This window comes from Helianthus annuus, chromosome 10 (assembly GCF_002127325.2).
Source record: "Helianthus annuus cultivar XRQ/B chromosome 10, HanXRQr2.0-SUNRISE, whole genome shotgun sequence".
In the NCBI taxonomy this organism is placed as follows: domain Eukaryota; kingdom Viridiplantae; phylum Streptophyta; class Magnoliopsida; order Asterales; family Asteraceae; genus Helianthus; species Helianthus annuus.
Window position 1 is genome coordinate 180,843,571 of NC_035442.2, and position 126,535 is coordinate 180,970,105.

General features: G+C 39.2%; 6 protein-coding genes, 2 long non-coding RNA genes and 1 other non-coding gene across 10 annotated transcripts; 4 read left to right on the top strand and 5 right to left on the bottom strand.

Annotated features, from left to right (window-relative positions):
* The first annotated feature begins 43,697 nt into the window (after nucleotides 1–43,697).
* On the top strand, nucleotides 43,698–46,875 carry LOC110886996 (artemisinic aldehyde Delta(11(13)) reductase). The gene is made up of 5 exons (XM_022134890.2): nucleotides 43,698–43,907; nucleotides 43,980–44,120; nucleotides 45,188–45,318; nucleotides 45,421–45,603; nucleotides 46,102–46,875. The coding sequence occupies exons 1-5, from the start codon at nucleotides 43,843–43,845 to the stop codon at nucleotides 46,734–46,736; spliced, it is 1,155 nt and encodes a 384-aa protein (XP_021990582.1). The 5' UTR covers nucleotides 43,698–43,842; the 3' UTR covers nucleotides 46,737–46,875.
* Nucleotides 46,876–48,912: 2,037 nt separating this feature from the next.
* Nucleotides 48,913–49,757, top strand: LOC110886999 (auxin-binding protein ABP19a). Its single transcript, XM_022134895.2, has one exon. It carries the CDS (start codon nucleotides 48,939–48,941, stop codon nucleotides 49,572–49,574), a length of 636 nt encoding a protein of 211 aa, XP_021990587.1. The 5' UTR covers nucleotides 48,913–48,938; the 3' UTR covers nucleotides 49,575–49,757.
* Nucleotides 49,758–56,056: 6,299 nt separating this feature from the next.
* Nucleotides 56,057–58,631, bottom strand: LOC110886998 (thiol protease aleurain). The gene is made up of 8 exons (XM_022134894.2): nucleotides 58,289–58,631; nucleotides 58,081–58,202; nucleotides 57,732–57,847; nucleotides 57,581–57,654; nucleotides 57,241–57,505; nucleotides 56,675–56,806; nucleotides 56,455–56,590; nucleotides 56,057–56,363 (listed from the first exon to the last, which is right to left on the bottom strand). Exons 1-8 carry the CDS (start codon nucleotides 58,489–58,491, stop codon nucleotides 56,326–56,328), a joined length of 1,086 nt encoding a protein of 361 aa, XP_021990586.1. The 5' UTR covers nucleotides 58,492–58,631; the 3' UTR covers nucleotides 56,057–56,325.
* Nucleotides 58,632–63,073: 4,442 nt separating this feature from the next.
* Nucleotides 63,074–82,799, bottom strand: LOC110883621 (ATP-binding protein Uup; the record flags this gene model as incomplete). Its single annotated transcript, XM_035978446.1, is given in 8 exon segments — nucleotides 63,074–63,500; nucleotides 63,566–64,429; nucleotides 80,911–81,092; nucleotides 81,184–81,234; nucleotides 81,236–81,457; nucleotides 81,955–82,143; nucleotides 82,247–82,439; nucleotides 82,606–82,799. Coding segments are annotated over 8 exon segments (2,322 nt in total), but the record flags the coding sequence as incomplete, so codon positions are not given.
* Nucleotides 75,243–75,349, bottom strand: LOC118483469. Its single transcript, XR_004870758.1, has one exon. It is a non-coding gene; the product is annotated as a small nucleolar RNA R71 (small nucleolar RNA).
* A 9,524-nt stretch (nucleotides 82,800–92,323) lies between the features above and the next one.
* On the top strand, nucleotides 92,324–96,873 carry LOC110887000. The gene is made up of 2 exons (XR_002563100.2): nucleotides 92,324–92,445; nucleotides 96,466–96,873. It is a non-coding gene; the product is annotated as an uncharacterized LOC110887000 (long non-coding RNA).
* LOC110887001 lies at nucleotides 94,633–95,496 on the bottom strand. Its single transcript, XR_004870114.1, has 2 exons — nucleotides 94,963–95,496; nucleotides 94,633–94,852 (listed from the first exon to the last, which is right to left on the bottom strand). It is a non-coding gene; the product is annotated as an uncharacterized LOC110887001 (long non-coding RNA).
* A 4,045-nt stretch (nucleotides 96,874–100,918) lies between the features above and the next one.
* LOC110887002 (subtilisin-like protease SBT1.8) lies at nucleotides 100,919–103,719 on the top strand. The gene is made up of 2 exons (XM_022134897.2): nucleotides 100,919–102,681; nucleotides 102,884–103,719. Exons 1-2 carry the CDS (start codon nucleotides 101,085–101,087, stop codon nucleotides 103,552–103,554), a joined length of 2,268 nt encoding a protein of 755 aa, XP_021990589.1. The 5' UTR covers nucleotides 100,919–101,084; the 3' UTR covers nucleotides 103,555–103,719.
* Nucleotides 103,690–105,782, bottom strand: LOC110887003 (guanine nucleotide-binding protein subunit gamma 3). 2 transcript variants are annotated; one of them, XM_022134898.2, is made up of 5 exons: nucleotides 105,532–105,782; nucleotides 104,521–104,573; nucleotides 104,404–104,448; nucleotides 104,283–104,333; nucleotides 103,690–104,200 (listed from the first exon to the last, which is right to left on the bottom strand). In XM_022134898.2, exons 1-5 carry the CDS (start codon nucleotides 105,631–105,633, stop codon nucleotides 103,750–103,752), a joined length of 702 nt encoding a protein of 233 aa, XP_021990590.1. In that variant the 5' UTR covers nucleotides 105,634–105,782; the 3' UTR covers nucleotides 103,690–103,749. The 2 variants fall into 2 exon arrangements, with proteins under 2 accessions (XP_021990590.1, XP_021990591.1); XM_022134899.2 differs by having other exon boundaries at nucleotides 104,283–104,327; nucleotides 105,532–105,778.
* Nucleotides 105,783–126,535: the final 20,753 nt, after the last annotated feature.

The window sequence follows — 126,535 nt, forward strand, 5'->3', positions numbered from 1 at the left end:
GATATTTTTGAAGAGATGTTTTGGTAACGATCACCTAGGTAAGGGAATCACCCCTAACTCGTTGGTGAGGTCGTTTTAAGGGAAGAGGGGTGGAGTCAATCGTCAAGGTAAGGAAGTCACTCCAATCTCGATGATACCTCTCCACTAGTTGTTACAAGGAATATGAATTTAAATTATATGAAAATCATGCATATATAAATGTATCGAAAAGGTTCGATATGTTGTGCGTGTGAAAAGAGAAATCAAAGGTAAACTCGAGGTTGAAAGATTGCATCGTATAAAATGAACAATAGAAACACATGTTTGACCAAAGTTTGGAGTGTTCCAAATGGAACTTTGACTAACCAAAGTGGTCGAAAAGTCTTTTGAATTTGAGAAGCATGCTTTGGCCTAATAGGTAAAATACTCTCGCCGACAAGTCGGTTAACGGTATTTACCCTTCCGGTTACTACATGTCCCAAATCAATCGAAGTTTCGAGACTTGGCGGGATTTATAAAAAAAAAATACCAAGGAGTGGAACTAGTCGACAAGGTGCGGGTTTCACCCCTAACTTGACGATTTCGTATCCTAAGTGTGGTTGGTACTCGTCGGGTCAAAATTTAATTTCGACATGTTGACGAGGGTCCACTAGAATTTGAAATTTGAGTTTTACCATTAAGATGTGGATTTCACTCCTAGCTTAATGGCGATATCTCGTGTAAAAAAAGAATATGTAGATTGAGAGTCGTTCACCAAATTGTGGGTTTCACGCCTATTTTGGTGAATTCGTCTCGAGTGTTTACGGATTTAGAATAGTCGAGTAAAATGCATGAGGGAAAGAGTATGTTAAAGGAATAAACAACAAATATAAACTCACAATGAAGCATATTAAGAATAGCACATAATGAGTGGGACAATAAAACATGTATTAGCACATAATAAAGCAAGTATAGCATGTCAAGTGTTAACACATAAGCGACATATATGCTTAAAAGATCAAAAGAGAATAAATAAGAGCAAATAAGGTAGCATGCAAGTAGTTTCAAGTAAAACATAAGAATAAGGCTCTAAAACTATAGACTAGGCTAAAGCATTCCTACTTTTCCTAATTCCCTATAGTTATGGCTCTGATACCAATCTGTCACACCCCAACCAATGGCGGAAACATCGGGATGAGACGAAGTGTGAAGATTGCTCGAGACATCATAACGCTATTTGTGACAATAATTTAATAATCCAAATTTCATTTCCAAAATAAATTGTCAAAACATTACAAGAAAAGCAAATAACAACATTGTTCAACATAACATAAACAAAATTGATACAACACTTTAAACCTAAACGTCTAAGTGAGTATCTAGGCATCTTTGCTATCCGTTTTCATTTCATCATCATCAACCTGTAACATGTTTAAAAATACAATTCAATGCAAAAGCAAAGGCGAGTATACAAGTTTGGTACGTACATAGCATAAGATAAAAAGTGTGAACAATTCCTCATGGCAAGCATATGATTCAAGATAACATTAAATATGGCATGTGTCTAACATATCAAACCAAGAAAACGCAATATGCTCAAGACATAACCTCAAGTTTACGGGCGGGTCGTTAATCCTATAGCGCTACATATGTCAAGGTTTGGCTCGTACGAAGTTAATGATAAGTTCAACACATAAGAATAACCCAAGTTTAAAGTATCAAGCCATCACGTATACAAGCATGTTATAGGAACGTTCATGTGTTTAACAAAGTGTTCATGTGTAAGTTTTCAATAGGTAAACATGTTACACCCCAAAAGTGGTAAAAGTAAAAAGGGGAAATACGAGTATACTCACAAAGTTTGCATACGTTTTCCGATTATCCAATTGTTGACGAGTAGAGATTTAGAGTCCGAATGTATAAGGGTTAAAGTTCAAGTATGTTTAGAGTCGAGATTCGGTGTTTAAAACAACATAAAAATAAGATATGAGAATAACATGGAAAATAATCATTTAGTACATATGATGCTTGTTCTTGACACTAGGAAACTCGAAGGAGTTTAGATGTTTTCATGGAACAAGGTTCCATTAGAATCGTGACAAGTTATCATAGTCTAGGATGATGTAATCTAGTACCCCGACATATGAACACTAGTTCATCATCAAAGATTCGATTATTCGAATAATATATTTAGGTTATATAATATATGTCCAATAGTTCAAGCATGAGGTAGAAGATTAAAATCTTCATTTTGGTACCTCTAAATGTCATAGAAGTCATGTAGGAGGTAGGAAGATCAAGTCTTCCATTTAGGCACCTCTATGTGTTCACCACTACACTTGATGTAAAAAAAAACAACCAAGGAGGGTCATGAACATACAATAAAGAATAAGAAATATACACACTAACTAAGAGAAATCATCAAATCATGTGAGGATTGTATGTTTGGACAACCCAAGTTGTTCCATAATCACTCATGTATCAAAGACAAAGTTTGACATGACTTGTGGGTTAAAAACCCTAAACAAAACACCAAGTTTATGAGGTTTAATCCTCTGATTTTAAATGTCTCAACCTTGTTTTTAAGCTTAACCAACCATGGGATAAGTTGTAAGCATTAGGACATAGGTATGAGATGTGTTGGACACAAGTTGCATAGGTTTAAACAAGTTTTTGATGAACATAAAAACAAACAGAAAGTTTATGGACTATTTCGGGGCATTTCCAGGTCTGATTTCTCCAAGGAGAAGTCTAGGAATCGAACCCCATGATTATACAAGCAAGTAGGAAAAAGAATCGAGTGAATCGGATAAGAATTGAGTGAGTTATGCTCATTTTCGTGAAGGGGTGTCAATCTACTCGAACCCTTGCTTTCAGCTACGGTTTGGTGGATGTTTTGTGAGTTTTTAGGGTTGCAAAAGTGGTAGGGAGGCTGGTTATAAGTGGTATTTATAGGGGGAAGGATTAGGGTTTCAATGGGTTGGGCTTTAGAAGTGTTTAGAAGGGGTTACACCTTGAAACTAGCCCACAAAACCCAACTATATGGGCTGAATTTTGCTGAATTGGGGCTGCCATATTTCTTTATTTTTTTATTTTTTTTAAAACATTATAATGAGTAATTTTGTTAGTTAAGTTGTGTAATAATGTGCAACAATGTTTCCCCTAACTTGTAACAAGGTGAAATATGAAATAAAACATGATTTAACTAGGTAAAAAGTGTAATGTACAAGTTTTATTTACGAAGCAAGTTCCGTATTTTACAACGATTACAATGAAAGAATGGTTATAAGAACACAAGATTTCCAAATTTAGAATTTCACGTAAGGTTTCTAAATGTAGGAAGTTTGAAAACGCAGGGCGTTACATTGCGATTCAGATTTTTCTGGGTTCGATTTTCCAGCCGCCGCAAACCCATCTCTCTCAGTCTCCAGTGTTCGTTTTCCGGTGCAGTTGCAGGTGGAGTCGTATTCGTTCAGATCATATACCCAAATTGGAGGCGGTTATGCGGTGGTGGGATTTGAAGGTGGTGGTCGGTCGGTTGTGCAGCTGTGTGGTTTGAATAGGGTTGTGGTGCGGTGGTGGTTTGAAGACGGTGGCGGGGGTGATGTTTGATTGAAGAAGATGGTGGTGGTGGTTTAGTTTAGGTGGAAGCGGTGGTAAAATTTCTAAAATACCCCTCAGTTACATAGGCAAAAGTCAAAAGTGCCCCTCAGTAATCCTTGTTTTATAGTAAGGGTATTTTTGTCATTTCACACCCTCTTAACTGAGAAAACTAACTGATGTTAGGCACATGGACCATCTGGGAACGAAAATTGAAAAATTGGGAACTATAGCTGTAATTTTAGAAATTAGGGACTAAAGGTGAAAAAAGGACAAACCACAAAGACTATCCAAGCATTTAACTATTGCTTATATATAAATTATGACCATTTAAATCAGAAAGCATAAAGATCAATAAAGATTATGAATAAAAGAAAAAGAAATTCACCAAGTGATTATCCATTGGCAATTTGGCATGTCGTTAGATTCTTTATTATTATTCTCTTGCTTACAAGCCTCACTTTTCTTAACGGGGCCAAAAGGTCCATTGCCTTTTCTTGTACCTTTTGTAATTGTTAAGGTCAAAGGTTAAATGTTACTCCCCCTTGTATACAATAAAATCTCAATAAATTTTTAAATAATGTTTGATTTAAAATTATAGATGCCAATTAACGTACAATACGGCTTAACGTACATCACGTACGACAGATAATTACGCACGTTTATTTGAAAATCACGCACGTTATAAACTAAAAAACCCAAATTATGCATGTTGGAAAATATTAATCACGCATGATGAAAACATTAATCACTCACGTTATACACATAATCACGCACGTTGTCGTACGTGATGTACGTTAAACCGTATTGCATTTTACACTTTTCCTAAAATTATAATTGTATTTGATTGATAACAGAGAGAAAGCATGTGTGCAGAAAAACTATTTACCCGGGACGAGAAGTTGAGTATTTTTCAGATGTTGTTGGACGTGAAATAGTAATTGTATTAGTACTCTGAAAATAATTATTAAAACCAAGAACATTTTTATTTAGCTTTTTTTAAATATAAAGGAAACTAGGTTAAACCCCGCGTGTACACGCGGTTTAACCAATGAAAATACTTTAAAGGTTTAATTGTCTAAAATGAAACCAAACTTTAAAACATGCAATCTAAAGTTTTATGTGAAGTTTACTGTTAAGAGTATCAGTACAGTAATAATATTCATTATTTGCCTAAAATCAATCATCCTTCCAAGTTCCAAATAATACTGTAAATAAACTGAAATAATACAATAAAACATAAATCCATTCAATTTAAGTGCTGATAAACACCACAAAACTATAAACCTATAATAAATATAGCATCTGCAAGAAAAAAGATATCAAAGTGAGGATTACATAAGTATATGCCCAGAAAAGTTACAATCAAGAAATGAAATTCGAAATTAGGTTTAGAAAAAGTAATTTCTACCAAGCATTTCTTTTCCTCTGTCTCTTGCTTCTGCTATGCTTTTCCTCATATATGATCCAAATTCAGTTGTTTCCACCCTTCAAACCCCATAACATTTTCCCTTAACACTTGAGCCCGCCCTTGTATATATAAGGTTCATGATTAGATGCATGGCAATGGTGGATACACAACATTAAAAGAATGAAACATCGTCATATTTGCTATTTATAAAAATATATAGAAGCATAAGAGAAACTGTTTTGACTTTCGATGATTGTTGTTATATATACTCTCTTAGTTGCCACTGTCTCGCAAATGCGATGGCAGGGGCAACAAACAATAGAGCAGCCCCATCCGACATCCCTCCAGCCAAGGCTCTAGTTGCGCTAGTTTCCACCAGTAAATATGATGTGTTTGATAAAGCCTGACTTAAAAAATTATTTTAATGTGCTTGTAATATTATACAGCTAAGCAATGAGTAAAGTGGCAGTCTAGACCCAATCACTTTAGTTGATTGGGTTGATTCGAGTGAATTTACCTCCAACGCTTGTACATGGGACGTTTTAAAAAACAAAATAGGTCAAATAGATCAAAAGCCGGCCAAAGTATGTTTTAATGCACAAACCGTTCTATAACATTCTAATTTAAAAAAATGGATAAATCGCTAAAATAGTAAATATCATCATATTTGACACACTAATTAATTATTTGTAACAACAGATCCAACGATTATGTTTTAGATGGGAAAATAGAATTCTAGATAGTAATTTATCATCATATTTGACCACTTATCATAAGCGAAAAAATACCGGACAGAAAAAAAATGATGAACTTCATGAGATAGTAATTTATTTTAATTAGTTTAGGTCATATATGTGGCAATTAATTTTTATCAGTATGCTCTAGTTTCTTTAATTTACTTGGTAGATGTAGGTAATTTTTTGAGTAAATTGTCATTTTAGTCACCGAGGTTTGTCCAAATTTGACATTTTACACCAAATAGTTTTTTTTCCTCTCTTGGTCCCTGACTTTTCTCTTTTGTTGTCATTTTGATTATGTGGCCTAACTCCATCCAGAAACCCCATTTTAAAAGAATGGATCAAACCTGTAAGTAAAAACATTTTTAAAATTAATCCCCAAAACACCCCTGGTTAAAAGTGGGTTTTTTGGATGGAGTTAGACAAAATGATCAAAATGGCAATAAAAGAGAAAAGTCGGAGACCCAGAGGGGAAAACACAATTTGGACTAAAATGGTAAATTTGAACAAACCTCAGAGACTAAAATGACAATTTACTTTAATTTTTTCAAAAGAAAAAAAAACGGAAGCGAACTTCAATTCTATTTCTTTTCATCAAAAGAAGTTTAAAATTTATCGTTAGATATTTTAATAAAAAATATGTTTAGTTAATAAACTAATTATGAATTTTGAGCCAACTTCAGTTCTAATTCTTTTCATCAAAGGAAGTTAAAATTTATCGATAGATATTTTAATAAAGAATGTGTTTGGTTAATAAACTAATTATGATTTTTTTTTTCTAAAAGTGATTAAATTAAAATTAAACTAAATAATAATTATCATTAACATATTAAATTAAATAATATTTAATAGGATGGTTATTATTCCATATATAAATAAGCAAACTTTTTGTGCATAACAACTTGTAAGATGTGCTTTGTGAGTTTTTCAAAAAAAAAAAACTTTCTTTTTAAATTTTAATCCAAAGGTTTTTAACTTTTACAATTTTAACCCTACATAATTTGTTTTTTTAACTTTAACCCAAACTTTTCATTATTTTTAACCTAAAAGTTTGTACCTTTTGCAATTTTAACCCTACATAATTTTTTTTAACTTTAACCCAAAACTTTTCATTATTTGCAATTTAACTTCACAACATTTGTCACTTATACTTTTCTTCTTTGGCAAATTTTCGTTTTACGTATAGTTCTTAATTTTTCGAGTTAATACGACGCAACGTACAAGTGTGGTTCAACTTTTTTATGTTTTGTTTCAAATTTTGCAAGTTAATACGACGCAACGTACATGTGTGGTTCAACGTTTTTACCTCTATTTTTCCATGTTTGACAGGTTCGTCGCAACACGCAAACCCTAGGTCGAGTCAGTGTTGGTGGTCGATAACGGTTGTGTGACATTAGTACTATTTGACACCGTTTTACGCCCCGTCGCAACGCGGCGTGTGCTTTGGGGGTTTTCTAAAGAAAAAATCGTTATGCATCTGGTTGTCGTAACCTTGGCTTTGGGGGTTTCCAAAAAAAAATTGATTTTTTTACTTTTCACCCAAAAGTATTTCATAAATTACTTTTAACCTGAAACTATTTGTTTTTTTACTTTTAACCCAAAACCTTTTATCTTTTGCAATCTATCCTCACAAATTTTTTTACTTTCAACTTTGGTCCTTTACAGTTTTCATTTTCCACAAATTTTTCGCTTTATGCTTGGTTCTAAATTTTGTGCCTTAACACATCGCAACATGCGTCTTTTGTTTAACTTTTTTACGTTTCGTTCTAAATTTTACGAGTTAACATGACGCAACATGCGTGTGTGGGTGAATGTTTTTACATCGTCTATTTTTACCGTTTGACAGGTTTAACATAACGTGCGAGACCTAGATCTACTTAGTCATAACTAAAGAATCCCCGCCGCATTGCGGCGGGTCTCAATTCTAGTCTATATTTAATTAGAAGAGATTAAACTAAATAATAATTATCTATAAGATACATTGCCTAATATGATGACAAGTGTCCCAAAATTAGTTTCTTTTATTATATAGTATAGATAGATGAATAAAATAATTATATTTAGGAATTTTTAAATTTCTTAAATCTTTTGAAGAGATCCAAATCCTATATACGGTGATTTATATTAAAGTAATTATTGAATTATGTCAGCTCAAATCTAATATTTATCACATCATATTAGTAATAAGGTGTAAGTTCATCCAGAAATCATTAAAAATAGAAAATCTAAAAACCACTAATTTACATGTAAAAAATCATTTTTACATATAAAAAATGTATTTTTTATATAATTTTATTGAAGCCTTTTCATATAAACACACGTAGAAGTTGTTCAATAAAAAAATATTTTTTTAAATAAAATATTTTTTCTTTACTTTTTTGAATTGTTTTTTTATACTTTTTTTTTTCAATTTTTTTATTAAAACGCGTCTACACGTGTTTATATGCAAAAACTACGAAAAAGATTTGGTAAAAAGTAAACTTTTACATGTAAAATTGATTTTTTATATGGTTTCTCAGTTCTCCACTTTTTTACGGTTCTACACTGCACCTCACATTAAGACCACCTGTAGTGTAAAAGGGATTGGGTGTGGATTTGCAAAATAAAGCCTCATTCACAAGCAAACACCGCCCCCATGGCACTTTGGGTTGGGGCGTTTTCACAAAAACTTCTGATCAAAAGTGGATGACCAATGAAATGTTTTTTATAGTTTTTATTTTTTATTTAATTCGATTACAATATCTAATCCTTGCAAGAGGGGGCTTGAAGTTCAAGCCCCACTACACGTGGTCTAAGTAATAAAAAAGATATGGAAGTGTGAAATTATGGCAAATGAGCTTTAGCTTAACCATTGAATGAGAAGTGAAAATTTAAGCAGAAGACCACATGTCTCAAGTTTGAATCCGATTCCAATTGAGTTTTACTATAGTAGGCTTTTAAGTGATGGGTTTTCTCCGGAATTAGAGATAGTATGCTTGAACTACCAAACGTTATCTGTAATCGCGAGCTATAGAGTCGTGTTTTACTATTGGATTACCTCAATTAGTTAGACTTTTATTCCTGTTAAAAGAAATTATGGTTGGAAGTACATCCTTACACGTGAGTCATGACGGCCGAAGGGGGAAATGTTTTTGTCAAAGAATTGAAGTTTGATTACCCCTTTTCATGGTCAAACTTCTGGAATTTGTATGGATCTTCATCTCGACGGCATCTATACTTTTCATATTTTCATTTTCATTTTCATTTTCAATACATACAATTTGAAGATGATGACGTCATCGGGTAATAGGTCCGCCACCCAATTGGGTGAAATGGGCGGCAGGCTCAACAGTGCCAGGCATCTGCCTGACACTCTCTTATTGGCCAAGCAAATTTACGATTTTGTCCCGTCTTAAAATTACGACTTTACCATCATTATAAAATTATGTTTTTGCCCCCACTAAAAAATGACAAATTGGAAAATAATAATCCCACCATTGTGAAATTGACCAATAATAATCTCAAGTCAGGAATTAGCCAATAATAATCTCACCTCGTCCATTTTTGGAAAATAATAATCCAAATGCTGACGTGGCACTTTAGTTTTTTGTTAAAAGTTACGTTAAAAATAATAATATCACCTCGTCCATTACGTTAAAAATTACGTTAAAAACTAAAACGATGGGAATTATTCAGTTAAAAATTACGTTTTTCCCATCGTTTTAGTTTTAATTGTTTTTTACCAAAACTATGATAGTACTCTTTTTTTAATTGGTTGAGAATTATTCGGTCCTCGCCCCACAACGCGGGCGAGGCATCTACTAGTTGGTTAAACAAATATTTGGTTTTGTAACAATAAATATATGATCCAGATAAACTAATATATTAACTATCATTGTTTTTAACTATAGATAGAATAATATATCTATAGTGGAAGGTTCAAATGAGAAGAAATTTTTTGTAAGAAGAAAAAAGAATAAGTTTCAACCAATAAGAATGTTTCATTTTACTTCATTTAATATTTGCATTTAATTTTAATGTAAGGGTATATTTGTAAACTTACATAGATCATTAATATCTAGTTTTCCTTTTTAATAGCTAAACATTAAATTTGTAACTTATTTTCAAAATATATATATTTTTTCAAAAATTAAAAAAAAATATTTTATAGTGTAGGACAAATTATTAGGTGTGTAGGATAAATTACGAGTTGTGTAGGATAAATTTAAGTATGTGTAGGATAATTTTCGAAACATGTAGGATAACTTTTTAGGTGTGTAAGCAATGAAAATTAGTGTAGAGAATAATAGTCTTTATGAGTAATTAATTAGTTAAAGTTTGTAATAAATGAGTTGAAAAAATAACTACTTAATATTTTACAATTGTACCCTTTGTTCTTTTTCTTCTCAATTAAATTTTCTTCTCAAATGAACCTCCCCCTATATCTATAAATGGAGTTAAAAACAAGCGCCTGTTTGGTACGGGGTAATGGAATGAACAAGGAAATGGAATGGACAAGGGAATGCAATGTATCATTACCATTCCATGTCTTGTTTGGTTAACATGTGAAAATGGAATGAATTATTATTGTATATTGTTTGGTAGGCAAGAAAAACGAAGGAATAAAATCAGCGGTGAGTGGTGGTGGTCGATGGTAGTGATTGTGGTGGCGGCGAGTGGCGGTGGAGGCGGTGATGTGGCGGTGGAGGCGGCAATGGCGGGTGGTGGTGACCGGGGGGGTGCGTGGAGGCAGAGGTAGCGGTGGTTGGCGACGGCGACGGTGGTTGGTTGTGGCGGTGGTGGTGGTGGTGTCTACGGTGGTGGTGGGTGGCGACGGCGACTAGCGTTGGCGGCGATGGTGGTTGGTGGCGGCGGTGGGTGGAAACGGTGGCGGGTGGGTGGCGGCGGCGGTGGTGGCTGTCGGGGTGGCGGTGGAGGCGTTGAGGGGTTGCGGGTGGAGGCAACGATGGCGTCGGTGGTGGTGGTGGGTGGTGGCGAAGGTGGTGTTGGTGATGAATGGTGCTTGATGGGATGAAATGAAAAAAACATGAGGAGTGGATGAAATAATTTTGAGGGAATGGAATGCTTTATGGAATTGGTGATTCTATTCCATTGACCAATAAAACAATCCTTTCTTCATTTCCTCGTAATGATCTATTTCATTTTTCCACTTCTAATATATCAAACACTAGCTAAGGATGGAAAGATATTTATTTGGAGAAATGAATGTAGCAAAACAAGTTAAGGTGGAAGTATTTTATTAATATTTACGGAACGAAATTATATTTTAGGGAGAATAATAGACTTGTAACTTGGGATATGCTTAACTCCTTGAGTGGTCCATAAATATAGTTGCAGTAGGTCAACATTTTCCAGCTATAACGGTTGGTTTCCTACTCGATCGTATTTTTTTTTTTTTTTGGAAGCCTAATAATTGAGTAAAAAATTATTACAGTAACATCATATTGTTTGTAATTTACAAGACATGTCATCATTATCAGCTCAATGAAATAAACGATCAACGTTTTTCATTCCATATGCCCATTTATCCTTCTGGTTAGGTAGATCAATCTTCTTTCCTTTGGTTTAGGACGAAAAAAAAATCATACTTATTTTTCAGTTACTAAAAAACCTTTATTTTCTTTTAAAGTTATTATTATTATTATCATTTTGATACAGATAAAACAGAATGAAGTAACAACAAAATAGAGAAAAGTAGAAGCTATTATTATGTGGGCCCGTGGGGAGCAACAGCCAAACGATCTCCAGATTGATCTGTGATTATTTATCCAAGAGAAAAGTTGGAATCTAAGGCTAGAGGGTATGATGATGGTCCTCTAAGGGATGATGATCCGCCACGTAGGTGGCACGTCATAGTCCTCCCAAGATGGTCCATCCCACAAAACTAGAGGGTATGGGAGGATGGTCCTAGATGATCCTACCCCACAAAACTATATACAAGTATTAATGCCTAATGTACAAATCCCATTCACAAACAAACAAACAAAGCTGGGCCCACCATTTGGATCGTCCTGGACTTCCATATCTTGACGTTGAAGACCCGGGGGGGGGGGATGGGTCGACGCCGGCGCCGGACCGAGACGGAGGTGGGGGACGCTTCCATACCGTACAGCCTAATGTCTTCGATTATCTTTGACGGGGACAAAACAAACGTAAGGTCAACGCGTTGCGCCCTTTCCACACAAACCAAAAAAGAGTGTATATGATAGAAGTTGTTCACCTTTGTGAATGGGCTGACTAATAATATCTCAAATCATTGTTAAGTGAGTGTACAGATGTCTCCACGAACTCACTGTATATTTTCTTGGCCACGAAACATGCAAGGAACAAGTGATCTTCATTCTTCAACATTGGAACAGTAACAACACGTATTTCTTTAGTCAGATTAGCCCAACCCACCTCCAATTGTCATCAAAATCCATATGTTTATTCCACTTCCAAAGGAAAGTGATGCTATCACCATTTACTATTTTATATGTTGTCAAAGTTGATTTTGTGAATTTTGTCAGGTTGATAATAAACGCCCCAATTAATAAAACGCACCGATTTATGATGAGGTGAGGTGAGGTGTTATATTAGGGGCGGTGTTTGAAAACGGCTGGTCTATTTCTTAATTACTTTAGGTTTTAAGCTAAGGCTAAAGGGTGTGGGGGTCATGGTTGAGACATGATTCGTCACGTAGGAACATGAATGGAAGGCTATACCACCCCATTCCCTATTCCATCATGGTTTGCATGGATTAAACCATGGCAACCATAACCTTCCTTTCCATTTTTCAAGTAATCATTTCCTTTTTCTTTAGACAAAGATAAATTGAAATAAATAAGGGGACAGTGGTTTGGGTCATGACCACACCCTTATGGTAGTGGTTTTGGATTGTGGATTAGAGGTGGATGACATCTCACTAATGTGGAGGGTCACGGTGATCATGTACGGATTAATCCAGTTATAGATAAATCAGTGGCTACCTTATTTTATGTGCAGACTTAAGGCTTAGAACCACAACCACAAATTAGTATCGATAACTCCACAAGTATTCTTGATGCAAACCAACGCTTGGTTCAAGAAAGACTTGAGCATAATATAATAATTTAAATATGGTCTTTATACAATACTTGGAAAGAAAAAAAAACCTTCAATTGAAAAGTTGAATAACTCTATAAAATCTATCATAATTGTGTTATATAGAGTCAGCTGGATGCAAGCTAAAACTAAAAGATTTCAATATACATATAGTTGGAAACCTAAACAATATTTGGCAAACTCTTACTAGACTGCTACATGTATAAAAATTATATGTAAATTTATGCTTGCTAAATTTAACTCGATCGATTAAACTTAAAAAGCTCTTATAACATGACGTTCTTTATCCAATAACTTGGCAACATGGGCTGATTTGTGAAGCTGTAACACTTCTTCTGTTAACATAGAGGTGCACAAAACTTGGTTTTGACCTGAACCAAATCCGTTTGAAAACCAGTTCAAAGAGTCAAGAGTACTAATTACACGTTAGAGGGGAAAACCCAAATTGGTACAAACTGGATAGGATCAGTTTGGGATCTAATTCAAAATATGCGACATCTTCAACGTTGTTTTGTAGTTTTTTGTAAGTTTCAATGTAAGTGGAATTGACAACCCTATTGATGAAACAATGGTTAACCGGACAGGGTTAACTCACTGATCTCGTCAAGAAGGGTTAATCCCTTCCTCCCGAGGATCGTTGACTGGATCACCGGTGGGTTGATCTCCTGCACAAGGAAACAAACCGTGACTCGTAACAAGGAGGATGGGGTGGGGGGTGCTCCTTGTTACCACTCTCCGGCGTAAGAATCAGTAATCTGCTTGGGAAGCAAAGTATGATAGTAGTAGTAGTGAGAGAGTTGTGAAGAGATACCTCAAACCTGGTTTGGGGTTGGTATTTATAGCCGAGGAGTGAAGGAGGAGGATGATGGACACACTGACGACGTGCTGCACCTTTGCAGGTGTGTCAGGCTTGTCGGGTGTGGAGGTTACGCCACGTCAGTCTGTTATTTACGTAGCCCTGACAGTTGACTGTCATTGGCGCTACTTGCACTGGTGTGTCAGTCCCACTTGTTGGGCGTATAGGATGCGGTGCGAGCCGCATCGCTGCCTGCGGTAACATCTGATGTTACCGCGTCCCTTGCTTGTGATCAAGAAATACGCGAGATGCGGTGCTAGCCGCATCGTCGCCTGTGGTGACTGTTGCTGTTGTCCAGCTTCCTTGTATTGATAGAAGTGTTCACTGGACGCGGTGCGAGGCCGCATCGCTGTGAATACTTCCGTTTTCATACACCAGATGTGATGCTATGCCACATCACTCTACCGTTCTAATATTCCGGGTAAGTTTTCCTCCACCACCGGACAGATTGGATTCAACCAATGTGTCGATGCGTTCCCGCATGGACAGAAGTAGGTTGTTAGCTAATGGGGGTTTTGATAAGGGTAATGGTCACTCACGGTCGATGCTGACGCGAGATCTGGGACCATACCCCTTCAAGTCTCCCCAGTCTAGTGTTGCTGCCATATGCAAGTTGCATGTGAGAGGAGTACTGGACTATGGTTTTTAGTAGGTAGTCTGGAGTCTGGAGAAGATCCTAGACCATGTGGATGGTCTTTGGTTTTTGTAAATCAAGCTGGAGGTCTGGAAGGGTCATTTGACGCCTCTTCCGTACCGGTGAGAATGTTTCGTCTGATGCGAAATTCTCAGCCTCGGGTTGGGTGCCACCTGTTGGTGTGTCGAACCAACCTTGAGACCTTGCTGGCGCATGCACAAACTTCGAACTAATCTCTGAGATGGTGGTTGAAGGTGTGCACAAACTTCGAACCAACCTTTGAGGTGGTGAACGAAGAAGAGAGTTTTCTGATGTCATGATTGGACATCAAATGATGATCCCTTTTGTGGGGTGTTCATGTTCTTCCAATTAGCTCTCTAGTAACCGCACGTCCTTTGCGGTTACCTCGTTGCTTGACATTGTTGGCCACGGTTGTGGGAACAACGTTGAGTACTTGCGTCATTGTTGGCCATGTTTGGTCGAACAATGTGATTCTGGATAATGGTCAAATAAACATGGTCATAGGCATGGTAATGCCCACCATTGTTTATTCTATCCATGTTACAAGTAGGGTAACAAAGTCATAAGCAGACTTGTTACCGCTTGTTCGATCGCTTGTTGTTCGACAAGGGCTCGTATGATCATTGGGGATCTCGTCCGCATCTCTTCCTTAGGCACCTTCCTTCACGCTCCAATACCGAGGAGTTTTCCTTGAAGTAGTTTCGTTCCTCGATGTGAAGTTAGTTGTGGCTCTTCCGTAGCAACCGTTTGCGGAAGCTATGGTTGTGTCCGCAGTGACTTATGAGTGTCTGCGGTTTTGTCACCCCATATTCGCTTGAAACGGGTGTGTTGCTCGGACGTGGCTCTTGAAGGATCAGGAGTCAGGGTTGCTGATGTGCGTACGCGTACATTCCCTTCCTTCTTCTCGTTAAAGAAGTTGTTTATGCACCCTCTGTGGTTGTGAACCGGACAGGAGGGATTTGAAGCTTGAAGAGAATGAAGGCAATGCGGTTTACCTGTTTCTGAGATGCGGTTCAGTCCAAAGAACAACGCTGGTTCTGAGTATCTGACACACCTGAACGGGCTCGTGTGTGTCATTTCCGCATATTCCACGTGTGCTCGTGGGTAGTGCGGATAGGTATTATACCCCCTTATAGTGTGGAGATATATATTTTTGCCTATTTTTAGGGGTATGTAAAAAAACGACATGCGGTATGGGTTATGGTGCGCTATACCAGAGAAACCGCATGCCGCTTATAATTGGATAATGTAGTCGCTTTTTGTTGCATACGTGGCTGATCTCACGTGTGAGTTGGTGGAAGTTGGTGAGATCATTCTGGCATGTGCTGAAATGAAAGGACATTTGCACTGCCCGAGGCATTAAATGCACTGTAGCAAGGAGTGTAAAGGTCTCTCTTGTCAGGCGCGTGAGCGGCCACGCGCGCGTGGTAACTGTCAGCGGAAACGGCGCTTGACACGTGGTGTCGCGTAATTCGCTCTTTTTGAACGTGATGCTTCGTTTTCTCCCTCCGCATTAATTGCGATGGGTATATAAGGGGAAACCGTTCGTGGTTTCCCCTCACTTGGTGAAAATTTCAAAAATTTCCCGGTGAGAGAAAGAAAATTACTTTGTCTTCTCCGATCAATTGTTTGAAGTTTCCGGTGAGGTTTTTTGAGTTCGTAGTGTTCATCTTCTATATTCCTGATGGCTGAACCATCGAATCCCCACAATGTGGAGGGTGAGAACTCTGAACAGCCGGTAGTGGCGGCTGATGAAGACGAAGATGATGACGTTGATGCTTCCGGTGGTGGGTTACCGGTGTTGAAGTGGTCAAAGGGTGGTTTTAAAAACCTGATGACCACCATTCATATGGCCGACGACTGGAAAGCTACTTACCCACAAGAGGGGGACACCGGTGCCGATGCTCCGGCCGGTTATATTACTATGTGGGCAGATTTTTTCACCGAAGGCACATTCGGTTGCCGGTGACGGTGTTTGTTGCGGAGGTGTTGGAGTACTATCATCTCCATATCTCCCAACTTAACCCATTTGGGATGTTTCGAATCAGGAACTTTGAGTATACCTTTCGTACTCATGGGTTGCCCATTACTGTTGAGAATTTCCGACGGTTTTACCAGTTGACGGTAAACACCGGTTTTTTTTCTTTTACTCAACGTCATGGGAGTTTGAAGTTGATGACCCCTCCGAAGGGTGTGACCCATTGGAAGATGAAGTTCTTCTATGTTAAAGCGTGTGCGGTATATGCCAATACGACTTTCCGGGATGTCAATATTGGTGTTACTGATGAAGATATTCCTGTTGCCACTGCGAAGACTGTGGACTGGTTCTCTAGGCTGCGGCCTATTGAACTCAAGAAGTTAGACAACAACCAGCTGTGGGTGTTGCGGATGATGCTTACTAGGCCGGACAGGAAGGCAAGACCCGTTCTGCGGGAAAAGAGTGGTGGTAAGCCTGTTACTCTTTATTGTTTTTCTTGCTTCATTATCCTTGTAGTAATATGCATGCATGTGTTGTATCAGCGGATGCGGTTGGCTTGTGGAGGATGTTTGAGCCCGATTTCGAGGGCCAAGTTGATCTGATTCCGGTTGAGTTACGGGAAGGTTTTAATCTAGAAATTGTTGGCAACTTCCGTGTACCCAAACGTGATGTGTTGAGGGCACCCGTGCCAGAAGGCGAAAAAGGTATTTTCCAAGTTGTACTTGTTTTCCAAGTTTACCCTCGTAATTTGTTTGCTTGATTTCTCCCATGCAGCTATCCTTGCGGACTTGGGGAAGTTTGAAAAGCGCATCCCCAAGAAGCATGTGGAGAAGAATCAGGTGAAGAAAACCACGCGGGGTCGTGGTAAGGAGAAAGCTGAGGGCTCAGTTGCCCCTCTTCCGGTGTCTCGGGCCGCAGGTACCTATCGATCTTGTTATCCCAGATATACCGATTACGTGGTAGTATCTGATACCCTTGAGGGTTTGGGTGTTCTAGGTAGTGGTGCGGCTGCGGATGGAACCGCTGCGGGTCCCCCCGTTGTTGGTAAGAAGAGAGAACCAGAGCAAAAGGTGGCTGGTGGTGGTGAACCGAAGCATCGGAAGCTGCAGTCTAAAAGGGCTGCTCCGGTGCAAAAGAAACCTGCGGTTGCTGCTGGTGAGTATAACTTTTTGCATTGTTTTGCATACACATCGTGTTGGATTAATAGTTATTGCTCTTTGTATTTGCAGAACCACAAGATGCAGGTTTTTCGTTCTTCGATTTTCCTTTGTCTCCTTCGCATACCGCTGCTGTGGATGCGGGGGTGCCAAAGGAGCCTGAGTTACCAAAGGAGCCTGCGGCACCTTTTGGGGTGACCCCTGATCCCACCGTGCAGGTGGAGAAGACGGTGGAGAAGACTGTTTCCCAGATTTTTGATACTGTGGATTCCTCCAACAATCTAATCTCTCCCAATGAGGGTGATGGATTGGACTTGAGGTTTTCAGATACTGGGAAACAGAAGTCGGATGCTGAGCCGCGGCAGACTGATGCTGAGCCGTAGAAATCTTCTGCTGGTGAGAAGGTTACCGGTTCTTCTTCCGTTGGTGCGGGTTATGATGGGCCTCCTATTCAGCCTGGGGAGTCTGAATTGGAGTACTATTACCGCACCTACACACAGGATCGAAGTACAGCTTATCATCGACCCCCTGGACTGTTATGCAGGGGGATGATATTTCGAACGATCCTTCCGCGTGCAGGGAGATTCTGGGTGGTCTGGGCACCCCATTTGAAACTGAACGTGCCCGTGCCGCACCCCGTGAGCTGCGCATCAACCAACTTTCTACGATGCTAGTAGGAAGTTCCATTGTGGCGAATGCCATTTTGGAAGATTGCAAGGTGCTAGGCCGCAGGGAAGAAAAAGCTGCTCGTTTGCGGGCCGAAGCAGAAGAGTTGGTAAAGGCTGCTCATGCGGGTGCGGAGCAGCTTGAAAGAGATAGAGCTGCTTTTGATAAGCAGAAACAGACTGCAGCGTGGGCTGCAACTGCTGAGCTGAAATAGGTTCGTACTCTTGCCAAGTTACTTTCTGATGAACGCAAGAGTTGGAACGAAAAGTTTTCCAATGAGCGCAAGAAGTGGAATGAATCTTGGGCTAAGCAGAATGACAATCTGTTTCGTGCTCGTCAGGAGTTGACGAATGCCAAGGCAGCGAACGCTACTTTGGGCAAAGAGAAGGCTGCAGCTGAGGCGGTTGCGGTTAAAGCGCAGCAGGCGGAGGCCCGGGCTGTAAAGGCGCTTGAAGAGGCCAAGGAAGCGGGGGCTCGTGTTGCAAAGGCCCTTGAGGAGGCCAAAGAGAGTGAGAGTCGCTCTTCTAAGGCTCTTGAGGTGGCGAATGCTGAGCGCACCCGTTTGGATCAAGTTGTTGCCAGCCTTCAGGTATGATTCGTTATTTCTGTTTGTATTTTTCTTTCCGCCTTTTGAGAATGTTTACTGATTTTGAGTAAACTGTTTTTTGCTCTTTGAAAGGCTGAAGTTCAGACCCGGGAGGTCGCGGTTACAGACCTCACAGCCCGCGTGACTGTTGCGGAAAAGCGGGCTGATGCTGTTGTTGAAGCCAGAGATGCGCTGACTTCTTCGCTCCAACAACTGGAGGCTGATCGTGAGTGGATGCGGAGTCATGGCATTGGACATGTAAGTATTTTGTGACTTTTGTATCAAAGGTTGACCGTATAATGACCTTGTTATCCTTTTGTTGCAGATTGTTCAGGCCATCATGGATGCTCCTCAAACCGCAACTGGTTTGGACTTGGTCAAGGAACGTGCCCGCGACGCCGGTTTTAAAGCTGGTTACAGCCGCTGTATCGGTCACATAAACGTCATGTCTAAAGGCGGTTATACTGAAGAGCGGTCCGGGTTTCGTGATGTGGACACCGAAGCTGTGACACCTCGTATTTTCAATCTTTCCATTTTTTGCAAGTCTACTTGTACTTTCTATTTTTGTAAGTTGTACCTTTGAGGTATTTGGTTCTATTCCCAAATTGTACTCGAGATTTGAAATCATAATGAAAGTGCATTATTTTATTCATATTTGTGTTTGAATGCTATGTATTGTCAAAACAATTGATAACATGTTAAACTATGTTAAACACGTAAAAACAGTGAAATTACATCCTAATCTCAGCTCTCAAATTCATCATTGCCAAGAGATTACCCTAAACCGTACAAAAATCGGGAATTTATACGTTAATTCGGTAAAAATATCAAAATTTGGGTTAAAATAATTTTTATATTATTTTATTAATATTTTAAATAAGTAAACTAATAATTAAAATTTAATAAATAAATATTTAAAACTGATTTTTTTATGATTTTGATTATTTTGGTTAGTTAAACTAACCTGGTTAGCTAAATCCTGGTTAAATCAACTAACCAGGTTAAGTTTATCAAAGGGCAGCACTAACTGAGTTAGAAAACTCAGTTAGTGACTAACCCAGTTAGTCAAGACTAACTGTTATTAAAAAAAAGGGGGTTGAACCGCGTGGGACAAGAATCGAACTCGAGACGCTTCGGATAACAAACAACCACTCAACCACTCGGCCGGGCATGCCACATCCGGCATATCTTGAACCCAAATTACATTTAACATCTAAATAAATGCGCCAAATTAAAAAAAAAAAAGAAACCGCCCAGAACTGTTCATCTTCTTCTTCGACTTTAGAGTTGTTTACCGGAAATCTGGTGACCTTCCATTACTTGTAACCGAAATCAACAACTCCTATATAAACTCGACCCACTATTCATACTCGGTCCTTTCACCCGATCATCGAAGCAACCCGAAACCGAAACCACCTTCGTCGCCGGAATCCTGCATCGCCGCCGGAGAACCACCACCCACCGACTGCCGCCGTCTGTCCGGTATTCTTTTCTTTTCGACTTTACGTTTTCGATTCCGTTTTTCCTATTTCTTTTATAATTACAGTTTCCGTAATATTATTATTATTATTATTATTATTACGTTTATTATTATTATTATTATATTATTTTATTAGATTTAATTATTAATCTAAATTATTGATAATCAGGTTTATTTTATAAATATTAATCAAATATATAAAATAATTCCGAATAATTATATTAATCAGATTTATTTTTAATCTGGATTTTTACTTTAATTAATCAGATATATTAATATTATTATTATTAATAATCAGAATTTTATTTAATATTAAATCAGAATTTATATTTTTAAAATCAGAATTATTAATTTATTAAATCAGAATTTATACTTTAAAATTCAGAATTATTATTTTATAACAATCAGAATTATCATTTTATATATATATATATATATATATATATATATAATCAGAATTATTGTTTTATATATATATATATAATAATCAGAATTATTATTTAAATTATTATTTAAATCCGAATTATTATTCAGATTTATTATTTTATATAATCAGATTTATTATTTTATTTTATCTAAATCAGAATTATTATATAATAAATAGATTTACTATTTATTTAGATTAGAATTGTTATTTTATATATATATATATAATCAGATTTATTATTTCAAATCAGAGTTATTAATCTATATTATTATTAATATTAATCGGAATTATTATTTATAAAATCCAGAATTATAGTAAAAATATTTATAGTATTTTGGTACAATTAGTAATATTATTTTAGTATATAAAAATCAGTATTTATTTTTCTCACTTATTTATAAAACAAATTGACATTTATTTCATTAAATACAAGATATATAAAAATAAGGCATATTATTATTATTTCACTTTAGAAATGTTAATATTATTTTTATAAATGCCTTGTTATTTAAATAACCTCTAAATTCCCAATATTTAACAAATCCTCAAAATTAATAGGGTAAATCTCTTGTGCACATTCTCTTGGGAAATCTCTTGTTCTTAATCTTTTCCAAGAAAAACGCAACGCAACGCAACCTAAGGTGAGTATACATGACCCATTTTCTATTTTACCACATTTTGGGTGCTGTATGCATTTCTATATCAAACACACTATGTTAAACATTTTTGCACCCTCAATCCACATTTCATGTGAATCTATTTGACTCATGTTAATCATGTTATGCTACTGTTAAACATTTATGATTGTGTGTTCATTAACTTTGCAAGCCTCCCCTAACAATGGCAGCGCTGTAGGTTGAGAAACGCCCCTCCCATAATATTATGGGTATTGTTAGGTTTATTCTATGTTACTCATGTTACCACCCTTCTAGGGTTAGGCTATGTTAATTGCGTTAAACTTTGGTTTGAACACATAGATTTCATCGTTACGAGTATAACTGTTAATATGAACTCATGTAGTCACGTGGATTTGAGCATGTTAAACTATTTCAAACATATTATACTATTATCAAACTTGTATACTCGCCAACATGTTTTGTTGACTTTATTTTAAATGCATACTGCAGGATGAGGAAGTCAAGATTTGAAGAAATGAATAGGATGGCCTAAACCCACTTTTGAAATAAACTATGTTTAATGTTTGTTATTTCCTTTATGACAATGTATGAAACTTTGCAATTTTAATGAATGAAATTTAATTATATTGTCACATGTAGTGTTATGATGTTTTGAGCAATTTGTTCGTCTCATCCCGATGTTTCCGCCATCGGTTGGGGTGTGACAGATTGGTATCAGAGCCATAACTATAGGGAATTAGGTAGGATTGCCTTATTTTTGCCTAGTCTATAGTAGGAGTACTCTGATACCAGATTGGTATCAGAGCCATAACTATAGGGAATTAGGAATGCCTTGCCTTGCCTAGTCTATAGTTTAGGAGCTTTCTCATTTATTTGCTGTTTAAGACAATATTCCCTTCTCTCTTCCTTGCTTCCCTCTATTCTTTTGGACTTCTAATATACAAGCCTTTCCTAAGGCTAACACAATACACACATGGAAGCTGTGAAGACATTCATGTAACACAATCGAAATGAGTCATCAAAACAGGGGTGATTCCCATATTTGGTGATGATTTTCATTCAGCTTAAATTTGATTTTTGCACGAAACCTACCCTCAAGTTAGGAGTGACATCCAAACCTTGATGGGAGTTTCCATTTCATATTCTAGTGGACCCTCATCTTTGGATGAGTACCAACCACATCAGGGTACGATGTTATCAAGTTAGAGGTGAAACTCGCATCTTGTTAACTAGTCCCATTCCTTGATTTTCAATCTCGCCAAAGTTTCGATTTTCCCAATCGATTAAGGACGTGTAGTAACTGGAAGGACAAATATCGTTAGTCGCTCCTCGATGAGAGTATTTGTCTATTAGGCCAAAGCACGTCTCCTTAATTCGAAAAGGATTTCGATTCACTTTGGAATAGTCTTATGTTACGTTCCGTGACAATCCATATTTTTATGATAAATCTCTTTTTATGTTATTTCAATTATTATGTGATTTACATTTGAGCGTTATCTTCATTTCAAGTTTGGGAACACGAATCACGTTATTATCGCAATCTAAAACAATTAATAATTACTCCATCGTGAACAAACTAAATTTATCTTGCTTTCATCATACATGATATTCTATGTGTAACATCATGTTATTCTATGTGCAATGCTATGTTATTCTATGTGAAACTATTTGACAATTCATGTGAAAAACAATGTGCTATGTGATGCATACATGAAAACAATTTTCTTAAACAAAAACATTATGATCAAGTCTCATCTTTTCTCTCTTTTGAACCTTTAGATGTCATCTTTTCAAAAGTTTTCATCTTAGATTTCGAGGACGAAATCTCCTAAAGTAGGGGAGACTGTGACACCTCGTATTTTCAATCTTTTCATTTTTGGCAAGTCTACTTGTACTTTCTATTTTAGTAAGTTGTACCTTTGAGGTATTTGGTTCTATTCCCAAATTGTACTCGAGACTTGAAATCATAATGAAAGTGCATTATTTTATTTATATTTGTGTTTGAATGCTATGTATTGTCAAAACAATTGATAACATGTTAAACTATGTTAAACACGTAAAAACAGTGAAATTACATCCTAATCTCAGCTCTCAAATTCATCATTGCCAAGAGATTACCCTAAACCGTACAAAAATCGGGAATTTATACGTTAATTCGGTAAAAATATCAAAATTTGGGTTAAAATAATTTTTATATTATTTTATTAATATTTTAAATTTAAATAAGTAAACTAATAATTAAAATTTAATAAATAAATATTTAAAACTGATTTTTTTATGATTTTGATTATTTTGGTTAGTTAAACTAACCTGGTTAGCTAAATCCTGGTTAAATCAGCTAACCAGGTTAAGTTTATCAAAGGGCAGCACTAACTGAGTTAGAAAACTCAGTTAGTGACTAACCCAGTTAGTCAAGACTAACTGTTATTAAAAAAAAGGGGGTTGAACCGCGTGGGACAAGAATCGAACTCGAGACGCTTCGGATAACAAACAACCACTCAACCACTCGGCCGGGCATGCCACATCCGGCATATCTTGAACCCAAATTACATTTAACATCTAAATAAATGCGCCAAATTTAAAAAAAAAGAAACCGCCCAGAACTGTTCATCTTCTTCTTCGACTTTAGAGTTGTTTACCGGAAATCTGGTGACCTTCCATTACTTGTAACCGAAATCAACAACTCCTATATAAACTCGACCCACTATTCATACTCGGTCCTTTCACCCGATCATCGAAGCAACCCGAAACCGAAACCACCTTCGTCGCCGGAATCCTGCATCGCCGCCGGAGAACCACCACCCACCGACTGCCGCCGTCTGCAACAGTCCGGTATTCTTTTCTTTTCGACTTTACGTTTTCGATTCCGTTTTTCCTATTTCTTTTATAATTACAGTTTCCGTAATATTATTATTATTATTACGTTTATTATTATTATTATTATTATATTATTTTATTAGATTTAATTATTAATCTAAATTATTGATAATCAGGTTTATTTTATAAATATTAATCAAATATATAAAATAATTCCGAATAATTATATTAATCAGATTTATTTTTAATCTGGATTTTTACTTTAATTAATCAGATATATTAATATTATTATTATTAATAATCAGAATTTTATTTAATATTAAATCAGAATTTATATTTTTAAAATCAGAATTATTAATTTATTAAATCAGAATTTATACTTTAAAATTCAGAATTATTATTTTATAACAATCAGAATTATCATTTTATATATATATATATATATAATAATCAGAATTATTGTTTTATATATATATAATAATCAGAATTATTATTAAAATTATTATTTAAATCCGAATTATTATTCAGATTTATTATTTTATATAATCAGATTTATTATTTTATTTTATCTAAATCAGAATTATTATATAATAAATAGATTTACTATTTATTTAGATTAGAATTGTTATTTTATATATATATATATATAATCAGATTTATTATTTCAAATCAGAGTTATTAATCTATATTATTATTAATATTAATCGGAATTATTATTTATAAAATCCAGAATTATAGTAAAAATATTTATAATATTTTGGTACAATTAGTAATATTATTTTAATATATAAAAATCAGTATTTATTTTTCTCACTTATTTATAAAACAAATTGACATTTATTTCATTAAATACAAGATATATAAAAATAAGGCATATTATTATTATTTCACTTTAGAAATGTTAATATTATTTTTATAAATGCCTTGTTATTTAAATAACCTCTAAATTCCCAATATTTAACAAATCCTCAAAATTAATAGGGTAAATCTCTTGTGCACATTCTCTTGGGCAATCTCTTGTTCTTAATCTTTTCCAAGAAAAACACAACGCAACGCAACCTAAGGTGAGTATACATGACCCATTTTCTATTTTACCACATTTTGGGTGCTGTATGCATTTCTATATCAAACACACTATGTTAAACATTTTTGCACCCTCAATCCACATTTCATGTGAATCTATTTGACTCATGTTAATCATGTTATGCTACTGTTAAACATTTATGACTGTGTGTTCATTAACTTTGCAAGCCTCCCCTAACAATGGCAGCGCTGTAGGTTGAGAAACGCCCCTCCCATAATATTATGGGTATTGTTAGGTTTATTCTATGTTACTCATGTTACCACCCTTCTAGGGTTAGGCTATGTTAATTGCGTTAAACTTTGGTTTGAACACATAGATTTCATCGTTACGAGTATAACTGTTAATATGAACTCATGTAGTCACGTGGATTTGAGCATGTTAAACTATTTCAAACATATTATACTATTATCAAACTTGTATACTCGCCAACATGTTTTGTTGACTTTATTTTAAATGCATACTGCAGGACGAGGAAGTCAAGATTTGAAGAAATGAATAGGATGGCCTAGAAACCCACTTTTGAAATAAACTATGTTTAATGTTTGTTATTTCCTTTATGACAATGTATGAAACTTTACAATTTTAATGAATGAAATTTAATTATATTGTCACATGTAGTGTTATGATGTTTTGAGCAATTTGTTCGTCTCATCCCGATGTTTCCGCCATCGGTTGGGGTGTGACAGAAGCGCTCCTTAACGCGGCTGTTGCCTCCTTTTACGATACGTCCCTCTCTTGTGTGGAGAAGTTGGACGAATGTTTGGAGGCTGCAGATTATGTAGAACGGTTGCGGATGCTGTATGCCGATGTAGAAGAGGATCCTGCTGGTGGCGGCCAAGATGGCGCGGGAACCAGCGGTACCAAATAGGGTTTAGGTTGGCTAGTGTGCCCCCTTTTTTGTTTTCCTCTTGTATATGTTAGAAACTTCATGTAAATCCATTAAGCATCGCGTGGGTGCTTGAATTTTTTGAATATAAAGTTTGCTGTTCAATGTGTACAAGTTTTTTAATTTCTTGCATGTTTGAACGTGTATATGCGGGACTCTACCCATTGTGAATGGGGTCAAGTATACTCCATACCTTTGTCGTATGAGTACGCGTCAATTCCGTCATTTACCCCGTTGGGGTTTCAGAACTGAGTAAGTTTTGTAAAAACTTGTATATCCGGGAGTTTACCCATTTGTGAATGGGGTTAAGTATACTCCATACCTTTGTCGTATGAGTACGCGTCAATTCCATTGTTTACCTTTTTAGGGTTTAGGAATTGTGTAAGATTTGTAAAAACTTGTCTATCCGGCCGGATAGATACTTAATATTCTGCCTTTTGCTGGCCTATTACAATATTTGTGTGTGGTTGGCACTTTGTGTGGGTATCGCGAATGAAGATTTTGCCAATCTGTTTTTGCGGATACCGCAAAGTAGAACACGCATTTGTAATAGTAGTAACAAACAATATTGCATTGAATTGCTCGTTTATTTAATTGCAAATGGCCTGCGGCCCGACAGGTTACATGAAAATGTAAAAACATGGCTTACATGTAACAGCGTCTAAGCTGTTGTACATTCCATGTACGTGCGATAGGTTCGCCTTCTAACGTTCGCAATTTGTACGCGCCTTTTCCCAAGACCTCATTGATGAGGTAGGGTCCTTCCCACTTGGGGGCAAGTTTTCCTGGGCGTTCAGCATTAGATGCTTCATTGTCACGGAGGACGTAGTCTCCCGGGTTGAAAGTACAAACGCGGACACGCGAGTTGTAGTACTTTTCCAGTTTGGATTTGTACTTAGCCTCATTGATGGCAGCGTTTTCACGCCTCTCTTCCAAGAGGTCTAAGTCAATCCTGCGTTCCATACTGTTGTCTATGTTTTCAATAGCCAACATTCTGGGAGAAGGGATGCCTACTTCCGCGGGGACCACCGCTTCTGAACCATAGACTAGGCTGAAGGGTGTTTCCCCATTGCTCGTTTTTGGGCTCGTACGGTGAGCCCATAGGATACTTGGGAGTTCATCGACCCAACCACGTCTGGCTGTTCCCAACCGTGCTTTGATGCCTTCCACTAGACTTTTATTGATACTCTCGACTTGGCCATTCCCTTGTGGGTGTGCCACTGATGAGAATATGTGCTCAATATGCAGTTCTTCTAGCCATTTTTGGAATTCGTCGGCAGCAAAGTTGGTGCCGTTATCGGTGACGATGCACATTGGTAGACCGACACGGCAGATGATGTGTTCCCATATGAATTTTCTTGTTATCATAGTAGTGGTCGAGACGAGCGGTTTTGCCTCTACCCATTTTGTGAAGTAATCAACCGCTACTATGATAAATTTGACCGCACCTGGTGCGTCAGGGAAAGGTCCCACCACGTCGATTGCCCATTTTTGAAAGGGCCATGCGGTGGTGACTGGGACCAGGTGTTCTTGGGGCGCAAAGTTTTTGGAGCATGTCGTTGACAGTTGACACATTCGCGCAATTCTTTGACGGCGTCTAGGTGCATGCCGGGCCAGTAATACCCAACATTCATGATTTTGGCCACTACCATGCGTGGTCCTGCGTGTATGCCGCACATACCTTCGTGTATTTCTCTGATGAGGTATGTGGCATCCTGGGGGTTGACGCATCATAGGAGTGGCCCTAGGTATGATTTGCGGTATAAGATACCGTCTCCCATTTGATAATGGCATGCTTTGTATTGCAGCTTGCGTGCCTCTGACTTGCTTTCGGGAGTCACACCTGATTGCAAATATGCAATAATCGGTGTCATCTATGATGTTGTGCCGTATTGGATGACGTTGACCTGGCGCAGGGGTACTGAAGGATTTTGTAGAATTTCGATACGTATCTCCTTTGCCAGGTGTTGGAAGCTGGTGGATGCAAGTTTGGAGAGTGCATCTGCGGATTTGTTTTCACTCCTGTTAATATGCCGGATATTAAATGAAGTGAACTTTGATGTTAGTTGCAGGGCTTGCTCGAGGTAGAGGATCATGATATCCCCCTTTGCGGCATAGTCGCCGCGTATCTGTCCTGCAACCAATAAAGAGTCGACGTGTGCTTCCAGATGTTGCACGCCGAGTTTGACTGCTAAACGTAGTCCTGCCAGTAAGGCTTCATATTTGGCCTCGTTATTTGTGCTTTTGAAATCGAGGCGGATTGCATATGTAAGTTCTTGGCCATCAGGGCTGACGAGTCGCAGACCTGCGCCCGCACCTTCTTCGTTGGAGGACCCATCGGTAAATAGTGCCCATGTTTCTGAGGAAGATGGTGTTGGTGCAGGGTTTTGTGCTTCTTCGCATTCTTGGATGCGATTCACCGGTACTTCGGCGGCGAAATCAGCTAAGATTTGGCCTTTAATCGCGGGGCGCGGTTTATAGTTCAGCGTGTGCGCGCCCAGCTCTATTGCCCATTTTGCTAATCTCCCAGAGATGTCAGGTTTGGATAGGATCGGACCGATCCTGTAATTGGTTAGCACCGTGATGACATGGTTCGCGAAGTAGCGTCGCAACCGTCTTGATGCGTGCACTAGTGCTAATACCAACTTTTCCATTATTGAGTACCTTGTTTCTGGGTCATTGAGCATCTTGCTGATGTAATAGATGGGTGTTTGAACCCCCTCCCGCTCCACTATCAATACCGCACCTACCGCGTTGTCCGCGGCAGAAAGGTATAATATGAGTGGCTCATCCTTGCATGGTGCAGTCAGAGTTGGGAGTTGTATCAAACACTCCTTCATTTCCCGGAAAGCATTTTCCGCCTCTGCGGTCCACTGGAATTGTTCTTTCTTTAAACAGTTCCGCAGGGTCTTGATGAAGGGATAGGACTTAGCTGCATGGTTGGCTAAGAATCTATTTAGTGCGGCTAGCCTGCCGGCCAGCCGTTGCATGTCTTTCATCGTTGAAGGCGATAGCATGCACTCGATCGCCTGAACTTTCTCCGGGTTTACCTTGAATCCATCTTTAGTCACGATGAACCCAAGGAATTTGCCTTCTTCCATTCCAAACGAGCATTTCCCTGGATTGAGCTTTATGTTAACGCTTCGCAGAGTCTGGAATGTTCTTTCGATGTCTGTGAGCATGGTATCTTCCTCCATGCTCATGACGACTAGGTCGTCCATGTAGATTTCGACACTTTTACTTATTTGCCCGCGGAAAGTGTCGTTCATCAGTTTTTGGTAGGTTGCGCCCGCGTTGCGCAACCCAAACGGCATTTTTGTATAACAGTAATTCCCGGTAGGAGTGCGGAATGCCGTTTTGTCTTCATCCTCGATTGCCATTTGTACCTGATGGTAACCTTTGTAGCAATCGAGGAAACACTTCCATCTGAATGGTGCGAGATTATCGACCTTTTCGTCGATTTCTGGAAGTGCGTAACAATCCTTGGGGCAGGCTTTGTTGAGGTCCTTGTAATCGACGCACATGCGCCAGCCCCCGGATGGTTTCTCTACCATGACTGGGTTGGATAACCAAGTCTGGTATTTAACTTCCCGCAGGATGCCCGCGGAGAGCAGTTCTTCGACCTGCTCTTGCATCACCTGGTTTTTAGCGGATCCAAGGTGGCGTTGGCCTTGGATCACCGGCTTGATACCTGGTAAGGTATTCAAGTGATGTTGCGCGATATCACGTGGGACCCCTGTCATGTCTGCGGGTGTCGATGCGAAAATGTCTTGGTTCCTGAAGAGAAGCTGCTTCAGGTGCGCTTTTGTGGTCGTGGACAAGGCGTGACCCAATGTAACCTTTTGTTCTGGGTATCTCGCGTTGAGAACCCATTTTTCTGGTTGGTTGTTGGGGGTGGGCCTTGCGACCTTGGTCGGACGTATTTCGTCCGACATCATGACGTCTCTGTGTGCGTAGATTATCGCGACCCCCGATTCGGTTGGAAAACCGACAGCAGAGTGGGGGACGGATGTAATCATATTGAAATCGCCTTGGGATTCCCTCCCAAGGAGTACGTCATATCTGGAGGTGTGAGGTAAAACCATAAAGTTTACCTCTTTTGTTCTTGTGTGCCTTCCGCTGGTAAGACGCACAGGAAAAGTAATCTGGCCCAGGGGAAAGACAGTTTCCCCTGCGAACCCGGCCAACGGGTAATCTACTGCCTGCAACCGATCTTTGTCCTCCTGGTCGAACTGGTTGAAGCATTGTTCGTAGATTATATCAGAAGTACTGCCCGGGTCGATGAATAGACTCTCGGTGCAGTAATGCGCCAGTTGGCCTGTAATAACGACGGCACGCCTGTCGCGCGGTCCGCCTCGGACTTTTGGAAAGACGACTTGCTCATCTTTCCAGTCATTGTCCGGCCTTCTCGCCGCTTTGTGCGGCCTACCTTTACCTCCGTTGATCATGTGGGTGGAGGTCACGTACATGGTCTTCTTCCCGGAGGAGGTGCCTTCGCCATGAGGGGGATACGCTTGGTGGGTTTCTGCCCACCCGGCAAAAGATGTTGCAGTTTCCCCTCTTTTAAGGCTCGCTCAATCTCCAGCCGGAGACTGATGCAGTTGTTTGTGGTGTGGCCCGAGTCCTTGTGATACTCACAATAGAGTGTGAGATCCTGATTTTTCTTAGACTTCATCGGTTGAGCCGGTCGCAAGAGCTGTGCGTCCGTAAGAAGGACTTCGCTTGGCGACACAGTGATCTCGGTCCAGTTGCGGTCCCGAGAATCTTTCTTCGGTGCCCGGTTGTCCCGTTGGGGGTTGTAGTTCCTTGGGTCAAACGGGTTGGTCCGTGGGAAGTATGGTTTGGAAATATCACGATTTCCAACGTCCCGGTTGCGTTTATTGTTACGCTTGGACCCTTGGTGGGAGGTGTCGGCTTGGGGTTGTGCCTTTGCCACATGCGGTTCGAGAGACCGCTGCGTCTGGGCGTATGTCTTGACCGCGGCCATGACATCTTCCCATTTTTTAGGCAAGCCCTCCTTGCCGGAGATGGTCATGACCATCTGCCTGTCCCTAACGGCCTTGATGAAATGGTTCCGTGCCATTTGGTCTTGCACGTCACCTATCTCTAGGCACTCTTTATTGTAACGGACGACGAATGCTTCTAGAGATTCGTCGTCCCTTCGCCAGACATTCATGACGTCCAATGAGTCACGTACGTGACGTCGTTGCTGGCTAAAGTGAGCCCACATTCTAAACCGGTCTTCGCTTAATCATGCGTTTGAACCGTATGTTCCTTTTTAAAACTAACCGGTCTAAGTCTAGGCTTAATTAAGACCCGTTAGGAATCTAATAGGTTATTTAAAAATCTTCCTTCCAGATTAGGAGCCCAGTAAAAGATACGTGCACTTGCTGATTTTGAATATTACATGCTCAGGTAAATACTCTTAACTTATTTTCCCTATACGGGCTTGGGATACGGTATTATAAAAATACTGCTTGGTCGGGTGTGTAGTCTTTTAAATCGTATTGTGATTGATGTATTTACACAACCTGTTTAATCTGTATTATTTGGTGTATGGCCTTTGGAGGTTAAATGACCATGTCCCGGGTATCCTTGGCATCATTCAAAGAAATGGCCACGACCTAAGCACGGGGTGCAGGCATGCACCTGACAGTTGCCTATGTAAAAACTGGTAATCCACTTAAAGGAATCAACCTTGTGGGCATTATACCTGTGGCGTGTCAGTTAATCTAAGCCGGCTCTTCTAACCGGTTCTAAATGGACGACAAATAAGTAAATCTGTATACAAGATTATTTTTAAGTAATTGTACCAAGTTATAAAAGATATCTTTGCCTAAGTGCATTCAAATTAATTTTCCAACTCTTTTCAAAATGAGACAGTTAAGTTGTATTTACCAGTGTAAACTGACGTATTTTCCAAAAAGGATAAGTGCAGGTTCTATACGAAATAGGCTGGCTACTCCAGGCATCATTAATCAAGTCTTGCAAGCTCTAGATATTAAATTCTGTTGAACGTTTCTCCTTTTTCTTTTGATCCGCCTATGGATCCATTACAGTCCATTGTGATACTTTGATATTAGTATTATTAGTTCGTAATGTGATTCATTTTCATTTGCTTCCGCTGTGCATTTAAAATTTGTGTTGTTTGACTGTGATAATATCAACTACGTCACGATACTCCCCACCGGGCCCACCGGTAATACGTGGAAATAACGGGGTGTGACATCCGATAACAGGAACACATGATGAAGCTACCTTAGGAATATACAATCTTTCATCTACACATTTTGAAAATGACAAAAAAAAACATGACCTCTAACCAAAGACACACAGGGAAAGAACAAATCACGCAAGTTGCATCAAAATAATAACGCAATTTGCGTCAATAATTCCGCAGGAAGGAAAAAGCATCTAGTAATGTATACTTCATAATAATAACGCATGGTTAGTGAAATTACACAGGTCTTCTTCAATACATAGCTTATAAACAGGCGTGATTTATTACATTTCAAAAAAAACTAATAATCAAAAAATGATGCACGAGCAAAAACAACACATCATACAACAATAATTTGGTTGAATTCTGGAAAATTGAAACCATTAATTGACAACTTACTGGTCTGATCGTCTAATAGAACGTGGTTGTCTGATGTCGGATTCCTATATTGCTCTGCAGCATCATGACCGGCATTGACCTCAGTATCTTTAAATTCAATATCATCTATGTTTCGAGCATTACTACTCTGTGGATCCATGGAACTTTGCATGCAAGTCCTCGAATGAGGCCAGTGATCCTATTGGCAAAGAATCGAACCATGCCCTGTCCAGGCCCGTGAGGGTCTGGGGGAAAAAATTGCACCAGGTGGGTTCGTCCCACAGGCCGTTACACCCTGCGCCCATGAAAACGTTCATGCGGTCGTCCAGGTCGGACGAACCGTTGTATTTTCCGACGTTGAAAGGGAATTTTGTTGTGGTAACATGGGCGTGGGCAATTCGCGGGGCGAATTTGGAGTTTTCGGCCGCAGCTTTCGGCCTGTATGGCTGGTTCTCAGGGCGTTTTGAGGCCCTGAGGTATGTGTTGCGGGGATGAGTGGGAGGGACATAGTTGTGTCCTCCCGGTCTGCTGTTGGTGTCATGCGAATCCCCGATATATGTATGGTCGTCCGGGTCGGTACGACCATACCCTTCGGTATACGGTTGCGGGCCCAACCGACTCTGAATTCCAGAGCCATGTCGGGATGCGGACCGTTGCCTGTCCTCAACGTAAGGACCTAGGCGGGTATGCACTGGTCCCCTGGTGTGGGACCCGTATGAGGAATCGTCCTCGTTTATTGTGCGGACCTCACAGTAAGATGATCCGCGGTCTTCACGTCTGCTTCTCGAAGCTGGACGTGAATGTACCCTGCCTTCGTATTGTAGAATACGGTCGGCAGGGGTGTGCGGTGCTGGGGTAGGCCCAGCTTGTATTTGCGCTTCCGCACAAGCGCGGTTGTATGTAGCAGTCAGGAGGGCTGCCTGCTGGTCATACCAGGTATGAAGGTCCGTGCCTGGTGGGATCACAGCTGCGTACTGTGATAAGTCATGTCCGAACGTAAGGGATGGGCCCCTATGCGTCGATGTGCCGATGTGTCCGGGTTGCGAGGTTGAGGGATTGACCCCTATCGGACCTAGGTTTGTGGGATTTTGGTTATCCCCAGTGTTGTTTTGGTGATCAGTCATGATCTTGTGAGAGGGGTAAGGATGGTTTAAAAAGTGCTAAGAGTAGCGGTGGGGGCCAATGATGAAACAATGGTTAACCGGGCAGGGTTAACTCACTGATCTCGTCAAGAAGGGTTAATCCCTTCCTCCCGAGGATCGTTGACTGGATCACCGGTGGGTTGATCTCCTGCACAAGGAAACAAACCGTGACTCGTAACAAGGAGGATGGGGTGGGGGGTGCTCCTTGTTACCACTCTCCGGCGTAAGAATCAGTAATATGCTTGGGAAGCAAAGTATGATAGTAGTAGTAGTGAGAGAGTTGTGAAGAGATACCTCAAACCTGGTTTGGGGTTGGTATTTATAGCCGAGGAGTGAAGGAGGAGGATGATGGACACATTGACGACGTGCTGCACCTTTGCAGGTGTGTCAGGCTTGTCGGGTGTGGAGGTTACGCCACGTCAGTCTGTTACTTACGTAGCCCTGACAGTTGACTGTCATTGGCGCTACTTGCACTGGTGTGTCAGTCCCACTTGTTGGGCGTATAGGATGCGGTGCGAGCCGCATCGCTGCCTGCGGTAACATCTGATGTTACCGCGTCCCTTGCTTGTGATCAAGAAATACGCGAGATGCGGTGCTAGCCGCATCGTCGCCTGTGGTGACTGTTGCTGTTGTCCAGCTTCCTTGTATTGATAGAAGTGTTCACTGGACGCGGTGCGAGGCCGCATCGCTGTGAATACTTCTGTTTTCATACACCAGATGTGATGCTATGCCACATCACTCTACCGTTCTAATATTCCGGGTAAGTTTTCCTCCACCACCGGACAGATTGGATTCAACCACTGTGTCGATGCGTTCCCGCATGGACATAAGTAGGTTGTTAGCTAATGGGGGTTTTGATAAGGGTAATGGTCACTCGCGGTCGATGCTGACGCGAGATCTGGGACCATACCCCTTCACCTATCGCTACTTCTTCCTCGTGTATCACTTGTTCGACCCTCATAATTCCGCCTTCAAGGAGTGAAATGTTTTGCAACATCCGGTCTCTGGTACCACCAACATTGTACGTTTTCTCACACGAAGCTCACTGATTTGTTTTTGATTACTTTGGTGGAGACTTCTCATAAGGTCGCCCATCATGGACCACTCTGACACGAGCATGCTTAACTGTCGAGCATTATTCTCATACACTAGCGTTCAACCAAAAACGCATTGGTGATATTTGAGGTGGGGCATGCCTTCTGAACCTGACATCTCTCCTGTCTATGACCGATATAGTACGTCTTTAGTGTTGTAAATCGGTTTCAGTGTTCACCTCTATCCACTAAGCGGTTTTTAGTTTTGCTTGTACAATTTTTACATGGTGAATAAGAAGCGTGGCTTAATTTAATTTTCATACCCTCTTTCCATAAAATCACATTTAAACTTATATTTATTGTTCATACCCTTTTCATACCCTCTTTCCATAAAATCACATTTAATTTACCCCCCTATACATGGTGAATAAGAAGCGTGGCTTATATTTATTTTTTTAATATTTTGAAATGAGTTTTTTTTGGAACGATTTGAAGTGGGTATACTCATTGAGTCTGTACAAACAATAATACACAAAAATCCACACAAAGTTTTGAAATCAACCAGTTTAATATATTTTTCAATTAAAGAAGAGAAAAATATTTTTGGATCGATCCTATCCATTTGTTTTGCTTTAGAAAAGTGTTCACTTCGATCAGAAGTCTTAAACTAGGTTTAACTTGTTTATAATATACTTTTTACACTAATTAAATTTGAACTTATATAAATTGTTAATTTATGGTTTGATAAAATTATTATACTACATATTGTTTATTTGTTTACTTACATGAATGGTTTAAATGATTAATATGTGTTAGGCTGTAAACGCTTTTTTAAAAGAAAAACTTTTTACTTTTTTAATAAATAAAATTGTTAATTGTTTTATAAGCACATTTAAAATATTAAAAATTATAAAAGTAAGACCTTTAAAATACAAACTAGACGAGTAAAAAACAAAATATAGACTTTTTTCAAAAAGAAAGTTCAAAACTTTTTTTATAAGAAAAATGTAATTATTTATTTGTAAAATGTTCAATAAAACATAATCAAAATACTATTTGAGAAAGTGTCTTTAGAAACAATATCTGAAAACTTAAAAAATACGTTTTTAAATAAAAATAAAAAAAACATTTAAAAACTGGATGTAATCTTTTTTACACTTTTGAATTTGTTTTATAACAAAAAGAATATTTTTTATAACAATGATTTACGTAAGAGGTAAGTATTACATGTTTTAATATGATTTTATAGAAAAGAGGTATAAAATAATAATAAGGGGTACATTTAGCCTACCCCTTCCATAACCTTTTCCATACCCACCAAACAAACAATAGAAGATACACTTGTAAATATATTAATATTGTTGAATATTTTTTTAATCTAAATATTAATAAAAGACTACAAATAATGTCATATGACATTCTCTCCTTCACACTCATAAATTTTATTTATATTTATTTTATATATTTTTATTTAATGTTAATAACCAATATATAATATCACTTATCTTTATCTTTATCCTTATCTTTATTTTAATATTAATAAATTCAATTAATAATTAATAATATTATAAATATCTAAATCTAATATCTAATAAATTATTAATATCTCTTAAACTAATATAGAAATAATTAATACATAAATATTAAACTAATCAAAGAATAATAAATAATTTGAAACCATATCATGTATTATGCAGATAATAAATAAGTATTTAACCATTAATTAGAGTTTACTCTATTAATATAATAGTTTATTCAAGTTTTACAAAATATATAGTTTTACCTCATGTATAGGGTGTTTTTTTTTTCATTTATAACCCAAAACTTTTACTCTTTTGCAATTTAGACCTTTGTTTTTTACTTTTAACTTAAAGTTTTTTCATCTTTTGTAATTTTACCCCAACTCTTTTATTTTTCAATTTTGGTCCACCATACTTTTCATCATTCCCAAGTTTTCGTTTCGTTCTAAATTTTGTGAGTTAACGCACCGCAACGTGCATGTAGGATTCAACATTTTTTCGTGTATTTTTTCCTGTTTAGCCCGTCGCAACACATCAATATTTCTTCATTTGATAAGTTCGTCGCAACGCGCGAGTCCTGGATTGACTTAGTTATTTTCTCTATGCTTTACGTTTCGGTTTAACTTCTCTGCAACGAGTGTGCGTGCTTCAAATATTTTACGTCTGCTTTTCGTTCGCCTTTATTTTTTTTCGTTTTTATTTGTTTTGTTTTTACGAGCTTTTCCGATGTTGGTGATCGCTGATAGTGGTATAGCATTGGTACTATTTGACACAGTTTTACGACAACCGCTGTAACGCGGGGGCTTAATACTAGTATAATCATAAAACCCGACTTAAAGATCATCCAAAAGATATAAAATACAGATAAAACTTTATATATATTTATCCAAACAAAGACTTTAAACCTAGTCACTAAAAACTAGTTGAAATCATTTAAACTTTCAAACATCATATGAACAAAAATTAAAATAAATTTAAAGGAAGCTAAACATAAATGTTTTAAATAATGACTATACTTCAACTTTGTATTAAAATTTAAAAACTACTTTAGGATAAATATTGTTTATACTGTAACTATCTTATAGAACATGATAAAACGGAAAAATGTATGACAATATAAAATAGTTTCCCTAAAGCATGCCCACATCAATATAAGAAATCCCCAAGTAAAGAGATGGTTACAGTATAAACCATATTTATCCTAAACCAGTTTTGTTGAAGGTCGGAGCAATGACAAATGTCGTTGGCCGATCGGAGCTGGATGAAGAAGCACAACTTAAACAATATTTATTAGAGGTCGATCACATGAAATGCTTGATACTCGGCATAAATCAAGATCCAGATGGGCACTTGAGGGGGATGAAAATAACGGGTTCTTCCATAGTATCGTTAATGCAAACATCAGTTCTAATCGCATAACTGGGGTTCTTAAAGATAGTACTTGGGAATCAAATCCAATAGTTGTAAAACAGTACTTCTTCGACTTCTTTAAAAGCCTTTTTACGGAGCTGGTGCCGGTTAGACCGGGTATCCAGTGTCCAAATCTTAAGTCCCTCACGTGTCACACCCCGATTTCCACGTGTCTCACCGGTGGGCCCGGTGGGGGATTACCGTGACGTAGTTGGCAACAATATAGTCAAACCACACAATTATATGAATGCACAACGGAAGCAGAAAGATAAATATATTTCAACATTAATTGTAATATCAAAGTATCACCATTGTTGAAATAAAATCCACAGGGGATCAATAAAAATAACAAGGTATTGTTCAACAGACTTCAGGCATCTTAAGCTTGCGAGACTTCTAATGATGCTAAGGAGAAATCCCACCCAATTACGCATAGTACCTGCATTTAGTCTTTTTGGGAAAATACGTCAGTTTACACTGGTAAATACATTCAACTGACACTTTTGTAAAATGTTTAATAAAATTGGTTTAAATGCACAAGGCACAAACTCTTTATAACTTGGGATAATTTATAATTAAATCTTGTAAAGAATTACATGTTTACTATGCGTTCGGTCGCCCGGGTCGTGTCGGGTTAAAGTTTAATAGACACACCACATAGTATAAAACCGTGGCGGGAAAACCAACGGCTATACCTTTATAGTCATGGACATAATGCCGGGTGTACGCCTACACCCGGATGTCAGGGTCGTGGCCATTTCGTAAAATGCTGCCAAGGATATCCGGGACATGGTCATTAAGCCCCCAAAGGCGTAAAGCCAACAAAACAAATTTTTAAACAGGTCACATTGATAATACCCAACTACTAATGAGTTGGGGTCAATTGCCCGACCAAGCAGTATTTTAAATACCGTAACCCAAGCCCGTATAACGGAAAATAAGTTAAAAGTATTTACCTTTGCAAGTATAATTCCTTAATTGCAATAAATTGCAGATAGCTTTTACTGGTCCCCTATTCTGGAACGAAGGTTTAAATTAACCTATTAGAATCCTAACGGGTCTTTAATTCAGCCGTAGCTTAGACCGGTCAGTTTCAATGGATAGATACGGTTTAATCGCGTGAAAGGCGAAAACCGGGAATGGAATGTGATTTTGACCCAACAAGTTTGAAGACTTGTTTTATAGGGGTATAATAATCACACTCTGTATTTTGGGGTCAAAACAATATGGTTTGACCCGTTTCGGCTAGTTCACGTAAACTAGTTACATAAGCCGAACCGTGCGCGCAAATGGCGCAACGGGTAACCATAAGAGTCCTACACTGTTTTCCTAATCCAATATGCTTTAAAGAGGTTGTGGTATCAGTAGGATACCTTCCATAATGCCCGTAACGAGTTTAAGTTCATATTATGCCCCGTAGGGGTATTTCGGTCTTTTTAAAGATTATAAAAGAAGTTTCTGAGTTCTACAGGAAATCTGAGTTTCCCGAACAGTTTATAAAGTCTACAATACTTTATTTATTATTTAAAATCAGTAGCAACTGGAATCGGGTCAAAAGACCTTGTAGAACTCAAGTTATGGCCTAAAAGGGTATATTCGGTATTTACCGAACCGTTGCCATAACCGCAGGTTATGAGCAGGTTAAAAATAATTAAAAATCTTTAAAAATCCCAAAATATTATTTTACATCAGTGTGTAAAAGGTTTGGTGTCGAAATCTGGGTTTAGATAGACGTTATGCTAATTGCGTTACTAAATTACTAAAGTTTCCGTAATTTGCGCTATTTAGCATAACTCCTATTCTGGACCTCGGATTGACGTGAAATTTTAGGGACATGCTTAGAAATCAGTAACTAAGGTTATGTTTCTTTCACATGCCCGAAATTCTCGTTTTAAAACAAAAAGGGCGTTACGGTCAACTTTTAAGCGTTTAACGAAAATGTGTAAAAGACTCGGACAAACAACGAACCGGCCACAGAGGGTTATACCATCATGTAACCTGGTCCTTAGAGAGTCCTTAGGCATATCTAAATCAAACTTTAATGGGTCAGAACTGAAGTCAAAGCAAAAGTCAAAGCTTTTACGACTTTCGGCTCCGAACCGGGTCAAAACAGTAAATGGTCGGATCAAACAAGCTTAGACTACTTAATATACTTATTATCATGTTCTATGAGTGTTTAAACAGGTTACATATCATCTACATTACAGATTATGCATGAAATCGCAAAATGGCATTTCTGTTGACTTTTTCTAAGCACGTTTGACTCGACATTCGGACTAGTTAGAGTGGGAATCAGAGGGTGCCCTTTTAGAGGTTTAAAGCCCACATGATTACCAACATATAACTATCTTTGATTCGACAAACCACTGGACCATTTGTGATTTATCGCAAAGTCAATCGTTAATTACGACGGATTGACTTTTAAGCTAAACTATGCATAAACTAAGCCACAAAAGGGTAGACACACTTACATAAGCTTGGTGCACGATTAGGGATGATAGAAGAATGGTTTAGAGCTCCAGAGATGGACTAGAATGCAGATTTGAGGTGTCTTTCATTTGTGCACAATGCCTTGCCTTTTATAGTGAAAAATTGGGCTTAGGATCATTACACATCACCCTACAATGGATCATGGATGATCAGCAGGTGGCCCTGGGTGCTAGGGGTCATGTAGAGGGCGCCCATGCTTCATTAATTGCCTCAATGATCGTTCACAAGCTCAAACAGCAAGTCTGTCCAAAGTTTCTGCATCTGGGGTCCTTACGCGGCCCAAATTGAAGATCATGCAACATGGACGCGGGCCGCCTGAATCTCCATGTCAGGAAACGGATCTTCAACTGGCGCGCGACCCGCATTGGCTTGCCGGTTTCACTCACGCGGCCCGCCTGAGGGTTAATTTCAAAGATTTTCAAATCTTTTGTAATCATTAACCTGACCTTTCGGTTTCGAAGGGGTAACTTTGCGATTTGGCCCCCGATTATTTACAACTAAGGGCCTCGTGACTTTTACCCGCATTGTTAAGCCTCCGGTTAGTTTAACTACTATCCGAAAAGCCTTAACTTTTATTGTTGACGCTTTTAACCCCTCGCATACGAATTCGATCATAACTTTCTCGTTTTAAAACGGAACTTTGCGAAATTTATATAGTATATTCTAGTGAGCGTATTTTACTGTTACAAAGCCTCGGGTTCGTCAAAGGGTCACTCAGAGGTATAAATTAAACATGTTGACACAATTAACCCCTGTAGCTTGTAATCTCTCACTTTCTCCCGCGTTTCGCTCCATACGATCCATGATTTATTCGTTTGAAGGTATGAGCATCATTTAGGGTTATTATACAGTATATTTACCCTTCGTTGACATTTATAACCCTCGAATTTACATACTTTCAAGGTTTGTCAACTTTAGTCCTTTATTTATTATTTAATGCCACGTGTAAACTTATGACACGTGTCAACACATTATTGGACACAAAATTTCGAGGTGTTACATCACGACTGAAGAATCAGAGAGCCTGATTAGACCGTTTTCGGAGCAAGAAATAACGGATGCAGTGTTCGAGTGTGACGGGGACCGGACACCGGGCCCGGATGGGTTCAAGTTTAAATTCATTAAAAGATGTTGAAGGGTTCTAAAAAATGATTTTTTAATTTGTTTAATGAATTTTTTTGTTAGCATGCAGATTAACAGGAGCTGCGCATCTTCGTTCATTGCGTTAATTCCGAAGGTGATGGATCTGATGATACCTGCTGACTTCCAACCCATTAGTCTCATCGGATGTATGAATAAAGTCATATCAAAGGTCCTGGTCAATATACTTAAAAGCGTAATTGAGAAGATCATTTCGGAGGAACAATCGCCTTTCATAGCAGGTAGAAGCATTACTGATGGGCCTCTTATCCTTAATGAACTGATTGCTTGGATGAAGCATACAAAAAGAAAGGGCATGATATTCAAAGTGGACATTCAAAAGGCGTATGATTCACTAAACTGGAAATTTCTGAATTCCATTATGGACCAAATGAATTTCCCGGTTAGGTGGCGTGGGTGGATATCGGCAATTTAAGGTCGGGTAGGCAATCTGTATTAGTTAACGGATCCCTAACCATGGAGTTTGAGTGCTCAAGGGGGTTACGTCAAGGTGATCCATTGTCCCCGTTCCTATTTATAATCGCCATGGAAGCTTTGACGGGAATCATGAAAAAGCCAGCTCAACAGGTATGTTCAAGGGTTTACGGTGCAACACGGGGCCGATCCTCACACACTCCTATACACAGATGATGTAATTTTTCACTTTTTACATTAAATGTATTTTGTATGTTAAAAGTCATTTGTATTTGATTTTTACACTAAACTTATAATATAAAGAACATACAAAACTACCAATTCATTAGCAAACAATGTCATCAGGGTAGGAGATTCATTACCTCCTCATATAATGCATTTCATATAGTATAAGATATTTCATTCTTGACAATAAAGTCATAATCATATAAGCTCTAGATCATACTTGAACATCATCAGAAACTCATAGGTAATATAAGATCACAAATATACAACAAACTTTAATCGTTAGGGGTTAGTATGAATTCACTTCAATTTCATGATGTTCCTGCCTCGCGATTCTTGATGGCATGTTGTTGACCACCTATAGTAAAATGCTTTAAGTCATGTATCTATTATGCATAATGGCATATATATTAACCAAACGGCTAATTTCATAATTTCAATATCCAGGCATACTCAAATTAGGCCTATTATAAAATTGGGATTTATTACACCACAAACTAACATGTTATAAAGAATATGAACCAAATTCTTTGTCCAACCTCTTTGCAAAGGTTCAAATTACATAGTTTGCTTGTTTCAATCTAAAATTTAGTTTCAACATTTCAAACCCATCCTTAAAAATAAATTTGTTCTATTGGAACCAACTTAGTCAAACAAATTCATTTATAAACATCATTTTTGCCATTTGAATCTAATATGGCATAAGACACCCTTTTAAAAGATTCACCATCTTCTTATCATCAAATCCAATTCATTTCATTTCACTCAGCCTTATATGATGGCTTTTACTTCTTTTTACACAATAACAATGATTAAAACACTCTTTAAGAAAAACCCTCTTTGTCAAGGTCAAAGTTTGACCCATTGACGAGTTAAAAAAGTCAGACCATTCATTTAATTTCCTAATTTTACTTGATTACAACACCTCAAACGCACCATACTAAGTATATTTGGTCTATTGGAACCAATCAAGGTTGATGAAACTCATCCAAACATATCATTAGCATTTTAAGCCTAAAATGGTATAAAAACACCATTTTTAACTAAATCACCAAGTTTTTCATCATCAAGTCCAAATCATTGCCTCTAATCGTATTTCAATGGTAACTCTTTTTTATTCCTTTCCAAGTGTCAAACATGAGCTAAACAATATTTCATAGAAAATCCCTTTTAGGTCGAAATTCAATCACACATGGTAAGGACTTTCTTACCCAAATTCCAAGTTAGACCCGATATACATGGTTCATGAATTCTATTAGCCTAAAGCGAATATGTTCATTCATTTAAGATGTTTGATAAATATACAAAAAATATAGCATGTGATTTTTTTTTAACGTGAAACAAAGCTTGGCCATCCGGGTACACCCATAGGCAAAGGGTCACCTACGCCTGTAATTACAGACAATACTGATGATCTGGCCCGTCACAATTCCAGAGGAAACCACCGCCTGAAGATCCACTGTGGTAAAACTCTTTGCTCACGCATGACATTTTGTCATGAGTGAGACTATAACTGGCGACCTAAGTCATCAGCACCGCTGGAAGACAACATAACAATTTATAAAAAAGTAATACGTCAATAGATTGATTAAAGTTTTTGGATTAAAAGAAGACATGCTTAATATATCACGAAACATTGGTCTAAGCCAAGAGAATTAAAATATACCCACCCACTTTCTTAAAAAAATATATTTGGCCACGACATACGATCTAGGGACTGGTGAAAATTCCATGAATAAAACGACGTTTTTAACTCTAACAGTCGCATTCATTTATTTATTTTTTCACGAAATTAACTTCATTTCTGGATTCAGATCTCCGATTGAAAGATGGCCGACGACAAGCCAACTCTGTTTTCTCCATACAAGATGGGGAAGTTGAATCTCTCACACAGGTAGTTGTTTCTGTACGTATGTCCTCTGATGATGATGATAGTTTAATGAATAAGTTGGTGTCTGTCTGGTAGGGTGGTGTTAGCTCCGATGACTCGGTGTCGGGCGTTGAATGGTATACCGAATGAAGCGCTGGTCGAGTACTACACTCAGAGGACAACCGCCGCTGGATTTCTCATCACCGAGGGAACAATGATCTCTCCCACCTCCGCCGGGTAGGCTATTCTTCTCTCTCTCTCTAGATGGATTATGTTATGGGTGGTGTTTTATGTAGTCAAATCACATTCTCTAGTCTTCTCATGGTCTATGTATGTATGTATTCTAGAATAATAAGACTATCTCCAGTGGTACGGATGTCTTTAGACGCCCTTAGCTTAGCTGTCACGTCATATCCTTACAAATCCTTAAAATCTCTTATTTCATCTCAACCCTACAAATATCATTACCCTTCTTAATTTCCATCTTATTACTTACCCAATACACACACTATCAAAATAAAACATTTTGTTCTTTTACTTTGGGCCCACTCACTTACATAAACAAAACTTTTATGGAAGGGCTTACATGTTAAAGGCATCTATGGATAAAATCTTAGGCCATGTGTAGTCATAAAGCCCCAAAGGGGCGTTATGCGCCATGTGGCATGCCACGTCACCCCGGGGCTTTATGGGGCTTGAGGCCGTAGTCATAAAGCCCTACCTCATCATAACCAAAGTGTAAAATGCAGGGACCAAAGTGTAAAATGCAGGGACCAAAGTGTTTTAATGCAGGGACCAAATTGTAAAATGCAGGGACCAAAGTGGAAAATGCCCACCTTCTCGCGCCGCGAATTTTTTCACGCCGGTTTTTTTTTTTTTGATCATCGCGCTGGGGGGGGGCGGTGTGGGGGGCTCCATACCGGCGCTATGGCCTTCACCGCGCCCCATTACATACGACCTTACAATGCTAAGGGCCTGGGCCTTCAAGGGCTACCTCCAATGGATGCATTGAAGATAGTCTAATCATATAACCCCGTGCCCACGCTATCCTCGACAATAACTAAAGTTAGATTCCACCCCACTCACGCTCACTAGATTATTACCACCACCACCACATGTTATGTTGCTTTACGGTTGTTGTTTTTCTTCCCCTTTTAGTACTCAAACTTTAACTTGTTTACATCCGCTTTGTATAACGCTGAGTCATGCATATAAATTCCATATCTTTTTTTTTTTTTTTTGTGACATGGCCGGCCGATCGTTAATTAGTATAATTTGATTGTGCTTGCTGTACGTGTGTTCAGATTCCCGCATGTACCAGGTATATTTAATAAACAACAAATTGAGGGTTGGAAGAAAGTGGTTGATGGAGTTCACAAACAGGGCGGTCTCATATTTTGTCAATTATGGCATGTTGGTAGAGCATCCCATCAAGGTATATATGTATCAATCTCAATCATTAATTAATTATCTTTCGTTTCTCAAGCTTAAGACAAATATTAGTTTTGTGTTTTGTTTTGTTTTGTTGAACAAGTAGTGTATCAACCCGGTGGTAGTGCACCAATATCATCTACGGAAAAGCCCATATCCAACAAGTGGAAAATATTAATGCCAGATGCAACCTACAGTTCGTATCCACAGCCCCGCCCATTGGCAACCCATGAAATACCAGACGTCGTCCAAGACTATCGTTTAGCAGTCATTAACGCTATTCAAGCAGGTTAGCTTAAGACTCACTAAATTGCACTTTACTTCCTTCTTTATGTTTGAACTTTGAACGTTTACCAAAATATTAACAACACTACTCCGATCCAATTTATGTTTCTGTCAAATACACCTTGATTACTTCTATATAATCAATCCAAATATGTACTGTACATGTTCAAAATAAAAGGAAAAGATAATATTTTACTAAGAAAAAGAATGGAAAGTGTCCTTCATGTGTAATACGATACTTAATTGAGTTAATTCTACCAACATTATTCTTGTTTATTAAAGTAAAGTAAATGGCAAACACTAGAAAGTAAATTCAATGAAATCAGTGATCAATGTTTCCTAGACTTCATCTTCTGCCTCAATTAGTAACTTGGTCTTAATTTGGTTTATTTGATGAAATGTCATTGAGCAATATTTCTTTTTCAATCAGCTGATTTCTAACCAGTCTTTGGTTTATTTGTTTTTTAATAATAATAATAATAATAACAATTAAAAAACACAGGCTTTGATGGCGTTGAGATACATGGAGCCCATGGTTACCTACTAGATCAGTTCATGAAAGATGGAATCAATGACAGAACAGATGAATACGGTGGTTCCTTAGAAAACCGCTGCAAATTCTTGCTGCAGGTGGTACAAGCAGTGGCTGCAGCCATCGGTGCAGACCGAGTTGGTGTTAGAATCTCACCAGCAATCAACCACCTAGACGCCATGGACTCTGACCCACGCAGCCTAGGGCTAGCTGTTATTGAGAGACTGAACAAGCTCCAGTTATGCTATCTTCATGTGACTCAGCCACGTTACACTGCTTATGGTCAAACCGAATCAGGAAGCCATGGGAGTGAGGAAGAAGTTGCTCGGTTGATGAAAACTTGGAGAAGGGCTTATGTTGGGACTTTTATATGCAGTGGTGGCTACACTAGAGAACTAGGGGTCGAAGCCGTTGCTCAGGGGGATGCTGATTTGGTGGCTTATGGTCGACTTTTTATATCCAACCCTGACCTGGTTTTAAGGCTGAAGTTGAATGCACCCTTAAACCGGTATGTGAGGGCTACCTTTTATACCCATCATCCTGTTGTAGGCTACACTGATTACCCTTCTCTTCACAAAACATATGAACGACTTTCACGCTTGTAATTTTGAGCTATGTTAGTTGGATTCATAACTGTGGTTTCAAGTATTCTAAATAGCGAGTGTAAAAGTATTTGGAGGTATATGTATATTTGTAATTTATGAGCTCTAGGCTCTAGTTATATCAAGGGAAAATTCATGAAAATAGGCAAGTTGACCAAGTAAGTTATCAAAATAGGCATTGGTTTTTAAACAGGCATCGACTTTTAAACGCATGGGCTATGGAGGTGTCGGCTTATCGGAGTGTGGGCTATGGAGGTGCCGTCGTATCAAAGTGTGGGATATGGAGGTACCAATGTATCGGAGTGTGGGCTATGGAGGTGCTAACATCTCAGAGTGTGGGCTATGAGGTGCTAACATCTCAGAGTGTGGGCTATGAGGTGCTAACATCTCAGAGTGTGGGCTATGGAGGTGTCAGTTTATTGGAGCGTGGGCTATGGAGGTAATGGATTATAGGAGTGTGGGCTATGGAGGTGCCGACTTAATTTGTCCTTTTCGTGTTGGTTGTTTTAGATTGCTTATTTTACAAGTCCACAAATTCCATGCCTATTTTACTTATTTTATATATCTAATTGGCCAACTTGCCTATTTACATGATTTTCCATAATTATATCAAACTATTAATCTTCACATATCATGAAGTAATCAAAATAAGGGGGAGGGGTTGGTTATCACTTGCAAATCCATCACTCACAACATTCAATCAAGTTCCGCCATGTCATCAACAATTATTCCATCACTCACAACCTTTTTTAGTGGCAATGGTCATCACTCACAACACCCAACAATAAACCCTCACATCCAATTATCACGGAATAGCCATAACGCGTGAATTTTATCACGGAATCCAAGTTTCATGCGTTAAAGTGTTTGAGTGGCGGTGGTTTGTTTGTAACATTCACGCGTGGAAGAAAAGTTTCACAGGAAAAACTTTCCCCACCCCGCCTCCCCTAAGGACGTCCGGTATCCTGTCACAATTTTACCTAAAAATAACAATTTCTCTTATGACACCCATTCATTCATTCATTCCAGAGGTTTCCCTGGATGTTCATACCAAAAGAAAGGAAAGGAAAGGATAGGATAGGATAGGCAACGCACATGATCCACACATTTTCTACATCTTCCAAAATCACATCAATACGAGATATTTTCTTAACTGTCTTCTTTTGCACCCCCATCCATGGTTTGGTTTGGATGGCGTTGCAAGGACCACTCTGATATTTTCTTTAAAATATCTCTTACCTCTTTTGTTTTGAGGCAAAATGATAATTTCTTTAAACAGGGCCAAGAGGGATAGGAAAAGCGCACATGCATAGCTTTCACTCTGTTTTCATTGTAAAACCACGAATGCATTTAAATTATTTATTTCTTTAATTTCATTCCTAAACTAAACTGTCGATTTTAAATTTCGATATCTGAAAATACATGTGAAATATAAAATATTCCCATAAAACAGAGGTTGATGTATTAGTTTGATATCAAACATCATCTACACTTGGATTGTTGTCTTATACCATTAGCTAAACCATTATTCTAGCAAGAACCCCAAAGCTAACACTTTTTTCTACAAGAATAATCGAAATGCTCCCACAACATACATACATTGATATTGATATATTCTATAAATGAATAGCATTTATTTGATTGCCGGCCTATAAACGTAAAGACAGTCCACCAATGTATGCTATCATGTGTTTGTTTAAGGTTTTAATGTTTGGTAAATAGAGGGCAGGAAATCATTCTTTCAAGAATTTACTACAAACTATTACTTAAATACTATAAGATTTGGGGACTTTGAAAAGAAACAACACATACATACATGTGTTATCTGGTAAACACTTGTGTGTTTTGCTTATTTTATGATGAGATTAATTATAATTCAAATGAGACTTTGAACCCCAAATTAATCCATGTCTTCCGAATGTGTGGCTATGCGATATCTTGGGCGGGATATGCTTTTGGATGCTGTATTGTATCGTATGAAGGAAGGAAGGAGAAGGAAGACTATACAGGCGGAAGGAAGGTCACATGATGCATGTAATGCTAGAAAGAAACAAAGAATTTGTGGCCTCTCTCTCTTAATTGGCGGTACCCTACCCATTAGATCACGTGAAGCCCTTGCATGCATGGCCATGCCCATCCCCATCCTTCTATATAAACCTCATCTTCCTCATTCCATCTCAATTCCAATTCCAATTCCAATTCAAAATGTCGATTCAAATTCTCTTCTCTTTTCTTTTTCTGCTTGTAGCCTCCTCCTCCTATGCTTCAGTGCAAGACTTTTGTGTAGCTGACCTCTCACAATCTGACACCCCTTCTGGATTCCCATGCAAAGATGTCAAAAAAGTGTCCGTCTCTGATTTTGTCTACTCTGGGCTCGCTGCAGCCGGCAACACCAGCAATCTCATCAAGGCTGCAGTTACTCCAGCATTCACTGCTCAGTTTCCAGGGGTGAACGGCCTCGGGATTTCTACAGCCCGCTTGGACCTGGCAGTTGGTGGAGTCATCCCCATGCACACTCACCCTGGCGGCTCCGAACTTTTGGTGGTCATTGAAGGGACCATTTGTGCCGGTTTCATATCATCAGCTAACACAGTCTACTTCAAGACTTTAAAAAAAGGGGACATCATGCTTTTCCCACAAGGGTTGCTCCATTTCCAGATAAATTCTGGTAAGGGGGCGGCTCTTGCCATTGTTAGCTTCAGTAGTCCAGTGCCAGGGCTCCAGATTACTGATTTTGCTCTCTTTGCTAATGATTTACCCACTGAAATTGTGGCTGCAACAACTTTCCTTGATCCAGCAACAATTAAGAAACTCAAGGGTGTTCTTGGCGGGACTAATTAGGGTCCTCACTTGATTTGTTATGGTATTGTCATTGTTGTTTGTTTGGTACCAACATTTTGGTGGTTTGTGTTTGTTGTTTTTTAAAGGGGTGTGTGTGTGTGTGTCTGTAAGCTTAGAAGTTTGTTTCTGGATTGCTTAAATGAGGTTCGGAATAATTAATAATTTGAGTTGATTTCTTTTCAATTCACTGATTTACCAAATGCTGCAATGTCACAATTTTCTAAACCTATCATTAAAGAACACACATTTTGGAGAAGATTGCAAATGAGTAATAGAGAATTCTTAAGAAAATGACAGTTACACCCTTTTATCACTTGTTCTTCAGATCTCCCACCAAAATATTTATGGTAATTCTCTAGAAACTAGATTATGTCAACTGAACTAACAGAACCTGAGTATGGTGTAAGATGGTGTTTAGGATTTGTACATATATCTAATGCATTACAGGACAGTAAGATATACATTGAAAACCCAACTAATAACAAACCAATCTAAACACTTTTCAAGCTAACAAAGCTTCTCTTGTTAATTTGAAATATTAAACTTTATCTTCAACTTTAGGCTTATCTTTATATCCCCCGTCAAACGAATAGGTGGTGGACACTTGTGACAACTACTGTCACTTCCAAAATATCGTATACAACAAATACTTAGTTTGACACTTGCAACAACAACTGTCATTTCCAAAATTCCGTGTTCGATGATCCAACAAAAGACTTGATCTTGTTTTACCTCCCTTTTGATATGCTTTACATTGATTAAGAAAGATTGCTTTTAGGATACTTCCTCTAACAATTAATTCGTCAGGTTGTGAAAAAAAATTGGACCACTTTTGAAGGGGTTAGTAACGTATGATGATATGAGTCAAAGTATGCTTATTATTTATTAAACAATTTGTTGCTTAATTTTAATTTTGTAGGTACATGCAAAGAAAAGAAATAGAATAGAGGCGAGCAAATTCAACAATCTTGTTTTTGTTCAATTTAAGGGCAAAAGTGAAATTGCATTAATTTTAACGTTATTTTACTAATTCGTGAAAATAACGTTAAAAGCGGCAGATGATTAATCATGCATCATGTGGTGGCCAGCATTGATGGCCGAAAGACAAAAGCGTACATGCACTAATCGGCCTTTGTCCCGATTGTTGAGTATTATGTGCCTTATATCTAAGGCTTGATGCAAAACTACTATCGAGTCGGAGGTCTTACTGGAAGCAGTCTCTCTATTCCTACAGGGTAGAGATAAGGTTGTCTACATTTTACCCTCCTCAGACCCTACCTTAGCTTTGCTATTGGTGGGATTTATTGATGATGATGATGGTGGTGATGATGTTGGTGATGCTGGTGATGATGGTAGTGATGGTGGTGATGATGGTGGTGCTGGTAGTTGTGATAGTGATTGAAGAGGTATGGTCCTAAATTCTACACCATTTTCAGTTAAATGGCGCAAGCTTAAGCAGCGCAAGCATCAAGCTGCGAGTAAGGCACAACTCAAATAGTACAATTAGTACGAACTTCAGAACATGTGGCCAATAGACGCACGTTAGGTTGTGTCCAACAGTGCCTCACGATGAGCAATTGTGAAGGAGACAAGAAGTACACAAGGACACTGACGTGTCGATGACTGTCGTAAGGGTCAAAACCGACATTGTCTTTAATCACACCTAAAACGTACCTGGGATTTTACCAACACCCCCATACTTAGGTAAACGCATCCGTGGAGATAATTAACACATGGTAACCTGCAAGAACACACACACAAAACAAAACAAAACAATACAAAACAAAAAACACACTTCTCTATATCCTCGGGTTGCCTCCAGAGAGCGCTAAGTTTTGGATCTTCAGCCAGATCATACTTGTGGTGCTCAAGGTGGTTAAAGTGAGCATTTTCCTACTGCGTTTCCAATATACACTCGGTATTTGATACCCCAATTAAGTGCTTGTTTTGTCAAAAACCGACATGCTTCTTGAATCACCACCAGATTCCTTATATCCACACTTTCCTACCGAATTTCCCCCAAATGCTCGGTAATTGGCATTCCAATTCAAAACTCTATTTCCAACAACTGATACATCCATCCTTTCTAAGTAATACCACTTTTGAATAGGGATGTTCATGAGCCGAGCCGAGCTAGGGCAAGCTCGGGCTCGGCTCGGATTTGAAACCGAGCTGAAAATCTAAGCTCGGGCTTGGCTTGGTTTTAAGCTGAGCTGGTTCGGCTCGACTTGGTTTGGCTCGATTTTAAAAATAAAAATTAATACATAGCTCTCAAAATTCAGTATTCTAAAATATTATTCAATACTTCAAAAGAACATATTCAAAATAAGTTCAACCAAATGCATTACAAGCTAAAATCACATTCAACAACGTAAAATAAGTTTTATATTTCAAGTAAATACAATATTTGTTCATTAGCACGACAATCAACCTTTAAATATGTCATAGATATCAAACTACAAGCCTAAATACATGTAAATAATAATCATTTTTTGTAATATATTACTAGTTTTTTTACCTGGCGCGCGTTGCGGCGGCGCCATACCCGACGTGATAAATTATAGATTACAATCAATCAGACTCGTATCCGGACTAAATTTACGTTGAAACATAGAGTAATCCGAATTCATGTCGTTGAATGAAAATATATTATATTTGACCCGACTTGTTTCCAAACAAAATTTACGTTGAAACGTAGACCAATCCAAAACGTACATAAAATAAATACTTGTGGCGGCATCGTACGCGACGTGATAAAGTATAGACTAAAATCGACCCAACTCGTTTCTGAACTAAACTTACGTCAAAACATATAGTAACTCAAATTTATCTCGTCGAATGAAACATATTATATTTGACCCGATTTTGTTTTCAAACAAACTTACATCAAAACGTACATAAAAGTAAAACATTTTGTAACTGACCCGACTCATTTTTTTTAAATCACGTTAAAGCGTAGACGAACTCAAATTTATACGGACACGTACATAAAAAAACAACGTAAAAAATTAGTTTTAGGATAAATTCGAAACTTTTGAATCTTTAAAGGTAAAAGTGACATGTATAAAATTAGAGGGTTTGTTTTGTCATTATACTAAAGTTTATGGGGTAGAAGGGGTTGGTGGATTTCTCCACCGACCTTCGAATTCATGTCGTTGAATGAAAATATATTATATTTGACCCGACTTGTTTCCAAACAAAATTTACGTTGAAACGTAGACCAATCCAAAACGTACATAAAATAAATACTTGTGGCGGCATCGTACGCGACGTGATAAAGTATAGACTAAAATCGACCCAACTCGTTTCTGAACTAAACTTACGTCAAAACATATAGTAACTCAAATTTATCTCGTCGAATGAAACATATTATATTTGACCCGATTTTGTTTTCAAACAAACTTACATCAAAACGTACATAAAAGTAAAACATTTTGTAACTGACCCGACTCATTTTTTTTTAAATCACGTTAAAGCGTAGACGAACTCAAATTTATACGGATACGTACATCAAAAAAACAACGTAAAAAATTAGTTTTAGGATAAATTCGAAACTTTTGAATCTTTAAAGGTAAAAGTGACATGTATAAAATTAGAGGGTTTGTTTTGTCATTATACTAAAGTTTATGGGGTAGAAGGGGTTGGTGGATTTCTCCACCGACCTTCTTCTTTAATATATATATAATATGTATATAAAAACAAAATATATTATAAGTAAAATAATTCGAGCTAAGCCGAGCCGAGCTAGGCTCACTTTCTAACCGAGCCGAGCCGGCTCGGCTCACTTTCAAACCGAGCCATATCGAGCGAGCTTTTTCTGATCTAAATCCGAGAGAGCTTCGAGCGAGCTCCGAGCCGCGAGCTTTTTGGACAGCCCTACTTTTGAATGATTTACCCAATATCTTGCAACGTCACGTTTCTGATCTTGGAACATGCATCCCTAACTTTGACCATTAAAACACTTGTCACAGTGAGTTTAGTAGTCTTTACTTCTTTCATAGATGTTACGTCTTTATTAAGGTTTAAACATATTACTTCTATTTCTAAAAGACTCGTAACCTCTTTTTTCTTTCACTTCCTCAATAGCAACGACGTGTTTCACATCTGACTCTTCATCGACTGGATGCTAAATCTTCATTAGGTCTTAAACATCCATATTCAAATTTGGAAGGACTTCGGCTTTTTTCTTCTTTGTTACTCGTAACTGTAACTGATTCTTCTTTTGACTCTCCAACAATTGTGGGAACCCCAACAACCTTTTTTTTTTCAATCTGTAAGGATAACCACCTTTGTTTTGCTTGGTGTTTTTCTAATGCTGACATTCCTGACCTCTGGTCGTTCACTTCCTCCATTAACAAATTGTACTTCCAACCCAATAACTCTAAATGGTATTTTCTCGATAGATGATGTTTCGCCAATTCTTGTTCAACATAAATCATGTGTCTTTTTCTCATTACCTCGTCAAGGCTTTCAAACTGGTGTGATCAATGATCTGCAAATGTTGGTTGAGAGTATCTATGTCGATAACTGTGATATTCCTCTCGGTAACCTTGATATGATGGCTGGGAGTATTCATTATAGTAATCATTATACTCTTCTTGGTAACTCACGCTTTGCTCTATGATCGGATCAAAATTTTTATAACTTCGATCACGCTCAGCATATCGATCCACATTGTCTCGATAACAATCTTCCCAAGTTGGGTAATAATTTTGCACATCGTCATAATAAACATCTAACTCATATGCTCTCATTCTTGCGTCTTCAAACATTTTTCGGACGTTAGGACAATCACCACGCGTATGACATGCAGTGGTGGACCCAGGAATTTTTCCATGGGGGTGCGAAACATTTTAAAAATTTTAGGCCCCTAGGTATATAAGTAAAAAAATCGGTTCGTATCGGGTCGGTTCGGGTCGGGTCATGTAAAACAAAAGAAATTGCGACATAACGTCCCTACTCATGGTTTCTATCACAAACAAATTGATGCATAAGTTCATCGCTCCATAAAATAATGTTTCAATTTTAATTTTCAACCCTAGAATCGTGTGTAATCACCCTAAAAATCATCTAAACAACCATAAAACGTCAAAACACATGAAATTTCAAACCTATTTAAGAATTTTGTTACCCTTTGGTGTCGGACGACGGTGGTTCGTGACTGCTGATGACGTGCTGTTGTGGTCGATGATCGCTGGTAGGAGACGACCTAAGAGAGGGAGGGCGGGATGAATTCTTAGGGACTATTGGGCTTATTTTAATTATTATAGTTTGAACTTAGGTTGAGTTTGGTTAATGGGCTAGTAATTAGTGGGCTAATTATGTTTAATGAAATAGTGGGTTAAGGTATTGGGTATTTGGGTTAAGTTGGGTAGTATAAGTTTATATAATTTAGGTAGTTTTTTTAATTCGAGTTTACTAAAAAAATTAAAATATAAATCGAAACATTTTTTTACCTAAGGTGTGTGGACGAAAAATTCCAAGGGGTGCGGATGAAAAAATTCAAGGGGTGCAGACGGGATTTTCAACGGAAAATAGCACTAAAATTTTTTTTTCCGGGGGGTGCGCCCGCCCACCTTGGGCTATATGTATGTCCACCCCTGATGACATGGACTACCACAATCTCGACATGACGAATAACATTTCCATTGTAAATCTCCAACTTAAGATTCTACTATCCGCACAGACAAAACTCGAATACCCAAGGTAAAAACAAACAAATATAACAAACAAAACAAAAAAAAAAAAATTTTGGATTTTAAGGGGTTTTTTATTTTAAGAAAGCAACTAAAATAAAACACTAAACACACTAACTCTCCGGCAACGGCGCCATTTTGAGGACTGTCGTAAGAAGCATGGAAAAACCTAATTAAACTAAGTAGATAGCGTAAGTAGATAAAAACATTATTCATATTGGAATTCAAATCAAAGTTCTTCATTGAAGACTGTAGCAGATGAAGGTAGGTGAAACAGGCAACCAACATGTTGACATGAGGGGAAAGAGATGGTAGGTTAAAAGATATTAATGCCCTCACGTGGGTCCCACGTGACTATAATTAACTAAGAAAATTAAATGGGTTTGGGGTAAAGGATCATTTAACATGTTAGGATTTGTAAACATTAGATATGATTAATGTAATTATTGAAGACAAAAGACACGATCTGCAATAACATACATACATAATGGAGAAGTTTTGTAATTTTCTCCAAGAAAAAAGAACCCACAGATGTCAAATATTCAGCATAAAAGATAACACAATGCACATATGGTTGGGAAACTTTTATGCATCCAATCAGCAATAGACAGAAACAAAAGAGAATATGGGACCTTCTGGGAATTTGATATATCCACTAAGACCTCCAATACATAAACGTAATGTTATTCATAGAATCGCAAACGAAATCTTAACTGACAGAAACATGTAAAACACTAACCCACGCCACTAGTCAAGAATTTACTAATAATAACAAAGGAACAAATGTAGTAACCCACGTTTATTTATTTGGAGATATTTCATATTTGGAGTGCATAACACGTATCAGAAACTTGTAAATATAATTAAGACAATGCAGATAATTAACATGAAAAGCAAGTAGCATGTGACAGGACATACATATATATATATATATATAATATTACAATATTAATAAAGCTAATATACAAACTAACAGATGTTTTTGCCATTTATAAAACTTCACCACCAGACCATTAATACAACAACAAGCCTTTTAGCTTTTGAAAGATCTTGAATTAGGCAACAATGGGGTAGGATGCACACGTTGCAACACCTGCAATCACCATCAAATTTAGCTTTTCAATAATCACTAGAAATAGTTAAACTGGTATTTAATTATGTCTCATTTAAACAAGATGACATACCACACATGTTTTTGCCCATCTCCATCTTGAAGTAACCATTCAACCCCCAGTCTGCTCCCCATGAGTTCTTTATCAGCCAGTATGGGACCCCATCTTCCACACCATACCCAACCGCAACCACCGCATGGTTCACATCCTGTTCAACACACCACATTCACATTCACATTCAAAACCAATCAACGTGTACATTAAAATGTTTTAAGACTAAAAACATCCTCACCATTGGACCGCTGCCACAGTCATCGCTAGTGAAAACTCCTCCAGTGTAAAGTCTGAAGTTTGCAATCACCTCGAATGCCACACTCACTGGACGAACAACACCTACTGCATGCTTCAATTCATCCTCAGCACCCTTTAGATTAAAAAAAACTAGTAACTTAGCAAATAATAAACATAATAAAAACTACCACTTATTTGTTTATTGTGTTTTGAGTGTGTTTGGGGTTTGCTTAACTAATTATTTGTGGCTCAAATAAGTTGATTTAAATAAGCAGTATAAAGTTGCTTATTTCAAAATAAGTAGTTCAAATAAGCAATCACAAACACCCTCTAGCTAGTAACTAGTAGATTATAAGCTAAGGGTTACCGTATACACACTTGAGTGACCTATAAAGTAGTTGCAATACATGGGTGGGCTTAATGAAACTACTTTGTATGTCGCTCAAATGTATTCCACACACTATTGGTTGGTTGGATAGATATAAGCTCAATATCATATATAGATATAAGATATAAACACATGAACTAAATTCTGTTTCCATAATCTCATTAGATGGTTGATTATACCGAGGTGATGTTGACGGAATCAATCACTTGGACGGCAGCATTCTCTGCTGAGTATTTGCAAACACCATCTTTCCCGGTGTAAGGATATGCTTCCTCAGAGTCAAGTCCACCATTGTATTTGATGTACTCATAAGCCTGGGATGGCAAGCCACCATTGCAACCGAAGTTATTAAAATCCCCAGCACAGTCTACTAGCTGTTGCTCAGATAGAGAGACTGACTTCCCAAAAGCCTGGGCATAAGCAGCTTCAAGAGCTCCAGTGGTGCTGCATAAGAATAATAATTATTATTATTTAAAGTTATCCACAAACAAAGGAGTTCACAAGATTAGAGATATTTACCTGAATGTCCAGCAGGATCCACAAGATCCTTGATTCTTGACTGGGCTCACAATTCCTGTTTTCCTCCAATCTTGCTGTGCAATACACACATGACAAGTAAGTAAGTAAGTAAGATGATAGATAGTAAAAGAAGCTATATATATGTGTATACCGTGAGTGGGACGACAGCATTAGTGAGTTTGTGATTGCCCTTTTTAGTAGCAGAGCAGTGTTGAGCAGCTCCCAGTTTGTTTTTGCTGAATTCTTCCCATGTCATATCAGCATATTCTGTTCCAACCAGCAACTAACTAAATCATATTTTGGTCTCCAATAACTTAATACATGGATTCACAAGTCAAACCCCACATCACATGGCGGCTAAGGCTAAAGTCAAACCCCACACACACGACACGGCTAACCAAGTGCTTGTTTACTAATCAATGTAAAAAAGGAACTCTGTTGTGATCTATCTAGACACACGAACGGAATTACTACTGGCAAAAAGAGTTGAAAAAACTCACCGTTGACTCCAAGAGTATAGGATAGCCCCTTCTTGTTGTGCGATCTAATCGTCTCCAGGCTTTCAGCGAAAATCGAGTACCTGTGTTTGATTTCCTCACTAGTTTGGTACTTCCTCCCGTACCTTTTCCATAAAAGTCAAACATGAATCGATGATCCACTTTTAAGTGCATAAACAGTGCAGCAGATTCATGATAAACAGTAACTAACCTGTGAGCGAATCGAGCAAAGGTGAGAGCATGAGGAGTTTGACCAATCACTTGAAGAACAGCGGTCTCAAGTTCCCGTAGACCATCAGACACCACTTGTCTGATCGGATTTTCATCGGCAAAGATGGATCCGATCCCACTCGCAGATACGCCGACGGCACAGGCCACCACGATCAGAGCTACGATGACTGACACCTGACCCATTTGATTTTATCAACACAAGACTCAACTGATGAGAAGAAGCACAGAGAATGAATGGCTTGCTTCTTTTTATAACCACAAAGAATGTCTCTGGACGTTGATGTATCCACGTGTACGGTGCTGATTGTTCTTTACGTTGGTCATGGCTTGTTATTTGTCAAATGCCAATTAACAAATAGGACGATCAATCTTCACGGAGATATTTTTTGTTTTAATAACATTTAATATACATTTCTTTTTCTTCTTTTTTCATTTTAAAACTATTCTGGTGGGTGTATATATGTCAACATGTGTGTATTTGTATTTTAAACATTATCTCTCATTTTAAATTGTTTACTACGCCACACTTGGATCATATTATTAATTTTTTTAAAATTAAAACTACTAAAATTTCATTAAATAAAAAAAATTACAAAATTCAAACAAATATTTCCAAGTGATTATAAATTTTAAATTATAAAATTCAAACAGTACACTTTTGTGTCAATCCCATTATACCTATAATATAAAAAGCAACAAAAGGTTTAACAAACAACGAACAGGCGCAATGCTTCGCACCACCGTTTGGCTTTGTATCGTAAAGTCATAACTCACACTGCTTTCCAAAATTTTCCCACATACGCACGCACCGTTTGACTTTGTACCCACACAAAAACTACCTTCTCCCCCCACTTTTCTAATCTAAACCGAAACGTCGTATCCTTTACGGAACCGTTGTGTCTACTCCGGTAACATCCTCCGGTGGGTATAAATAGGGTCGGTAGGGTTCTTCTTAGTTGTTCGTGTTCATCTTGATTCATATGCGTCTATTGATCCGATTATAGGGCCATCAAATTTGAATCATATCAAATTTTGTGAAGAACAAATCAAATCAAGAAGACGATCAACAGGGGCACCGGTGCCGTCTTATTCTTTTCTGATTATTCGGTTCTCTCATGTATGGTATGAACAACACATTCGTTTTAATGTTAACTGTTTGCATGTGATTTTTTGTTTGTACAATCTACAACTACCTGTGCAGATTCATTTAATCGATAAGTATGCTTAAGTTCATGGTCAATTTGTTTTTACAAATACAATTTTTTTTTTGTTTTATTTCGTCGTCTGAAGAAAATCATTAGTTTTCTTTGATGTACATGTGAAATTACATTGGTATTGAATGTCTCTGTGTTCCATCATTGGTTTGGGTTTATAGTAATAAAACATCAAAAGGCACATCTTATTGTGAAGATGATCAAACACGATTAGGCGGCGCCCGCCGTTTTGATTACACCTGGAACTGAAACATATAGTAATCTTCGTGCGTTCCATAAAACTTTGGGATTTTTAACAACCAAAGTTTGTTTATAGTAAGAACGCTACAAAATTGACAATCAATGTTTAACAAGCAACGGAGAGGCGCAACTTAAATTCACAATCAATGTTTACCAAGCAATGAAGAGGGGCAACTTATAGTAAAGCCATAAACCGATGCGTTGCATCTTTTACGAATCCGTCATGACTATTCCGGTAACATCCTTCGGATTTATCTGCCAAAATTTGTTCATAGTAATAACACATCAATCTAAATTTTGTGATTTAAGACGCTTTAACGTACGTGTGTGATCAACATTTAATCTATTTTTTTCCGTTTAATAGCCCATTAGAATGCGTGGTTACTAGGTCGACATAGTTTTTATTTTCTATGTTTTACGTATCGATCTAATTTTTATGGATTAACACATCGCAACAAGTTCATAATTATTACAAATACTTTTCGATTGGTTATATGGTAACACCAGCGTTGGCGAATGCACGTGCTATGAACGCGTCGTTTGTCCCCAAGGTGTGATGTAAATGAAAGATTATAACCAACATCCCGCCGCAACGCGCGGATTAGCGTCAACTTGTTATTATACAATAAAAAAAAATCTTTTTCTCTAAAAAAAGGGTCATCTTCTTCTTCCCCAAGACTTTCTACCACCCTAAAATATCATCGGCCAGAATAAATGAAGATTATAAAAACTTCACTCAGTTGTTTATTTTTTGTTTTTTTTTTTAACTAAAAGTAATGATATTTGACCTCGAAGGGTCTGATTGACCCAAGAATTAAACGAAAGGATGCTCCGAGCTTTTTTTTTAACAACGCTCCAAGGGGCGGCTATCCAGGCGTTTAGGGGCGTTTTTTAGGGATAAAACGTCCAAAACCCCCACTATGGGTGGTCTTAGTTGTTAAATTTAAGATAAAAACAACTTTTAAGACATTTAATAATTAGCTTTATCAAACTTATTATGTATTGACACTTGCTCTTGCATGTATTTCACAGGTCGCTAAGGTACTTAATCACGGCTATGACCACAACATAGCATTTAAAACTATTTTTGTTGTTTGCATTCATACATTTACTTATGTTGATTTTTAGAGGTTTGTTTTGACGCACTTCTTTACATTACATCTATTTTACTCTTCAGCAACTTACTTTGGTTTGTAAAACGAATTTTTACTCATATATAAGTCGTTCTATATGGTTAGTGTCTTGGATCCTGATTTGTCACGCATCGCGGTAAAACCCCGCGGGTGAAATTTGAGGGTGTGACAGATTATGCGGCACCTGTTATGATGGGAGACTAGGGGTGATCGCTAGTTCGATCCTTAAACTGAGCGGGTTTTACCTCATCGCAGTGTCGTGCCTTTGGGGCTTGGGCGAGTGTTCCCAAGTTTCGGCCCTAGGTGAGGGTTTCCCCAATTTGAAGACAAGTATATTCCAATGTGGTGAATTTTACTACTAATCCATTTAGAGAATTCTTTAAAATTAGCTGGCTTTCAATCATAGTTAAAACTTAAAAGAGTTGTTTTTGTTTTATTCAATATATTAAGCTTTTCATTCAATATAAGTTAAAAGACATCACTCGATCAAATAACAATTTCATTTTCTATATGCCCAATCTAATAAGAATATTACTTGGACCTAGTTATATATTTGTTTATGTTTGGTTCTTTTGAGACCCGTGTTAGTTTACAACTTTAGCTATCACAAATGTAGCAACCACCAGAATACATAAGCGATTGGTAGCTTACAAGGGTCGTGAAATCAATAGAGAATTTTACAATATTTGATATGCCCGGTTTTGAGTATAAACCATAAACCAAACTGTTCACTACGATTCGACACTTTTAAAACAAATCGGCTGACCAAACGTATTGCAATAAAAATTAAACGCAAGACCAAACCCATGATCGGTTTAAGCGGTTTTACGATTTTTATGACATTAAAAAATGAGAAGAAAATGAATGGTTATACTTGTCAAAGATAAGATTATTTTTTTGTTTTTGTTTTGGATGATGACGTTTTATTAAGCAATAAAAACTATGGGCCATACATGTGAAATATCATAGATGGAAAGGAGAGGAAGTTATTGTTTGTAGATAACACGGTACTTTATTTGAATATTACTCCCATATCATATCATGACCTCCCCTTATCTTCTAGAATACGTGTTCGACTTGGAACCACAATGACCTTTAGTTATTTTTATAAAAATATCTTAATTATATCCCTTTCCAACTCCATCAATTTCATACTTAAACATTGTTGTCCATACATACAAATTTGCATACATCAAGATTCTAAAAACAAGAATCTAGCTTAGAATTTCTTAGATCTTAACGTGAGGGTGTTTCCTATGCAAACTTGAATTATGTATGAGGTGGAGAAATAATCATTAAACCTTAAATCTAAATCTAATAAAAAATTTCAACTAATGTCACATGACATTTTTTTATACAAATCATTAATAATATTATTTAGTAAATATCTAATTCTAAGTAATGATTATTATTAATAATACTATGCTATTAATATTAATTAAAATTCAAAATTGATAATTAAAAAAATACTTAAAATTTTTATTAAAAGAATACTTCAACTTTACTTTTAACGTCAGTTATCTATAATTTTGAAACCTATGATTTTAATACTTTTTAAAATGAATAATTATGTTTAAATGTTTTCATATGACCTATAATTTTCATATTCCACATATTAGTTGCGGTTTCCGATTTATTCTGGTATTTTACAATAATTTATGCTTAAGGTGAATACTATGAACTCCTGAGTTCAATCACTTATTTGTAATAAGATTTTTGTTTCTTTTTTAATGGGAAGTCTTTTCCGGTTGTAACGGTTCATGTCAAGACGGGTGATTTTTTACGGGTCAAAAGGATATGAGTCATGTTAGGCCAACGTTTCGACAACTTTTGTGCATTCTATTTTTTTATATATAGACATTTTGTAATGTTTGATGTATTGTTAATGACTAACGAAAACATATTATCAAAATTATGACATAGGATTTCTTTTTATTAAAACGATAGCATTAAAATACTTTTGGCACATTTGGTCATTTCACTTTTTGCTTTTAAAAAAATGAAACATGTTACTCAGTTGAATCTTTCCGATAAAATACGACTCTAATTTACCGTTTCCACTATCATATGTAAAATGTAATTTCAGTTCTATGATGTATTTAGAGATTTATGATATACATATATATATATATATACACACACAGTTCGTATAATACGCGGGTCTATAACCTAGTACAACTAGTTTAATACCCGTCCGTTGGACGGGTTACGTACATTAATGTAATATAACATGAATGAATGAATGAACACAAAGTAATAAAACAGAGCCACCACATCCTTTGATAAAGAATTCTTAGATGTGCGACCTTTTTTAGGGATACTTTCATCGATTGAGACAGTAACAACTCCATCTGAATCTGGGTCGATTTCGGTTTCCTCTCGATTGTCTATGTCTGTCCTTATTTCTGCAGAATTTGATGCATTGTCGCACAACAACTGCAGAATGGCTAACTTTCTACCTGCAGAGAGAGTGTAATAATCTTTTTCCCACACGTTAACATAAAATTCTTTCCATTCTTGCCCTTCTGTGTATCTCATAGTCGTTAGACACTGTACTGTGAGCACTGGCCAAGTTAATGAATCAAGCAAGCTCCAATCCATTAATCTGAACAAAAGAAGAGATTTTTCAATATATATGATAACGACTTAATGAAAACAGGAAATAAATACCTGAGGCATTTTGATGCAAGCTCAGACCCTTCTGAAGAGAGAGTTTCCACATGACTCTTCAAAGCGCGAATAAGGGAAACATGAATGGCATCCAACAATGTATTATGAACAGAACTATTAAGAGCACCAACAAACTCATCAAGTCCAAAAGGACTTAAGAACAAACAAACGCTAAACGACCGCAGAAAGCTATATACAGATAGAAGGTGTGACACATCCTCCTCGGGAACCCCGAGATTTCCAGAAGAAGGCGGCAACTGTGGCGGTGGGACCCAAGGACGTTCAACCTCCACCACATCAACAGACAGCTCGTAATCACTTAAGTCGCTGGATGATTCACTGTCCACCTCAACCCGATCCGCACCAACAGCAAAACTTTCAACCTTATCAGCATTGGCATCATTATCATTACTCACAGTTTCATCCTTATCATCCTCTGTTGATTCAACAGCATAATCATTCCCAACATTTTCAACCTTCTTGGAAATAGCATCCCGTCGAACTGACTCGTTCTTACCATACTTTTTCAATACATACTGATCAAGAGACTTCTTCCGTTTACGAAAAGCAACATCCATTTCATCGTCCCCGACAAGAAGCGCTTTCGCTTCATGTGTTTCCAAATCCTCAAAATCCCCATCTTCGTAAACAACCCTATACAATCCAGTATCATACGAAATAATCTTCCCAAGAAACTCACCACACTCAAACGTCTTCTTCACATACCGCTCGATAAGCACAACCGACCTAATGGCTAGAACCGTTTTTCTCGCCGTTTTCTCCGGTTTATCCACATCTTCCCCGTCCTTCCTCTTCCTTTTCCTCCCTTTACGCTTCCCCGCCGCAGGCTCCATACCCCCACCCCTTCCGTTCAAAATGGGTTCACTCACTATATATTTATTATTTACTACACAGCCAAAAAAAAAACATCTAGAATAGATAAGACTGATGTTCGATATGAATTGAGTAGTGCGAGGTGGCAAGTTCAACAAACTTCCTTATGATAGTCAATATAATCTATGTTTATCTCTAACATATCAAATGGTAAATACGAGTCAAATGAGATAAAGCGTTTAGTTGGACTAATGGTGAGACTTACCGATAAAAAAAGATTCATTCCGGTTAACAAAGACTGAGGCGCATTTGCAACACAATCAACAGACAGTTGTGACACCCCAAGAAAACCAGTGAACGATGCAACCTATCTAGCTTCCTCAGTGGGTACGTACTAAATTTGGGGACGAAATTTCTTTCAAGTTGGGGGATAATGTGACAACTCGAGTTTCTGACTTTCACTTTTGCATTTAATGCACGTTGACTTTGACTGTGTAGTTGTTTGACTTGTTTGACCTGTAACTGTGCATGTTATGTTATAATGAAACGTGTTGTGAGTATTGCATGTTATGTGTTAATGATATAATGTGAACCTATTAGTACACACTCGAACTAGCTAAGTCTTGTATAACTTTCACGAATCAACCCGACGAAACAGAAGTTGATTCGCCAACAGCCACTCGACGAAACAAAAGCTTGTTTCGCCAACCCAAGCTCGACGAAACAGAAACTGTTCCGCCGGCCCAGTTTCGCCGAAAGCCCAGTTAGGGCCCAATACGTGTATGTACGTATAATTACTCGGAACGACTTCCACTGGCACACTTTAGCAAAAACAGAAAACTATTGTGCTTGTATGTTACTAGTGTAATGGGAATACATGATAGTATGTCAATAGGAGTCTTGATGCGATATGCCATGGTAATCGGTTTGTGGTATTCATAAATCTAGGATTCATGCTAGACATCGGGGCTGTGATGATGATGTTATGATAGGGTTATGATTGATCCATGATGATTTCCTGTGCCGTATGTTTACTGTATGATGTTGATGACGGCAATTAGGGTTTCTGTGTTGATACTGTAACTGATTGGCATGATTGACGTCATTAATATTTTACGTAACTGATGTGTTGACGGAACTGATATTGACGAAACAGGGGAAGTGTTTCGCCAAAGACAGTTGACGAAACTGGATTTTGATTCGCCAAGGGGGTTTTGACGAAATAGGGGGGGTGTTTCGCTTAGGGTAGTTGGCGAAACAGATTATGTTTCGCCGACCTGTAATTCGTCAACTTGGTGAACTGCACAGTAACCTAGTTAGACTCTGTTAGAAGTTAACTGTATTAACTAACTGCTGTTAAATGATGAACATGACTTGCATAATCTTGAATACGTGCAATGTGCTACTTGGTGATATGTCTATACGTGAACAAAATGAATACAAACTGATTGTGTATACGTGCATACCCTAGGACGTGATTGATTTACTTCGAGCACATACTTAGCATACCGAGCAAACCCAAGGTGAGTTCACACAACCAAGGCATGGGGTTCCCGGGTGGGAATGGGATTGGATGACTTATTGTATATACTCAGATGGTAGAACCTAACGATAAGATACGGCTAGACTAGTAACACTTATTGAACTGATCTTCGCACACCTGCCAAGGGTTGGCCGCGATATTATGACTGACTTCGCACACCTGCCTTAGGAAGGCCGCGAACTAAATTTACTAATCTTTGCACACCTGCCTGGGAGGCCGCGATACAAATAAACCTAGTCTAGGATACTTGGGAAAAACATCCCCTAATATCTTCGCATACCTGCCTGGGAAGCCGCGATGGAAACTAATACGATACATGACATAACGAACGAACATACTACTACTCACACTTTACTATTTCTGAACTATTAACTGTGAACTCGCTCAACTAGTTGTTGACTCTCTGCTGCATGCCTTGCAGGACCTTAGGTACTTATGGAGCTTGCACTAGGAAGGAGCAGGTCGTTGTGGAACATGGATCGTGGATGCCATGTTAAAACGTTTAAACAATCAAACTTAACATTACTTTGGGTTTACATTTACATACTTTGGATTTTCATTATTACGCTTCCGCTATTGATACTATGTTTGGTTTAGAACATCAATTGTATTGAATTGGGTTTTACGAACTATCTTATTTATATTATGCTATGTTCAATATGATTGATGGCTTGATCCTGGTCATGCCACGCCTCCAAGCGGTGGTACTCCGCGTGTGGATTTTGGGGGTGTGACAGATTGGTATCAGAGCCATTGGTTATAGAGAACTTGGTTTTAATATGGGAAAAACGTTTTTATTAAAACCAGACTATAACCAGAACAGTGCTCTCAACGATCCACAACGACGCTTCGCTCCACGTGCAAGACTCAACATCCTAGGTAATGAGGTTTATGTTTATTACCTGCTTGCTAGAACTACATAGAACTTTGCTCGTAGTATGCTAGATTACATTGCTTACTATACGTCACTACATGAGAATACCTATGTGCTTACACTCTTCTGTCATCGCACTACTCGCGAACCTTTCTCACTTACTCTACTTTTACTATGAAGATCATGTCTGGACGTGTGAACATGACTCAAGCCCAGTTGACGGCACTTATCAATGAACGAGTAGCTGCGGCACTTGCAGCTGCACCAGCAGGTAGTATACCCTGCGGATCGGATACACACTAGGATCTTTGAATCCTACACTCCTAAATCAACCTTTGTATTTAATATTGTCCTATTCTATGCACAATAGGTCCAAACGCTCCACAACCTGTCTGCACATTCAAGAACTTCATGGACTGTCGTCCAAGCACTTTCAGTGGCACCGAGGGGGCAGTGGGACTCCTCCATTGGTTTGAAAAGCTCGAGTCGGTATTTGAGATGTGTGAATGCCCTGAGGCTCGCAGGGTCAAGTACGCCACTGGCACGTTGGAAGGGATTGCGCTAACCTGGTGGAACGCGCAAGTTCAGATCCTAGGGTTGGCAGCTGCTAACGCCACACCCTGGGAAGATTTCAAAGAACTGATCAAACGAGAATACTGCACGCGAGACGACATCCACAAGTTGGAGGATGAGTTATACCACTTGAAGATGACGGGGTCAGAGATTGAGGCTTACACGAAACGGTCAAACGAATTGGCCATCTTGTGTCCAACGATGGTGGACCCTCCAGTTAAGCGCATTGAGTTGTATCTCAAGGGGCTTGCGCCAGAGATTCAGAGCCACGTGACGTCGGCTAACCTCAAAAACATCCAAGACATTCAGCGTCTTGCTCATCGACTCACCGATCAGGCAGTGGAACAGAACAAGCTGCCAAAACGCATCAGTGCGACCACTACTGCCGTCACTATTTCTGCTACTCCCAGTGACAACAAGAGAAAATGGGAGGGGGTTCCAGCAAGGGATCAGTTTCTGTTCAGTCTCAAGCACAGCAGCGCAAGACAAATGACTACCAGAGTCCGAATCAGCAATCATCAGGCAGTCAGGGATAGGGTGGATATCGGGGAATTCACCCATGGTGTAGTAGGTGCAACAAACACCACAGTGGAAGATGTCGCAGGGAACGTTGTCAAAGATGCCTCAAGATGGGTCATGAGGCTAAGGATTGTAGAAGCTCACGGCCAGCAAATCAGAACCAGCAACTCCCACCGCCAGCTCCACAGAACCAGCAGCAGCAGCCACAGCGTGGAAACCGGGGATGTTTCCAGTGTAGGGCTGAAGGCCACTACAAACGTGATTGCCCTCAATTGAACCAGAACCAGAATCGCAACAACAACAATAACCAGGGCAACGGGAACAACAACAACGGGGGAAACAACAACAACAATGGCAACGAAGCTCGAGGTCGTGCTTTTGTGCTGGGTCGGGGCGACGCAATGAATGATCCCAATGTGGTTATGGGTAAGTTTCTTCTCGACGATATTTATGTTACTGTCTTATTTGATTCGGGTGCTGATACAAGTTATATGTCCTTGAAAATGAGTAAATTGTTAAAACGTACACCAACACCCCTAAACACCAAACATGTCGTAGCATTAGCGAATGGTAAAAGTGTAGAAGCCGCACATGTAATCAAGGGTTGTAGCATCGTTTTAGCTGGTCAGACCTTCTCGATTGATCTTATACCCATAGTTTTGGGTAGTTTCGACGTTGTCATCGGTATGGATTGGTTATCCCAACATCACGCAGAGATTTTATGCAAGGAAAAGATCATTCGTATTCCTCGCTCTAGTCAAGAACCTCTCGAAGTTCAAGGCGACAAGAGTGGTGCTGTGGTTGGCATCATCTCTTTCTTAAAGGCGCAGAAATGTTTACGAAAGGGGCACACTGCAATTCTGGCACTTGTCACTGATGCATCAGCAAAGGAAAAGAAGCTGGAGGATATTCCAGTTGTACGTGATTTTCCTCAGGTGTTTCCTGAAGATTTACCCGGTTTACCGCCTCACCGCCAAGTCGAATTCCAGATTGAGTTAACTCCTGGAGCAGCACCCATAGCCCGCGCACCGTATCGTTTAGCTCCAACCGAATTGGTAGAACTGTCGAAGCAGCTACAAGAGCTCTTGGAAAAAGAAGGACGGCACTTTCAGGATGTGCATAGACTACCGGGAACTGAACAAGGTGACGGTGAAGAACCGTTATCCTCTTCCGCGTATAGACGACCTATTCGACCAGTTGCAGGGGTCGAATTATTACTCCAAGATAGACTTGAGGTCAGGGTATCATCAGCTGAGAGTCCGGGATGAGGACGTCTCCAAAACCGCATTCAGAACTCGCTACGGTCACTACGAGTTTCTGGTCATGCCATTTGGGTTAACGAATGCGCCTGCCGTATTTATGGATCTGATGAACAGGGTGTGCAAGCCGTACTTAGACAAGTTCGTCATCGTTTTCATCGACGACATTCTGATTTACTCCAAGAGTCAGGAGGAGCACGAGCAGCACTTACGATTGATCTTGGAACTTCTACGAAAGGAACAACTGTACGCCAAGTTTTCAAAATGCGACTTCTGGCTTCGTGAAGTCCACTTCTTAGGCCATGTGGTGAACAGGGATGGGATTCATGTCGATCCATCCAAGGTAGATTCGATCAGGAACTGGCCTGCACCGCGTACACCAACGGAAATACGCCAATTCTTGGGTTTGGTGGGTTATTACAGACGATTCATCAAAGACTTTTCGAAGATCGCACAGCCGCTTACACTACTGACACAGAAAGGTGTCACTTACCGTTGGGGAGATTCTCAGGAAACCGCTTTCCAGTACTTAAAGGATAGGCTTTGCAGCGCACCTATTCTTTCCTTGCCAGAGGGCACGGATGATTTTGTGGTTTATTGTGACGCGTCAATACAGGGTCTTGGGTGTGTATTGATGCAACGGGATAAAGTTATTGCCTACGCTTCGCGGCAACTCAAGGTTCATGAACGGAACTACACGACGCACGATTTAGAGTTGGGAGCTGTTGTTTTCGCGCTTAAGATATGGCGACACTACCTGTACGGTACCAAGTGCACAATTTACACCGATCACAGGAGTCTCGAGCATATCCTAAAGCAAAAGGATTTGAACATGCGTCAACGAAGATGGGTTGAACTTCTGAACGATTACGAATGCGCCATCAAGTACCATCCTGGCAAGGCCAATGTTGTGGCTGATGCCCTCAGTCGGAAAGATACTACACCTAGGCGTGTACGAGCTTTGCAACTCACTATTCAGTCTAGTCTTCCTCCACAGATACGAACTGCTCAGATAGAAGCATTAAAACCCGAAAACGTCAAGGCTGAAGCCTTACGCGGCTCAAGGCAACGAATGGAACAAAAGGAAGACGACGCCTACTATGTAACGGGGCGTATTTGGGTCCCACTTTATGGCGGTTTATGAGAGCTTGTGATGGACGAAGCACACAAGTCTCGCTACTCGGTACATCCAGGGTCGGATAAAATGTACCACGATCTCAAAACAACATACTGGTGGCCTAGCATGAAAGCCCACATCGCTACTTACGTCGGCAAGTGTTTGACATGTGCAAAAGTCAAAGTGGAGTATCAGAAACCAGCGGGCCTACTTCAGCAACCCAAGATACCGCAATGGAAATGGGAAGAAATTTCCATGGATTTTGTTACAGGCCTACCCAGATCCCAGCGTGGGAATGATACCATATGAGTGATCGTGGATCGACTCACCAAGTCTGCACACTTCCTGGCAATAAAGGAAACGGATAAGTTCTCCACTCTTGCAGACATCTATCTTAAAGAAGTTGTTTCGAGGCACGGGGTGCCCACCTCCATCATTTCGGATCGGGATGCACGATTCACGTCAGAGCTATGGCAAGCGATACATAAATCTTTCGGCTCACGGTTAGACATGAGCACAGCATATCATCCTCAGACGGATAGACAGACTGAGCGAACGATCCAGACTCTTGAAGACATGCTTCGGGCATGTGTTATTGATTTCGGAAACAACTGGGAAAAACATCTCCCTTTGGTGGAGTTCTTATACAATAACAGTTATCACACCAGCATACAAGCCGCTTCATTCGAGGCATTGTACGGGCGTAAATGTCGGTCACCTCTCTGTTGGGCAGAGGTGGGGGATAGTCAGATCACGGGTCCAGAGATTGTAGTGGACGCCACGGAAAAGATTGCACAGATACGACAACGCATGGCGGCAGCACGCGACCGTCAGAAAGCCTACGCGGATAAGCGTAGGAAGCCATTGGAATTTCAGGTCGGGGACCGGGTTTTACTTAAAGTCTCACCCTGGAAGGGTGTGGTACGTTTTGGCAAGCGGGGCAAACTAAATCCGCGGTACGTCAGACCGTTCGAAATCATTGAGAAAATAGGCAAAGTGGCCTACAAGCTAAACCTACCAGCTGAACTCGGTGCAGTTCACAATGTATTTCACGTGTCGAATCTGAAGAAGTGCCTATCAGATGAGACCCTCATAGTTCCTTTTAAGGAACTCACTATCGACGAGCGGTTGCAGTTCGTCGAGGAGCCAGTTGAAATCACGGACCGGGATGTTAATGTCCTCAAAAACAAGAGAATCCCTCTTGTTCGAGTTCGTTGGAACTCCCGTCGTGGCCCAGAGTACACCTGGGAACGCGAAGACCAGATGACAGAAAAGTATCCCCAGTTATTTGAAACCAATACAACCACTGCTGAGGCTGAAGCTACGACCACGGAATTTCGGGACGAAATTCCAGATCAACGGGGGGAAGATGTGACACCCCAAGAAAACCAGTGAACGATGCAACCTATCTAGCTTCCTCAGTGGGTACGTACTAAATTTGGGGACGAAATTTCTTTCAAGTTGGGGGATAATGTGACAACTCGAGTTTCTGACTTTCACTTTTGCATTTAATGCACGTTGACTTTGACTGTGTAGTTGTTTGACTTGTTTGACCTGTAACTGTGCATGTTATGTTATAATGAAACGTGTTGTGAGTATTGCATGTTATGTGTTAATGATATAATGTGAACCTATTAGTACACACTCGAACTAGCTAAGTCTTGTATAACTTTCACGAATCAACCCGGCGAAACAGAAGTTGATTCGCCAACAGCCACTCGACGAAACAAAAGCTTGTTTCGCCAACCCAAGCTCGACGAAACAGAAACTGTTCCGCCGGCCCAGTTTCGCCGAAAGCCCAGTTAGGGCCCAATACGTGTATGTACGTATAATTACTCGGAATGACTTCCACTGGCACACTTTAGCAAAAACAGAAAACCCTAGAGACTGCTCCCTCTTTGTGGACGGCAAAGTGTGTTCCGAAGCCCCCAAGTCGACCAAGTTCCCATTCTATTTGTTGTGGTTAGTGCTTAATTCTTGTGTGATTATTTGAGCTTGCTATCATTAACCGTGTTTGATTCAAATCCATTAGGATCGATGCTAGTTAACGTTATACCCATGACCGATTGATAAATTGGCTAAATGGAATCTATTATTGGTTACGGTTTTCTTATGTCGGATTTGTTATATGATGATCGGAAACTATTGTGCTTGTATGTTACTAGTGTAATGGGAATACATGATAGTATGTCAATAGGAGTCTTGATGCGATATGCCATGGTAATCGGTTTGTGGTATTCATAAATCTAGGATTCATGCTAGACATCGGGGCTGTGATGATGATGTTATGATAGGGTTATGATTGATCCATGATGATCTCCTGTGCCGTATGTTTACTGTATGATGTTGATGACGGCAATTAGGGTTTCTGTGTTGATACTGTAACTGATTGGCATGATTGACGTCTGATGTGTGTAAAATGCAACATATAAAACACATCAATTAAGGCATAAAACTAACCCTTTTTTAGTACTAATGTTGGAAAAAGAGTGTTTTTGTCTTCCTTTTGTATTTTCAGGATGAAATGAGCTCAAAATCACAAAAGAAGCAAAAAGACCACTAATTCTACCATAAATACAAGAAAAGGAGCCAAAGTAGACTGCCCGGACCCTCAACGGCACCTCCCAAAGCAAAAAGGAAGAAACAGAGTCTGAACACGCCCCGTGTCCAGCGAACACGGGGGCGTGCCCAGGAAGCAGTAGAAAAGACAAACCAGTAGAAGCTTCCATTGCCCACCACGGGGCCGTGTCCAGCGAGCACGGGGGCGTGGTGAAAGTACAGCAGGCGCATTAATTGTAATTCGCAATTACAATTAATGAGGAGAGAGAGTGTCAGGCGGGCACGGGGCCGTGTCCAGCGGACACGGGGCCGTGTCCAGCCTTCTGTTCAGCCTATAAATAGAGGAGCTTGGCTTCATTCTCTCTCATCCCTTGGCACACCACCTCTCTCACACCTCATCCACCACCCACCACCACCATAACACCATCATCCACCACCATCATCCATTGTCCATCGTAGAGTGTGTGAGTCGTCTCGGGATCCAAGATTGATCATAAGAGTTCTTGACAATCAAGGCCATGTTTGCCTAAGTCTCTTACATCACTTGGTGAAGACAAGTGTTTAGTATAATACTTTTTTATTTTTAATCTTTTGCACTTTTTATTTGGTTTTGTATTAATCACTTTTTATCGTTTGTCCGTGGTGTCTTGGCATTATTTTACTGTCTATATAAAATAAAAGATTTTCACCATTCATATCTACACGGTCTATATGGAGGTATGTTGGCTACCTGGTCGGGGGTTAAGGGAACGGTTTGGTAAAGGTCTTGCCCTTGTTCAGCGTTTAGAGGTCCTGCTTGGGACCTGGGTCAAATTTAGTAGGATCTCCTTCAATGCCCATAGGTATTGGATGGCGGGGATCCAAACTCTTTGACCCCCTCATAAGTTAACTACTATTAATACTATAACCCGGCTATTTAGGACTGTATCCCTGCTGACTCAGACTACTTAGCCGAGGGTAACGTCACCGCCAAAAGTGGGGCCTACCACAATTTGCATTAATAACTTAATTCATTATCTTTCAATAATCCGACCCTTTAGGATTGTATCCTTGCTGACTCAAACTACTGGGTTGAGGGTAACGTCGCCTTCAAAAGAGGGGCCTACTACAATAACTAAGATAATCTCTTAAACAAGTGCAAAAGTGCAAAAATAATCAAAGGTTATACTAATACACGTGTCGGATCCAAGTGATTCATCTTGTCTATCTGTTTTTATTTTATTTTATTTTTCAGCATTTAGTTAGCTTTTATTTTTCTTAGTTTAAAACATTTTTCTAACTTTTTGATTTGATTAGACGTTGAGGATAAACCGGTACTAAAAGCTCTTGTGTCCTTGGACGACCTCGGTATCTTACCAACACTATACTACGTCCACGATGGGTGCACTTGCCCATATGTGTGTTTAGTGTTAGTGAATATCGTGTTTTATAAATTTAAAACTTGGCTAAAAGTGTAAAAAGGGCTTAATTATATATTAAAAACATATACACACTGACACGCATCAAGTTTTTGGCGCCGTTGCCGGGGACACAAGGATTTTAAGAAAGTTAGGAATCAACGGCCTAATCATATTTTTATTTTTCTTTAATTTTTTAGGATTTTTTCTTAGATTTTCAGCTTCTGCAGAGCTTAGCACGGGGCCGTGCCTGGTCGGACACGGGCCGTGCTCAGCAAAGTTACTGGCAGTTTTTGTTTTTCAAAGTTACAGAAGGCTGACCACGGGGCCGTGCCGGTGCAACACGGGGCCGTGTCCAACTTCCAGTAACTGGGATCTGGAAAACAATCACTGTATCTCCGACCACGGGGCCGTGTTCGCTCAACACGGGGCCGTGGTGAACCTTCTGACCGACATTCTTTTTTGTTTTTATTGCAGGACTTGGAACCCGACACCATCCTCACGTAGTGTATGAGCTCCAGTTCCAATAAAGACATAAAAGAACCGCTAGAGGAACCCGAACGCTTTCTCAGAAAAAGGTTAAAAGCCAAACACCAAGAGAAGGTTTCGGGTGATCCACCCCCAATGGCGGACCAACGTACCCTTATGGATTATCTACGGCCCACCGTAGGTAATCTAGGCGCCGCTATCAATGCTCCGAATGTCGAAGCCAATAACTTCGAGCTTCGACCGCATTTGATACAAATGCTCCAAAACTCCGCAACCTTCCACGGGCTTGCGGACGAGGATCCTCATCTACATATAACTAATTTCTTAGAAATATGTGATACCTTTCGGATCAATGGAGCATCAAACGACGCCATACGCCTCCGTATGTTTCCGTTCTCACTAAAAGACCGAGCAAAAGCTTGGCTCAACACCCTCCCAGCTGGATCGGTAAACACCTGGGATGAACTAGCCCAAAAGTTTCTATATAAGTATTTCCCTCCTTCTAAAACTGCTAAATTAATGGCTGAAATTAACACATATTCACAAGAGGACGGGGAATCCTTATATGAAACATGGGAAAGGTTCAAGGAGCTATTACGTAAGTGTCCCCATCATGGCCTCGCAATATGGCAACAAGTATCCACTTTCTACAATGGATTGTTGCCACACACTAGGCAGACACTTGATTCTAGCTCCGGGGGACTTTTAGGTAATCGACGCCCACACGAAATATATAATCAAATTGAGGAAATTGCTCAAACCAATTTTCAATGGCACACTCCCCGGGGAAATAAGTCTATCGCCCCGGGCGCCCATAAGGTCGACGAAAGCACCTCTTTACAAGCCCAAATCGAGGCCCTTTCTTCAAAAATAAAAAAATTAGAAATGACAAAAACAGTCTCGGTTATGGCTTGTGAAGGGTGTGGTGGGTCACATGAAAATTGGAGTTGCATGAAAGAAACGGACGATCAACAAGAAATGGTAAACTACATTGATAATAGACCTAGGCCGTCGGGTCCTCCAACGGGAACTTACAACCAAGGATGGCGAAACCACCCAAACCTTGGTTGGAGGGAAACCGGCAATAGTAGTAACCAACAAACCCAACGAGCAAACTTTCAGCAATCAAGAAATGAGTCACAAAATTTCACTCAACAACAAGGTGGACGAGAAAGGCTCGAAGATACTATATCTCGCCTCGTCTCCGACACTGAAAAGAAAAACTCGGAAAGATTTCTACAATTAGAATCTAATTTTAGGAATCAACAAGCTAGCATTCAAAACATAGAAAAACAAATAAATCAACTAGCACAAAATTTTTCCGAGAGACCACAAGGCGCATTACCTAGCAATACCGAAACAAACCCAAAGGCGCAAGTTCACCTCATCACGCTACGAAACCGCACCGTAGGGCCTGCAGAAGTACCTCCACCAACGGAAGAAAATATGCCGACACATCTGCAGGAAAAGAACTCTCCCCCATCACCAGAACCTACCAAGGCTCCTCGAGTTCCATACCCCGGTAGGTTAATTCGTCAAAAAACCAATGAGCAATTCGCAAAATTCGAAAGTTTGTTAAAACAATTGCATGTCAATATTCCTTTTATCGAAGTCCTAACCCAAATGCCCAAATACTCTAAATTTATGAGGGACTTCCTTACACATAAAAAGAAAATTGAAAATTTGCAATTAGTTAATTTAGGCGAAGAATGCTCTGCCCTCGTACTCAATAAACTACCCCAAAAGAAAATCGATCCCGGAAGTTTCACAATTCCATGTTCAATAGGGGAATCACCCGTTCGCAATGCCTTGGCCGACTTAGGGGCTAGCATTAACCTCATGCCCTCATCAATGTTCAAAAGGCTTGGCTTGGGAACCATGAGCCCTAAAAAAATAAGCATACAACTCGCTGATCGATCAGTCAAGTTCCCACAAGGTGTCATCGAGAATGTCTTGGTAAGGGTAAGCAAATTCGTTTATCCCGTTGACTTTGTCATACTCGACATGGAGGAAGACACCGAGGTCCCCCTTATCCTAGGGAGACCCTTCCTTGCCACAGCACAAGCAGTGGTAGACATGAATGAAGGGACACTGACTTTGAGGTATGGGGACGATGAGGTGAAGTTCGGAGTTGGGAAGAAAATAGAAGACGACGACCCAATCAATTACATGAAGGTTATTGATTCAAGCTTGGATGCCGCTCTCCGACGGTGTAACTTGGGAAGCAAGGCACTCCACTCAGAAGATATATAACCAGGAATCGGGTCTAGCCAAGGACCCTTATAAACGTGGCGCACCACGGAGGCATTCCGCGGATCTATCCTTAGTTTAGTTTAGTTTAATCTTTTAATTTTTGCAGAATAAAACACACTCATGGTGGTAATGGATGAAAAAGGGAACGAGAAAAAATGGAACCATGCACGAACAACAGAGCAACCCGACAAAAATCTCCATTACAGAAGGCTCAACACGGGCCGTGCCCAACCAACACGGCCCCGTGCTGAGCCCCTGCAGAAAAATCACCCAGTTCAGGTAACTGGACACGGGCCGTGTTCAGCGGACACGCCCCCGTGTCCAGGCTTCTGTTTCAATTCTGTAAATTTTGTTACTGGCACTTGACCACGGGGCCGTGCCCGGTCAACACGGGGCCGTGTCCAGAGTGCCAGTAACACAAATCTTTGTTTTTAAACACACTTTTACACATTCTAATCAACCAAAAACTTTATTTTTGGACACATTGAGGACAATGTGTAATTTAAGTGTGGGGGGGATGCTAAAACCTTGAAATTTTGCAAAATCCTAAACACAAGCCTTACACAAAACTCTATTGGAACCGCTAAACACCCCAAATTTTTTCAAAAACTTTTTCATTTTTTATTTACTTGTCTTAGTTTAAGTTGGGAATAACAAGTTCTAAAAAGGTTATATTTTTACAAGTTTACAACCGATAGCGTCGTGATAAAAAAGGAACCAACATAAGAAAATTATGAAACGGCATAACAAGTCTAGTTTAAAATTCGATTATATATGCTTGGTCATATTAAAAACCCATTCCCACAAAAGTGAGTTTTGAGCCTTTATTGAGCATAAAAATACACATATTTAGATTAAATGCTCATTTTTCGTTTCTTGTGTGAATAGCCGCTCGGTCCTTACAAATCTAGAACTTGCCACGACGATACATTCCCGGTCCTTACCAACTTAAACCCAAGTAAGTAAATGATGGAGGCATTAGGACTAACTATTTTTCTTTCAAAACCATTATTTTTCATTTTTTTTTACCTACCCAAAATCCCCCTAGAAAACCCCTTTGAGCCTAAACCTTTCATTTCATTACCCCAAAACAATTTTTTTTACCCACCAAAAACCTTTTTCATTTTTCACCTTTATTTTAGTAACAAGCTCGGTTTTTCATAAACGTGCCCTTTTATGTGACGATCAAAAAAAAAAAAAAATTATATATATATGATGATGAAGTCAAAAACAAACAAAAGCTATAAAAAGCTTGTTTGGAGAAATACTTCAAAAATAAAAAAAAGTCACTAAAAATAAGGTACTTCACGAAAACCGGCGCTTGTTACGATTTTTCGCCTTTTTACTAACCACTAACCAACCACCCACCTTTAAACCCAAGCCTTCACCCAAAAAGTCCTCTTGATATTTACAAAGGTAAAAAGTTAAAAAGGAGGAGGATTGATCGCTTGGCAAGCCTATGGAAGACGTAAGTTCCGTGCCGCTCTCGAGTGATTCACTAAAATATACACCTTCGGCCGAGTGTTGAGTGATCTCCCGTGAGGTATGTGAACTTGTATATAAATGGGATTTTAATAAGGCATGCTATGCCCAAATAAGTAATTTATCTTATGAAAAGTTCAAAAATAAATCATAACGAATAGGATTGTAAATCAATAAAAATAAAGCTTATAAAAACCTTGGATTCCCGACACTCTAGGACAAGCTAAAAACTTCTCTTCTACCTATTCCATTTGGGAGTGTAAGCCACATTTAAAGAGTTTTGCTTGAGGACAAGCAAAAGTTCAAGTGTGGGGGTATTTGATGTGTGTAAAATGCAACATATAAAACACATCAATTAAGGCATAAAACTAACCCTTTTTTAGTACTAATGTTGGAAAAAGAGTGTTTTTGTCTTCCTTTTGTATTTTCAGGATGAAATGAGCTCAAAATCACAAAAGAAGCAAAAAGACCACTAATTCTACCATAAATACAAGAAAAGGAGCCAAAGTAGACTGCCCGGACCCTCAACGGCACCTCCCAAAGCAAAAAGGAAGAAACAGAGTCTGAACACGCCCCGTGTCCAGCGAACACGGGGGCGTGCCCAGGAAGCAGCAGAAAAGACAAACCAGTAGAAGCTTCCATTGCCCACCACGGGGCCGTGTCCAGCGAGCACGGGGGCGTGGTGAAAGTACAGCAGGCGCATTAATTGTAATTCGCAATTACAATTAATGAGGAGAGAGAGTGTCAGGCGGGCACGGGGCCGTGTCCAGCGGACACGGGGCCGTGTCCAGCCTTCTGTCCAGCCTATAAATAGAGGAGCTTGGCTTCATTCTCTCTCATCCCTTGGCACACCACCTCTCTCACACCTCATCCACCACCCACCACCACCATAACACCATCATCCACCACCATCATCCATTGTCCATCGTAGAGTGTGTGAGTCGTCTCGGGATCCAAGATTGATCGTAAGAGTTCTTGACAATCAAGGCCATGTTTGCCTAAGTCTCTTACATCACTTGGTGAAGACAAGTGTTTAGTATAATACTTTTTATTTTTAATCTTTTGCACTTTTTATTTGGTTTTGTATTAATGACTTTAATAACTAGTTACTTATGTTGAAGGTGATCTTTCCTTATCGTTTGTCCGTGGTGTCTTGGCATTATTTTACTGTCTATATAAAATAAAAGATTTTCACCATTCATATCTCCACGGTCTATATGGAGGTATGTTGGCTACCTGGTCGGGGGTTAAGGGAACGGTTTGGTAAAGGTCTTGCCCTTGTTCAGCATTTAGAGGTCCTGCTTGGGACCTGGGTCAAATTTAGTAGGATCTCCTTCAATGCCCATAGGTATTGGATGGCGGGGATCCAAACTCTTTGACCCCCTCATAAGTTAACTACTATTAATACTATAACCCGGCTATTTAGGACTGTATCCCTGCTGACTCAGACTACTTAGCCGAGGGTAACGTCACCGCCAAAAGTGGGGCCTACCACAATTTGCATTAATAACTTAATTCATTATCTTTCAATAATCCGACCCTTTAGGATTGTATCCTTGCTGACTCAAACTACTGGGTTGAGGGTAACGTCGCCTTCAAAAGAGGGGCCTACTACAATAACTAAGATAATCTCTTAAACAAGTGCAAAAGTGCAAAAATAATCAAAGGTTATACTAATACACGTGTCGGATCCAAGTGATTCATCTTGTCTATCTGTTTTTATTTTATTTTATTTTTCAGCATTTAGTTAGCTTTTATTTTTCTTAGTTTAAAACATTTTTCTAACTTTTTGATTTGATTAGACGTTGAGGATAAACCGGTACTAAAAGCTCTTGTGTCCTTGGACGACCTCGGTATCTTACCAACACTATACTACGTCCACGATGGGTGCACTTGCCCATATGTGTGTTTAGTGTTAGTGAATATCGTGTTTTATAAATTTAAAACTTGGCTAAAAGTGTAAAAAGGGCTTAATTATATATTAAAAACATATACACACTGACACGCATCAACGTCATTAATATTTGACGTAACTGATGTGTTGACGGAACTGATATTGACGAAACAGGGGAAGTGTTTCGCCAAAGACAGTTGACGAAACTGGATTTTGATTCGCCAAGGGGGTTTTGACGAAATAGGGGGGGTGTTTCGCCAAGGGTAGTTGGCGAAACAGATTATGTTTCGCCGACCTGTAATTCGTCAACTTGGTGAACTGCACAGTAACCTAGTTAGACTCTGGGTTTACATTTACATACTTTGGATTTTCATTATTACGCTTCCGGTATTGATACTATGTTTGGTTTAGAACATCAATTGTATTGAATTGGGTTTTACGAACTATCTTATTTATATTATGCTATGTTCAATATGATTGATGGCTTGATCCTGGTCATGCCACGCCTCCAAGCGGTGGTACTCCGCGTGTGGATTTTGGGGGTGTGACAACAGTGTCCCTTCATAAACAATCACCCGATCTGCTAGATAAGTTGCCATTATAAAATCGTGTTCAACCACAAATGCAGTCTTTTTAGCGTGTAGTATAAATCTCTTTATAACTTTGGAAGCAACAATACGCTGCTCAGAATCAAGGTATGCACTTGGTTCATCTATCAGGTAAATATCCGCAGGCTGGAAAACACCACACCAGATCATGACGATGATAAATAACCAACGATTTTTGTTGAGTATTAATAAACAAATAACAGAATTAATTAATTACCTTGCCAAGACACAAGCACAAAGCAACTCTTTGCAATTCACCACCAGAAAGAAATATTGACGACTTCTTGATCCATTAACTGCTCGATTTGAAGAGGCTTCATGACATCAGAAACAAACTGAGGGTGCATATACGAGTCACGAATCTTTTGATGTAACAAACGCCTGACTGAATTAGGGAACTTGGGACTGATCTTTTGAGGTTTGTATGAGACATTAAACTCAGGTATCTCCGTCTCAGAGCCTTCTATGGTATCAGGCTTAAGTATACCAGCCTGCAATAAATATACCGACATAGAAATGCAATATAACCATCTATTTACTTATGAATGGTTGATTTTAGCCAATAGCTTAAAAAGAAACAGGCTAAGGGTTGCCCAAAGTAGATTATTGATGCAAAAAACCCTACTAAATGACTTTATTTAAAACTAAATTATTATTGAAATAATATAAACTGGTTATCATGTTTGACATACTAGCTAAAAACTTTAAATTTTTTTGAACATAAAGTGCTTCAGTCAGACGGGTAATAAGTTTATAAAAATTAAAAGGAAACAAATGTTGAAAGTACTTTATATTATTATTTATAAAAGGGGTTCAGGTTTACCAAACCAGACTTGTAGTTCAATCCCTGTTAGCAATGGCTCCGGTCAACCAGATTCAACCCGTAGTGCCATCCATATTAACAATGGTTCAGAACAACCAAGCCCGGCCCGTTTGGCATCCCAAAATTAACAATTGTCAATACTTTTAAAAAGAAATAATGTCTCACCAACATACGAATAAACGTGGTCTTTCCTGTTCCATTTTCACCAAGCATTACTATGATCTGAAAGTCCGTGAACTCACCCTCAACCACTTTAAGTTTGAAACCACCTTGTGTTTTAGACATAGTTGGGTATTTATAGCGTGCATATGTTTCAATTTCTTCAGCACTCTCCTGTGGTGTTTCAGCTACTTTTTTCCTCATAGATTAAAAATAACATTTCAAATAAAATTAATGAATACCGCTGGTGAATTAACGACAAGAATGATTAGAAAAAAAGAAGTAAAAAAATCACCTTAAATGTAAGAGATTCGTCACGAAAACGAAGGTTTTCTGTGGGCACATACCCTTCCAAAAAGATATTAATTCCTTCTCTGACAGAGAAGGGTAGTGTCACAACACCATATGCACCAGGCTTCCTATAGAGACAGCAAATGAAGTCTGATAGGTAATCAAGCACACTCAAATCGTGCTCCACAACAATCACGTAGCTGAAATTAAAATGTCACACCATTAAGCATCTTAACATCACCATATACAGAGGAGACAATACTTGTGAATGGGTCAATTAAGATTGGGTTCCATCTCAATAACCCATCATCTTGCCATCTCCATAAGGCCAACTTAAAAATTGCAAAACATAAATGGTACAGTAACCTGTTAGGTCTAAGCAAAGATCTGATAACTTGAGCAGCTTTAAGCCTTTGTTTGACATCAAGATAACTTGAGGGCTCATCAAACATAAAAATCTCAGCATTCTGTATGGCAACAACAGCAATTGCAAACCTTTGAAGCTCCCCTCCAGACAAATCGCCAACATTACGATCAATAACCTGATTCAGCTCAAGATAAAAAAAATTAAGCGTCAACCATAACTACACCACGTAATAAAAAAATGATAGGGGTTCCAAAAGGTTACATTAAAACGGCCCAAATTGGGTTTCAGCTTTCCAGCCAAAACTTTGAGAGCTGTAGACTTTCTGATTCCATTTGTTCCAACCAAACCGAGAACTTGCCCAGGCCTCGGGACAGGCTACCTATGCAATTTGAAGGTGTTGGCCCCATAACGATGAGTTGTATCTTTATCCAAATCTTTTGGTAAATTGATGATCTCAATTGCATCAAACGGGCATTTCTACATTAACAAAGCAAGAACATCATGCATGCTTGATCTGTGATTACTGTTAGTAAAATACACATGGTACACAAACCTTAACACATATACCACACCCTATGCAAAGCTACCTTTGATTGAGAAGTGACCTTAATGCATAGCTTACCTGCCCAAAAAGCATAAGCATCAAAAAGTGTCTTTGTACCAATAGATCTTGGATGCATAACCATTGAAAGTAATTAACTGTCATAGTTAACACACTATCCATGTGAGTTAATGATTCTTCAGCTAGAGTCAATTGTTTATGCCACCAAAGGCAAAACGGTGGTGATTGGAAACAGCAGGAAAGAATCAGAAGAAATAAAAAATAATAATTTCAGACTAAGAATTCACTAACCTTGAACTCGCGGGAGGAGAACTGAATCAGTGGAAGGCATCCTGGTTTGATGAACTGCACCAACTGATGGAAGTTCGAGAACAGAAAAATTACAATCATAAGAAACCCTAATTTCAATCTAGATGCTTACCCTATCAATTAGATCAAACCCTGCTCTGGAGAACTCTGTCAATCGTAGGAGGCATCTACTTTCTTGCATTTTTTATTTGGAGATAGAACCCATGATTTATGGGTGGGTGAGAAGCACAAATCGGCAATTACAAGAGCATGGGGGAACCGTCGTCAAGGAGAACTCCACTTCAGATTTCCTTCTTGCGCTCATCATTCTACATTTAACCTCTTCAAACCCTAAAATTAGGATAGAGTGGGCAGTTGAATTGGCGGTTTACCAGGATTGTAGGAGGCTGGAGTCGTGGAGGTCATGAGTGAAGCAAAACCACCAGCTTGAATTGTGGAGAGAATGGGCAGAAAAAGACGGTGGTAACCACCTGTGAAGAAACTGCCTTGAACTTCTTTGAACTGCTATTATGGAAGTTATTTTTTTGTGAGTTTAAGTGGCTGAGATTTTATCTCAGCAAGATCTAATGGTGGAGAATGATTTGAAAAACAGTTAGACTTAATGGGTTTAACATATATATATATATAATTATATATCAAGGCTTTGAAACTAATATAAATTACTTGCGTATAATAAATCAAATGCTAGGATGTGTGATAATTAAAGCCCAGATTTCCTTCTGTATTAATTATTTATGTATCGTATTAAAATCGTGTTTAATATCACTTTTATATTATAGTCCACGTGAATGAAATCGTTTTAGATGATGCAAAAGGACTTGCTTTTTTTTTTCGCGAACCATGTATCACAATTTTATGGATTCAAACAATTTATTGGATTTTATTCGCATAGTAACTCAACAGTATTCCTTATTAATATCATGGTGTCAACCTTCAAATATCATGCTTAACTCCTTGATTTTTGTTGTTTATTTCTTGATTACACAACTAAGCTATTGGACTTTAGACTAACAAGGATGGTCTTGAATGACATGACACGTATGTTACCTGAGTTATGGGCATGCATGGATATGTTGCTCCTGGTCATGAGACGTAATATCATATACATATATACAAAATGAAAGTTGGATTTATTTTAAAAGCCTGATGATGTTTATAGCCTTGGAGTTGTACTATTGGAACTTTTCATATAGTCGCTTGGGTTAGGCCTCAACGAAAGTGTCCTTGAAAACTCAACCTAATAATGGACCCGAGACTTGAGGGGATGTACTCAGAACTTGGTTCCATAGGCCTAAAACAAGTCCAGATAATTGTTAGAACTCTTGAACCACTACGGGTCTAACGACAATCAGATTGAACCCTTTGTGTAGACAACTCCAAAATAAAATCAAAAGGAAAATTAAAAAAAATCCAAATCAGAACCCTTATGATGAAGACGTTCAAATGCATAGAAGAAAATCACCCTTGTCTTCACATATCATATACTCCTATTTGACACAAATGTACATGGGTGTCAATAATTGCAACAAAGTTTAGAAAGAATAGATGAGACTTAAGTACAGGACAATTTCACTTAAAACAGTCGTAGAAGTAATTAGTTTATCGATTGGATAAATAATCAAGGAATTAACCGATACAATTCATGATTGGAATAACAAAATGAACTAACAAACATGAGAGGTCGAAATGTAGAACAAAACACGAAGAATTACAATAACTCTTCTCAATTTAATTCCAAACATTCATGGGTGAAGATCTTTCTTTTTGGTTATACAAAAATGAGCAATTCTTTCAATTATATAAAGTTTCAGATGCTACTAAAGTATGTTCGGTAGCATTCTTTACAATGGTATTGTCATTCTATAAACAAAATAGTGATCTAAACCTAAGTTGGGTCCTGCTTGGAAAACATGGTTTGGAAACCCTTTTGATGATCCAATGTCTGAACTAAAAGTTTGAAACACCTCAAACAGAATCATGATTCATATGATACCATCATTAACAAATTACAACTACCTCAAGAATATGCACTGACTATAAAGAGTATGATATCAACGTGTATATAGATTTGATGAAATTTACATGTACAAAATGTGGCCTATAAAGCCAAAATGAACAGCCTAACAATGGGAAATACAAGAACATTAATTAGGTGACTTTGGAAAATACAAGAGCAACAATTTAAAGACAATGAGAATTACAAGAACATTAAATATTATCTCTTAACTCTAATCTTAAAACAAAGACACAGAAAATGACCGCAACCAAGTGGTTTGGTGAAAGTGTATGCCAACTCATCAAAGGAGTTATATGTTGAACTCGTAGTGAGCCATCATTAACTTTCTCCATAGCAAAATGATAATCCAATGCAACGTGTTGTGAGTGATAGACTGGATTAGCACACAAGTATGTGTCTCTTGTGTTGCCACAGTACAAGGCTAGAGGTTGAGAATAAATAATGCCCAAATAAGTAAGAAGATTTTGAACTCAAGAAACTTTAGATGTTGCATTAGCCAGAACCTTATATTGAGGTTTAATAGAGGATAAAGAGACCGACTTTTGTCAGGCTGATCGCCAATAGATAATTATATCCAACGTATAAAAGATATGCAGTGGTAGAGTGACCACTATTATTTATGCCTCCGCAATCAGAATGTGCCTTTAGATCCATAGATGATCCGCAACATATAATAAACCACAATGAATTGTGCATTTCAAGTATTTTGGGACCCATCTAAGGGCCTGCTAGTGTGTCTCTGAAGGATAGTGAAAACTTATTCATAGCAAAGCAGACATGTGGTCTCGTAATGCTAAGTATTGCAAGGATCCCATTAGTTTCAATCGGGTGTCAGATCAACACTTAGAAACTCATCCATGAAAGTGAGAGCAACTGAAGATTTTAACGATATAACTACCTTCCTTGCCCTATCCACATGGAAAAGAGTCAATATATCTTGGCTATGACTGCCGCAACCCCAACCCCTACCCCGAGAGCGGGCGCCACGAGAAACGCAGAGCTGGTGGTATCAGTGTTTATTAATTTGGCAATGGAATTAAAACATCAGGATCGTAGTTAGGAAATAAATTTCAGAGTTCAAAACATCAAACTTTTATAATAAATAAATGGGATAAAACCCATGTTCCATTGATAATACATTTATAGGGATAAACCCTAATTATTTAAAACAAAATCTTCTTTTATTTAGGTGACTTTTATAGCCACTTATTTAAGCTTTCAGTGCTCCATGGCTGGCTTCTATTAGCTTCACATTAAGTTACCTGAAACGCGTATTAAAAAGATTTTATCAGCAAGAAATACTGGCGAGTGCATCTCAGTTTAATCAAAACAAGTTTTTATAACTTTACAGTATTGAGAGCGATTACAATGTTTATATATACCAATATACTCATTCAGTATTTGTCATGTTGGCAGTTCCATGACTGTGGTCATGTTACTCATTGGCTAACTCATTGTCCAATAGTAACGGATTACTAGGAGTGTATACAAAACCCCACATACCATCAGCAATTGTAAAATACATAGACTCAATCACTGTAAGTATAACTGAAAACATTTGAGGTTTTGTAAAACAGTTTGGTAGAAAAAGAGAATGACTCACATTGTAGACTTAGGTAATACTATAGCTTCCTGTTGGTGTTCCTGATTATTATCTATTAAAAATAAACAATGCACACGTGTTAGTAAGATAACCCAAATCACATTAGCCTTACAACACGAGATAAAACTCCAACGAACTGAGTCAGGCAGAGCCTTGACATGCGCTACGGAGCCCTAGATCAATCGGGTAGGGTAACGAATTAGCGAGCGGGGGTTAAAATACTTACAACGAGGCAGAGCTTCGTGTTTTACGGGTATAATACCCGATAATTTTCGCCTACTAGAAATTGTGAGAGAAAGATTTGATGAACGATTTGAGAATGAGGCCAACGGCCTCTATTTATAGGCTGATTTTAGGATGGCTCGCGCCCTGCGACCCACTGGGGTCGGCCCTTCGTGGCCCGCGAGAGACTAGACTAGGGCTTAAGTCAGGTTAGTCACTTGTATAGGTTCAACACATAACTGGACATGTGGCAGCCTGAGGTTTCGCCAGGCAGCAGATCCTCGCACCCCGCGAGACATCTGGTGGGCTTGGTCGCGGCCCGCGAGCGGCCTATATTATTTGTTTTATTTGATTTTTGTTAAAATTAAGGATATTCGAGTTCGTTTATGTATATACGGGGTATAATTAGAGCGTTTAGGGGTGTTTTTGAGGGTTGTTATAATGACCATGTTGAGAAAGGATAAGACCATTGGAGGTGGGTATAACCTCAATGCCAAGAAAGTGATGGAGAGAGCCCAATTCTTTAATGGAGAACCGATTGGCCAAAGTGAGGACAAATTGATTAGTAAACGTGATATGATTTTATGTGAGAACGATATCATGTACATAGACCATAGGATAGACGAGAAATCCATTTTGGTTGTAGATGAAAAGGGATGGACCGACTTTAGATTTTCGGAAACCATAAAAGATGAGAAAATTTGTGATCCGTTACCAAGCTCGCGATGCTTTTTAATTAATTAAGAAAGCTAGTAGACTAATGAATTAATTTAAGTAAGCAGGCTAGTAGTTGAACTACTTATTATTTCCTTTTTTCCAACAAATCGTAACTTTTTTTGTGTTTTTGTTTCTTTCATGATTATAGGCTAATTTTCCATAGCCACTTAGCTTTATATGACTATTGAACAATGATTTGACTTGCTTATTTGACTTTTTGACCAAATTAATTATGATTGATTCAAAATAACAATGATTTGTTGTTGATTATGATTATGCGTACTGGTCTTGGTTGTGATTATTGGTTTGTTTGATGATTTTGTTGGTCTTGGCATGTAGAGATACGCCCTTAAATCTTTTAAATCACTAGTAAGTCATTAATCAACAGGTTTTCGGTCTAGAGCTTGTGATTAGAGATAATGCAAGCTAACTAAACTGTTAAAATCAACTAGGTTAAGTATGTATCTAACGTGCATGCGGGTGGATATATTTTTTAGTTATTTTAGCTCTTTTTACTCGCCGATTTCAAATTTTAAATTTATAAAACACGGTATTTCACTATCACTCTACACACACGCATAGGGCAAGTATACCCCTCGCGGACGTAGTATAGTGATAGCAAGATACCGAGGTCGTCCAAGGACATAAGAGCTCTTAGTACCGGTTTATCTTCAACGTCTAATCGAACCAACTTTTGAGAAAAGATTTTCAAGCTAATAAAAAGATAAAAATAGAAAATAAAAATAAAATAAAAATGATAGACAAGAACGAATCACTTGGATCCAACTTATCTTTCATGTACCCCTTTGATGATTTCCGCACTTTGGGCATTTTAAGAGATTATTTTAGTTATAGTAGTAGGCCCCTCTTCCAAGGGGACGTTACCCTCAACCTTGTGGTTTGAGTCAACAAGGATACAATCCCAAGAGGTTGGATTATTGAAAGATAATTAAGTAAGTTATTAATGCAAAATGTGGTGGACCCCCCTTTTGAGGCGACGATCACCCTCAACCCGTTGGTCTGAGTCAACAGGGATACAGTTCTCTCGGGGTTGGTTTAATGTTTTAATAAAAGTTTAAGAATAAGGGATTCAAGCTTTTTGCACCTCTCCCGTGTTGGGTGATGCCCGCTCCAACTCGTGAGGTGTTACTGGGCTTGAACTAGGTTCTCGCAGGATCTATACACTGAACGAGACATAGAATTACCCAAACCACCCTTCTAGCCCCCTTCCAGGCAATTAACATGCTTTATATAGACCGTAAAGACATGAATATGTTGAATCAACGAACATATGAAGAATGATTGAGTAAATTCGCCTTCAATAAAAAAACTATTTATTAACGTCATTAATACATACCCAGTTAAAAAGGAGCCAAAGATTGGAAATCATAAAAGAAATACATAAAAGAAAAGTCTTCACCAAGTGATGTAAGAATTTAGCCAAGCATGGCCTTTATTTGACAAAGATTCTTCCGATCAATCTTGGATCCCGAGACTACACACACACTCTAAAGATGGAAATGGATGATGGTGTTGTAGTGGTGGTGGAGTGGTGGCAAGTGAGAGAGAAGTGGTTTGCCAAGGGATGAGTTGAAGTGGAACCAAGCACTCCTATTTATAGCTATAAACAGAAGCTTCAGCACGGCCCATGCCCGCCTGGCACGACCCCGTGCCCATCTCTCCCTCTCATCCTTATTAATTGCTTGTCAGATATTGTACTAACACGACCCGTGACCAAAGTACTTGTTGTACTATCGCAGATTCTGCAAATCTTTGAGTTGACCACACCTCGTGTTAGCTTAGCACGACCTCGTGTTGGTTGCCATTTTTGTCTATTGCAGTTGTCTTTTTCTTCTCCCTAGTATCCACCCTTGGACACGACCCGGGTCAGGTGGACACGGCCCTGTGTTGGCCTTCTGTTCTTGTTATTTTGAGGTTTGGATGTGAGTTGGGGCCTGACGATCTGCGACAATTCCTTCTTTTTTGCATTTATGTTGGATTTTGCTATCTTTTTGCTCCTTTTGCAAATTTAAGCTCTTTTACCCCTGAAAATATAAAAGGAACGAAAACACGAGCTTTTTCCAACATTAGTACTAAAAGAGGGTTGCTTTTACGCCGTATTTGACATAATTCATATGTTGTATTTTGATCACATCAGTATCCAATCCTGACGAAGCGATTGGTGAGTTGGATTGCTAGGTTATTTTATAGTCATTGTGTGATACTTTGGATACTTGTTAACACGGGATTCATCTGGTTATTCCTAGGTAATCGACTTATCATCTTAGGGTTAGCTTCACAATTAAAGGATTATTGACAATATTTGTGTCACATATTTGACAGTTGTAGAATTCCATATCTCTAGCAAGAATTGAGTTTAACTTAGCACTTCATCATGTTGTTCTAATTGCACATCATATAGTGGTAATGGAGGTTGTTGCACGGAGGGGCGTACATCACCATGATTGCCCACCACCTAGGCCTCCACCCGGACCGGGACCCCCATTTGTCTCGCCCAATCAAGCGGTCGAGGTTAGATCGATGCTCAGTGTTGGGCATGCATGACGTGAAAGTTCACTGGGGTGGCCTTTAATTTCGCACGAGGGACCACTAGATTTTTATCCCCAATCCATTGCCAGAGGTGATATCGATTTATTATGAGGTGATCGAGGGCAAGGATGAGTCAGCCGTTCCGGTTAATCATGATATCGCACCAGCGGTAGAGCAGCCGCTGCCACTGCAACCGCCCTAGTACCCTCAACACGTTTACCGAGATACGACCCCGAGTATGGTGACCACATTTCATAGGCTTGAGTGCTGGATAGACTGGCTTGAGGACTTGTTGATACAGTTATTGAGGGTGATATGGATAGGGTACGCGTTGCTGGTGGCAAGCCGTGACCGAGACCACCGCCACGACAGTATACGGAGCATGATCCAGTACGTCAAGATTCTCCAGAGGCTGGCTAGGATCCGCAGGTTTAGGCTAGTTCCTTGTCTTTTTTCTACTTCACATTTAGTTGTATTTTGATTTTCTTATGTCTGTACAAACTTATTATGTATATATTTGAAGTTTCAGTTGGTTATATTTGTAATGTTTATTTATAGTTTTTAGAATGGTTGGTTGGTTACATGTAATGTAGTACGATTCTTTAGTTTCGTTTCGTTATAAATATTTGTGTTATTTAATAAAAAAGTTATATAAATGTTTAAACAAAAAAGTCAACATTTAATAGAATATGATACAACACGATATGATATTATATGACACGACACAATATGATACTATACATGATGCATAAAATGTTTATTTTTTACATAAATTTTTTAAATAATTTCTGTAATATATATAAAAAGTATTGTACAAAATATCATAATTTTTAATAAATATTCACCCTTTTTAAAATAAATATCGAAAAAAATCTTAAACATCTATACACATCGTAAAGGATACCAATTTGCCAAGTTTTAGTGGAAAAACTTTAATGTGCCTCGTATAGGGTACGTATAGCTCTATACAAGGCGTATATGACCAGTCGCTAGACAAGAATTAACGCTATCAATTCTGGTGTTTAAGGTTACTCGTATAGGGCTATACAAACCTTATACGAGAGTACGAGACAGCAGGTGTTGAACTAGAATGTGGAGATGTACTCCAAATAGAAGAGCCCTTTTCAATACCTAAACCTAAGGTTGGAGAACTCGCTAGTCGGCCGGTGAAGTGGGGACTAGCGACTACTCAGGATTACTCGAGATTAATCGGGATTAATCGGATCGGGTTTTCCATATGTAATTTTCAGTTTATGTATACATATACACATTTTTATAGGCATATATTTTAAGTAGCTAGGTTTTAACTCTTACTCAACTCATTTTTTTTTAAGTATACAAGATTAATTGTTGGAATTCACATGGTTTGGTTGGAAATTGGTCGGAATTTAGAGGTTTTGGCTGGAATATACAGGTTTTTTTTTCAGAATCTGGTGGAATGGCCGATTTTTTGCTGGCCGACTAGGTCCGAATGGCCGATTTTTTGCTGGCCGACTAGGTCCGACTAGGCCCGATTAGGCCTGACTAGGTCCGACTAGCGATTAATGGACTGATTAACGAAAAATTACTCAGTCACTGGCTGACTTGCGATTAATTGCCGCCTAGTCGCGATTTTTACAACACCGCCTAAACCTAACCGGAAGTGGTATTGAAAAACCTGATTTGTGTGGGCTCCAAGTCTACATGTCATTTAAAGCCCAAATATGACATCTCGAATAGGCCATATATAATACTTCATGTTATGGGGCCGTTAAAGTGATATCATGGTTCCGGCTGGCGATGGTAGGTTCACTGTTCACTGTTCAGTCGTCTTCTTCAACCAAGAGCGATAAGTGTTTCTCTTTGGGCTTGGCCTTGGGGTACGTATCGTTTCGTATTTTAATTTACTGGTTATGCAGATACTGTTAAACCTTCGAGTCCTTGTTTTTTCATTTGTTGCATTCTAACCTACCTAGAGAAGTTAGATTAATTTGGGTTTATTTCAGGTGATGCTTGAAACTGATTTATCTGATTATTGGGTTCAGAAGATACATCATCAGTTTCTGAAAGTATATATACACCTAAACTGATTATGATACACACACAAATAAGCAGTTTTAAAATTAAATAAATACCAAACACCCACTGAGGGCAATGTGACTTGAACATCTCACTAGGTTCTCATATTAACTAAAACATATATAAGTGAATGTGCTTTTGTAATTATATTAGATTTCAATTCAAAATTTAGTTAACTGTATATTCTGAGTTATTATAATTTGCAATTTTACATGTTTTTCCATCTATTAGTTTGGGACGTTAGGTTTGTAATTTTGCATGATTCACTTCTCTGGATGATTTTTTTAGGGTTGATAGATATGATGCATTAGTTGACCCCTCTTTCTATATATCTTCTAATAAGAAGACATTTCAAAAATGATGTCATGACATCATGTCCTGTCCTGTTGTTTGCTTTATACATCAGAATCTTGCCAACCACAGTATCAAATAGGAATCTTAATGTTGTAATAATAGACAATTTATTTAAATTACAAAACAAAAACATAGCTGTGAGTGAGTGTAAAGAGAACTAGTCAAAAAACATAACTGCTGCTTATTTTCTCATAAACAGAATAGCAAATAAACTTGTGGTTATGTCATTGGGTTATTGTTTAAGACACAGGTTGTTTATGTAGTAGTAAAACCTGAAAGGGGTTTATTCCTGGAGGGTTTGGCTATAGTAGCACTTAGACCTGAAGGGGGTTGGGGGTATCACGACTCACGACAAGAACAAACTTTCTGGTTGTTTGAGAAACACAACAATGACCACAGGAGGTGACCGCTGCTGGACAACAGAAACAGCAGCCGCAAGTCACTGTTGAGGCACAAAACACACACAGATTGTACAAAAGGCACACACTTAAAATTGAAATTAATACGACACAAGAATTTAGGTGGTTCAGTCTTAATGGTCGCACTAGACGAGGCTATTTTGTTTGTTTGGCGGTGATAATTACAGATTACATATGTCTTTATAATACTATGCTAAGCTAGATTAGGGCCGGTTTCCCTAACCTACTTAAACAAGGTCGGCTGCTCCTAACCAGCCTCCACACTTAACATGTTATCTCTCACTTGAAGGCTCATCACATTAACTGCGCTCATCCTCTGTGTAAACCCCCTCAAACTAGTGTGACACCTTCTCTTTGATTACTTGTGAAGGCCTTCAACTCATCCAATGTCACGACCTTTGTAAACATATCCGCTGCCAGGGATTTTATCTAGTTTCAAAGTAGCATCATTAATCAGCCAGCCCTCTAATGAAATGATAAAATGATATCTTAATTGGATGTGCCATGAAATATTGATTCTTCACAATATGAATGGCACTCTGTTTGCCACAGGATATAGGATAGTCCTCTTGTTTCTTCAAGAAAGTTCTTTAACAAGAGCTCTTTACTTACTGACATGTAATCTGCTTCGGTGGTTGAAAGAGCCACACTTTAATGAAGTCTAGAGTCTAGACATTTAATTAATTGTTGTTCCTCCCAGTGTAAATATGTAACCAATTGTGCTTTAACTTTTCTATGAATCTCCGCAGCCACCTGAATCAGCATCTGTGTACCCTCATAGGACGGCCGACAGCCTCTATTTTTTTTAAACACAGAGCTACCTTTATGCAATAAGTTGAAGGTGACATCTCTACTTCTGATTTCCTTTATGTTATGAAATCCTCCAGTTTATAAACAATGTATACTGATTATTTTCTGAAGGATAGCCATTGAATGTGCAATTCTTTGACTTCAGAGCTAGCTTGTCCCTGTCAACATATTGAACGCGAACATATTACATCTGAAAACTTTCAAGTCTTGCCATTCTTCCTTTGGAACTTTGAAACCTAACGGAAACGAGTAGAATATTCTTAGAAGTCCTGTCTGAAGTCTCATACTCCTAGCTCTTTCATTTGAGCGCCTTCAGCTACATGAGGTGTCTTTGCAACATCTTATTCCATGTTCGAGATAGTAGTCTACAAAATTTGGTGCTTCTATACTCGCCTCCTTTAAGCATTTGACCCTCAAGTTAGTTTCATTTTCAACAACAGTGTTCCATCTCTTAACATAGTAAAAACCTCAGATTTATTTTTAAGAAAGTAAACTCATACCTTTCAAGTCGAATTGTCTATGAATTTGAAATAATACTGGTGTTGGTCTGTAGGCCTTCGCATGAAAACGCCCTAACTTTTTGGCTTTAGGTATCTTGCCTGACTTTGTGAAAGTAACCTTTTTTCTGCTTTTCGAACACACGAGGTTAACAAAACCCAACCTAATTTATCGTTAGGGATACTAATTCAGATACGATTTAATTAAAACAATTGATATGAGTAGCAACGGACACACCTTTCATTCTAGTATTTACTAATTGTTGAATTCGAAATGCAGACGACTTTCCGTACATGTTTGATAAGGCCTTCAGTAATCCAAAACGTAATTTTTTCGTGTTGATCCAACAAATCCCAGTCCGCATCAAGCATATCTTTTGGTTTTTCCAGACAACGGCTTTTTCTGATACAGATAGTCCTCTGGCATATCCATCAAACTTGTTGATCTTCCCTTCTTCTGTCATGATCTCTGATTAAACTGAGCCTGAAGCTCTGGTACCATTTCTTTGGGGTGTCACGGCTGACCTGAACGAACTTTCTGGTTGCTTGAGAAACACAACAGTGACCACAGGTGGTGGCAATGGTCGGATAACAGAAACAGAAACAGCAGCCGCAAGTTGCTGCTGATGATCGGTTGTGGCACCAAACAGGACAAAACTAAACACACACAGATTGCACAAGACGCACACATTCAAAACTGAAGTAAACACGACGAGAAATTATGTGGTTCGGTTTATCCAACCTATCTCCATAGGCACGCTAGAATAGTCTTATTTATGTACTTATTTGGAGGTGATAAAAAAATTACATAAGAGATGTATTCATAATAATATGCTTAGCTAGATTGACTTAAACATGCCAGCTGACCACTTAACAAAGGGCTCCACCATTGAGATTATCAAGTTAATCTTAAATTATGTATTAGGGCATCTCCACTAAGCTTTTGCCCTAAAATAGGGTAAAAAAGAAAATCTTTTAGGGATATGCTTACCAATAAAAAAGTTAGTACTAGATCATTACCATATATTTCTTCAATTAGTTTAAAACTTGTAATTTTATCAAATGTTTAACTGTTTAATTTACATTTACGGTTATATCAGTTTGTTATAACTTTACGTTCTACCTGTTTAAACAAATGCCTTTGATGGTGTTAATGAGAAAGTTGTTAACCTTATTTTATATAACAAGATTAGGTGAAAAGTTATATGAATTCATAAAAACATGATTAGGATAAAATAAAAAGAGTTAAATGCCATTTTAGCCTCTGTGGTTTGGGTCATTTTGCCAGTTTAGTCCAAAGGTTTCATTTTTAACCTGTGGGTCCAAAAAGGTTTCACAGTTGCCATTTTAGTCCACTTGGTTAACTTCATCCATTTTTTCTGTTAACGAGAATGTCAATTCGGTCATTTTGTATGTAATTCTGTTAACTAAAAGGGCAATTCAGCCATATAAAACGACCGAATTGGCCTTCTCGTTAACAGAAAAAATGGATGAAGTTAACCCAGTGGACTAAAATGGCAACTCTGAAACCTTTTTGGACCCACAGGTTAAAAATAAAACCTTTGGACTAAACTGGCAAAATGGCCCAAACCACAGGGACTAAAATGGCATTTAACTCAAATAAAAATATAGGGTTAAAAATGAGTTTTAGTGCAAGCTGCCTGTTGTTACTTTTCTTCACACAAATAGTATTAGAGATAAGATTGGGGTGTTATATTTTGACAACATTGTACTATTTCAGTCTGAGAAAGTAGAATTATTGGAGATGCTCATAGCCACGTGGATAAAGATGAGAAGCTTATAAATCTACACCTAGGTTTAAAGGAGTTATTGCTAATGATGATGTGGTACATTAACATTCCTATCTTTATTAACAAATAACCATTTAGTGGACCTGATTCATAAGATAAGATGAAGAATGTGAAACAACCAAATAACATGCTTTCATTTGGTTAGTGGAGTGGAGTCACCCTGTTTGTTTTGAGACGAATTGATCTTGTTTTGAGTACTGAATTGTAATTTCACACATGCAAGAAAGCAAATTATTATTAAATTGAAATGGTGGATGTACAATTATTATAATGTAAAAGTGGGAGTGGCCTCATGCTTTGATCATTTCAGTAAAGTAAACCCTACTTCCTCTTTCCAACTTTATCTTCTTGTTGGTTTGGTCGGTCCTACATGCATGGCATGCTCTCTCCCTCCTCCTTTATTAATTAATTTGTTAATTAATGTATGTACGTAGAGGGTAAACCGTTCTTATGATGTTATGTTGCCACACATTTAATTAAGATATTTGCTCTCAGGTAATAGTGAATAATGCATTAGAAGAAGGGATTTGTTTAAGAAATTATATCTACAGGCAGGCAGGCAGGTGGTAGCTATAGATGGTGCTTGTAGTGGTGGTTTTTAGTGCTCCATTGGGAGGGACTTCCTTTTGTTAATGGGCAGAGAGAGCTAGCTGTACAACACTTGCTATCAAATCATACCATACCTTACCATACCTACCACCTTCACTAGTTTATAGTATTTTATTGGTTCAGCTTATTACTCCCCCAACACTATGATATGATGATATGTTGATTTTAGGTAAGAAATTGAAAAGTGTTGATTAGGATTGGAGTGTAGTGCCCATGGCTTTATAGCCTAGTGGCATCTTGGTGGTGGGATAAGGCTTTGGGACCAATAGGTCCTGGGTTCGATTCCTACAAGGGGGGTTTTCCCATGTTTATTGGGTTTCCTCCTGAATTGGTGTGGCATTATGCCTAGTGGAGATGGATATGATCGGGTGGTTCCTCTGGTGGCATGATGATACTCCAGTGGTCCGTCAGTGATCCAAATTTGCCGTTCAAAAAAAAAAAAAAAAAAAAAAAAAAAAAAAAAAAAAAAAAAAAAAAAAAAAAAAAAGGATTGGAGTGTAGTAGTATTAATTAAGTTTGATTGCATGATTAGCTGAAAGCAATTGGAAGGAAAAGAGAGACAGGATTGACCAGTAAGCACTAACAAATCCAATGATTCAAAGCGTGTAAAGTAAAATGATTATGGATCTTCAAACACTTGGTTAGGTTACGACAAAAATATTTGTCACTAGAGAAAATATCAAGGTGCTGGGCTTCTTTCTTTTACATTGTGTTTCGGGGCAGTAATCACGGGGCATTTAATTATTTTAATATACTTTGTTAATTTGTAATTTTGTAGCAAGTAGCAACTGCTGCCACAATTTGCGGGGTGGGCCTGCCTAACACGTCATCCTCACTATGCACTTTGTGGGGTTGGTTCCGGTACAAACCGTATTTATCCTACAAACCGTAAGAACATATCCTAGCACTTAAAAAAAGTTAAATTAGCACATACCAAAACAATACATACATAAAAGTAGCACTTTTGAATTATATTAGCACACGAAAATTAGTCAAGATAATTGATTTTAACACATATTTGAATGATATCAGCACTTTTCTTAATTAGCACATTGAAAACAAAATAAATATCCAAATAAAGATTAATTGCTTGTTAACATATTTATAGGGAATTCAATATAATTGATATTATTTAGGATATTATTTTATCATTTCTCTATAATTGTTTGGATGTCACGTGACACTTTTTAAATGGTTTTTACAGTTTGTATGCAAAATGTGGTTTGTATTTGATCCTACTCCTGCAGTTTGTTTCATCTAGACATGGCGGATTAATTATTTTAACTTTGGTTTTTTTTCTTGTGATTTGGTCACTTTAACCGTTTTGCTTCAATCATTTAAAAATGGTCATTTTTCTCCTTAATGTTTTGATCTTGTCACCAGTTTGCTCCCCGGCTCTAACTCCATCCATATTGTATGTTAATTGAAAGGGTATTTTTGTAATTCAAGTACCATTATGTTATACTTGAAATTAGCAAAATACCCTTCCATTTAACATACAATATGGATGGAGTTAGAGCCGGGGAGCAAACTGGCGACAAGATCGAAACATCAAGGAGGAAAATGGTCGTTTTTAAATGATTGGTGCAAAACTGTTAAAGTGACCAAATCATAGGGAGGAAAACGGAAGTTAACTCTTTATATATTATTGTATCATTTTTGATGATTAGATTGAAATAAATGAAAAATATAAGCTAAAAATTACGATAAATGTTGAGAACACTTGAGTAAACTTTTTACGGATTATATTAAAGTCGCTTATATGTTAATACAAGGGGTATTGAATAACAAAACATGTGAATGCAACATGAAATCTTATACAGTAAATTGAGAAAAAATAGGTATAAGAAGAATAGCCATTTGAAAAAGGGTTTAACAAGGATATTTTAAATAAATAATAGAAGAATGGATGGGGTGGTGGTCTATTAGACCAAGCGGTATGGGGGCAGGCTTAGGTCCAGCGAGGCCCGGCGCCGGTCCCTCACACCGCCCCTCTCGCCCCGTCCCGTCGAAACCGGTTGCCACCCGACGTTTTTCACGGGCCTCCCTTCTCCGCCCTTCTCTCACATATACCTATACATACATACATACATATATCTATACATAAAGGGGTTCATCCTCCACCCCCCTAGGTCCATCCCCTCCAAGCCACTCCTACGTGGCGCCGACGTGACGGCCCATCCTCTTGGGGACGAAGCTCTCTATACCCACTAGTCTTAGCAAAGGGAATGCCTTTAAACACTTTGAGGGAGAGATCTTAGGGTGTGCGGAGTGGGACGCGGCAAACCAACCTTTTTGCCGATCGGCAAACACTGCCGCCGAGGTTTTGCCGTTGCCGAACAACTCAAGAATCGGGGATGCCTTGCCGATGCGGGGAAAGTGATTGAGAAAGAGATAGGGTATTGTGGGTGGGGTCCATTCCTATCTCAACCAATCACAACTTTTTCTTTTTTTTAAAAAAAATAGTTTACCACTTCACCAAGTGTCTAAACCATTGCCAACACTTTTCACAAAAGTTTAAACACTTTTGACTGATTGACATGACGCGCTCTGATTGGTCGGTTTTTTGGTTTGCCACTCCAAAGTGTTTAACCACTCCTTACACCCTTAGCTTCAGATTTCGTAGACAACAACAGGAGTAAAGAAATTTGATGTTAAAAAAATAATAAAAAGAATGATTTACAACGGGCAGAAGACATTTTTTGAGGCTACCTAGAACTGATAAAAGAGCCGTTACACTATCCATACCGTCAGCATCGGTGCGCTGGCGCTCCCTTTTTCATACTTTTTGAACTTCTTTTTCCATTATAATAATAATATAATATAATAATAAAAATTCTTTTGAAACAGAAAAAAGTAGATTTTTTTTAACAGGAAAATTCTTTTGAAAGAGAAAAACAAGTAGAAATAAGATGGGCTAAATCATTCATTCATAAATTTTTGATGATAAAAGTAAACGTGATTTTACATCAACTTTCCTACAATTAGCATAAATATATAACTTTTAATACATAAAAAGTATAGAAATTCTCACCTAGAAGCAGACAATTCATGGAAATGTGTGAAGCTTTTTTTTTTTTTCTTCAAAATGCCGTCATTTTTGATGCATGAAGCCAACAACATTGTTAACTCATTATTTGATATCTAGAAATATTATCATGCATGTTCAATAAATACGATATTATTGCAACACATGGTTAGGATATAGGGTGTGAAAGAGGGTAGTCCTCAAAGGATATTTTGTTATGTAGGTGTACACGTAAACGTAAGTGGGTGCAAGGACGGGCCTAAAGGGGATAGACTTAGGGTGTGGAGGATGTGCCTAAATATATATATGTATATATATGTGTGTGTGTATGTATGTATATGTGTGTGTATAAAGAAGAAGAGAGAGAGAGAGAGAGAGAATGAGGCCCGGCGAGAACATCTTTGGGAGGACGCCAACGACGGGGACGGACCTAGAGGGCGGTGCGTTGGTGCGTCGCCGGCCCTAGGCCATTTCCCACACCGAGTAGCCTTACAAATATCTCAATTTATACAGGAATGCAAATACATGTGAATGCAAATGGAAACAAAGAAAAAAGAAATGTTTGTGTATTGTTTTTTAAGAAGCAAACAAATATCTTGTGACTTCCTTCAACTTCTTCCTTCATTCCTTTAACTTGTTCTTTAATATCATATAATAATATAATAATAATAATAAAAACATGAGAAATACTTAAAAATAACACATATAGCGGCTATAAAACACAAGGGTAGGCGTTTAGGAAAATGAGACAAGGAAAAAGGGTATATTTTATTACAGAAAAGGAAAAATAAAATGCAGTTAAGTGTAATGTAATGAGAATTTAAGTAATAAAATCCCCCCAACAACACTCGCTTGCTTATAAAGACGACACCAGTCTCCCTTGATCCGATCTATTCTATTCCATTCCATTCCATGGCCTCTCTTCTCTGGTTCTGGTTATGCTTATGCTTCTTGCTAGACCCGTCAACCGCCGATGATAAGCGAACCTACATCGTCCAAATGAATCACCATCTAAAGCCCACATCTTATCTCACACATCACGACTGGTACGCTGACAGCCTCCAGTCTCTTGCATCTACCACCACCCCTGATGCAATCCTCTATTCCTACACAACCGCCTACCACGGTTTCTCCGCTTCCTTAGATCTGGAACAGGTTGAGGCCCTCCGACAATCCGATTCCGTACTCGGAGTCTACGAGGACACCCTCTACCAACTCCACACCACTCGCACCCCTGAGTTCTTAGGGATTCAAGACGAATTGGGATTGTGGACAGGCCAACAACTCAATGCGCCCGCCCATGATGTCATCATCGGCGTTCTTGACACAGGAGTGTGGCCCGAGTCCAGAAGTTTTGACGATGCCGGGATGCCCGCCGTTCCTAGTCGGTGGCGCGGTCAGTGTGAAGAAGGAGAAGATTTTAAGCCAACCGTGTGCAATAAAAAACTGATAGGAGCCCGGAAGTTTTCTAAAGGCTTTAGGTTGGCAGCGGGGGTTATTTCCAAAGAGAAGGATTCGCCTCGTGACCAAGACGGTCACGGGACGCACACGTCAACAACCGCAGCGGGATCCCAAGTGGCCAACGCCAGTCTCTTTGGCTTTGCTAGTGGCACTGCCCGTGGAATGGCCGTGCACGCGCGGGTTGCCACGTACAAAGTTTGTTGGAAAACTGGGTGTTTTGGATCCGATATCCTAGCGGGTATGGATCGTGCAATTTCTGATGGCGTAGATGTGTTGTCTATGTCTTTGGGTGGAGGTTCTGCGCCTTACTATCGCGATACGATTGCCATAGGGGCCTTTAAAGCCATGGAGATGGGTGTGTTCGTATCCTGTTCTGCCGGAAACAGTGGCCCTGCCAAGACTTCACTGGCCAACGTGGCTCCATGGATAATGACGGTCGGGGCGGGGACTCTAGACCGTGATTTCCCGGCCTATGCAATTTTAGGAAACGGTAAACGGGCAACCGGGGTGTCTCTGTATAGTGGGAAAGGCATGGGTGATAAACCGGTGGAATTGGTTTACTTTACTGGTAATTCAAGTAATTTATGCTTATCCGGTTCCCTCCAACCGGAGGCTGTACGTGGTAAAGTGGTGTTTTGTGACAGGGGTGTGAATCCGCGTGTTGAGAAGGGTCAGGTGGTGAAAGAAGCCGGAGGGATCGGGATGATACTGGGGAACACCGCTGAGAGTGGAGAGGAGTTGGTGGCAGACAGCCATTTGCTGCCCGCAGTGGCGGTTGGGAGGAAGACTGGGGATGAGATCAGGGAGTACTTGAAAACAGAGGCCAATCCCATGGCACTGCTTAGGTTTGGAGGGACTGTTTTGGGAGTTAAACCGTCCCCCGTGGTGGCAGCATTTAGTTCCAGAGGTCCTAACATGGTCACACCGCAGATACTCAAGCCGGACGTGATCGGTCCAGGAGTCAACATCCTGGCTGGGTGGTCAGAAGGGATAGGACCCACCGGCTTAGAGACCGATACACGGAAAACTCAGTTCAACATTATGTCAGGTAATTATTTTTTAATTAGTGACAAATGGTCATAAAATTTGATGCCAGGGATTAAATAATGCATTCTTAAGATCTTAGTGCATGTGTGAAGATGCCTCCATTAGTTAGTGTGTACTGCTGCCAGATAATATAGTCTATTTATAATTAAAAAATTAAACTTGATTGAATTAATTTACTAAGTATGAGTGATTAAACTGGCCAGGTACATCCATGTCCTGCCCTCATATCAGTGGGTTAGCAGCCCTGCTGAAAGCAGCACATCCAGGATGGAGCCCCAGCGCCATCAAGTCTGCTCTCATGACAACCGCCTACACGCTTGACAACACCAGATCACCCCTACGTGATGCAGCCGGTGGACAACCTTCCACCCCGTGGGCTCATGGAGCAGGTCATGTTGATCCACACAAGGCCATCTCTCCTGGCCTTGTCTATGATATCTCAACAGAAGAGTACATTGCATTCGTTTGCTCTTTAGGGTACGACATCAAGCAAGTACAGGCTGTGGTCAACCGCCCCAACATGACCGCTTGTACCAAAAGACTAGGGGACCCAGGCCGATTGAACTACCCCTCGTTCTCGGTCCTTTTTGGGAAGTCGCGAGTGGTGAGATACACCCGTCAGCTAACCAACGTGGGAGCTGCTGGGTCGGTTTATAATGTGGAAGCAGAGGCGCCACAAGGAGTTGAAGTTAGGGTCAAACCAAAACAACTTGTTTTCAAGAATGTGGGAGATAGGATGAGGTACACGGTTACGTTCGTCTCCCAACGCCAACAACGAGGTGGAAGTGGGGATGCATTTGGGTCTATAACTTGGAAGAATGCGGAGAATCAAGTTAGGAGCCCGGTTGCTTTTGGGTGGGAACGATTTGCTTAGTTTGATTTATTATAATTTTGACTTGCACATAGAAACCACAATGGGCTCTGTTTCTAGTGCTTAATTAATTAATGTAATAGTAATACACGCAAAGCAAGCAGCAGGTGTTGTTTATCATTATCTAAATGTATGCAATTAAGAGAAAGGAAGTTTGCATTATTATTATTATGTATGCTTATTTATTTCATAGGTACATTAGCAGCAGCAGAAGAAGCTGCGGCTGCTGCATTGACAAGAAGAAGAAGAAGAAGAAGAATAACAGCAGTAGTTTTCTAGGGTACAGCTGAAACATTTTGGGAGTTTAGGACATGAGCACTTAGTTGGCCAACATGAGCAGGAGCATGAGCATGAGGGGCGGCATTTGGTGGTGGTGGTTGGCCAACAACAACATTTGCACCGGGGAATTCTGCAGCAACTAGAAGTACAGTTAGGGCAACATGAGCATGGTTTTAAACACGCAGGCCAGCTTGGAGTTGGGCAAGTGCACTTTGGCATTGACCATGAACAACAACAGTCACAGTCGCAGCAGCAGCAGCAGCGGGGTAAGGAGCAGCAACAGTGTGGCATTTCAAGAGAACAACAGTTGCGGGGTAAAGAGCAGTAGCAGCAACAGCGAAGACATGACAAGTCGAAGCACGAATATCCACTGCAATAAACAAATAACTAATAAAAAATCCATCCATAATAGCTGCTTAGAGAAAGCATAAGAATGAGAAACGTAGGGATACCATAAAAGCCACTTCCAGAAACCAGTACAAGATTTGCCAGTTTTGCTGCACCTAAATTAAAAACAAATTAAGAGAGATAGATGGTTTGGTTTAACTAAGGGAGGGGAGGGGTCATACGTACACAGTGATCAATGGTTCTGGGGTTGTGACAACATAATCCGCAACCCTGTATGTATATCATCAAACAGTAGTCAGTCTTGGTTGGATAGTGAGTGAAACTAGGACAAAACTAACTTACTCTTTGATGCAAGAAGAAGCCGGCTGTAACTTTTCAATAGACTTCAACTCTTCCTGCAGTCAGTCACTCCAACACTCATTTTCAGATAATAACATGTGTTTAAAATATACATAAAAACTCTGCTTACAAATAATATATAGATGTTATTAGAGCATTCACATCCAATCCATCAAATTATACATACATTCCATTAAAAAACAACTCCTATATCAATATATTTCCACTAAAAACAAATACTTTTTCTCTCTCCTTTCAATTAAATAATATTATCATTACATTTTTCTCTCACTTCCATTCACAACTACTTTCAAAATATATTAAAAAATTATAACGGGTGAACAGTGTCCTCCCAAATATACAGATGAACAGTAACATTTTCTCTCTCCTCTACTAACAACCATTTTTTATACCCTTTATAATATAAAAACCCCTTCTCACATAATTTGATGGTTAGGATATGAATGCTCTTAGGAACTATACCAAAAACAAGGTATGTATTATATAATAAACTTTGTTAAATACATAGTTTAATTCTAGCACCAAGCAACCAGCGAAGAAGAGGCGGCTATAAATGAGTGTTAAGTGATAACAATAACTCAATAAGCAATAAGTCCGCAGTTTAGTGCTTAATTGACAATAAATCCCAAAATTAGGCTTTTTTTTTTTTTTTTTTTTTTAACTTTTATGGTCCCTGCGGATGCTAAAGCAAAGTGATTTTTGCCCGGTGCGCTCAATGTTAAAGTGAAGAAATCCCAAAATTAGTAGTAGCACATTTCAATTTTTTCCAAATAAGGAAAAAAGAAGCAGTTGTAATGTGGAGGAGAGAGAAGAAAGGGATGAAGAAGCATTTCAGTAAACCAATGACAGAAATAATAATAATAATAATAAATAATAAAAGAGAACATTGTAATTGCCAAAACAAGTAACAGAGAGAGGAATGGAAAGGAAAGGAAAGGAAGGTGATGCATGCAGGCAGGCAGCAATGGAAGAAAGTAGCTAGATAGATGATACCTTAAGGAAACCGATTTCTCTTTCCAACATGACAACCTTTGCCAACTCTCTCCGTTTGCCGTATAACTCTGGCGGCGACTTAGGTCTGGGAAGCATCGCCATAGAGAGCGAGCGAGGGTATGTGAATCTGGATGGTGAGGTGAGAGAGGATAGTAAGTAGGTATAGATCAGGAAATGGAAATTGAAGAAATTGAAATTATTACTGTGGTGGTGACAGAGTGGGGATAACTGCTGCTGCTGCAGCCTGCAGAGGCTACTAGTACACTCACTCACTCACAATAATGTCTCTCTCCCTCCCTCCCTCCTCATTCAATATTTACTATTTTTGAATATTAATAACTAACTAATTACTTCTTCTAACCCAACTTAACCAGCCTGCAATGCAATGGAAGACGTAGATCCACTGCCACTCCACACGTGACTGCCTGCCTGCCTGCCTTCTACAACTGCTACTGTTGAATTTTAATTTAAAAGAAAACATAGCTGTAGCAAAGAATGTGTGGAATGAAATCATACAATTACTAGGTGAGTGATTATCAAATGAGTTCATTCAAATGAAAAAGAAAAAACGATTAGGCTGCTCGGGGCGTCTTCGGGGAGTTCAAGCGGGGAACGCTTTTGTCGATCGGGGTGGCACCGCCAACCTTGCGGGAGCCCAAATCGGTGAGGGTATTGGGCGTTCAGTCACCGAACAAGAGAGAGAGAGATGGTGGGCCCCATGGCTGTAACAACCAATCAACTTTTTGTTTTTTTTTTTTTAATAAAAAAACAACTCCCCTAAGAGGGGTGCACCCCGTACGTTTTTGGACAAGAGGGGAGTTATAGAGGGGAAATGACATGGCAACGTATGATTGGGTTAAAAAAAAATTTCACTCACCTAATTAGGGGTGCACCCCCTTCACCCTTAGAAACTGTCAATTGTCACATGTGATGATGGCAGTCCTTTTTTTTTCTTTTCCTTTTTACCTCCCTTCCCTTGTCCTATCAACTTCTTTTTTTCTTCACTCCACCCACGTTTCATTTCATTATTAATTCAAAATAATAACTACTGGAATATGGGCTTGAGCTGCCTTAGGGTATGTTAAAAATATACGTTCATATATTATGGGCTTCTACTCTTGCACAAATTCACAAACAGTACCAAAATAATCGATCGAGGCTAAACAAAAATCAACATTAAGGTTTTGTATTTTCCAAAAGTCGAATTTTAAGGTCTGGTTTTGATTTTGTATAAAAAGATGAACCCATCCAATAACCGAAAACTTATTTTATTTTACAATTTCGTAACTGAATTTGTGGATTTTAATTTTTCAGTTGCTTGTAAAGTAATTTTTAAAAGTAAAAAATGGTGTAACCCTAAAAGGTTAGTATCAAACGTCTAATCAATCGGTGGGAAACCGGTTTCCCACCAGCTTTGGTATCCCTTTTTGATATACAGAGGCTTAGGATTTCAAACTGGAAAAATCTAACGGATAATAATCGGTAGAACTAAGATACAAATTACACCATTCGTCTACTCGAAAAACTATTCTAAACAGAAAACTGGGATACATAATTCACCACCCACTTTTCTATCTATACTCCAAAAAACACCTTCCTACATAGGTAAGGTAAGGAATAACGATGGAAATAAAGATTCTCAAAAAGAAAAAAAAACTTTATTAATTTCTGATAAAAATATTATTCAGAGTTCACGCTATACATAAAGAAAAATAGAAACAACTGACTTCCATTATAATACCTTATACATATAATTTTTATATTTTTCCTAAAAATTTGATACTCTACCACCCCTAATTATATAGATAATTTTTATATTTTTCCTAAAAATTTGATAGTTTAGGGTGTAGGGAGTGGTTAAACACTTTGAGTGGCAAACTAAAAAATCAACCAATGAGAGTGTGCCATGTCAAAGTGGTAAACTATGCTCAAAATGTTAGCAATGGTTTAGACACTTGGTGAAGTGGTAAACTATTTTTTTTTTTAAAAAAAGGAAAAAAGTGTGATTGGTTGAGATTGGATTGGACCCCACCCCACAATACCCTCTCTCTCACATCCCTCCCTCTTCCCGAATCGGCATCCACTCACTGATTTTACCCCCCTTTTCGGCAAATGGTGTTCGGCAAACAAGTTGGCATTGGTTTGCCAATCGGTAAAGTGGGTTTACCACTTTCCACACCGTACACCCTTACCACCCCTAATACTTGTTCAAACTTTTAGTAACTTTTTTTTTAAACCACAACTGAACTATCAAAATTTAAAACCATGGTTGTAAAAATCCCGACCAGATGCCTGCCGATTAATCCCCGATTAGTCGGCGATTAATCAAATTAATCCCGATTAATCACTAGTCCCCACCCCGCTGCCCGACTAGCTGTAGGAATCCGTTCGTGTAAAATAAATAAAATTATTTATTAACTTGAAATACAAGAACAATAACAGAATTACAACTAAAAAGTAAATACAATTACAACTGAAAAAGGGAAAAACAAAGACAGAAAACTCGAACAGACGAAACTGTTCTTGGCTGAGGATCGTGTTAGACACGGGTCCCTTAAAACAAATTTCGTGTCTCCCAGGAGAACACGTTTGTTTCCAGGATACAACAGCCTCAAGCAGTTGCACTGCCGGTCTTGACTCCAACCCGAACGAGTACCTTGCGCCTTGAGAGAAGATTATGAAATCTGTAGAGAGAAGATTGTATGAAGCTTGTAATTTTTCGGTGTCATGAATCTGCCATAGGAACCTCCTATTTATACTGCAGGTCTTGAAGAAACTGAAAAACGAATTAAATGGGTGAATTAAACTGCATTAAACGTCTTTAATGCACTTTAATTCGTCATTTAATTCTTAGTCAAACGCATTAACTTCGTCAGTTTCAAATGCTGAATGTAACTGCACTAGCATTAACTGCAGCAGCAAGCTTCCGCGCGCGCGCGCGCAAGACACACTTCCGCGCACGCAGGTCTGCAACCTCACGCGCGGTGCGTCCACTTGCCTCACTGCCATGCGCGCGTGCGCCATACTCACTCAGGTCCATGCGCGCATGCGCGCGCGCAAGACACACTGGTGCGCGCGCAGGTTTGCACCCGCATGCGCGGTGCGTCCACTTGACTCAAGTCCATGCGCGCGTGCGCCACGTCACCTGTGAGCCTATACGAGCGCGCCACACAGTCGCGCCGTATTGGCTCACTCTGGTGCGCCGCGCACGACACAGCAGGACCCACGCACCATGCGTGCAACCGCGCGCCTCCGTGCCATGTGTACTCGCGCGCGCATGCGCTTGACTGCCCACGTCATGCCCCACATCACCTACCACTTGGTCCTTGCAACCCCTGTGCTCCACCACACGCGCGCGGTCAAAAATACAAAGGCGGCTCTCGGCGATGCGAGCGTGCGAAGTGCAAAGTGCAAAGTGCGCCATCAAAGCGCCTCCTCGCCCACGCCACGCGCGCGCGAGCGAGCGAGCGTGTGCGAGTGCGAGTTAGGGTGCTCCGCACCCTTCGCGAGGACGCTAGTGTGTGCTTCCATGAAACAATAAGGATGGAGAGATCCTACTTAAATACCCCTTTAAGTTCCATCTCTCATCCTATGTGGGACAAGGTGCCACTTTCCCACTTATTTCAGCATTCAAGTTTCAAACACCAAACTTTGAGCATCGATATCTCATTCATCTTAGCTCCGTTTTGGACGTGGTTTAGTTCGTTGCGAAGCCCTTCTAACGTAGAACACAAACCCACAAATAAATATATAAAACCCGCTCATTTTATTATATTTATTTTTAGTCCAAAATTAGGAAAAAATCATTTTCCTAACAAAATTTCCAACAATCCCCCACATGAATAGAAATCGATCTATCAAGTTTCAACGATACACGTTCAACAGTTGAGCATTGCAAGATAGGTAGGTGTAACCTTTGAACCTCCTTTTGTGAAGCATACTTAGCCTCCTAGGGTCTTGTAGACGCGGTGTCCTTGAACAATCCCCCATTTATGTAGGCGACAATATACATTCACACAATACTCTCCCTAGTCGAGTCAAGACCTCATGGTTGTGTCCGTTTATGGTCATGGAACACGTTCTTGGTTCTGCGAGAGCTCTAGGATTTGCGCCTCCCCACAAATCCATTCGAAGCGACTCCACTTCTCTCTAACATAGGTGATTCCTCTGAATCATTAAAAGCATCATGGTTAATTTGGATTTCCTAAAAATCCTTAACCTCAACATGCTTAACTTTTCCTTCATGTCACTGATTGGAATGGACTAGGAAGTATACAAACTCCCTTTATTGATTTTTGGGGCACCCCCCACAGTGACTCCCTTTGGGTTTATGATTAAGTTTGCCTATTGAACCTAGATCTTGGGATCTCCAGTCAACTAGGTTAGGTTTCCCTCATATTCCTTTCATCTATGGGCTTTAGTCCCATTCCTCTTGACAACCTATACACCTTATCTGTGCTTAAGCCTTTTGTTAACGGGTCCGCAATGTTCTCATTTGACCTCACATAGTCAACTGAGATAACACCCGTTGAGATAAGTTGTCGTACCGTGTTGTGTCTACGTCGAATGTGCCTTGATCTGCCATTGTACATCATGCTTTGTGCTCTAGCAAGAGCAGACTGATTGTCACAATGTATGCAGATCGCCGTCAACGGCTTTGGCCATCTTGGAATATCTTCCACAAATTGACGTAGCCACTCCGCCTCTTCCCCGCTTTTATCTAAAGCGACGAATTCAGATTCCATCGTAGATCTAGCTATAACCGTTTGCTTGGAAGACTTCCAAGCTATAGCTGCGCCAGCAAGTGTAAACACATATCCACTTGTCGATCTATGATCTTTTATATCCGATATCCAGTTCGCGTCAGTGTATCCTTCGATCACTGCTGGATCACGGGTATAATGCAATCCATAGTCTCTCGTGTATCTTATGTATCTGAGCACCCTCGTGATAGCTTTCCAATGATCCTCGCTCGGATTACTGGTGTATCTACTTAGCCTGCTCACAGCATACGCTAAGTCGGATCTAGTACATGTCATTAGATACATTAGACTACCAATGATCCTTGAGTACTCTAACTGAGAAACACTCTCGCCTCTATTCTTCCTTAGGTGTTGGGTATTATCAATTGGAGATCGAGCTACACTCGTATCATCCGAATTGAATTTCCCAAGGATCTTGTCCACGTAGTGAGATTGACTCAACACAAGACCATTTTGGGTTCTAGTGATTTTAACTCCAAGAATCACATCCGCGAGACCCATGTCTTTCATGTCAAACCTCGCTTTCAACATGTCTTTCGTTGAGTTGATCATCTTATCAGCACTCCCAATGATAAGCATATCATCTACATAAAGACATAAAATCACATAACCTCTTGGTGTGTCTTTAAAATAAACACACTTGTCGCACTCATTTATTTTGAAACCATTGTCAATCATGACATGATCAAACTTTTGGTGCCATTGTTTTGGAGCTTGCTTCAAGCCATACAAAGACTTGACCAATTTACATACTTTACCCTTGTTTCCAGGGGCGGAAAAACCCTCAGGTTGTTCCATGTAAATTTCTTCTTCTAAATCGCCATTTAGAAATGCGGTCTTTACATCCATTTGGTGAACTTCCAAATTTCTTAGAGCCGCAATTGCAAGAACCAATCGTATAGAGGTTATTCGCGTCACAGGCGAGTACGTATCAAAGTAGTCTAGACCCTCCTTTTGTCTAAATCCTTTGATTACTAACCTTGCCTTGTATTTATCAATACTTCCGTCAGCTTTCATCTTCCTTTTGAATATCCAACGATATCCAAGTGGTTTACAACCAGGTGGAAGATCTACTAACTCCCAAGTATGATTTTGCAATATAGAATCAATTTCATTCTTAATTGCTTCTTGCCATTGAGGTCCTTCTGCGGAGGTAACCGCCTCGCGGTAGGTATTGGGCTCACCCTCAACCATGTAGCTCATGAAGTCAGGACCAAAAGATTTTTCAACCCTTTGTCGTTTACTTCGTCTAAGCTCACCCTCCTCGACCTCAGGTCGTTCATGTGTTTCATCTATCCTAGTAGATGAACTTGATCCTACTTTGTCACAGCCCCCCGATCCCTAGTTCCCGAGAACGGGCGGCGGTGAGCCAGTTTTGGTGGTATCACGCTTATTTATCCAATTTGGCAGCGGAAATTTTCATCAGGACCGTAGTTAGGAAATATTTAATTAGAGTAAACCACCTTCGTTTAATAATATTAAACATATGGGTAAAACCCAAGTTTTCAATACACACGTTTCATAGGAATAAATCCTATTTATTTATTAAAAACATCTCTTTTATTCTTAGGTAACTTTATTGCCACTTTTCCAAGCCTTCAGTGCTGTCCAGCTGGCTTCTATTTGGCTTTCACATATTGTTACCTGAAACGCGTTTTAAAAACATTTTGTCAGTGGGAAATACTGGTGAGTGAATCCCAGTTTAATGAAGTTTAAATAAAATCATTTTCACAGTATACAGTTTTGAGGGCGCATCCGCAATTACATTTGTTTACAGGTAATACCAATTAACATCCATGGTACTGTCATCTGACTTATGGTCATGTTACTCCTCTCCCCAGATGGTAACAAATTTTGTATACAAAACCCCAAATATACCATCATAATTGTACCCTTACAAATACTCAATAACTGTCTTTCACATGAAGAAATATTTAAGGTTTTGTAAAAACAGGTAACAAAAAGATTTACAAAAAGTGGATCAACTCACATTGCTGTTTTAGGTTATCCTTTAGGGTTTCCTGGTGAATATCTATGATTTACACAAATGCACGTGTGTTAGTATAATAACCCATTTTAACATTAGTAATACCCTCTCCGAGACGGTATTCCAACGACTACGTCGGGCAGAACCACGACAGCCGTTACGGAATCCTAGATCAATCGGGCAGCGTATCTAATACGTCTCCAGGGGTTATAATACTTACATCGTAGCAGAACCTCGCTATTATAGGGGGTATAATGCCCGGGTATAGTAACGCCACTACAGAAAATTAAGAAAGAAAGAAAGATTTTGAACGACGGACTGAAGATCCGATGCGTGCTATTTATAGGGCTGAATTCGGACTTCCTCGCGGCCCGCGTGGGATATGGGCAGGGCTTACGCGGCCCGCATGGCTTAGGGGTATAGGCGTAGCTGATCCGGGTCACCACCTAGGTTCAACACGCAGGGGACACGTGTCAGCACCGGGTTCTGCCGTGTTGTAGGGCTCTCGCGGCCCGCATAAACTTAAACGAGATCATACGCGGCCCGCATGAACTTAAGGTTTTGGCGAAGTCTGGTTATACCCTGATGCGGCCCGCATGAACTTGAGGTGAGGCCCTACGCGGCCCGCCTCAGCTTACTTTTTAATGTTTTTGATTTATTTTATGTGTTATTTTGTATTTTGGGTTCGGTTTTCACATACGGGGCATATACAAAAACATATTGGGATATTTTAAGATATATTAGGGTGTCAGAAATATTATGAGGGTGTCGGTTTTACCGAGGGTTGTTATATCCTCCCCACCTTGTTTCAGAGCTCGTCCTCGAGATCTACTGGAACAAGTGTGGATATTTCTTTTCCATTTCTGATTCAAGCTCCCATGTGTATTCAGGTCCTCTTTTGGAGTCCCACTTTACTTTGACCAGAACTAATCTCTTATGCTTGAGATTCTTAATTTTCCTATCTTCAATCTGTAGAGGCCTCTCTACAAATTTGAGTTGTTCATTAATCTCTATATCTTTGAGAGGTACTACGAGTGATTCATCAGCTAGACACTTTTTGAGATTACATACATGAAATACATCATGTATTCCTGCCATTTCCTCTGGCAGTTGTAGCTGATAGGCTACAGGTCCTATTCTTTTAAGAATTTTGAAAGGTCCAATATACCTGGGACTAAGCTTTCCTCTTTTGATGAATCTTACCACTCCTTTCCAAGGAGAGACTTTTAATAATACTTTATCTCCTACTTGAAATTCTAATGGTTTGCGTCTGTTATCAGCGTAGCTCTTTTGTCGATCACGCGCTGCTTTCAGTCGTTCCTTGACTTGAATGATTTTGTAAGTTGTTTCTTGTACTATCTCAGGTCCAGATAATTGTTTTTCCCCAATTTCTGCCCAACAGACTGGGGTTCTGCACTTTCGTCCATAAAGTGCTTCGAATGGTGCAGCATTGATACTTGTGTGATAACTGTTATTATAAGAAAATTCTATTAAAGGTAAGTGTTCGTCCCAATTACCTCCAAAATCAATTACACAAGCTCGAAGCATGTCTTCCATTGTCTGAATGGTTCTTTCGCTTTGTCCGTCCGTTTGAGGATGATAAGCTGTGCTTAAGTTCAACTTAGTTCCCATTGTTTTTTGGAAACTTGACCAAAAATGAGAGGTAAAACGGCTATCCCTATCAGAAACAATTGATAAAGGTATTCCATGTAATGAAACGATTTCATTTACATACAATTTGGCTAATTGTTCCATATTAAAGGTTTCCTTCATTGGTAAGAAATGAGCTGACTTGGTTAGCCTATCTACAATCACCCAGATTGTATCATTACCTTTTCTTGTTTTGGGTAATTTGGTAACAAAATCCATTGTTATCAATTCCCATTTCCAGACTGGCATTTCTAATTGTTGTAACAAACCTGAGGGTTTCTGATGTTCAGCTTTAACTTGTGAGCAAGTTAAACATTTAGAAACATAAGCTGCTATGTCCTTTTTCATTCCTATCCACCAGAAATTTTTTCTTAAATCCTGGTACATTTTATCACTTCCTGGATGCATCGTATATTTAGACTTATGGGCTTCTTCTAATATACGGTGACGTAAATTTCCTAATTTAGGTATCCACATTCTCTTTTTATGGAACCTCCAAATTCCATCTGTTCCTTGTTCTAATTCCTTAATCATTCCTTTTAATTTTTCAGTATCCTCCTTGATTACTGATTCTTGGGCTTTCCTAATCTGATCATTTAAATCTACTTGAAGATTTAATTTAAGAGAACGTACCCTTTTTGGCTTTTCATGATACTTTCGACTTAAAGCATCTGCCACTACATTTGCTTTTCCTGCATGATACTGGATATCACAATCATAATCAGTAAGTAATTCCATCCAGCGTCTTTGTCTCATATTCAACTCTTTTTGCCCGAAGACATACCTTAAACTCTTATGATCTGTAAAAACAGTAAACTTACTACCATAAAGATAATGTCTCCAAATCTTAAGGGCAAAAATTATAGCTCCTAGTTCCAAATCATGGGTTGAATAATTTTCTTCATGACTCTTAAGTTGTCTAGAGGCGTAAGCTATAACCTTTTGACGTTGCATTAACACACATCCATATCCTAACTTAGAAGCGTCACAAAAGACTACAAAGTATTCAGTTCCTTCTGGTAACGCCAGTATGGGTGTATGGGTTAATCTTTTCTTAAGGATTCTAAAGGCTTCTTCTTCTTTTGGTCCCCATTCAAACTTAACAGATTTACAGGTTAATTTGGTTAAAGGAATAGCTATTCTAGAAAAATCCCGAATAAATCTTCTATAATAACCGGCCAATCCTAAGAAACTTCTAACCTCGGTTGGTGATTAAGGGGTTTTCCATTTGGTGATTGCCTCGATCTTTGTTGGATCTACATGAATTCCTTCATGGTTAACTAAATGTCCGAGGAATTGCACCTGTTCTAACCAAAATTCGCACTTTGAAAACTTAGCATAAAGCTTCTCTTTTCTCAATAAACTTAAAAGCAATTGCAAATGCTTTGCATGCTCCTCTTTACTTTTAGAGTAAATTAGAATATCATCTATGAAGACAATTGTGAATTTATCCAAATATGGCTTACATATTCGGTTCATCATGTCCATAAATGCGGCTGGGGCATTGGTTAAACCAAATGGCATGACAGTAAATTCATAATGACCATACCTTGTTCTAAATGCGGTTTTAGGAATGTCCTCTTCCTGTACCTTTAATTGATGATATCCTGATCTTAAATCAATTTTAGAGAAAAATCGAGCTCCTTGAAGTTGATCAAACAAATCATCGATCCTCGGTCATGGGTACCGATTCTTAATCGTGACTTTGTTCAATTCACGGTAGTCAATGCACATACGCATTGATCCGTCCTTCTTTTTAACGAATAAAATCGGTGCTCCCCATGGTGATGAGCTTGGCTGTATAAATCCTTTCTCCAACAATTCATCCAGCTGGTTCTTCAGCTCTTGCATTTCCGCGGGTGCCAAACGATAAGGTGCTTTGGCAATTGGTGCTGTCCCTGGTAGCAGGTGAATTCTGAATTCAACTTCCCTGTCGGGTGGTAGTCCTGGCAATTCTTCTGGAAAGACATCTGAAAACTGGGACACTATTGGAATGTCTTTTAATTCTTTTCCTTTTGTTTTAGTGATTATAGAAATCAAATACACTATAGATCCTTTCCTTATATAACTTGCAGTTTTCATCACAGAGATGAATTTAGTGGATCTAGATGGCTTATCTCCTTTAATTGTGATCTTTTCACCTCTTGGTGATTTTACCTGAATTGACTTTTGATCACATAAGATATTGGCTTGATTGGCTATTAACCAATCCATTCCTAACACGACATCAAATCCTACCAGATTCATTGGGTAAAGGTTTGCAATAAATTTTTGATTAAAAGTTTCTATTCTTGCTCCTTGCAAGATTTCAGAAATCTTAATGGTTTCTTCATTTGCTGTCTCTACTAGACATTCTTGTGGTAGTTTAGTTAATGATTGATTTAGGAGTTTGCAAAATGAAGTATTAATAAAACTTTGTTTGGCACCAGAGTCAAATAATACTTTAGCAAAAATATCATTAACTAAAAACGTACCAGCAATGACGTCCGGAATTAGTCTAGCTTCGTCTGCACTTAGAACGGATGCTCTAGCATTTTAGTGTTCTTGTTGTTTGCAGCTGAGGCTAACTTTGGACAGTTTGTCTTAATATGACCTTTTTCTCCACAGTTGTAGCAGAATCCATTACTGGATTTCTTCTTGCAATTCTCTTCCTTGTGTCCTGGGGCCTTGCAAAAATTACAATAAATAGAGCATCTTCCAGAATGCTTCTTCTTGCAGTTTCTGCAGTATGGTGCAGAGGTAGAACCTATATTCCTACGGTTGGAATTCCCCGAACAGAATTCTTGAGTAAGCCTTTGGGTTAGGTTTCTCCTCTGGTCTTCTTCTCTAGTTCTCACTAGTTCATCAGTCAAGGTATTGGCTAGTTCTACAGCTTCCTCTATGGTTTGGGGTCTAGCTGCCTTGACTACATGTCTAATCTCTCCAATTAATCCCTAAATGTAACGGGAGATTAACACTGGTTCAGGTGATGCAAGGGTAGGTACTATTCTAGCATATTCAAAGAATGTGGTAGTGTAACCCTTACTATCTACCCCGATCATTCTAAGATTCAGAAACTTATTTGCTATTTGTTCCTTTTCATTAGGAGGGCAGAATTTCCTTTCTACCATATTTTTGAATTCCTCCCATTCCATGCTATAAATTCTATCACTTCCTCTTGACTGGAGGATAGTGTTCCACCATTCTAAGGCTGCGTTTTTAAACAGATTTGAAGCAAACATTATCTTATCTTCTTCAGCACATTTGCTTATTTTTAGAACAGCCTCAGTTTTCTCTATCCAGCGTAGGGCTGCAATGGGTCCTTCATTGCCCGAGAATTCTATTGGTTTACAGGACCAGAATTCTTTGCAAGAACAACCATATGGCATGGTTCTTCTTCTTTTGGGAATGGGCGCTTGAAGTACGGGTCCATTGTTCACGCTGTTTTCCAGTTCACTGGGTCGTTTACTGCTATGCTTACTTTTATTATTCGCTTCTTGAACTGTTTGAATAATAAATGGCATTGCATCTATAATTCCTTGTGCCACTATATGTTGAACGGCACTATTATCCATTTGGTTTCCATTGTTGTTTGGATTCTCATTAACCACGTTATTGTTACTCTGGTTATCGTTATTCAGATTATCTTGATTTTCCTCGTCGGCCATCTGAATTTTAAACAATTACCAAATATTAATATCACAATTAATATCTGAATATAGCCAATCACATGACACGCACTTTTAACCAAAAGTGTCGAGCATTGCGACTTTTACTCTATTTATATAGTATGCATCATTACACACAAGTACTAAAATTTAAATTACAATACCGACTGAAATGTAAAGCTACAATACTAATAGTAGGCATCCGTAGTGTTTTTTTTTCACATACACACATATATTATTTTATTATTATTATTATTATTACTACTACCGTTCCTGTCATCACATTCACTGATATGGATTCATCAAAAAATCCATATTACGCTCATCGTATTTCCATACGAGGCGTTCTCCCACCTGTCGCATTCTCTCACTGCTTTCTAAAATTTCCTCCCAAAAAGTCCTAAGTTCTTGGACATTTTCTACACTCATTGGGGGTGCAGGTTCTAGGACTGGGTTTGGAATTTGTGGTACGGGTTCCTGATACGGAGGCATAGGGGCTTGGTACGGGTATGGATTCTCTAAAATTTCCCTAACATATGCATCACTAATGTTGTAGGGATCTTGAGGGTCTAACCCTGGATAAGCTCCTAAGTTGGGCATTGGCACATTTTCCTGTATTGGGTTTTGTTGCACGTAATCCCTAACATCGTCCCACCAGGGGTCGTAGTTGTTTGAGTCTAGGGGATCTGGCGCAGGTACCCTAGGTATCTCCTCCGGGTTGTAATCAGGCATTTCTATCTGGTTTTCTACTTCCATGGGTTGGTCAGGATTTTGTGGTTGGGGTGCTAGCATATGTTCCAGGTTTGGGTCAGCAGCAGTGGTTGCTAAAATATGGATATTAGCGATACCCCTATTAAGCATATCCTGATTATAAGCATCAGTCTCTCTTTTTCTGCGGCTAACACTCGCTGTTCCTGCAACTTTTTCATTCTTTTCCTACGCTCGTGCGCTCTCCTACTGAACCATCCCCTCTTTTTCTGAGGAAACGGCTCTTCAGATTGAGCCTTAAACACAAAGATTACTTCTTCCGTGTCAGCAGAATACCCTGAGAGGGCAGGCTGAGAAGAGGAGGTGCCTTCGCTCCTAGGCGAACCAGACAGTTGACGATAGGCGTCAGAAGGTCCTTGGTCGCTCATACTGTAAACTAACAAATAGTCAGATAACACATAGCAAGTAAATACAATTATGCATGTATTTCCATAATTTATTTCCAAACACTTTGAATTTTGATGTCAGCAGAACACTTCTGTGGCTGAATCAGTGGCATAGCTCTGATACCACCTTATGTCACAGCCCCCGATCCCTAGTTCCCGGGAACGGGCGGCGGTGAGCCAGTTTCGGTGGTATCACGCTTATTTATCCAATTTGGCAGCGGAAATTTTCATCAGGACCGTAGTTAGGAAATATTTAATCAGAGTAAACCACCTTCGTTTAATAATATTAAACATATGGGTAAAACCCAAGTTTTCAATACACACGTTTCATAGGAATAAATCCTATTTATTTATTAAAAACATCTCTTTTATTCTTAGGTAACTTTATTGCCACTTTTCCAAGCCTTCAGTGCTGTCCAGCTGGCTTCTATTTGGCTTTCACATATTGTTACCTGAAACGCGTTTTAAAAACATTTTGTCAGTGGGAAATACTGGTGAGTGAATCCCAGTTTAATGAAGTTTAAATAAAATCATTTTCACAGTGTACAGTTTTGAGGGCGCATCCGCAATTACATTTGTTTACAGGTAATACCAATTAACATCCATGGTACTGTCATCCGACTTATGGTCATGTTACTCCTCTCCCCAGGTGGTAACAAATTTTGTATACAAAACCCCAAATATACCATCATAATTGTACCCTTACAAATACTCAATAACTGTCTTTCACATGAAGAAATATTTAAGGTTTTGTAAAAACAGGTAACAAAAAGATTTACAAAAAGTGGATCAACTCACATTGCTGTTTTAGGTTATCCTTTAGGGTTTCCTGGTGAATATCTATGATTTACACAAATGCACGTGTGTTAGTATAATAACCCATTTTAACATTAGTAATACCCTCCCCGAGACGGTATTCCAACGACTACGTCGGGCAGAACCACGACAGCCGTTACGGAACCCTAGATCAATCGGGCAGCGTATCTAATACGTCTCCAGGGGTTATAATACTTACATCGTAGCAGAACCTCGCTATTATAGGGGGTATAATGCCCGGGTATAGTAACGCCACTACAGAAAATTAAGAAAGAAAGAAAGATTTTGAACGACGGACTGAAGATCCGATGCGTGCTATTTATAGGGCTGAATTCGGACTTCCTCGCGGCCCGCGTGGGATATGGGCAGGGCTTACGCGGCCCGCATGGCTTAGGGGTATAGGCGTAGCTGATCCGAGTCACCACCTAGGTTCAACACGCAGGGGACACGTGTCAGCACCGGGTTCTGCCGTGTTGTAGGGCTCTCGCGGCCCGCATAAACTTAAACGAGATCATACGCGGCCCGCATGAACTTAAGGTTCTGGCGAAGTCTGGTTATACCCTGATGCGGCCCGCATGAACTTGAGGTGAGGCCCTACGCGGCCCGCCTCAGCTTACTTTTTAATGTTTTTGATTTATTTTATGTGTTATTTTGTATTTTGGGTTCGGTTTTCACATACGGGGCATATACAAAAACATATTGGGATATTTTAAGATATATTAGGGTGTCAGAAATATTATGAGGGTGTCGGTTTTACCGAGGGTTGTTATATACTTCATCTAACCATGTAGACGAACTTGGACCTACTTCATCAACCGCTCTTGATGAAGGTGCATGTGTTTGTCCTAACATAGGAAACACATTCTCAAAATATGAGACGATAATAGAATTTGCCTCCATGATAGTGTGTTTGTGTACATCGGGATTCTTGGATTCATATACAAGAAAACGATGTGCACTACTTTGATGTGCATATCCAATGAATATGCAATCAACAGTTTTGGGTCCTATCCTAAGAGCCTTAGGAGGTGGTACAATCACCTTAGCTAGGCACCCCCACACTTTCAAGTATTTGTACGATGGCTTCTTTCATTTCCATAACTCATATGGAGTTTCGTCCCTATTTTTCAAGGGTATCTTGTTCAAAAGATAGTTTGCTGAGAGAATGGCGTCCCACCACATTTCTCGGTTCACTCCCGAGCTTATCAACATGACGTTCATCATTTCTTTCAATGTGCGGTTCTTTCGTTCCGCCACGCCATTTGATTGTGGAGAATAAGGAGGTGTACACTCATGTACAATGCCACTTTTTGCGCATAAATCCGCAAAAGGTGCAACATATTCACCTCCTCGGTCGCTTCTCAAAGCTTTTATCTTCTTTTTAAGTTGATTCTCAACTTCGTTTTTGTACAAGATAAACTTCTCTATTGCTTCGTCTTTACTCTTAAGTAAATACACGTAGCAATATTTAGTACAATCATCAATAAACGTGATGAAATACTTATTTCCTCCACGCGTGGGAACCGCTTTTAAATCACACACATCAGTATAAATTAAATCAAGGGGTTCAGTTATTCGTTCAACCGATTTAAACGATGATCTCGTAAGTTTGGATTCAACACATGTCTCGCATTTGTGATTGGACTCGATATGGAATGTTGGTATCAAGTTTAATTTAATTAAACGTCGTAATGAATTAAAATTTACATGTCCTAGTCTACCATGCCAAACATTAGAAGACTCAACCATGTAAGTAGAAGTAGAACTTTCATTCAAACTTTTGTTTTGGTTTACAACCATTACATTCATTTTAAACATACCATTAAGGGCATAGCCCTTTCCAACAAACATTCCACGTCTAGAAAGAACAAAATTGTCCGATTCAAACACTAGACGAAATCCAAACTTGTTGAGCATCCATCCCGACACGAGATTCTTCCGTATCTCTGGGACATAAAGCACATTTGTCAAGGTAAGCTCCTTGCCCGAAGTCATCTTCAAGACGACTGTGCCTTCCCCTTGATGCTTGCGGTAGCTTTATTTCCCATATAAAGCTTTTCTTCACCTGAAGCTTCCTTGAATGTAGAGAAAAGAGCCTTGTCTCCACAAACATGGCGGGTTGCACCCGTGTCAACGAACCATCCTTTTGGGTTTTCACCCTTTGCGTTGACTTCTTCAATCATAGTCGCTTCCTCGGTTATCATTGCGATTAGAGGCATACCATTCTCATCAACCATATGCGCACGCTCACGCTTAGGTTTCTTGCATTGGTTAGCACGGTGCCCCGTCTCGTTACAATTGTAACAAGTACCTTGGAAAGGCGCAGGCTTCTTTTTCACAGCCCCCTTTTTCGGTCCAAGGTTGTTAACCTTTGCTTTCCCTTTGTTGTCCTTTTTACCCTTGCCTTTCTTGCCCTTTGAGGACTCCCCAACTTCCACCATGTTTGCCTTAGCCGAAGCTTGCAAAATGGTGCCTTTTTGGGCCACCCTGTTTTCTTCTTCTATACGAAGACGAAGAACAAGGTCCTCGACCGACATTTCCTTTCGCTTGTGTTTAAGATAATTCTTAAAATCCAACCAAGCAGGAGGTAATTTTTCTATCATGGTTGCCACTTGAAATGTTTCGCTAAGTACCATTCCCTCAGCGTGGATGTCATTTAGTATAATTTGCAACTCTTGGACTTGGTTCATAACACTCTTGTTATCAACCATTTTGAAGTCCAAGAAACGGGTGACAACAAATTTCTTTGTTCCCGCATCCTCCGTTTTGTACTTTTACTCCAAAGACTCCCATAATTCTTTGGAAGTCTTGATATTATAGTACACATTATACAGGGCATCCGAGAGACCATTGAGAACATAGCCTCGACATATAAAGTCCGAGTGCTTCCACGCCTCTACCGCGCTCAGAGCCTGAGCATCAGTCTCCCCTTCCGCAGGTTGGGGAATGGTCCCCGTCAAGAACCTCACAAGGTTCATGGTGGTCAAGTAAAACATCTTCTGTTGCCACCTTTTGAAGTGGAGACCCGAGAACTTCTCGGGTCGTTCAGCATGATTTGCCACTGTGGACGCTCCCACAGTGTTGGCAGGGGTACCGACAACGACGTTGACGTTGGTATTTTCAGTCGACATTCTGAAAAATTCCACAAAACCAAGTTAATAAAACTGTTAGAATAATAAATGTGCTGATTTATTATTTTACTAACAAGATCGATGAGTAACAAAATCAGCCTCGTAGCTTCTAAGTCCAACTTTGAAGACTACAAGAGAAGATCTTAGAACCCAAAGACGAAGAAGGAGTAGAAGAACAGAGTTCTGTTTTGAGAAAGTCGCTACTTTGAATCAAAACAGAGAAAAACCTTTTAAAACACAACCTGCTGTGAGAAAAAAAATTTTGAATTCACAGCAGAGAAGTTTGTGATTCTACACGAACGGTGTTTTAAAATTTGTTTCAAGATTGTAGGAATCCGTTCGTGTAAAATAAATAAAATTATTTGTTAACTTGAAATACAAGAACAATAACAGAATTACAACTGAAAAGTAAATACAATTACAACTGAAAAAGGGAAAAACAAAGACAGAAAACTCGAACAGACGAAACTGTTCTTGGCTGAGGATCGTGTTAGACACGGGTCCCTTAAAACAAATTTCGTGTCTCCCAGGAGAACACATTTGTTTCCAGGATACAACAGCCTCAAGCAGTTGCACTGCCGGTCTTGACTCCAACCCGAACGAGTACCTTGCGCCTTGAGAGAAGATTATGAAATCTGTAGAGAGAAGATTGTATGAAGCTTGTAATTTTTCGGTGTCATGAATCTGCCATAGGAACCTCCTATTTATACTGCAGGTCTTGAAGAAACTGAAAAACGAATTAAATGGGTGAATTAAACTGCATTAAACGTCTTTAATGCACTTTAATTCGTCATTTAATTCTCAGTCAAACGCATTAACTTCGTCAGTTTCAAATGCTGAATGTAACTGCACTAGCATTAACTGCAGCAACAAGCTTCCGCGCGCGCGCGCGCAAGACACACTGCCGCGCGCGCAGGTCTGCAACCTCACGCGCGGTGCGTCCACTTGGCTCACTGCCATGCGCGCGTGCGCCATACTCACTCAGGTCCATGCGCGCATGCGCGCGCGCAAGACACACTGGTGCGCACAGGTTTGCACCCGCATGCGCGGTACGTCCACTTGGCTCAAGTCCATGCGCGCGTGCGCCATGTCACCTGTGAGCCTATACGAGCGCGCCACACAGTCGCGCCGTATTGGCTCACTCTGGTGCGCCGCGCACGACACAGCAGGACCCATGCACCATGCGCGCAACCGCGCGCCTCCGTGCCATGTGTACTCGCGCGCATGCGCATGACTGCCCACGTCATGCGCCGCATCACCTACCACTTGGTCCTTGCAACCCCTGTGCTCCACCACGCGCGCGTGGTCAAAAAGTGCGCCATCAAAGTGCAAAGTGCGCCATCAAAGCGCCACATTGCGCCTCATCGCCACGCCACGCGCGCGCGAGCGAGGGTGTGCGAGTGCGAGTTAGGCCTTCGCGAGGACACTAGTGTGTGTTTCCATGAAACAATAAGGATGGAGAGATCCTACTTAAATACCCCTTTAAGTTCCATCTCTCATCCTATGTGGGACAAGGTGCCACTTTCCCACTTATTTCAGCATTCTAGTTTCAAACACCAAACTTTGAGCATCGATATCTCATTCATCTTAGCTCCGTTTTGGATGTGGTTTAGTTCGTTGCGAAGCCCTTCCAACGTAGAACACAAACCCACAAATAAATATATAAAACCCGCTCATTTTATTATATTTATTTTTAGTCCAAAATTAGGAAAAAATCATTTTCCTAACAAAATTTCCAATACTAGCTACCAACGACTAGCGATTACTACAAATTAAAACCAAGCCAAACTCTTGATAATGGTTTGGTTCCGCTTTTGTATAAAGTGCATTAAATTAAATACAAAAATAAAACAAAAACCTTCAGATCACATTATAAAAATAATGGTACCGAACAAGTTGTCAAGTCTGAATGCACTAGCCCACGATCCCATGTCCCTTATTTCATGACTCCTAAACATGCAACAAGTGATCAAATGAAAAGTGGAATTTGCAAACAAAGTAAATTTTAAAACATTCTTTGCTCTATTTCACTTCTAGTCATAAAACCTTAATTCCCTCCTCGGATCTGGACTTCAACATTGATCGAATTGAAGAAGTCATCGTACTCAAACATCCAAGGTTGACCCGGATTTTTGACTGGCAAGGTGTGCCTTTGTACTCTGACCTCAGACCATAGCCAGAAAGAAATTTAGAGAGAATTCAGACTCAATATTTTTCATTCATATCAATTAACAAATTTAGAGCTCCTATATAAAGGAGAGTTACAACTAACAAAAAGCAACAAAATAGGAACATGAAGCATTAGTGGTATCATGGCATCCCATGATCTCCATTTATTCTAGCCATAACTTAAATATGTAAAATGGAAAACAACTTAATACTAATAATATGCAAGAACTCAATTGCCTATTCTACGTATGCGTGAATTCCGTGTTGACCAAGTTGGCTACGCAAAGCTCTCTATTTCTTTTTCACTATTTTTCTTTTATGTGTATATTTCCTATGGCTTTATAGCCTAGTGACATCTTGGGAGTGAGATAAGACTTTGGGACCAATAGGTCCTGGGTTCGATTCCCACAAGGGGGTTTTCCCATATTTGTTGGGTTTCTTCTTGAATTGGTGCGATATGATCGGGTGGTTTCGCTCGTGGCACGATGAAACTTCAGTGGTCCGTTGGTGATCCAAATTTGCCGTTAAAAAAAAAAAAAAAAAACTATTTAAGAACTCTCTCTCTCTCTATATATGAATAGCTTTGACCAACTGTTTTACATTAACAAGTGATATGTGTGTTTCGTAAAGAGAAAATATATAGATAAATTATACAAAACTAGTTAATGATACCGTAGACGCATGATCGATATTGAGTTGTCACCTGTCAAAAGGATACGATCCAACTAGATTAGGCAGCCCAATTTCAAGGGGACGTATCTTAATTCTTAAGCTTCCACGTCATGTTGTCTACAATTTAATATGGGAAAATTACCAAAATGTCTCTTGATCAAGTGCATTTACAAAAATGTCACCTTCCTGCGTCTTTGGAAGGTCCTCCCAGCCTCGGAAGCGTCCGCCTTTCACGTTGAAGTGTCCGCCTTTTACTTGAAGCGTCTGTTTCCATTCAAGCGACACGTGTCCGATGTTGAAGCGTCCACCTTTCACTTGAAGCATCCGCCTGTCACGTTGAAGCGTTCGTTCCATTTCAAACGACACGTGTTGAAGCGTCCGTTCCGTTACGAAATTGCGTCAGTCACCGACGCATGATAACCATAATTTTTTTAATCCGTCCATGTGTACGTTTCCGAGGCTTGACCCCGACGCCCCCCCCCCCCCCGATGCTTGACCGACGCTTCGGTAAAAAAAAATGAAAACTCAAAAAGATTTGCACACATTTACCCCACTATATAAACCGTTCACTTATCACTTACCGCAAAACACCCGCCGTTTTAAAAAAGATTTGCAAACAAATATCAGCCATTTCACTAGAAAATCCGACGCCGTCAACGACCCGACAATGGCCGCCTCCTGGACTGACGTTGAAGACATTGCTCTATGCGAAGCATGGGAACAGGCAATGATCGATCCTCCACCTCGAGGACAGGGTGGGCTCTGGGTCCGTGTTCAACAAAATTTCGCCGAACTACATGGTCCGGAACACAACCGGACCGTTGACGCACTATCCTCTAGGTTCCGTGTGCTGCGGTTGGAGTGTGAGAGATTTGATCGATATTTCAAGAAAGTGGAGACGGAAATGCCGGACCTTGGTGAGGACGATCAGAAGGAGGTTGCCCTCAACAACTACCGCCATGAAGAGAGACATGATTTCAAACATGTCTCGGAGTGGGAAGCTATTAGGATATGG

Excerpts from the sequence above, each read along its gene's own strand:
- LOC110886996 (XM_022134890.2), top strand. The coding sequence starts at position 43,843 with ATGGCCGACGACAAGCCAACTCTGTTTTCTCCATACAAGATGGGGAAG. Across the intron at positions 43,908-43,979 it reads AAGTTGAATCTCTCACACAG|GGTGGTGTTAGCTCCGATGA; the intron begins GTAGTTGTTTCT and ends TCTGTCTGGTAG. Across the intron at positions 44,121-45,187 it reads ATCTCTCCCACCTCCGCCGG|ATTCCCGCATGTACCAGGTA; the intron begins GTAGGCTATTCT and ends ACGTGTGTTCAG.
- LOC110886999 (XM_022134895.2), top strand. The coding sequence starts at position 48,939 with ATGTCGATTCAAATTCTCTTCTCTTTTCTTTTTCTGCTTGTAGCCTCC.
- LOC110886998 (XM_022134894.2), bottom strand. The coding sequence starts at position 58,491 with ATGGGTCAGGTGTCAGTCATCGTAGCTCTGATCGTGGTGGCCTGTGCC. Across the intron at positions 56,807-57,240 it reads ATTCCGTCAACATCACCTCG|GGTGCTGAGGATGAATTGAA; the intron begins GTATAATCAACC and ends TTTAATCTAAAG. Across the intron at positions 56,591-56,674 it reads ACTGTGGCAGCGGTCCAATG|GATGTGAACCATGCGGTGGT; the intron begins GTGAGGATGTTT and ends TGTGTTGAACAG.
- LOC110887002 (XM_022134897.2), top strand. The coding sequence starts at position 101,085 with ATGGCCTCTCTTCTCTGGTTCTGGTTATGCTTATGCTTCTTGCTAGAC. Across the intron at positions 102,682-102,883 it reads TCAGTTCAACATTATGTCAG|GTACATCCATGTCCTGCCCT; the intron begins GTAATTATTTTT and ends TAAACTGGCCAG.
- LOC110887003 (XM_022134898.2), bottom strand. The coding sequence starts at position 105,633 with ATGGCGATGCTTCCCAGACCTAAGTCGCCGCCAGAGTTATACGGCAAA. Across the intron at positions 104,334-104,403 it reads CCAGAACCATTGATCACTGT|GTGCAGCAAAACTGGCAAAT; the intron begins GTACGTATGACC and ends TTTTTAATTTAG. Across the intron at positions 104,201-104,282 it reads TTCTGGAAGTGGCTTTTATG|TGGATATTCGTGCTTCGACT; the intron begins GTATCCCTACGT and ends TGTTTATTGCAG.